General features: G+C 45.0%; 1 protein-coding gene across 2 annotated transcripts; it reads right to left on the bottom strand.

Annotated features, from left to right (window-relative positions):
- Nucleotides 1-36028: 36028 nt before the first annotated feature.
- EIF6 (eukaryotic translation initiation factor 6) lies at nucleotides 36029-106265 on the bottom strand. Of its 2 annotated transcripts, XM_069243835.1 has the most exons (8): nucleotides 106129-106237; nucleotides 88796-89022; nucleotides 85812-85936; nucleotides 83489-83574; nucleotides 74619-74794; nucleotides 70848-71024; nucleotides 57441-57622; nucleotides 36029-38505 (listed from the first exon to the last, which is right to left on the bottom strand). In XM_069243835.1, the coding sequence occupies exons 3-8, from the start codon at nucleotides 85916-85918 to the stop codon at nucleotides 38496-38498; spliced, it is 738 nt and encodes a 245-aa protein (XP_069099936.1). In that variant the 5' UTR covers nucleotides 85919-85936; nucleotides 88796-89022; nucleotides 106129-106237; the 3' UTR covers nucleotides 36029-38495. The 2 variants fall into 2 exon arrangements, with proteins under 2 accessions (XP_069099936.1, XP_069099935.1); XM_069243834.1 differs by lacking the exon at nucleotides 88796-89022 and having other exon boundaries at nucleotides 106129-106265.
- Nucleotides 106266-144179: the final 37914 nt, after the last annotated feature.

Here is a 144179-nt window from a genome sequence, read left to right as displayed (position 1 = left end):
CCTGCACCCGCAGCCCCCAGGACCTGAAGGACCGGACTTTCACTGGAGAAGTGACCCCCAGGAGTCCCTCTCCCTTGCCCAAGTGGAGGTTTCCCCGAGGAATCCCCCCCTTGCCTGCCTGCAGCGCTGAAGAGATCCCGAGATCTCTCATAGACTAACATTGCGAACCCGACGCTTGTTTCTACACTGCACCCGGCCGCCCCCGCGCCGCTGAGGGTGAAATTTCTGTGTGGACTGGTGTCCCCCCCGGTGCCCTACAAAACCCCCCTGGTCTGCCCTCCGAAGACGCGGGTACTTACCTGCAAGCAGACCGGAACCGGGGCACCCCCTTCTCTCCATTCTAGCCTATGTGTTTTGGGCACCACTTTGAACTCTGCACCTGACCGGCCCTGAGCTGCTGGTGTGGTGACTTTGGGGTTGCTCTGAACCCCCAACGGTGGGCTACCTTGGACCAAGAACTGAACCCTGTAAGTGTCCTACTTACCTGGTAAAACTAACCAAAACTTACCTCCCCTAGGAACTGTGAAAATTGCACTAAGTGTCCACTTTTAAAACAGCTATTTGTCAACAACTTGAAAAGTATACATGCAATTTTGATGATTTGAAGTTCCTAAAGTACTTACCTGCAATACCTTTCGAATGAGATATTACATGTAGAATTTGAACCTGTGGTTCTTAAAATAAACTAAGAAAAGATATTTTTCTATATAAAAACCTATTGGCTGGATTTGTCTCTGAGTGTGTGTACCTCATTTATTGTCTATGTGTATGTACAACAAATACTTAACACTACTCCTTGGATAAGCCTACTGCTCGACCACACTACCACAAAATAGAGCATTAGTATTATCTATTTTTACCACTATTTTACCTCTAAGGGGAACCCTTGGACTCTGTGCATGCTATTCCTTACTTTGAAATAGCACATACAGAGCCAACTTCCTACATTGGTGGATCAGCGGTGGGGTACAAGACTTTGCATTTGCTGGACTACTCAGCCAATACCTGATCACACGACAAATTCCAAAATTGTCATTAGAAATTGATTTTTGCAATTTGAAAAGTTTTCTAAATTCTTAAAAGACCTGCTAGGGCCTTGTGTTAGATCCTGTTTAGCATTTCTTTTAGAGTTTAAAAGTTTGTTAAAAGTTTGAATTAGATTCTAGAACCAGTTTTAGTTTCTTAAAAAGTATTCCAACTTTTAGAAGCATAATGTCTAGCACAGATGTGAATGTGGTGGAACTCGACACCACACCTTACCTCCATCTACAGATGAGAGAGCTAAGGTCACTCTGTAAACTAAAGAAAATAGCAATGGGCCCCAAACCTACCAAAGTACAGCTCCAGGAGCTTTTGGCAGAGTTTGAAAAGGCCAACCCCTCTGAGGATGGCAACTCAGAGGATGAAGATAGTGACTTGGAGGGAAATTCCCCCCCTCCAGTCCTACTTAGGGAGAGCAGGGCTTCTCAAGCCCTGACTCCACAAATAATAGTCAGAGATGCTGGTTCCCTCACAGGAGGGACCAACAACTCTGAAATCACTGAGGATAACTCCAGTGAAGAGGACATCCAGTTAGCCAGGATGGCCAAAAGATTGGCTTTGGAAAGACAGATCCTAGCCATAGAGAGGGAAAGACAAGAGATGGGCCTAGGACCCATCAATGGTGGCAGCAACATAAATAGGGTCAGAGATTCTCCTGACATGTTGAAAATCCCCAAAGGGATTGTAACTAAATATGAAGATGGTGATGACATCACCAAATGGTTCACAGCTTTTGAGAGGGCTTGTGTAACCAGAAAAGTGAACAGATCTCACTGGGGTGCTCTCCTTTGGGAAATGTTCACAGGAAAGTGTAGGGATAGACTCCTCACACTCTCTGGACAAGATGCAGAATCTTATGACCTCATGAAGGGTACCCTGATTGAGGGCTTTGGATTCTCCACTGAGGAGTACAGGATTAGGTTCAGGGGGGCTCAAAAATCCTCGAGCCAGACCTGGGTTGACTTTGTTGACTACTCAGTGAAAACACTAGATGGTTGGATTCAAGGCAGTGGTGTAAGTAATTATGATGGGCTGTACAATTTATTTGTGAAAGAACACCTGTTAAGTAATTGTTTCAATGATAAACTGCATCAGCATCTGGTAGACCTAGGACCAATTTCTCCCCAAGAATTGGGAAAGAAGGCGGACCATTGGGTCAAGACAAGGGTGTCCAAGACTTCAACAGGGGGTGACCAAAAGAAAGGGGTCACAAAGACTCCCCAGCAGAAGGGTGATGAGACAACCAAAACTAAAAATAGTAAAGAGTCTTCTACAGGCCCCCAAAAACCTGCACAGGAGGGTGGGCCCAGAGCCTCTTCACAAAACAATGGGTACAAGGGTAAAAACTTTGATCCCAAAAAGGCCTGGTGTCATAGCTGTAAACAGCATGGACACCAAACTGGAGACAAGGCCTGTCCCAAGAAAGGTTCCACTCCAAACTCCCATCCAGGTAACACTGGTATGGCTAGTCTCCAAGTGGGATCAACAGTGTGCCCAGAGCAAATCAGGGTCCACACTGAAGCTACTCTAGTTTCTGAGGGTGGGGTGGATTTAGCCACACTAGCTGTCTGGCCGCCTAACATGCAAAAATACAGACAGCAACTCTTAATTAATGGGACTAGAATAGAGGGCCTGAGGGATACAGGTGCCAGTGTCACCATGGTGACAGAGAAACTGGTTTCCCCTGGCCAATACCTGACTGGAAAAACTTACACAGTCACCAACGCTGACAATCAGAGAAAAGTACATCCCATGGCAATGGTTACTTTAGAATGGGGAGGGGTCAATGGCCTGAAACAGGTGGTGGTCTCCTCAAATATCCCAGTGGACTGTCTGCTTGGAAATGACCTGGAGTCCTCAGCATGGGCTGAGGTAGAGCTAAAAACCCATGCAGCAATGCTGGGTATCCCTGAACTGGTGTGTGTGAAAACAAGAGCACAATGCAAGGCACAGGGTGAAAAAGTAGAGCTGGAGTCTGGAAAAATGGCCCAGCCTACCAAGAGAACAGGAAAGTCAGTTGGGAAACCAACTGCAACACAGCCAAAGAAAGGGAACCTCTCTTCTCAGGAAGAAGTTCTGCCCTCTGAGGGAACTGAGCCTTTGGAGCTTGAACCTTATCAGGTTGAGCTCTTAGGCCCAGGGGGACCCTCAAGGGAAGAGCTGTGTAAGGGACAAGAAACCTGTCCCTCTCTTGAAGGCCTTAGGCAGCAAGCTGCTGAAGAGTCCAAAGGCAAGAAAAATGGAACACATAGGGTCTATTGGGAAGATGGGCTCCTGTACACTGAGGCCAGAGACCCCAAACCTGGTGCCACTAGGAGAGTGGTAGTGCCTCAGCTGTTCAGAGGGTTCATCCTAACATTGGCCCATGACATTCCCCTTGCTGGACATTTGGGACAAACCAAGACGTGGGAGAGGTTAGTCAACCACTTCTACTGGCCCAATATGTCCAACATGGTTAAGGAGTTTTGCCTCTCCTGCCCCACCTGTCAAGCCAGTGGTAAGACAGGTGGGCATCCAAAGGCCCCCCTCATTCCACTTCCAGTGGTGGGGGTGCCCTTTGAAAGAGTGGGTGTGGACATAGTTGGTCCACTGGAACCTCCCACAGCCTCAGGAAATATGTATATCCTGGTAGTAGTGGATCATGCTACCAGGTATCCTGAAGCTATTCCCCTTAGGTCGACTACTGCCCCTGCAGTAGCCAAGGCCCTCATTGGTATCTTTACCAGAGTGGGTTTCCCTAAGGAGGTGGTGTCTGACAGAGGTACCAACTTCATGTCAGCATACCTAAAGCACATGTGGAATGAGTGTGGAGTGACTTATAAATTCACTACACCTTACCATCCACAAACTAATGGCTTAGTTGAGAGATTCAACAAGACATTAAAGGGCATGATCATGGGGCTCCCAGAAAAACTCAAAAGGAGATGGGATGTCCTCCTGCCATGTCTGCTTTTCGCTTACAGGGAGGTACCACAGAAGGGAGTAGGGTTCTCACCCTTTGAACTTCTGTTTGGTCATCCTGTAAGGGGACCACTTGCCCTTGTTAAAGAAGGCTGGGAGAGACCTCTCCATGAGCCTAAACAGGACATAGTGGACTATGTACTTGGCCTTCGCTCTAGAATGGCAGAGTACATGGAAAAGGCAACCAAAAACCTTGAGGCCAGCCAACAACTCCAGAAGTTTTGGTATGACCAAAAGGCTGCACTGGTTGAGTTCCAACCAGGGCAGAAAGTCTGGGTTCTGGAGCCTGTGGCTCCCAGGGCACTCCAGGACAAATGGAGTGGCCCTTACCCAGTGCTAGAGAGGAAGAGTCAGGTCACCTACCTGGTGGACCTGGGCACAAGCAGGAGCCCCAAGAGGGTGATCCATGTGAACCGCCTTAAGCTCTTCCATGACAGGGCTGATGTGAATCTGTTAATGGTAACAGATGAGGATCAGGAGGCAGAGAGTGAACCTCTCCCTGATCTTCTGTCATCAGACCCAAAAGATGGCACAGTAGAAGGAGTGATCTACTCAGACACCCTCTCTGGCCAACAGCAGGCTGATTGTAGGAGAGTCCTACAACAGTTTCCTGAGCTTTTCTCCCTAACCCCTGGTCAGACCCACCTGTGTACCCATGATGTGGACACAGGAGACAGCATGCCTGTCAAGAACAAAATCTTCAGACAGTCTGACCATGTTAAGGAAAGCATCAAGGTGGAAGTCCACAAGATGCTGGAATTGGGAGTGATTGAGCGCTCTGACAGCCCCTGGGCTAGCCCAGTGGTCTTAGTCCCCAAACCTCACACCAAAGATGGAAAGAAAGAGATGAGGTTTTGTGTGGACTACAGAGGGCTCAATTCTGTCACCAAGACAGATGCCCATCCAATTCCAAGAGCTGATGAGCTCATTGATAAATTAGGTGCTGCCAAATTTCTAAGTACCTTTGACTTGACAGCAGGGTACTGGCAAATAAAAATGGCACCTGGAGCAAAAGAAAAGACAGCATTCTCCACACCTGATGGGCATTATCAGTTTACTGTTATGCCCTTTGGTTTAAAGAATGCCCCTGCCACCTTCCAAAGGTTGGTGAATCAAGTCCTTGCTGGCTTGGAGTCCTTTAGCACAGCTTATCTTGATGATATTGCTGTCTTTAGCTCCACCTGGCAGGATCACCTGGTCCACCTGAGGAAGGTTTTGAAGGCTCTGCAATCTGCAGGCCTCTCTATCAAGGCATCCAAATGCCAGATAGGGCAGGGAACTGTGGTTTACTTGGGACACCTTGTAGGTGGAGGCCAAGTTCAGCCACTCCAACCCAAGATCCAGACTATTCTGGACTGGGTAGCTCCAAAAACCCAGACTCAAGTCAGGGCATTCCTTGGCTTGACTGGGTATTACAGGAGGTTTGTGAAGGGATATGGATCCATTGTGACAGCCCTCACTGAACTCACCTCCAAGAAAATGCCCAAGAAAGTAAACCGGACTGTGGACTGCCAACAGGCCTTTGACACCCTGAAACAGGCAATGTGCTCAGCACCAGTTCTCAAAGCTCCAGATTATTCTAAGCAGTTCATTGTGCAGACTGATGCCTCTGAACATGGGATAGGGGCAGTTTTGTCCCAAACAAATGATGATGGCCTTGACCAGCCTGTTGCTTTCATTAGCAGGAGGTTACTCCCCAGGGAGCAGCGTTGGAGTGCCATTGAGAGGGAGGCCTTTGCTGTGGTTTGGTCCCTGAAGAAGCTGAGACCATACCTCTTTGGGACTCACTTCCTAGTTCAAACTGACCACAGACCTCTCAAATGGCTGATGCAAATGAAAGGTGAAAATCCTAAACTGTTGAGGTGGTCCATCTCCCTACAGGGAATGGACTTTATAGTGGAACACAGACCTGGGACTGCCCATGCCAATGCAGATGGCCTTTCCAGGTTCTTCCACTTAGAAAATGAAGACTCTCTTGGGAAAGGTTAGTCTCATCCTCTTTCGTTTGGGGGGGGGTTGTGTAAGGAAATGCCTCCTTGGCATGGTTGCCCCCTGACTTTTTGCCTTTGCTGATGCTATGTTTACAATTGAAAGTGTGCTGAGGCCTGCTAACCAGGCCCCAGCACCAGTGTTCTTTCCCTAACCTGTACTTTTGTATCCACAATTGGCAGACCCTGGCATCCAGATAAGTCCCTTGTAACTGGTACTTCTAGTACCAAGGGCCCTGATGCCAAGGAAGGTCTCTAAGGGCTGCAGCATGTCTTATGCCACCCTGGAGACCTCTCACTCAGCACAGACACACTGCTTGCCAGCTTGTGTGTGCTAGTGAGGACAAAACGAGTAAGTCGACATGGCACTCCCCTCAGGGTGCCATGCCAGCCTCTCACTGCCTATGCAGTATAGGTAAGACACCCCTCTAGCAGGCCTTACAGCCCTAAGGCAGGGTGCACTATACCACAGGTGAGGGTACCAGTGCATGAGCATGGTACCCCTACAGTGTCTAACCAAAACCTTAGACATTGTAAGTGCAGGGTAGCCATAAGAGTATATGGTCTGGGAGCCTGTCAAACACGAACTCCACAGCACCATAATGGCTACACTGAAAACTGGGAAGTTTGGTATCAAACTTCTCAGCACAATAAATGCACACTGATGCCAGTGTACATTTTATTGTAAAATACACCCCGGAGGGCACCTTAGAGGTGCCCCCTGAAACTTAACCGACTATCTGTGTAGGCTGACTAGTTTTAGCAGCCTGCCACAAACCGAGACATGTTGCTGGCCCCATGGGGAGAGTGCCTTTGTCACTCTGAGGCCAGTAACAAAGCCTGCACTGGGTGGAGATGCTAACACCTCTCCCAGGCAGGAATTGTCACACCTGGCGGTGAGCCTCAAAGGCTCACCTCCTTTGTGCCAACCCAGCAGGACACTCCAGCTAGTGGAGTTGCCCGCCCCCTCCGGCCAGGCCCCACTTTTGGCGGCAAGGCCGGAGAAAATAATGAGAATAACAAGGAGGAGTCACTGGCCAGTCAGGACAGCCCCTAAGGTGTCCTGAGCTGAGGTGACTCTAACTTTTAGAAATCCTCCATCTTGCAGATGGAGGATTCCCCCAATAGGGTTAGGATTGTGACCCCCTCCCCTTGGGAGGAGGCACAAAGAGGGTGTACCCACCCTCAGGGCCAGTAGCCATTGGCTACTAACCCCCCAGACCTAAACACGCCCTTAAATTTAGTATTTAAGGGCTACCCTGAACCCTAGAAAATTAGATTCCTGCAACAACAAGAAGAAGGACTGCCTAGCTGAAAACCCCTGCAGCGGAAGACCAGAAGACGACAACTGCCTTGGCTCCAGAAACTCACCGGCCTGTCTCCTGCCTTCCAAAGATCCTGCTCCAGCGACGCCTTCCAAAGGGACCAGCGACCTCGACATCCTCTGAGGACTGCCCCTGCTTCGAAAAGACAAGAAACTCCCGAGGACAGCGGACCTGCTCCAAGAAAAGCTGCAACTTTGTTTCCAGCAACTTTAAAGAACCCTGCAAGCTCCCCGCAAGAAGCGTGAGACTTGCAACACTGCACCCGGCGACCCCGACTCGGCTGGTGGAGAACCGACACCTCAGGAGGGACCCCAGGACTACTCTGATACTGTGAGTACCAAAACCTGTCCCCCCTGAGCCCCCACAGCGCCGCCTGCAGAGGGAATCCCGAGGCTTCCCCTGACCGCGACTCTTTGAACCTAAAGTCCCGACGCCTGGGAGAGACCCTGCACCCGCAGCCCCCAGGACCTGAAGGACCGGACTTTCACTGGAGAAGTGACCCCCAGGAGTCCCTCTCCCTTGCCCAAGTGGAGGTTTCCCCGAGGAATCCCCCCCTTGCCTGCCTGCAGCGCTGAAGAGATCCCGAGATCTCTCATAGACTAACATTGCGAACCCGACGCTTGTTTCTACACTGCACCCGGCCGCCCCCGCGCCGCTGAGGGTGAAATTTCTGTGTGGACTGGTGTCCCCCCCGGTGCCCTACAAAACCCCCCTGGTCTGCCCTCCGAAGACGCGGGTACTTACCTGCAAGCAGACCGGAACCGGGGCACCCCCTTCTCTCCATTCTAGCCTATGTGTTTTGGGCACCACTTTGAACTCTGCACCTGACCGGCCCTGAGCTGCTGGTGTGGTGACTTTGGGGTTGCTCTGAACCCCCAACGGTGGGCTACCTTGGACCAAGAACTGAACCCTGTAAGTGTCCTACTTACCTGGTAAAACTAACCAAAACTTACCTCCCCTAGGAACTGTGAAAATTGCACTAAGTGTCCACTTTTAAAACAGCTATTTGTCAACAACTTGAAAAGTATACATGCAATTTTGATGATTTGAAGTTCCTAAAGTACTTACCTGCAATACCTTTCGAATGAGATATTACATGTAGAATTTGAACCTGTGGTTCTTAAAATAAACTAAGAAAAGATATTTTTCTATATAAAAACCTATTGGCTGGATTTGTCTCTGAGTGTGTGTACCTCATTTATTGTCTATGTGTATGTACAACAAATACTTAACACTACTCCTTGGATAAGCCTACTGCTCGACCACACTACCACAAAATAGAGCATTAGTATTATCTATTTTTACCACTATTTTACCTCTAAGGGGAACCCTTGGACTCTGTGCATGCTATTCCTTACTTTGAAATAGCACATACAGAGCCAACTTCCTACACCATATTATTGGAAGAAGCAGCTCCGTCATTCCCCCTCGAAAAGAGAGAAGCAGTCTTAGAACACTTGGCTTTTGAGGCATTGACCAGTCTAACAGTTGAAACCTTCGCTGGTTGGTATAAAGGATCAGGGGAGTTTGTTAGAGGGTTATGATCCATGCCCAATGGTAGGGGAAGGCTCCTGGCACTGTTGCCTGGAGGGCTCGGGGGAGGATTTCATGGGAATACTGCAAATCCGGTGAGGGAAGGATGGTCATCTGCTTGAACTTGATGAGACCATCTAGTTTCTCCTCAATGGCTGTTAGGCGAGTTGTTATGGGGTGTAGCCTTTTAGAGAGCTCGTCTTTTATATGTTCAATTATATAATCAATTTCTGGGCAGTCATTGCTAGGTGCTTGGGCTAATATATGGTCCTTGGTCCGAATTGGTGCGACATGATTGGGGGGAGTTCAAGATGTGGGCCCGTTTGTTCCTTAGGTTTGCCTCCCCTCGTTTTCTTTTACCCTTTATGTTGTGCTCTGAGTTGGGTACAGACCTATCTGGGAGAGGCTGTGTAAGTTCTGGAGGCTGTATAACATTTTTCTGGGTCTCCGCAACAGACTCTTGGGTAGTTAGGGGTGAGATAGCCGGGGCAGGCTGAGAAACGGGTGGATGGAGGGATTGTGCTGGAGTTTACGGTGGGGATAGGGATAGGCAATTAGCTCCCATCTGTGGGGGGGGGGCAGTTAGACGGCGCTCCACCATTTCAATTTCCTTTTCTAATGGCTCAACCGCTTTTTGGAGAAAACCATCTAGAGTCTTGTTGTTACCGGCCTTTTCCAGGAGTACCCCCCCCTTCCGTCTACCCATCTTGACTATTTGGACTCTTTTTATCCAGCCGGAATTTTGTCAGTCTTTTCCTATAGGTGCTTTTCCTCCCCTGTTCCCACCCTATTTCCGCCCCACTCAGGCCTTGTTGGAGAGGTTAGAACAACAGAAGGGCACAAACGCTGCTCACCTATGGTGGTATGATGTCCTGGCGACTGCAGTATGCCCGACCGCTAGTCACTGGCCTCCGTATCAAGATGAAAACGGTATGGCCCGGCCCAGCCCAGCATCCTCCGATCGCAGGACGGGCTTCGCCCGGGCGCTACCCGCGAGGCGGGAGCGCTATTGAAGTTTTAAAGGGCTCCTGCCCTGCAAAAACAAATGGTGCCGCCTCCACCACCCTCCGAATGCGCGTCCCGCGAGGCGGGAGCGCTATTGAAGTTTTAAAGGGCTCCTGCCCTGCAAAAACAAATGGTGGTGCCGCCGCCCTCTGAATGCGCGTCCCACGAGGCGGGAGCGCTATTGAAGTTTTAAAGGGCTCCTGCCCTGCAAAAACAAATGGTACCGCCTCCGCCGAACTCCGAATGCGCATCCGGCGAGGCGGGAGCGCTATTGAAGTTTTAAAGGGCTCCTGCCCTGCAAAAACAAATGGTGCCGCCTCCGCCGCCCTCCAAATGCGAATTCTATGTATTCAGGCATCTTGTTGCTCAGCTGAATGTTCAATCCTGGAAGGGGGGGGGGGGCGGAGGAACACTTGCCCCTTTTGTATCGAGAGTAGGTCTTGTTCCATCTTGATCTTTATACTCAGTCTCTTGGACAGTTCAAGTAGGTCCGATTACCCTGCTTGTCTGACCCACTGAGGGGCTATAAGGGTGAGGTTTGTTCCCCGTATCGTGGCCTTCTCCATTACCTTTGGTATTAGGGGAATTGGTGAAAAGACAAACAAATCTCCCTAACCAGTTTAGTAACAAGGCATTAACTTGCGACTGGTGGTGTGGAAAACTGGAGGCTAAGTGTTGGCACTTACTGTTTTCTGCTGATGCGAACAGGTCGATTGTTGGCATGCCCAAAACCCTGAAGGTGTTTTCTAGGCTTCTTCATTTCCTCTCTCATTTGTGTGTGCTGTTTTCTTGACTGATTTGTTTGTTGCCTGCGTGTTTTCCTTTCCCGGTAGGTGTATTGAATGTAGGTTGATCCCCTGAGGGATCCATTTCCATATTTCTTGGGCTAACTTGCTTAGGATGAATGATTTTCTACCCCCTTGCTTGCTCAGGTAGAATATTGTTGTCTGTTTGTATTAGTATCGTATTCCCTGATAGTTGCCTTTGGAATGCTTTCAGGGCCAGTAACACTGTTTTCTGTTCTAGGGAATTGATGTGTTTTAATCACATCTGTTTTGCTCCATTTAGCCTCGAATTCTTAGGTATTCCATGTGTGCTCCCCACCACTTGTGGAATGCATAGGTTGTGATGATCATAGAGGGAGTTGCTGTCTTGAAAGGCCCTCCCCTTTGTTATGTGTTTGGATGTCCTCCATTGTACCCCCTTTTGTATCCTTTCTGTTAAAACCACTAGATCCTCCCAACTACCTGTGGTTTGTGACCAATTGTTGGTTAGCCATTCTTGGAATGGTTACATGTGTAGTCTCCATGTGGTATGAGAGGGATGCAAGGTGCTATAATGCCCAACAGTTCATGACTGTCCTCACTGTCAGAGATTTCCCCCCTCTGGTAAAGGAGAGTTTGCTCTGTGATTACTTGTATTCTCTTTTGGGCAGGGAAGCATGTGCTCCCCTCCTGTCGAGTCTGGCTCCTAGGAAGATTTTTTTTTTTTTGGTTTATACTGAATCCCAGCTCTTGTAGGGTTGTGGTAACTGTTTTGGTATCTGACATTTCTCTTTTATATGTGCCCTTATAATGAAAATGTCACTTACCCAGTGTACATCTGTTCGTGGCATCAGTCGCAGTAGATTCGCATGTTCTGCAATAGCTCGCCATCTGGTGTTGGGCCGGAGTGTTACAAGTTGTTTTTCTTCGAAGAAGTCTTTCGAGTCACGGGACCGAGTGACTCCTCCTTTTGTCTCCATTGCGCATGGGCGTCGACTCCATCTTCGATTGTTTTTCCCCGCAGAGGGTGAGGTAGGAGTTGAATTGTAGTAATAGTGCCCATGCAATGGAGTGACTAAGTATGCACCTATTTAAGGTTGAGATGATACATATATAAATAATTGAAGGTAACTTCCAAACTGCTACAGGCTCCCGGGGAGGCAGGTCGGCACATGCGAATCTACTGCGACTGATGCCACGAACAGATGTACACTGGGTAAGTGACATTTTCAGTTCGATGGCATCTGTCGCTGTAGATACGCATGTTCTGCATAGACTAGTAAGCAGTTATTTCCCCAAAAGCGGTGGATCAGCCTGTAGGAGTGGAAGTAGTGTGAAATAATGTTCTTAATACGGCTTGACCTACTGTGGCTTGTTGTGCGGATAACACGTCTACACAGTAGTGCTTGGTGAATGTGTGAGGCGTAGACCATGTGGCTGCCTTACATATTTCTTGCATTGGGATGTTTCCTAGAAAGGCCATGGTAGCACCTTTCTTTCTGGTTGAGTGTGCCCTTGGTGTAATGGGCAGCTGTCGTTTAGCTTTAAGGTAGCAGATTTGGATGCATTTAACTATCCATCTGGCTATACCTTGTTTTGATATTGGGTTTCCTGCATGAGGTTTTTGAAATGCAATAAATAGTTGTTTAGTCTTTCTGATGTTTTTTGTTCTGTCAATGTAATACATCAATGCTCTTTTGACATCTAATGTATGTAGTGCCCTTTCAGTTACGGTATCTGGCTGTGGAAAAAACACTGGAAGTTCCACTGTTTGATTTAGATGGAACGGTGAAATAACCTTTGGCAAAAATTTAGGATTGGTCCTTAGGACGACTTTGTTTTTGTGTAGTTGTATAAAAGGTTCCTGTATTGTAAACGCCTGAATCTCGCTTACTCTTCTTAGGGAAGTAATGGCGATGAGAAATGCCACCTTCCAGGTTAGGAACTGTATGTCGCAGGAGTGCATGGGTTCAAAAGGTGGACCCATAAGTCTAGTTAGGACAACATTTAGGTTCCATGAAGGAACAGGTGGTGTTCTTGGTGGTATAATTCTCCTAAGGCCCTCCATGAATGCTTTAATGACTGGTATCTTATATAGGGAAGTTGAATAGGTAGTCTGCAGGTATGCAGATATTGCTGCAAGGTGTATTTTAATGGAAGAGAAAGCCAGGTTAGATTTTTGTAAGTGAAGCAAGTAACCCACTACATGTTCTGGAGTTGTGTGTAATGGTTGTATTTGATTAATATGGCAGTAGCAAACAAACCTCTTCCATTTACTTCCATAGCAGTGCCTGGTGGATGGCCTTCTGGCTTGTTTTATGACTTCCATACATTCTTGGGTAAGTTGTAAGTGCCCGAATTCTAGGATTTCAGGAGCCAGATTGCTAGATTCAGCGATGCTGGATCTGGGTGTCTGATCTTTTGGTTGTGCTGTGTCAACAGATCTGGCCTGTTGGGCAATTTGATGCAGGGTACCACTGATAGGTCTAGCAGCGTTGTGTACCAGGGTTGCCTTGCCCAAGTTGGTGCTATCAATATGAGTTTGAGTTTGCTTTGACTGAGTTTGTTTACCAGGTAAGGAAGGAGAGGGAGAGGAGGAAAAGCGTAAGCAAATATCCCTGACCAGTTCATCCATAGGGCATTGCCTTGGGATTGTTCGTGTGGGTATCTGGATGCGAAGTTTTGGCATTTTGCGTTCTCCCTTGTCGCAAACAAGTCTATCTGAGGTGTTCCCCAAAGTTTGAAATAAGTGTTCAGAATTTGGGGGTGAATCTCCCATTCGTGGACCTGTTGGTGATCTCGAGAGAGATTGTCTGCGAGTTCAGTGTTCAATTCAAGCTTTATTCGGTCAATTAACCATGAAAGCATCACATACATTAAAAGAAAAATTTCAACTCATTTTATAATCTGTACAATGATTAAATAATTTTATAAAAAAAACACATAAATAAATACATACATGTGATATCAGAGTATTCATCTAAAATCCTGCCTGGGCACGCTTCGTGGGTCCTTGATTAAAATGGTGATCACGTATATGCCATGCTGCCACTAAAAACTTGCTGACTGCTAAAATTAATTAATTTGATCTATGGCTTTTTTAAAACCCTTATTGCTATACTGCAATTTTCCAGCCCCATTTCCCTACAGGTTTTTCGAATCCATATTGACTGTGGAAAAAAATATGTTGGGCAAAAAAACATAAAATGTTCAACTGTTTCCGGGGCACCGCCACAAGCCGGACATATATCTGAAGTAGTGATTGGCCCCCAGTTGCAAGTTAAAGACAACATTGGTAAGGACCCAAAACGGAATCTAGCACATAAACCTTTGCCCTGTAGATCTAGTATAATATCTTAATAGGATTCATACTGCGGAAACCACTTAAAATCAATAAAAAGATTAGATAATCGACCATGAGTTTTACAACAAATATAATTGTTCCATACATTGGACCAGTAAGCTGATTTCAAAGCAGTTTTATGGGATTTCACTAATTTTTGGGGATTCTCCCAATAATCTCCAAACCCCAAGATACAAAACCAATTGGACACATATTTAATCCAAGGAATAATAGCTGCATTTGGTCTCTTTAGCAGGTCAAGCAATAATGCTTTGTATAAATCCAATTCAGGGTGGTCCAAATCCTTATCCAATATAATAGAGGTCATAGGGAAATTAAATCAGCTACTTGGTTTAGCCCCAAATCAAGAAACATTGGGATCAGTGGTGTACTTCGGGGGCACACTATCAAAGCCCTCGCAAAATTGTTTTCTCCCACAGTTATATTTGTACATACATAGCTTTATTGGTTACTTTCAACCCTAAAAGCAAAACAACCACCGGTAGAAAGATAAAAGATAAGTAAAAATTATGTTAAAAAGGAAATAAGAGGAATAAAAAAAGAACATCCTTTACGGCCTTAAAACACATAAAAACCAAACACCTAATCTCCTACTGACTGTCATTTAAATCAATCATGGGGTATTGTTCCAGTCTAGGTGTGTGGTTAAAATTTGATGACTAAAACATTCCATTGTCAGTTTTTCATGTTGTCCTTATTTGGAAGTAAGTTCCGCATCAGCAACTTTCCCCAAGTGATTAGTACGTACATGCCAGGCAGCTGTAATGTACCTACTAACCGCACAGGGCAAGGGGGGGGAACTTTCCCTCATCAGAATTCTTAAGGCAACAATACAATGTCTTACCCCCACATTCCTACACACTGGCCGTAACCACTTTCGACGCGCAATCAAATAGGCAGGACATAAAAACATAAAATGTACAATGGATTCTGGATTAAGGGTACAGCTCGGACATAAATCAGATCTTGTAGTTGCACTCCACTTACTGCCATATGATTTGAGAGGCAGACAACCATATCTGAACTGGATATATAAACTCTTACTTAATGGGTCAAGAATTATATCCATAAAAGATTCAAAAGACGGATACCATTTAAAATCAAAAAATTGTGAGGTCAATCTGCCGTGAGTAAGGCACAGCAGATAGTTTTCCCTGACGTAAGTCCAGTATACCGTTTTCAAATGATTCTTCTGCTCCTTCCTTATACTTTCTGGATGACTCCATAGCTCACTAAGACCCAATTTGTGAAACCATTTAGAGATGTGATTAAACCAGGGAATGGTGAGTACATTAGGTCTATCCAAGATGTCTTGGATAGACTCCTTGTATGTAGATAACTCAGGGGTGGACCAAACACGGACCCAAAAAAGCAGAGGTCGTAGGGCAACTACATCTGTGATGCGTGGAAGGTCAAGGTCCCAGAACAATGGCAGCAGTGGGGTACTGCGAGGGCAGGCCAAAGTAGACCTCACGAAATTGTTTTCCCCCACTGCAAGCCTGCCAGTGTTTGAGGACCCCCAAATTTCTGCCCCATAGACCGCAGCACTTTGTGCCTTTGCTCTATAAATTTTAATAATTGGAGTAATCACTCTCTCAGAAGTAGACTTATGAAAACGAAGAATGGCTCCAGATGACTGTACCAGGCGAGCCAAACTTTTGTCGATTTGGGCCCCCCAATGCAGATTGTTGCTGATTCTCACCCCCAAGTAATCTATAGAGTTTACCAAACCTAGGGGCGTTCCATTGTAAAATATTGAATATCTCTTGGTGGGGCCACAACCCAAAGTCATGAGTTTAGTTTTGCTATGGTTAAGTTCCAGACCGTAGTCACCGCAAAACGAACTGAACTTGTCCATGAGTACCTGGAGGCCCATAGGGGTTCTGGAGATCAAGAGAGAATCATCGGCAAATAACAAAATTGGAATTTTATGGTGATTCAAAGATGGGGCGTCATTTTGACAATTGGACACGACTTGCACCACCTCATTGATGAACAGTGTAAATAGCGTTGGGGCAAGAACGCAACCCTGGCGCACTCCTCTCTTGATGTCTATTTTGTCTGTGAGTTCCCCCTGATTGCCCCATCTTACTTGTGCAAATGTTTTTTCATGTAATCTTTGGATTAAATGCACTAAGTTCCCTGGGATACCAATTTTGTACAATACTTCCCACAGTTTCTCTCTTGGGACAAGATCAAATGCAGATCTTAAGTCTACGAAAGCCACATAGAGTTTTTGCTTAGATAAGGTGACATACTTCCAGAACAGTAATGACACCCTGAAAACTTGGTCCATAATATTAGTTTTGGGCCGAAACCCAGCCTGTAAAGGAGACAAAATTTGCTGGTCTTGAATCCAGTCAGTAAGCCTCACTAAGACTTGTTTGGCAAACGTCTTCTGAAGGATATCAATAAGGCTAATAGGTCGATAATTTACAGGCAACCCTGTATCACCCTTTTTATAGATCGGTATTATTTCAGCACCGTGCCAAGACTCTGGAATAGGGCTGCCAGCTGCTATGGCATTAGACAACAAATTGATATACCATGCCCATATCTTAGGTTCTGATTTGAACAAATCCCCTGGAATCTTATCCGAGCCAGGGGCTTTTGCTGGCCTCAGAGAATCAATAGCAGCTGTGGTTTCAGCTAAGGTAAAAAAATTCTCTCAGTTGAGATCTTATTAGCAGCCCAACACTCGACATGTGCAGGGTCCTCCAGAGCTTGCTGTACAGGCAAAGCATAGATTTCAGAAAAGTAGGACACCCATCTTTCGGGCTGTATATGCAACCCAATATCGTCCTTACCCCTTTTCGAACTGGAGGTCAACAACCGCCAAAAAGAGCTATCATCTTTACTTTGGACTGCTGCAAGCAGTTTCTGCCATGTCTCATTCTCCCAGTCTCTTTTGGCTCGCTTCAGGGCATTAGCATACCTACAACGAGCCTCTTTAATAGCCGCATGCGTAGAATTTTTAACAGCCTCTTTTAAGGTGGATCTTGCTTGCGCACAGTCCTGATTATACCAGTCCCTGCGAAGGGTGTCAGCGGGTCTCAATTTAATGGAAGTTTCCTTATAGAAGATACCCTGAAGGGAATCGACCATCTTAGTGTGGATCGCCATAATAGGAATATCCAAGGATTCTTGATCTTCATAATCTACAAAGAGTTTTAAAAAAGATGAATAAATTTCCCCAATTAAGTACGGGTTACATTCAACCTTTGGCCAGCAGACCCTAGAGCGTCTATGGTTCAAATGAGGGAATGGAACATTAGTAATCCTTAAGTGCTGGACTCTTAAAAATGCCTGATTAGTCAATACAAGACACAAAGGATTATGATCACTATCCAAGCGAGGTAAAATTTCCATATCAAGTGAACTTGACCATAGCCTAATGTCCAAAAGAATGTAATCAATAGTACTAAAGGAAAGCCCTCGCTTGAAAGTAATGGCTCGCTCGGAGTCAGATTTAGTGCGGCCATTGCATTCTCTCAGGCCATAGTTCAGGCAAAGGGAAGACATCTGGAATGCAACACAGGAAACAGGCGAAAGTACCATTTCTTTAGATTGGGGAATACCCCAATGTTCGTCCTCCTCAGTAGTCAGATTGCTAATGGAGTTGTCCAACACAAAAGAACAATTAAAATCACCTGCTATAATCAGAAAAACTGAAGGGTCCAAAGCGTCTATGTAGTCCGTCAACTGGGAAAGAACAATTGAATCAGACCCACGGGGAACAGATCTAGCATAAATATTCAAAACTATAATTTTGAAGCCAGGACGGAATGTAAGTTGCACACCCAGCAGATCAAAGGAGTTAAACTTTATCACAGAGTGATCACATTCTAACTTATTGTTCAGTAAAATCATTAAACCTCCTATCTGTCTTCCGAATCCACCAGAGGCAGGTTGGGCAGCAGAGAAATAGGTTGTAAAGCCTTGTAAGGATAACTGTTCTTTAGTCCATGTCTCCTGGAAGAGACAGATATCTTGTTTGTTTACAAGGCTTACCCATTCCGGGTCATCCAGTTTTTGCTTGATTCCAGCTACATTCCAGGACATGATGTTAATTTTAGGAGGTGGAGATATTGACTTTGTTGTCATAGGTAGGGCAGGAGTCGAAGTCCCTATAAATTGACACACATCATTTACTGTTTTTGGAAGCACTGTACAGGGGGCAGACAGTCAGTCCAATTCAGAGAGTGAGGGGGAAGGGTTCTCATATTTAGAAGTAACAGAATTATCTGGGGAGGGAATAGCCCCAGCTGCTATAGTTCCGGATGTACAACATTCTCTGGATAGCGGGGCCCCTGGCGGCTGACTGCTAAGTCTAAGATTCGATACCCTACCAATACATAGTGTGCGTGTCCGTGCATCAAAGGCCAGGAGATCTTTAGCTAGACTATAATCATTAAAGAGAATCGAGATGTAATCAAATTCTGACCCTAACTGGTTATGTCTGTGGGCCTCACATATATCAGACCGGATAACAGAGCGGCAATTCCTCTGTGAACGAATCCAGTGAATCACTTTGTTAATTAGTGAATCACTCGACTCTCCGTTACCCTGAGGTAGCTTTGGTACCCTAGTTAAATAGATAGTTGCGACTTCCCTCCTCCTTCTGGACCTTTGATTAGGGACGTGCGTCTGCAATAATGTCATATGATCAGGATTAGTGGCAGGACGGGGACTAACACAGCAGCTTACTACCGAGGATGTTCCTCCTGGATTTAACTGAGAAGTTTTTGGACGTGAAATAACTATATCTCCCCGTCCAAAAATTAATCCACCCTTATTAACACCTGATTGAGACTTTCGCTCATATGCGGAAGACATGGATTGAGAAACAAACCTACCATTCCTGCCACATGTTGGGGAATTATCATTAATACACCTAACGGTGTTGTGTAGAGGAAGATGTCATTTTGTCACCTATACTGAGGGGACTGGGTTTTGTGGAATCCATCAGAAGATCAGACGAGGGGACAGACTTATAGGGCACATTACAGTTACAACCAGACTTTTGGCCCTGAAGTCCAGCAATTTTGTTCATCAAAGTTACCAATAGACTTTTAACATCATCTAATTTCAGAGAAATAATATCCAACTGGGAAACTTCATTGTTGCCCATCTTTGCATCCAGAGAGTTTTTAACAGAACCTTCTTCGCATAAGGTCTGTAAGTGACCAGGACTTACAGGATTTGAAGCCAAAACCGAGAACCTATTTGAACAAGGAATGGTAATAGGGGGAGGGGACGCGCACCTCACATGGGGTGCATCTTCTTCGGCTAGATGACCATTTATCCCCACCAAGGGTGATGAGGTTTCCGGAGGTAAGGGGGTTACACCCTGGGATTGAGGAAAAGGGTGTAAATCAGCTTTAACCTCTATTCTATGTGACTGGGTTTTTTTCTTGAAGAGATCTGGGATCTTTTTGGAAAGAGTGGTATCTGGTCTAGAAGGACCAACAATGGAAGGACTCCTCAATATAGCCTCAACCTCTTCAAACAGTGAATCAATTGCTTTGAATTGCTGTAGTTTAGTGGTTGAAGATCCCTCCATTTTCCCGGCAGAACGTTTCTTGGGTTTTTTAACCCTAGATTGGGATACTGCTACCTCATCGGCCTTCCTCTTCCCCATGTCGACTGACCGGTGGCCTAGTAAAGTAGATAATTTCAACCACAATTATAAGAAGAAAATAGCCCAGCCCCAAAAAGCCTACTATCAAGTACAAATGATGTTGTAAGGAAAGGAAGCCCCTATAAAATAGGAGGTAATAGAAAATTACACCACTAGCAACAGAGGCCTCTATACCAGAACTAAATATAAAAAGAACATAATTTTAGGGGGGTGGCCCAGCCCAGTCTCCTCCTGGCGATGACGGGCGCAAGACGGGCCCGCCCTTGGCCCGGGCGCCGCCCGCGCGCGTCCCACGCAGCGGGAGCGCAAAGAAATGTTTAAAGGGCTCCTGCCCTATCAGGTGTCTCCCCTGGTAGTTAGCGTTCCCCGCGCAGCGGGAGCGCAAAGAAATGTTTAAAGGGCTCCTGCCCTATCAGGTGTCTCCCCTGGTAGTTAGCGTTCCCCGCGCAGCGGGAGCGCAAAGAAATGTTTAAAGGGCTCCTGCCCTATCAGGTGTCTCCCCTGGTAGTTGGCGTTCCCCGCGCAGCGGGAGCGCAAAGAAATGTTTAAAGGGCTCCTGCCCTATCAGGTGTCTCCCCTGGTAGTTGTCTGCGAGTTGATTTTGGATCCCTGGTATAAATTGTGCTATTAGGCGAATTTGGTTGTGAATTGCCCAACGCCAAATCTTTTGTGCTAGCAGGCTTAACTGCGTGGAGTGCGTCCCCCCCTGCTTGTTTAGATAATACATTGTTGTCATGTTGTCTGTTTTGACGAGAATGTATTTGTGAACTATTATTGGTTGGAAAGCTTTTAGTGCTTGAAAAACTGCTAGAAGTTCTAGGTGATTGATATGCAGTTTTGTTTGATGTATGTTCCATTGTCCTTGTATGCTGTGTTGATCGAGGTGTGCTCCCCACCCTGTCATGGAAGCATCTGTTGTTATTACGTATTGTGGCACTGGGTCTTGGAAAGGCCGCCCCTTGTTTAAATTTATGTTGTTCCACCACAGAAGCGAGAGGTAAGTTTGGCGGTCTATTAACACCAGATCTAGAAGGTGACCCTGTGCTTGAGACCACTGTGATGCTAGGCATTGTTGTAAGGGCCTCATGTGCAGTCTTGCGTTTGGGACAATGGCTATGCATGAAGACATCATGCCTAGGAGTTGTAATACCATCTTTGCTTGTATCTTTTGTGTTGGATACATGCGTTGTATGATGGTGTTGAAATTTATAATTCTTTGTGGACTTGGAGTGGCTACTCCCTTCGATGTGTCTATTATGGCTCCTAGGTATTGTTGTACCTTGCGCGGCAGAATGTTGGATTTTGTAAAGTTGACGGTGAACCCGAGTTTGAAGAGGGTTTGTATGATCTGATTTGTGTGATTTGAGCACTGTATGAACGAATGGGCCTTGATTAGCCAGTCGTCCAAATATGGGAACACATGTATTTGCTGCCTTCTTATGTGTGCAGCGACTACCGCTAGACATTTGGTAAAGACTCTTGGTGCGGTTGTTAATCCGAAAGGCAGTACCTTGAATTGGTAATGTATTCCTTTGAATACAAACCTTAGGTATTTCCTGTGCGATGGGTGTATTGGTATATGGAAATAAGCGTCCTTGAGGTCTAAAGTTGCCATGTAGTCGTGTAGTTTTAGCAATGGCAATACTTCTTGTAGTGTGACCATGTGGAAGTGGTCTGATTTGATGAAAGTGTTCACTACTCTGAGGTCTAGGATTGGTCTCAGCGTTTTGTCCTTCTTTGGTATCAGAAAGTACAGTGAGTAAACTCCTGTGTTTATTTGTGTGTTTGGCACTAATTCGATTGCATTCTTTTGCAATAGTGCCTGCACTTCTATCTCCAGGAGATTGGAATGGTGTGTTGTTAAATTTTGTGCTTTTGGTGGTATGTTTGGAGGGAATTGTAGAAATTCTATGCAATAACCATGTTGGATAATTGCTAGAACCCAAGTGTCTGTAGTGATTTCCTCCCATGCTTTGTAATAATGACCTATTCTTCCCCCCACTGGTGTTGTGTGGAGGGGGTGAGTGACATGTGAGTCACTGTTTAGTAGTAGGGGTTTTGGGGCTCTGAAATCTTCCTCTATTTCTAGGGAATTGCCCTCCTCTATATTGTCCCCGAAAACCTCCTCTATACTGTCCCTGGTAACTGGACGGTGTTGCTTGTGAGGTGCTGGCTTGTGTGCTCTGACCCCGAAACCCCCCTCGAAAGGGCGTTTTACGGAATGTGCTGTAATTCCCTCTGCTCTGCGGGGAGTAGAGTGCGCCCATGGCTTTGGCAGTGTCCGTATCTTTTTTGAGTTTCTCAATCGCTGTGTCCACTTCTGGACCGAACAGTTCTTTTTCATTAAAAGGCATATTGAGAACTGCTTGTTGAATCTCTGGTTTAAATCCAGACGTTCGGAGCCATGCATGCCTTCTGATAGTTACAGATGTATTAATTGTCCGTGCAGCTGTATCTGCAGCGTCCATGGAGGAGCGGATCTGGTTGTTGGAAATGGTCTGTCCCTCCTCAACCACTTGTTTTGCCCTATTTTGTAAGTCCTTGGGCAGATGTTCAATGAGATATTGCATCTCGTCCCAGTGGGCTCTGTCATAGCGCGCAAGTAGTGCCTGGGAGTTCGCGATGCGCCACTGGTTTGCAGCTTGTGCTGCAACTCTTTTACCAGCTGCATCGAACTTGCGGCTTTCTTTATCTGGGGGTGGTGCATCTCCAGATGTGTGAGAGTTGGCCCTTTTCCTAGCTGCTCCTACAACGACAGAGTCTGGTGGCAGCTGTGTAGTGATGAAAACCGGGTCTGTAGGAGGCGCCTTATACTTTTTTTCCACCCTTGGTGTGATTGCCCTACTTTTGACCGGCTCCTTAAAGATGTCTTTTGCGTGCCGGAGCATACCAGGGAGCATAGGCAGGCTTTGGTATGAGCTGTGGGTGGAGGAGAGTGTGTTGAATAAAAAATCATCCTCGACCTGTTCTGAGTGGAGGCTTACGTTGTGAAATTGTGCTGCTCTAGCCACCACTTGAGAATACGCGGTGCTGTCTTCTGGTGGAGATGGCTTCGTAGGGTATGCCTCCGGACTATTATCTGACACTGGGGCGTCGTATAGGTCCCATGCGTCCTGATCTTGGTCACCCTGGCTCATGGTGGTGTGAGCTGGGGAGAGTGATGGAGTTTGTGCTGGTGAGACATTAATCACGGGCGGAGGAGAGGGTGGTGGGGTAACTCTTTTCACCACTTTTGGTTGTGGTGTCTGTTCAGTCTGGAACTCCAACCTTCTCTTTCTCCTAATAGGGGGAAGGGTGCTTATTTTTCCTGTCCCCTGCTGTATGAAGATACGCTTTTGCGTATGGTCCACATCAGTTGCTTGTAGCTCTTCCTCAAACCTATGCTTTTGCATTTGGGAGGTTAGCGAGTGCTCTTCTGTATAAGAGCCTGAAGCTGGGTCGCTTGCAGTTTGTTTCGTCATCGAAACCCTGTCTGCGTGTTTTTTCGGCTCCGAGGTGACTTTTTTCTTTTTCGGGGCCGAAACCTCTCGGCGTCGATCTGCTTCGGTGCCGCTGTCTCGGCGTCGAGCCGTGTCCACACCGGCATCTCGGTGTCGAGGCTTGTCTCCAGCACTTTCTCGGTCCCGAGAAGGCTGCGTGCCGGTGTCTCGACCGGAGTCGGACGACCTCGGCACTGTTTGGGCCTTTTTCGGTGCCGACGGTCGGTCACCGAATTTATGGGTGGAGCCATGGCCGGATGGCAGTGGCGTCCCCTGGGCCTTGTAAATGTTTCTCTGTGTGGTTTTCGACGTCTTACTCACGGTTTGTGTATCGTCGAATCCTTCGGAGTCTGAGTCTTGGATCGAGAAGGTACCTTCCTCTTCCTGTTCCTCGAACTCCTGTTGGGCTGTCGGTGCGGACGCCATCTGAAGTCTTCTGGCTCGACGGTCTCGGAGTGTTTTTCGGGACCGGAACGCACGACAGGCCTCGCAGGTGTCTTCGCTGTGCTCAGGTGACAGGCACAGGTTGCAGACCAAGTGTTGGTCTGTGTAGGGGTATTTATTGTGGCATTTGGGGCAGAAACGGAACGGGGTCCGTTCCATCGGCGTTCTTCAGCACGCGGTCGGGCCGACCAGGCCCCGACGGGGGATCGAAAAACTACCCTGAAGGGCACCGGAGCTCTTCGATCTTCGATGCGGTGTGGAATCTAAGTACGCCGATCCCGAACGCAACAATACCGACGAAAATCTTCCGAAATTAGCTAATTTTCCGTTCCGAAACTCGGAGCGACAGGAACACGTCCGAACCCGATGGCGGAAAAAAAAACAATCGAAGATGGAGTCGACGCCCATGCGCAATGGAGACAAAAGGAGGAGTCACTCGGTCCCGTGACTCGAAAGACTTCTTCGAAGAAAAACAACTTGTAACACTCCGGCCCAACACCAGATGGCGAGCTATTGCAGAACATGCGTATCTACAGCGACAGATGCCATCGAACATCAGTTTTCCAAGTAGCGGTACAAATGAATTCCTTTTCTTCATAGGAATGCTGCAACTGTCGGCAGGCATTTTGTGAATTCTCTTGATGCTGATTTTATTCTAAACGGTAAGACCTTGAATTGATGGTGCATTCCGAGTCTGAATCTGAAGTATTTTTTGTGTGCCTAATTTATTGGTATGTGCATGTAGGCGTCCTGAAGGTCTATGGTTGCTATGGAATCTCCTCTGTGCAGGAGTGGTAGTACCTCCTGTGGTGCTGCCATATTGAAATGCAGGGTGCAAATCAATTTATTAACCCAAGGTCTAGGATTGGTCTTAGTGAGGTCTTGCTTTGGCACCAAGAAGTAGGGCAGGTAATTTCCCTTGTTTAATTCCCCCTTTAATACTCTTTCTATTGCCTGTTTTAACAAGAGTTCCTTCACTTCCCTTTTTAGTTGAACCAGTTTTATCATTTGATATCTTTTCTCCCTTGGTAGAATTGGTGGTGGTAGCTTTGGGAGTTCTATACAGTAAATGTATCATACCATGTTAACTATCCAATTGTCTGTAGTAATTTTCTCCCACTGTTGTGGGTACAAAGCTATTCTGCCCCCTACCAATGCTGTGCGGGGGCTGAGGGTATTTTTGAGGCACTTGGGGTTGCTCCCACTCTTCTGTGAGGTTGGCCCCTTGCACTCAATTTCTCCTCTGAGCCTTTACGTGTTTCCTTACCTTTTCAGGTTTCTTTTCAAAGTCCTTTGTCTTCTTATTTTGTGGGTGTTTTTCCTCTGCGACCCCCAGTCTGTTGATTCTGCACTTCCTGCTGCTCTTCCTTGTCACTGGATAGGCCTATCTCCTTCAGTGACTGATGGTGCTTTTGGCTCAGCATCTCTGAGTGGTGTTCCTCCCTCTGCTTTCAGCGCACTTTGAGTGCCTTGGGGACAAATGCAGCACAGGCCTTACAGCCCTGGTCTGTGTGATCCCTTGGGAGGCAAGGATTGCAGACCTTGTGCGGGTCGCGCTGCGCCAATGTATGGTGACAGTTCAGGCAGAATTTAAAGGGGGTGTTTTTTATGATTCCTACCTTGCTTCTTTCTCCTGCTCTGTGGATTTCTCCTGTGTCCCACACCAGAGAACGTGTTCGGCTCTCTCCTTGCATCAGCTTATGTTGATTTCAGCATTATCTTCCCATTAAAGAACTTTAGAATTTTTCTTGTTGTTTTCGTCGTTGTCTCAAAAAAGCTTTGGAGCTCCTTCCTTGCTTCCAGACCCTATGGCGGAAAAAAAGAATCCGAAGATGGCTACCACGCACAGGAACATCCAGAGCGCCATCTGACGTCATGTGGACGACTGACCTGAAGAAAAGAAGAGAATTCCGGACCCAACCACTAGATGGCGGGATGATGCACAGCATGTGAATCCAGAAAAGGATTCACGCTGCAAAACTACTGTAAGGGGAAGGAGGGAGAAAGTTAACATACCACACCTGGATGGTGGTCCAGGCTTTGAAAGAGGTCACTAAATATCTAGGATATAAGGGGAGACATACTTTTGATGACTCCGCTTTGGCACCGCGACCTGCTCTCGGACATTGGGGGACTAAACGTTTTCTGGGTGGGCATTAATTGGCATAGAACACCTGAGCTACATCTGGAGGGGCCAGGCTATCATCCAATTAGAAGACCTTCATCAAGAAAATGCAATAGCAGAGTCAGCACGCTACCGCAACCCAAGAAGGAGAGCAAGTACCTGAATCTCCTGTCTGGAAGACCAGAGTGCTCACTGAACAAATATCCAAAAAAGGCATGTCTGTAATTTTCAAGAAAAGTATTTATAATACCCTTGACTTACTAGGAGCACTGCGGTCGGGATGGGAAGGAGACTTAGGTGACCTTGAGGCGGAGGCCCTATAGAGTCCACAAGAAATTGTTATTCGAGTCGGATTCAGGTTGGTCCAACAAAAAATATTACATAGGTCACACTACTCACATACACTCTTACATAAGATAGGTAGAACAGATACATGACTGTGCAGAAGGGGATGTATGAGAGAGGGCACGTTTTACCACATCATCTGTGAGTGTTCACTCATCCGAGGATACGGTTGAAAATAACAGAGATAATTTCCCGGAGTCACATCACTTGAGGTCCTCTTAGATGCCAAATCGTTGATCCTGGGGATTTCTGTTGTAAAAACATGGTCCAGATATCAGGAACATTGGCTACAACTGTTGTAAAGCATAACATATGTAGGAGGCTGTCCTGGTTTGTAGTGGGTACCTTGGGTAGTTACACCTTATACCAGGTCCAGTTATCCCTTATTAGTGAAGTAGTAGTGTTCTAGCAGCTTAGGCTGCTAGAGGTAGCTATAGTATAACAGCTTAGGCTGAACTAGGAGACATGCAAAGCTCATGCAATACCACTTATAGTTACACAGTACTTATACACAAGTAAAGACAATACTCAGTGTTACCAAAAATAAAAGGTAGTTTATTTGGGTGAGACAGTACCACACATATCTTAGAGACAATACTCCTTCTGGAGGTAAGTATTATACACAATATATACACTAGACACAAAGTTTACAAAAATTAGACAAGTAAATACTCATAGAACAATGCAAAGAATAGGAAATGCTGTAGAATGCAATGGGTGAAAATAGGTCTAGGGGCAACACAAACCATATACTAAGAAAGTGGAATGTGAATCACAAATTTCCTCCTAGACAAGTGTAGTGTGTAGAGAATCGTTGGGAGAGTAAGAATACAGTAAAGGTAGGTAATTTACCCCACCCCAGAGCCCAAACAAGCAGGAGTAAAGTACTGCAAGTTTCCTTAGGACACACTACACCTCGTTTTGGTGATTTTGCAGCAGCCAACAAAGTCTGTAAAGAACAACTACTAGATTATTGGACCTGAAGACCTGCAAAGGAAGGGGACCAAGTCCAGAAGTCGAAAGAAGTTCCAGGAAGGACAGAAGCCCCTGCCAACCCAGGAGAGAATGTAAAAGAAGAGTCCTGGTTAGTCGAAGACTGCAGAAATGCACCCTAGGAAGATGTCAGGGGGGGTCCTGCATGATGCAAAAGATGCCCCACGGCGTGAAGATCGCTGCAGACGAGATTTCATGTTGGAAGGCGCCAACAAGCCTTGGCTACGACAATAGTGTGTATTGAATCAAAATGGCACTGGATGGACCCAGGAGGGACCTGGGGGCTCAACTCTGTGTGAGGAGGAAGAGGGGGCTCTCAGCACTTTAGAGAGCCCTCAGGATGCCAGCCAGCAACCCAGGAGTCGCAGGATCCGGGTCCAAAGGAGGTGCAAAACACAGTTGATGCAGCACAACAAAAGAAGGTCCCACACCGCTGGAGAACAACTCAGCGAGTTGAGCGTCACAGGATGGATTGCTGGGGATCTGGGCCATGCTGTGCATGAAGGAATTTTGCAAAGAATGTACAGAGGCCTCAGGAGGCGAAGAAGACACAATACACAGGGGTACCGTCGCTCTAGGGGAAGGCAAGGTCTTACCTCCTCCAAACTGTGTCAGCAGGACCAAAGGATAGTCTATGTCGAACGTCCACCCTCTGTGTCCTTAGGAGCATGCTCGTCGCTGTTAGAGGAGTCCCAGGGTACCGGTCGTTGTCTTGGAAGGTGCCTGCTTGGAGCAGGGGAGTGACTGGTGCAGGAAGAAGACAGGGAGTCCCAAGAGCATAAACACCATGGAAAATGTTGCAGTTGCTGACTTGAAGCTGAGGTTGCTGAAGAAAATAGCCCCTTGTAGACACTTGGTTGCAGTTTCTTGGAGCTGGCTGCGGCTGATCCGAAGTCAGAGGAGTCTGAAGTTGTTGCAGAGGATTCCTGAAGGAAACCTGCAAGCAGAATCTGAAGAGAACCCTCAGGAGAGACCCTAAATTGCCCTGGAATAGATCATGGAATTAGACATGTTACATGGCCATATTCGGTGTTACCGTTTGTGAAGCTACATATAGGATTTTACCTATATGTAGTGCACGTGTGTAATGATGTCCCTGCACTCACAAAGTCCAGTGAAATGGCCCTGAACTACGTGGGGGCACCTTTGCTAGTGCAAGGGTGCCCTCACACTTAGTAACTTTGCACTTAACCTTCAGCAAGTGAAAGTTAGACATATAGGTGACTTATAAGTTACTTAAGTGCAGTGAAAATGGCTGTGAAATACGTGTGCATTATTTCACACAGGCTTCAATACTAGGCCTGTGCAAGGGTTTGTCCGAGCTCCCTATGGGTGGCAAAAGAAATGGTGCAGCCCATATGGATCTCCTGGAACCCCAATACCATGGGTAACTAGGTACCATATACTAGGGACTTATAAGGGGGGTCCAGTATGCCAATTGAAATTGGTAAATGTAGTCACTGGCCTACAGTGACAAATTAAAAAGCAGAGCACGCATAAGCACTAAGGTTCTGGTTAGCAAAGCCTCAGTGACACAGTTAGGCACTACACAGGCATACACATTAGGCCACAAAATATGAGCACTGGGGTCCTGGTTAGCATGATCCCAGTGACACAGTAAAAACACACTGACACACACTCACAAACAGACCAAAAGTGGGGGTAACCATGGTGGGGGTAACAATGGTACTTTCTCACAACATAGCAAGGAATTGGGGTGCAACACAAGCCCCTGAAGTGGTGGCATGGGAGTCAGACCTGGGACAAAGTTTGGGGACATTGGCAGGAATAAAGAGGGTGTGATTAAGGTTTACGGGTGGTGGGGGGGGGGGGGGGGGGGGGGGGAAATTTGACTGGAGCGAGAACTGCAGTACATGCTTGTAAGGCCGTAAAAGCCTCAATCTGAATGCAAGGAAACATTCCTGCTCTGTAATGAAAATGTCACTTACCCAGTGTACATCTGTTCGTGGCATCAGTCGCAGTAGATTCGCATGTTCTGCAATAGCTCGCCATCTGGTGTTGGGCCGGAGTGTTACAAGTTGTTTTTCTTCGAAGAAGTCTTTCGAGTCACGGGACCGAGTGACTCCTCCTTTTGTCTCCATTGCGCATGGGCGTCGACTCTATCCTCGATTGTTTTTCCCCGCAGAGGGTGAGGTAGGAGTTGAATTGTAGTAATAGTGCCCATGCAATGGAGTGACTAAGTATGCACCTATTTAAGGTTGAGATGATACATATATAATTAATTGAAGGTAACTTCCAAACTGCTACAGGCTCCCGGGGAGGCGGGTGGGCACATGCGAATCTACTGCGACTGATGCCACGAACAGATGTACACTGGGTAAGTGACATTTTCAGTTCGATGGCATCTGTCGCTGTAGATACGCATGTTCTGCATAGACTAGAAAGCAGTTATTTCCCCAAAAGCGGTGGATCAGCCTGTAGGAGTGGAAGTAGTCTGAAATAATGTTCTTAATACAGCTTGCCCTACTGTGGCTTGTTGTGCGGATAACACGTCTACACAGTAGTGCTTGGTGAATGTGTGAGGCGTAGACCATGTGGCTGCCTTACATATTTCATGCATTGGGATGTTTCCTAGAAAGGCCATGGTAGCACCTTTCTTTCTGGTTGAGTGTGCCCTTGGTGTAATGGGCAGCTGTCGTTTAGCTTTAAGGTAGCAGATTTGGATGCATTTAACTATCCATCTGGCTATACCTTGTTTTGAAATTGGGTTTCCTGCATGAGGTTTTTGAAATGCAATAAAGAGTTGTTTAGTCTTTCTGATGTTTTTTGTTCTGTCAATGTAATACATCAATGCTCTTTTGACATCTAATGTATGTAGTGCCCTTTCAGCTACGGTATCTGGCTGTGGAAAGAACACTGGAAGTTCCACTGTTTGATTTAGATGGAACGGTGAAATAACCTTTGGCAAAAATTTAGGATTGGTCCTTAGGACGACTTTATTTTTGTGTAGTTGTATAAAAGGTTCCTGTATTGTAAACGCCTGAATCTCGCTTACTCTTCTTAGGGAAGTAATGGCGATGAGAAATGCCACCTTCCAGGTTAGGAATTGTATTTCGCAGGAGTGCATGGGTTCAAAAGGTGGACCCATAAGTCTAGTTAGGACAACATTTAGGTTCCATGAAGGAACAGGTAGTGTTCTTGGTGGTATAATTCTCCTAAGGCCCTCCATGAATGCTTTAATGACTGGTATCTTATATAGGGAAGTTGAATAGGTAGTCTGCAGGTATGCAGATATTGCTGCAAGGTGTATTTTAATGGAAGAGAAAGCTAGGTTAGATTTTTGTAAGTGAAGCAAGTAACCCACTACATGTTCTGGAGTTGTGTGTAATGGTTGTATTTAATTAATATGGCAGTAGCAAACAAACCTCTTCCATTTACTTGCATAACAGTGCCTGGTGGATGGCCTTCTGGCTTGTTTTATGACTTCCATACATTCTTGGGTAAGTTGTAAGTGCCCGAATTCTAGGATTTCAGGAGCCAGATTGCTAGATTCAGCGATGCTGGATCTGGGTGTCTGATCTTTTGGTTGTGCTGTGTCAACAGATCTGGCCTGTTGGGCAATTTGATGCAGGGTACCACTGATAGGTCTAGCAGCGTTGTGTACCAGGGTTGCCTTGCCCAAGTTGGTGCTATCAATATGAGTTTGAGTTTGCTTTGACTGAGTTTGTTTACCAGGTAAGGAAGGAGAGGGAGAGGAGGAAAAGCGTAAGCAAATATCCCTGACCAGTTCATCCATAGGGCATTGCCTTGGGATTGTTTGTGTGGGTATCTGGACGCGAAGTTTTGGCATTTTGCGTTCTCCCTTGTCGCAAACAAGTCTATCTGAGGTGTTCCCCAGAGTTTGAAATAAGTGTTCAGAATTTGGGGGTGAATTTCCCATTGGTGGACCTGTTGATGATCTCGTGAGAGATTGTCTGCGAGTTGATTTTGGATCCCTGGTATAAACTGTGCTATTAGGCGAATTTGGTTGTGAATTGCCCAATGCCAAATTTTTTGTGCTAGCAGGCTTAACTGCGTGGAGTGCGTCCCCCCCTGCTTGTTTAGATAATACATTGTCGTCATGTTGTCTGTTTTGACGAGAATGTATTTGTGAACTATTATTGGTTGGAAGGCTTTTAGTGCTTGAAAAACTGCTAGAAGTTCTAGGTGATTGATATGCAGTTTTGTTTGATGTACGTTCCATTGTCCTTGTATGCTGTGTTGATCGAGGTGTGCTCCCCACCCTGTCATGGAAACATCTGTTGTTATTACGTATTGTGGCACTGGGTTTTGGAAAGGCCGCCCTTTGTTTAAATTTATGTTGTTCCACCACAGAAGCGAGAGGTAAGTTTGGCGGTCTATTAACACCAGATCTAGAAGGTGACCCTGTGCTTGAGACCACTGTGATGCTAGGCATTGTTGTAAGGGCCTCATGTGCAGTCTTGCGTTTGGGACAATGGCTACGCATGAAGACATCATGCCTAGGAGTTGTAATACCATCTTTGCCTGTATCTTTTGTGTTGGATACATGCGTTGTATGATGGTGTTGAAATTTAGAATTCTTTGTGGACTTGGAGTGGCTACTCCCTTCGATGTGTCTATTATGGCTCCTAGGTATTGTTGTACCTTGCGCGGCAGAATGTTGGATTTTGTAAAGTTGACGGTGAACCCGAGTTTGAAGAGGGTTTGTATGATCTGATTTGTGTGATTTGAGCACTGTATGAACGAATGGGCCTTGATTAGCCAGTCGTCCAAATATGGGAACACATGTATTTGCTGCCTTCTTATGTGTGCAGCGACTACCGCTAGACATTTGGTAAAGACTCTTGGTGCGGTTGTTAATCCGAAAGGCAGTACCTTGAATTGGTAATGTATTCCTTTGAATACAAACCTTAGGTATTTCCTGTGCGATGGGTGTATTGGTATATGGAAATAAGCATCCTTGAGGTCTAAAGTTGCCATGTAGTCGTGTAGTTTTAGCAATGGCAATACTTCTTGTAGTGTGACCATGTGGAAGTGGTCTGATTTGATGAAAGTGTTCACTACTCTGAGGTCTAGGATTGGTCTCAGCGTTTTGTCCTTCTTTGGTATCAAAAAGTACAGTGAGTAAACCCCTGTGTTTATTTGTGTGTTTGGCACTAATTCGATTGCATTCTTTTGCAATAGTGCCTGCACTTCTATCTCCAGGAGATTGGAATGGTGTGTTGTTAAATTTTGTGCTTTTGGTGGTATGTTTGGAGGGAATTGTAGAAATTCTATGCAATAACCATGTTGGATAATTGCTAGAACCCAAGTGTCTGTAGTGATTTTCTCCCATGCTTTGTAATAATGACCTATTCTTCCCCCCACTGGTGTTGTGTGGAGGGGGTGAGTGACATGTGAGTCACTGTTTAGTAGTAGGGGTTTTTGGGCTTTGAAATCTTCCTCTATTTCTAGGGAATTGCCCTCCTCTATATTGTCCCCGAAAACCTCCTCTATACTGTCCCTGGTAACTGGACGGTGTGGCTTGTGAGGTGCTGGCTTGTGTGTTTTGACCCCGAAACCCCCCTCGAAAGGGCGTTTTACGGAATGTGCTGTAATTCCCTCTGCTCTGCGGGGAGTAGAGTGCGCCCATGGCTTTGGCAGTGTCCGTATCTTTTTTGAGTTTCTCAATCGCTGTGTCCACTTCTGGACCGAACAGTTCTTTTTCATTAAAAGGCATATTGAGAACTGCTTGTTGAATCTCTGGTTTAAATCCAGACGTTCGGAGCCATGCATGCCTTCTGATAGTTACAGATGTATTAATTGTCCGTGCAGCTGTATCTGCAGCGTCCATGGAGGAGCGTATCTGGTTGTTGGAGATGGCCTGTCCCTCCTCAACCACTTGTTTTGCCCTATTTTGTAAGTCCTTGGGCAGATGTTCAATGAGATGTTGCATCTCGTCCCAGTGGGCTCTGTCATAGCGCGCAAGTAGTGCCTGGGAGTTCGCGATGCGCCACTGGTTTGCAGCTTGTGCTGCGACTCTTACCAGCTGCATCGAACTTGCGGCTTTCTTTATCTGGGGGTGGTGCATCTCCAGATGTGTGAGAGTTGGCCCTTTTCCTAGCTGCTCCTACAACGACAGAGTCTGGTGGCAGCTGTGTAGTGATGAAAACCGGGTCCGTAGGAGGCGGCTTATACTTTTTTTCTACCCTTGGTGTGATTGCCCTACTTTTAACCGGCTCCTTAAAGATGTCTTTTGCGTGCCGGAGCATACCAGGGAGCATAGGCAGGCTTTGGTATGAGCTGTGGGTGGAGGAGAGTGTGTTGAATAAGAAATCATCCTCGACCTGTTCTGAGTGGAGGCTTACGTGGTGAAATTGTGCTGCTCTAGCCACCACTTGAGAGTACGCGGTGCTGTCTTCTGGTGGAGATGGCTTTGTAGGGTATGTCTCCGGACTGTTATCTGACACTGGGGCGTCGTATAGGTCCCATGCGTCCTGATCTTGGTCACCCTGGCTCATGGTGGTGTGAGCTGGGGAGTGTGATGGAGTTTGTGCTGGTGAAACGTTAATCACGGGCGGAGGAGAGGGTGGTGGTGTAACTCTTTTCACCACTTTTGGTTGTGGTGTTTGTTCCGTCTGGAACTCCAACCTTCTCTTTCTCCTAATGGGGGGGAAGGGTGCTTATTTTTCCTGTCCCCTGCTGAATGAAGATACGCTTTTGCGTATGGTCCACATCAGTTGCTTGTAGCTCTTCCTCAAACCTATGCTTCTGCATTTGGGAAGTTAGCGAGTGCTCTTCTGTATAAGAGCCTGAAGCTGGGTCGCTTGCTGTTTGTTTCGGCATCGAAACTTTGCGTGTTTTTTCGGCTCCGAGGTGACTTTTTTCCTTTTCGGGGCCGAAACCTCTCGGCGTCGATCTGTTTCGGTGCCGCTGTCTCGGCGTCGAGCCGTGTCCACACCGGCATCTCGGTGTCGAGGCTTGTCTCCAGCACTTTCTCGGTCCCGAGAAGGCTGCGTGCCGGTGTCTCGACCGGAGTCGGACGATCTCGGCACTGTTTGGGCCTTTTTCGGTGCCGACGGTCGGTCACCGAATTTATGGGTGGAGCCATGGCCGGATGGCAGTGGCGTCCCCTGGGCCTTGTAAATGTGTCTCTGTGTGGGTTTCGACGTCTTACTCACGGTTTGTGTATCGTCGAATCCTTCGGAGTCTTGGATCGAGAAGGTACCTTCCTCTTCCTGTTCCTCGAACTCCCGTTGGGCTGTCGGTGCGGACGCCATCTGAAGTCTTCTGGCTCGACGGTCTCGGAGTGTTTTTCGGGACCGGAACGCACGACAGGCCTCGCAGGTGTCTTCGCTGTGCTCAGGTGACAGGCACAGGTTGCAGACCAAGTGTTGGTCTGTGTAGGGGTATTTATTGTGGCATTTGGGGCAGAAACGGAACGGGGTCCGTTCCATCGGCGTTCTTCAGCACGCGGTCGGGCCGACCAGGCCCCGACGGAGGATCGAAAAACTACCCCGAAGGGCACCGGAGCTCTTCGATCTTCGATGCGGTGTTGAATCTAAGTACGCCGATCCCGAACGCAACAATACCGACGAAAATCTTCCGAAATTAGCTAATTTTCCGTTCCGAAACTCGGAGCGACAGGAACACGTCCGAACCCGATGGCGGAAAAAAAACAATCGAGGATAGAGTCGACGCCCATGCGCAATGGAGACAAAAGGAGGAGTCACTCGGTCCCGTGACTCGAAAGACTTCTTCGAAGAAAAACAACTTGTAACACTCCGGCCCAACACCAGATGGCGAGCTATTGCAGAACATGCGTATCTACAGCGACAGATGCCATCGAACTGCAATGTATCATTGATTAATTGAAGTATACCAAATGTATGCCTTTTTTCCAATCACAGCTGTCCGAAGATTACTGGTTCAATAAAAAATAAATAAAAAATCTGCTTAGCTATGTAAAACTTTCCTGCATACATTGGTACATTTCACAGGAATGGGCTACTGTCTTATCTGCAGAAAAAAAGTCCTTAGGATGGTAACTGTTTCGGGGCTCGCAGAGATGGTCCTTAGTTTCTTTAGGAAAAAAATATTAGATTATATAGTTTGGTGCCAAATTACCACAGTTGCCTATCAGTGATGCCATGGCAGACCACTGATGTGTGTAGTTCATGGTAACACTTGGGGTGGCGGGCATCTTTTAAGCAATAACTGGGTTCAGTAACTTAGGGACCTGCTGCTAAGCAAAGTCAATGGCAACCACATTATGGCACTAGTTATTGTTGTTATGCAAAATTTGTCTAAGTGTTTCAATATGCATAAACACATTGGTTTAGCCACACCATATTGTTATGGAACTACAACAAACACTGTTAGACCCTGAAGGCTTAGACCAGAAAGACCATTGGTAAGGGTAGGCAGGGAGTAGAAAATAGAGCATGTTGCATCACTAACCTAATAGAAAGTCATGACATAATAATTTGAGTTCAAAAACATCTCCCCAGGGGATACAAACCACAGTAGGATCTGAACCACATACTTTGGCAGAAAAGGAAGACTTGGTAAGGTGTATACCCCACAGTGGGAATAGACCATATACACTTATGTCATACACCTTTGTATGTGGCAGCGGGATTGTAAAGCTTTTAAACATACAGAAACAGTTTCTGGTCTTGCCGCTCAGTAGGCTATAGGCGGAGAGGAGTAACACTGTTAGAGCGTATTTCACAAAGGAATTTAGTTGTCAAGACACTTTTGCTTTGTCCAAAGCTGATGTATTAATTTGTGCAAGTTCAGTGGTTAGTAATGCAGATTTTCACTCTGCAGAGAACCTTTTATAGATATCGCTGGCCGTCTCCAGGAGGAGCAATCTGTCACTGCTGTTTGACGATGTTGCAGAACAACTGGACAAAATGTAAAACCTGTAACCCTCAATGTTGTTTTAAGGCTAAGAGAATTTGGAAGAGATGCACAATTTAATCTTAACAATGCATGCTAGAATATTAACTTCTTCCTTTCAGAAGCTACTACTTTATAAATACACGAAATAAAACTTTGGAAGAAAGCAGTTTTATTTATAAATGATATCAGAGTTTCACTTTCTACGTTGGACGATACATACACCTTTTTAATAATACTTAACATCTAAAACGGTTTTGATTTTTTAAAGAAAGTGCTACATTTTAGGTTCTTCCTTGAAAAACAGTGCACCCGCATAAACATTTGTACAAACCAAGCAAGGTTATTAAGTCATAAAAGCAGGGCTCATAGGAGCGATAGTAAATCTCTCAGCTGCACCATGAGGGTCAGCTCTGACAGAAGCATGGCCTTGTTTATGAACTGTGTGATGCTGCGTGGATAATAACATGTTCTCTATATATGAAAGTGTCTATTGAAGCCCTTCACCAGTACAGTAAAAATGTATGGGGCATCACAGATCATCCCCACCACAAAATGACTAAGAGTCCTGCACCCAAAAATGTACCTAGCCTTGCACTGATGCTGTTAGAACTGTTTTTGCAGTAGCCCATTGTTGCTATAATGCTTTAATTAAATGTTGACCAGGTAGTATCTTTAAAAAACATTTACACAAAGTTTATTTAAGTTAAAGAGATGGGCAACAATCACATTTTATTCTATATCATTTTAACGCATAGACATCTACATCATTGGGCAGTACATGATCTCAGTCCTCCTGGTTGCAATACATGGTATATTAGTATTGTTCCACATAAAAGTGAAACTGTTTTTTCAAAGTGTAACAGGGCAGATTAAGTTGCTATTGGAGCTGCTTGGTTTGGGTAGACTGATGTGACCAGAGGCTGCATGAGGAGGTGAAAGGTTTGAACTGGAACCTTACCAGTCTGAACACTGGGACAAGGAGAAAGCCCAGAGACTGCATGCCTCTAGGAACAGTTTTTCTGAAAAGAACCATATTGAAATTTAAGTGCATACCCACCCCTATTACAGAAGGAAGCAACCGACAGACACTGAAATCATACCAGTGTGAAGAACTCCATGTTAGTGATAAAGTCCTGATGAAGCCGCCTACAGTAACAGCAAGATGTACAACAGCACATGAATCATCAGAATAAAACACCTAGGGCCTGATTACAACTTTGGAGGAGGTGTTAATCCGTCCCAAATGTGACGGATATACCACCAGCCGTATTACGAATTCGATAGGATATAATGGACTCGTAATATGGCGGGTGGTATATCCGTAACTTTACCCTCACTTTTGGGACGGGTTAACACCGCCTCCAAAGTTGTAATCAGGCCCCTAGTGACATAAATTATGTGATATGAAGAGCCCATCAGTAATTAAGAATGCTGACTTCTGGAACATTGTCAAGCTTTTTGCATGTTGAACTGTGTTCCAAATGTAACTCCATTGAGTTTAATGAACGTTTTACTCATTGGTAGAGAATCTTAATCTTGAACAGTGGCTCACAGAACCAGCTCAAGATAGAGACTCTCAATGACAATATAGGGATGGTATATATACCCACCGAAGAGATGTTAGCAACACAGGAAAGCTTTGGCTAAGCATTTTCAAATGAAAGGTCCATTTAGTAGAACTCTCTCAACACAAAATCGCAGGCCATTTGGACTAGTTCAAAAGACAGAAAAAAATGGAAATCAAGAACAAGCTTTCCCACTTCTAGCCCTGGGCCAACCAAAGGCGGGGTCAAGACTGTGAATGCTACTCTGCATACACCAGTGCCCACTCTGATGCAGAATTATGAACAGCATAAATACCATTAGCTTTCTTTGGACCCAATTAGTAACTTCTATAGCCTCACTGGAATACTGAAGATCAGCTGAAGAAGGTACAAAATAGGGCACAAATCACAAATATTTTTCACACTCAGAACACGACCTCACAACTAACTCCCTATTTATCCTCTTGCTGCTCCTACCCCCGATTTCTTTTTTGCCATTGACTGGGAGCTGAAACAACATGAAGGCAGTATAGTATGGAGGATCACAAGCTGGGGAATGTGTTTTTTTTCTTTTCTTTCTTAAATACAAACAGTGGGAAAGCAGAGATGTTCCAGTAAGCAACACCATGAGTAAATGTGTCTAGTAGTCTGATTAAATAACGGGTCTTCATTTAGATGCATGGGACGCAGGGTGATCTGACATGAGTTTTACATATGTAGTTTAGGCCATGAGCAAGCACCATTAATCCATTCCTCACACTTTTTTTTTTTTTTAAGTGCCATATCTACTGCTTACACACTATGCTAGCGCTTAACAGACAAAGAAATGTTTTCAAGTCTGTAAAAGGCAATAAGGTAGAACAGGTTTCCACAGGATTTGGGAGTTTACTTTGCTGCATTTTACAGTAACCAAAAGAACGGCCTATTTTCTTCAAAAATACAATCAGAAGGAGTCCATTTAACAGTGAAGACGGATACGAGGTTGAAGCTGTAGTCTTGAACAGAATCAGTACACGGTTTTGCAGAACATACATCTCGCAGAGAATATGTTCAAATAAAGTTGTACGATGACTTCTTATGTTAAACTAAAAAGAAACAAAAATATTTTAGATTGCAGGTTTTATTCTCACTTATGTACAAAATTAACTTCTGAATGTAAACAAAATAGACCTTATGAATGACTTACAAATAATATTTTAATAAACATTTTTAAAATGTAACTGTTACATTGAGGTTCCTATACTCAACCCCCTTGCCTTGCATATCATTCAAAGACAAACTAATTAATTGTATACCAGTAAAGCAAAATCTACTTGGAAATGTGGCAAATTAAAGTAAAAATCTAAAAACATATCTATGCAACACCAATGAAAATAAATTAGGCCAAACACCACAAACATAACAAGTGTACACCGTCTCATTTATTACTGCAGCACAAAGGCCAAATTCCTTTTCATTATCATGGTCCAGAGTAACTGAAAGAATATAATAAAATAAAACATTAAAAAAAAAACACCTGCTTATTTTTACAGAGATCCCCTTTTTTGACCCGAATGAAAAAGAGGTAAACACAAGCGGAGATAAATTTGTATATGATAGTAGTCCATTTTATGTAATATTCTCCATATACAGTCCCTGGCTGGGCTGAGCATGCGATTTTATGGTTCAAATTTTTTATTGTTTTATTTTTTTCCCCCCTCAATAGCCTTCCATCATGGCAATCTCACATACAACAGGGAGGCCATACGTGGTCTTCCCCACCTTAGCTGTAGTACACAGCAGGAGATATAACTTGGTTAAACACAGTCAACCCGTTCCCCAAATCATGCATAGGTATCTAGGACATCAGTTCATAAAAATCACTTGACAGCAGCAAAGTAAATTGTTGACTGAGCTCTCGAAGTATCCAGGTAAGTGCTAGGGACACGCGTTCCATTCCTAGTATATGCCATATCCTATGGGAGACACGCTGTGTGTCAGAAGATATTCCAGTTTCCTTATGGGCAAGTATTGCTTGGAGCGCTGCTCCCAATGCTAGGCCAATGAGTCTTCCGCTGAGAGATATAAGTGGAAAGGTCATAGGGTTGGGGAGCCCCAGAACAGTGTATGCAGGACAGCGTGGCAACTGTGTGTCACGGTATTTATCAATGTCAGCCAGAACCGTTTCCCAGTAGCACCTGAGTTTTGGGCAGTCCCAGAGAAGTTGAGGCAGCATCCAAAGAGCCCCACAACCCCTCCAGCAGCACGCACTATGGTCATGGTTGCCTCTGTGTAGTCGAACAGGAGTTAAGTACCAGTAACTTACAATTTTAACAGCATTTTCTATTCTAACAGTGTTACACACAGTGTGCCTCGCTCTATAGGAGGTCTGCTCCCATTCCTTGCCGCCCTATCTAGTGTTCCCATTGCTTCTGCTGGAGGTTTTCTTCTTGGTGAGGGAGTAGAGTAAGACAGCTTAGAGTTCAGTGGTGATGCATCGGATGTTGACTCTGGACAGCAGCTACTTCTCAAAAGTGGGCGAGCGAGCGCTGCATGCCCATTGCTGGACCAAGTGTCTAAGTTGCATGTACTGAAGCACCTCAGTTTCTGCAAGCCAATAATCATTCTTGAGCTGTTCATGAGGGAGAGGACCAGTAGCTTCAAACATATGGCTCACTGAACGGCAACTGGCTGCTTTTTTGCCCTTGATGGCAGTTGGGAAGAGCCTTGGAGTAAATTTTGTTAGCCAGTATCGGTGTTACTGGTAATGGGAAGGACAGGCTGTGTCAGATAGCCACCTGACCTCAGACTGCGAGTGTGGCTCTGGTCACTGGAGAAAAGTACAAGTCCCAGGCTCTCTGCTGCCTATGCAAAAAGGTGACCTTCCAGAGATGCTCTCCTGCTAGTGCCCCGTACATTAAACACCAATGCTTTTTAGACTCCTTGCGGGTCTATTCCACTAGAAAGTGTAGTTTCGTCGCCTGGTAACAGCACTGGAGGACCCCCTCTGGGTGTTGGTGTTAAGCTGGTTCGCAAGACATAAGGCACCTGCGACCACCCCAAACAATATGGTTGATGTCTTTCTGCATGGTTTGCAGTATGCTAACTGAGGGTGTTAGACGTAAAGCCTTAAATAAAGAGCCCACTACAATATGGTCAATTTCAGCATTACCACCCGCCCTAAACAGGAGAATCTATAGAGTTTCCATCAGGAAAGGCCTGCATGGATCTGTCAGAGTAGGGTTTGGTAAATAAGTGCCTTGGTGTCCTCCAGGGTCGCTGCAATCTGCAGACCCAGGTAGAGCACCAATTTGTCTGGTAAACCAAATGGGTACTGGGTAGCCAGCTGCGTCTGCTCAGCCCGTGGAGTTGATAGGTCTGAGAGCTACTGATTTCAGAAGGTTAATGAGAAAGTCTGCAGTTTCCACAAATTTCACAAGCTAGTCTATATAAAGGCTGGCAAATCCTTAAGTAGATCCTCAAGCGCCATCAACACATCATCTGCATAAATGCTGATGGTGTGTTCTTCACCCCCCAAATTGCACCAAGGATTGTCCCATGACCTCCGCACCAGCTGTTCTATACAGAGCATGTCAAGAAGGGCGCTAGAGGGCACCCCTGCCTCATTCCTCTGCTGATAGGGAAGGGGGCAGAGACTAATCAATTCACACGTACTGCTGCATGTGGGGCCCCATAATTGCTAAGGATCCCGGGGCCCTGCATCTGTTTCCCATGCCAAAATGTGTCAGCGTTGCTTCTAGAGGAGGCCAATGTACCTGATCGAACGCTTTTTCATCCCCAATAGCAAGAAGCATGGTTGCCCTCAGTGACCGCTTGGCCTTGTCAACTAAGTGGAGGATACATTTAGTGTTATAGCTGCAATAAGTGTGGATTAAAGCCTGCCTAATCGGGATCCACCAGCCCTGGCATGTAGGGCCCAGTCTTACTGCTAGGATGCAGGTGAACAGTTTTGTGCCCACATTAATATGAGAAATGGGCGTAAAAATAATGCACTGTCTTATCTTTTCCAGGTTTGGGTATCACGCTAATGGAAGCCTCAATCATGGAGGGTGGAAGGATGCTGGCATCAGCTTGGGAGTTAAAGAGCTCAGTAAGCATGGGCAGGAGAACTTGGCAAACCGTTTTAGAGAAGGGGGCCAGTAACCCATCTGGGCCTGGTGACTATAAAAGCCTCTGGCACAGGACCGTAGTCATCACCTCTTCAATGAGAATCGGCCGATCTACTGTATGTGCATTACGGCGGTAGTCCCTCAACGTTGCAGTTGGCAAGAATTTTCCTGTGTTTAGGGACATGTAATCTTGGAATGCAGCCACTACCGGTGCATCTTCAGTGATTTCAGTGCTGTCAGTCCTCAGGACAGCCTCCACCCTCTCTACCCGTTTCTTGGACCTCAATCTGTTGGCTAGTAGCCTGCTACATTTATCCCCCCTTGCCCCAAAACAGAAGGAGTGTCCCAAGCAGAGCACAGTATATTCGGCCCTGTCCCGGTCTAGGCTGCTAAGATGTCAAAGCGCTGCTAATTGCCTCCAGATTCAGGGGGCCCCTGTTCTCTTGTGGGTGGTTTCTAGTTCCCTCACTTTCACCTCTAGCCTTCTCTCTGCGCATTTTGTCAGCAACAGAGGTAGCAAAGAACTCTCTCCGCACTACTGCTTTAAAATTGTCCGATAAAGGAGAAATTGGGGTATCGGCCACGTCAATTATACCTAAAATATCCTTAATCACCCAGGTAATGTGTCTACCATTTCAGAAGGTTGTAGGAGACTCTCCCTCAGTAGGACTGTAAGGAAATGGCTCCCTGTTGCAGTTACCCCCCACTTTTTGCCTGATACTGATGCTGACTTGACTGAGAAGTGTGCTGGGACCCTGCTAACCAGGACCCAGCACCAGTGTTCTTTCACCTAAAATGTACCATTGTTTCCACTATTGGCACAACCCTGGCACTTAGGTAAGTCCCTTGTAACTGGTACCCCTGGTACCAAGGGCCCTGATGTCAGGGAAGGTCTTTAAGGGCTGCAGCATATCTTATGCCACCCTGGGGACCCCTCACTCAGCACAGACACACTGCTTGCCAGCTTGTGTGTGCTAGTGGGGATAAAAAGACTAAGTCGACATGGCACTCCCCTCAGGGTGCCATGCCAACCTCACACTGCCTATGGCATAGGTAAGTCACCCCTCTAGCAGGCCTTACAGCTCTAAGGCAGGGTGCACTATACCACAGGTGAGGGCATAGGTGCATGAGCACTATGCCCCTACAGTGTCTAAGCAAAACCTTAGACATTGTAAGTGCAGGGTAGCCATAAGAATATGGTCTGGGAGTCTGCCAAAAACGAACTCCACAGCTCCATAATGGCTACACTGAATACTGGGAAGTTTGTACCAAACTTCTCAGAATAATAAACCCACACTGATGCCAGTGTTGGATTTATTAAAACATGCACACAGAGGGCATCTTAGAGATGCCCCCTGTATTTTACCCAATTGTTCAGTGCAGGACTGACTGGTCTCTGCCAGCCTGCTGCTGAGAGATGAGTTTCTGACCCCATGCGGTGAGAGCCTTTGTGCTCTCTGAGGACAGAAACAAAGCCTGCTCTGGGTGGAGGTGCTTCACACCTCCCCCCTGCAGGAACTGTAACACCTAGCAGTGAGCTTCAAAGGCTCAAGCTTCGTGTTACAATGCCCCAGGGCACTCCAGCTAGTGGAGATGCCCGCCCCCTGGACACAGCCCCCACTTTTGGCGGCAAGTACCGGAGAGATAATGAGAAAAACCAAGGAGGAGTCACTGGCCAGTCAGGACAGCCCCTAAGGTGTCCTGAGCTGAGGTGACTTACTTTTAGAAATCCTCCATCTTGCAGATGGAGGATTCCCCCAATAGGATTAGGGATGTGCCCCCTCCCCTCAGGGAGGAGGCACAAAGAGGGTGTAGCCACCCTCAAGGACAGTAGCCATTGGCTACTGCCCTCCCAGACCTAAACACACCCCTAAATTCAGTATTTAGGGGCTCCCCAGAACCTAGGAAACTAGATTCCTGCAACTTACGAAGAAGAGGACTGCTGAGCTGAAAAACCCCTGCAGAGAAGACAGAGACACCAACTGCTTTGGCCCCAGCCCTACCGGCCTGTCTCCCTCCTTCAGAAGAAAACTGCTCCAGCGATGCTTTCCCCAGGACCAGCGACCTCTGAATCCTCAGAGGACTGCCCTGCTTCCAAAAGACCAAGAAACTCCCGAGAACAGCGGCCCTGTACAACAAAGACTGCAACTTTGTTTCCAGAGCAGATTTAAAGACCCCTGCAAACCCCGCAAGAAGCGTGAGACTTGCAACACTGCACCCGGCCACCCCGACTCGACTGGTGGAGAAACAACGCTACAGGGAGGACCCCCCGGCGACTCCGAGACTGAGTAACCAAAGTTGTCCCCCCTGAGCCCCCACAGCGACGCCTGCAGGGGGAATCCCGAGGCTCCCCCTGACCGCGACTGTCTGAATCCAAAATCCTGACGCCTGGAAAAGACCCTGCACCCGCAGCCCCCAGGACCTGAAGGATCGGAACTCCAGTGCAGGAGTGACCCCCCAGGAGGCCCTCTCCCTTGCCCAGGTGGTGGCTACCCCGAGGAGCCCCCCCCCCCCCGCATCGCTGAAGAGACCCCTTGGGCTCTCATTGAAACCTATTGAAAACCCGACGCATGTTTGCACACTGCACCCGGCCGCCCCAGTGCCGCTGAGGGTGTACTTTCTGTGCTGACTTGTGTCCCCCCCGGTGCCCTACAAAACCCCCCTGGTCTGCCCTCCGAAGACACGGGTACTTACCTGCTGGCAGACTGGAACCGGGGCACCCCCTTCTCCATTGAAGCCTATGTGTTTTGGGCACCACTTTGAACTCTGCACCTGACCGGCCCGGAGCTGCTGGTGTGGTGACTTTGGGGTTGCTCTGAACCCCCAACAGTGGGCTACCTTGGACCCCAATTTGAACCCCGTAGGTGGTTTACTTACCTGCAAGAACTAACAATAACTTACTTCCCCTAGGAACTGTGAAAATTGCACTGTGTCCACTTTTGAAATAGCTATATGTGTTTTATGTAAAAAGTATATATGCTATTGTGATTATTCAAAGTACCTAAAGTACTTACCTGCAATACCTTTCAAATGAGATATTACATGTAGAATTTGAACCTGTGGTTCTTAAAATAAACTAAGAAAATATATTTTTCTATACAAAAACCTATTGGCCTGGAATTGTCTCCGAGTGTGTGTTCCTCATTTATTGCCTGTGTGTATGTACAACAAATGCTTAACACTACTCCTTTGATAAGCCTACTGCTCGACCACACTACCACAAAATAGAGCATTAGTATTATCTCTTTTTGCCACTATCTTACCTCTAAGGGGAACCCTTGGACTCTGTGCATACTATTCCTTACTTTGAAATAGTGCATACAGAGCCAACTTCCTACAAGGACAGTAAGGGTCATGTCTGCATGGTCGAAGAGATTCTGGGACTTGATCTCCACTGCTGTGATCTGTACTTATCAACCCTTTGTACCCAGGAAATCAACAAAGTGTGCCTAGGTTCTATGTACAGGAGATTAAAAAGTATAATCTCTAGTGTGTAGGTGTGCGTCCCGCCATAAGTCATTCAGGCAGAACCCTGACCTGTACATGTCATTTCTTACCACTAGGTTCAGATCCCCACCAAGCACTATCCTCTGATCAGGGGATATCAGCACTTGAGAAATTGTCATTGTATGATCTGCTCCTGGTTATCATTAGGATCATATATGGAAGCCAGGGTAAGGGAACAGTCACTTAAGTGTGCCTGATAAGCCAAGAGGCACCCTCTTCAGCTCTGCAATCTTGCAGCCCATCTTGCCCCTACAGGAACGTGCAAAAGGTATGGCAACCCCAAGTCTTTATAGCATTACAAGAGCGATATTGTGGTGAGAAGTGTAATGACTTCATTTGGTGCAAGTCTTCGGCTAACAAGTGTGGCTCATGTAAGAGGCAGATATCGCCCCCCAGAGTGTTCAGGTAGGACAAGACTGCCCTGCACTTAATTTGACTGTTAAATCCTTTCACATTTAACGTGATGACCTTTAACTCCGCATGTCCAGAAAAGTGAGGTGATGAGTGTGTAATCGTGGGGGTGAAGGTGTGGCATAATCTGGGCACTGAGGGCTAGAGGACACTTGCCATCTGCATATAAAGAAGGCATCTACTACAGGCCTATACATTAAGAACAGAGTGAATACCCCTCTCACAAGTTCCCCAACAAACCTCAACTTATACTTGAACTGACACATTAACAAAAAGATGGCGAGTTACACCAGTACATGCCGGCAAATTCCCATGAGGGCATCTGGGCGAATTTTCAAATGTCCATGTGATCGTTGTCGAAATCTTAGGTCAAAAAGGTACCTACAGGGACACAATTTGATAGAGTCTGTCATCCCAGAGGAAAACGAGGTGGAACGTGAGCCCCCAGTTGTAAAAAAAAGTCCTCGTTTCGGAGTAAGGTAGTAATAGGTTGAAAGTCTTTTGTAGGATGCCTCCTGCTAAGTCTTGGTACAGCTGTAGTTTATAACTCTAAATTGAACAGGGGGAACATCCTGTGCTTTACAAAATAGGTTTTCTTTTAGTTAGAAGTTGTGGACACAAACGAGGATGTCTGGTGGGCTGGTCCCCTCCATTCACAGAAGACCAGCTCTGTGAACCCTGTGCAGGTGTTCTCTCCAGCTCAGCCAGACTCCTCCTCAATATCTCTCGCAGTGTAGCCCGGCAGCTAGTCCTGTGTGTGGAAGGCCTGATGCTGTCTAGCCGAGGGATAAGTGCCTTTCCGCACTAAGAATGAGCTAAGAATGTTGGGAGGTCACTGGCCACGGGCCTAGAGTCATGTGCAGCATGTGAGGCTTACGGGCTACTGTGACCTGGCAGTGTTACACAGAGGCACTTCAGAGTCTGCTGCTGACCACTGGACAGCTAATTTGTGACTATGGAGCCTTCAAAGACTCTCCCTGGTGGCTGAGCTGGTTTGGTGTTGCGTGCTGGGCACCCTTATCTCCCCTGCTCTCAGTCACATACACCACCATTCACAATCTGTACCTCTGGGGCCCCTCTTGTGCAGGATCTCCTACTGGGGGTGCTCTCTCGCCAGTCCTAATGTAGACTTTTGCTTTGGTCGTCCAGCACCCTCTTTGCGTCTATGGGAATGACCGCACACAAGCAGTGCCCCCAATTCTCAGGCCCAGGAGACAAATCTGCTGGAACAGGCTGCACGCTCAGTGGCGCACTCTCTCAGGCAGTTTGGTAAGCCTGTGTGTGTTGCACCATAGCCGGCCCGCTTGTATCCGTCCAATGCCTGCCACCATTGCTGAGGATACGGAGCGGGCCCAGTCTGTGGACTAGTCTCTGTGCCCTATGCTGTTACAGCATCACCATGCATGCACTTCTGGAGCCATGGGTGAGGCCTGTGTAAGGTCCAATGGCAGCTTACTCATCGGTTTTCACAGTGCAGCAGTCGCCACCATTTTGAGAAAGGGGTCCAGAGAGTCTGGCCTCTACACAGCGTCTGTGCTCAGCCATGTGAGACACCTACTGCTGCCTCGCTGATTCAGCAGTCTTCCCTAATTGGCAGAAATGGCAAAGCTCCCTCTCCGGGCCTAGGAATCACAATGTTTGCTCCAGATGACGGAGGTCAGCAGGAGGAGCAGGACGATGTATACCTACCGGTCCGCCATCTTGGTAAAAGCCCCAGCAAGTGATGCATTTTTTTTTTTTTTTTTTTTTTCAACAAAGCATCAAAAGAAGGGAAGACTGTTTTGATTGTTAGTCGAATAACAGAAAAAGAAACCGATTGTTGGAGAATATTACTTATAAATGGACTACTGTAGTATAAGACTGTAACTGTGTGCTTCCACCTCTTTTTTAATTGCATTAATGAGCGATGGGGTCAAACAAGCAAAATGACTGATTTTTTTTAGAGTGATGCTTGTGGAATGCTATAAACACTGTTGCCTACTGGGAGTGTTCCCCTTTAATTTTTTTGCTTCCATTTGATTATTTTGTAGCTAGCAGCAGAAAATAAGGGGACTTTCTGTACAAATGGAAATATTTTTGTAAAGGATAAGGGTCTATATTTGGTTACAGCCGCTGCAAATGAAAAACAGAATGGCAAAAACTATGTACTCTGATCTACTATGTGACTATGTTATATATTACCACTGTTGGCTGGAGCAGAGGATTCATGGCACAGTCGAGGCTTGACCTCTTGTGATTCAAAATAGCATATTACACTCTGCAGAGAATATATAAATATAATATTACTTATCTGAACACTTAATATTCATGGCACGTAGTGCTGTAGATTCACATTCTCAGCATAGTACTGCAGTCCAGTGTGGTCTCCGGATGTGTACAAGTTGTTTTTCTTCGAAGATGTTGTGAGAGGCATGAGATAAAGTGAAACACTCCTCTGGGTGGTACTGCGCGTGGGCATCGACTCCATGGTTAGATAGTTTCCCGCAATTGGGTGAGAATGAAGTGTAAAATGTGGTGTTGGAAAGAGATGTCCATGCATATGAAGTGTAATAAAATACTACAACTGTCACAGGTGTCCGGGGAGGTGGGTGGGCACATGTGAATCTACAGCACTACATGCCATGAACAGATACCTACAGGGTAAGTAACATAATCCAATCAATGGCATGTGTGGCTCCACATAGTGTTAAGCAGTGCACTCTCAAAAGTGGTGTCTAACCTGTGTGTGTTGCAGTGGTCGGGCGGGGGCGGGGGGGGGGGGGGGGGGGGGGGGAGGGAGAGAGAGAAAAAAAAAAAAGGAGTACGGAGCACAGCTTGTCCAACATTTGCTTGCTGCCATGTGAAAGACACTAAACATCCACACAATAATGTTTAGTGTGTGTGGATTTGTCCATGTGGCAGCTTTGCAAATGTCAACTATTGGTATGTTACCCAAAAAAGGCAAAGATACACCCATTTTACGAGTCGGGTGTGCACTAGGAGGTATGGGTAGAACTCTTTTAGCTTTAACATAGCATGTTTGGATACATTTGACTATCCATCTTGCTATACCTGCCTTAGATATAGCCTCTCTATATGTGGAGGTGAGAAAGCAACAAAGAGGTGTTTAGTTTTACGAGTCTTTAGTCCTATCAATATAATACATAAATGCTATTTTACCATCCAATATATGTACAGCTCTTTCTGCAACTGAATCAGGTTGAGGAAAGAAAAACAGTAACTCAACCGATTGGTTAAGTTAGTAAATAGAAACAAACTTTGGAAGAAATTTTGGGTTAGTACGAAGGACTAACCAATCTTTGTGTATTTGGAAGAAGGGTTCTTCTAAGGTTAACGCCTGAAGCTCACGCACACATCTTAGTGAAGTGATTGCTAGAAGACATGTTACCTTTCCAGACAGAAACTGAAGTGGACAGGTATGTTAGGGTTCAAATGGCTGTCCCATAAGTCTGGTAAGTACAATGTTAATGTTCCAAATTGGTGCTGGAGGTACCCTAGGTGGATACTCTTAAGACCTTCCATAACTGCTTTAACAACAGGAATTCTGAACAATGTTAAATGTTGCCTGTTTTGTAGGTATTCTGCAAGGTTCAGTCGTATTGAATTGTACCCTAACCCACAATTTTGTAAATGTAGCAAATAGCAAACAATATTTTGAATAGTTGCATTAAAAGGATCAATCTGTTAGTTTTGACAATAAACCTTTTCCATTTAGCAGCATTGCATGCTCTGTTTGTGGATGTGAGTGCTTCCTTAAAATTGGCCAAGCATTCTGGAGTCAATTGTAAGTATAAAAACTCAATGCCTCAGGAGCCAAATTGCAAGGTTGAGTTCTTTGGGTCTTGGGTGTCTGATTTTTCCATGGTTCTGAATGAGAAAATCTGGGCGTAGGGGAAGCTTCTTGTGTGGAACCACTGAAAGTTTGAGTAGTGTTGTGAACCATGTTGTCATGTTGGTGGTTCCCACTTGGGCACGAGTTTGAGAGAGGTCTGCCTGAGCTTCCTCACAAAGGGAAGGAGAGGGAAAGGTGAAAAAGCATACGCAAATATCTCTGACCAACTTATCCATAGAACATTGCCTTTGAATGGAGGGTGTGGGAGCCTGCAGGCGATGTTTGGGCATTTTGAGTTGTTTGCTGTGGCAACCAGTGGAAATTTCCACTGATGGAAGAATGTTGGTAGGACTGGAGGATGGAGTTTCCATTCATGGATTTGTTGCCACATTCTCCTGTGTAGGTTGGAAGGTCGTTGTCTGTCCCCAAGTGGTGTTCCGCTAGCAATTGAATGTGGTGGCGAGTTGGCCAATGCCCGATTGCCTGGGCTAGTTCAAACAACTGTAGAGAGTGTCCCCCCCCCCCCCCCCCCCTCTGTTCCTGCAAATAAAACATATCTGTTGTACTGTCCGTTCAGACCAATACAATCTTGCCTTGCAGGTGAACCAGAAATGCTTTGAGCGCTAGAAGAATGGTTTGAAGCTCCAAGTAATTGATGTGTAAAGCTCAATATTTGGTGTCCAACAGACCTTGTATGGATAGATTGTGTAGATGTGCACCCAAGCCTGTGAGGGATGTGTCGGCTGTGAGAGTGATCTGGGGAACATGGTCTAGAAACTGCCTTTTGTCAGATTTTGTGTTCCACCATTGCAAAGAAGAGTGTGTGTGGCTGTCTACCAACACTAGATCGTGTAACTGACCCTGTGCGTGAAACTAGTGAGTCATCAGCTACTCCTGCAGCAGACGCATGGTTAGGCATGCATATGGCACCACTGCGATACAAGGTGCCTTTATCCCTAGAATTTTCTGAACTGTATGTACCGCAATCTGCTGTTTGGGGAGTATGTTACTCGAGAGGTATTATATTGTGAATCCTGAGATAATTATTGGGGAAGGCTAATCCTAACTGAGTGTTTAGAACAGCTCCTGGATAGGTATGTATCTGATATGGTTGGAGGTGAGATTGTTTGTAAATGGATGGTAAAACCTAAGTGAAGGAGGAGAAGAATGGTTGTGTATGGTGAAGACACTGCTGAGTGAACTGGACTTGACAAGCCAAATGTCCAGATATGGGAAGACATTAATACTTTGCCCGCGTAGATGTGCTGCAACTACTGCAAGGCATTTTGCAAAAACTCAAGTTGCAGTTGTTACTCCAAAAAAGTACAATGATTTGGTAATACCTGCCTTGTATGACAAATGTGAGGTATTTTCTGTGTGTTGGATGTATCAGGAAGTGAAAATAAGCACGGTTCAGATCTAGAGCAGACATGAAGTCTCCTTGCTGTAACAGTGGGAATTTACATCTTGGAGAATGACGATATGGAAGTGTTCTGACCGAATGTAAGGGCATAGTGGTCTGAGATCTAGAATTGGGCGAAGGGAGCCATACTTTTTGGGAATAAGAAAGAATAGAGAATATACCCCTGTTCCGTTTTGATGAATGGGAACTAACTCTAGTGCTCCATTCTGTAGGAGAGCTTGTATTTCTTGATTTAACAGTGGTAAACATTCTATGAAACATTTGTGCTTCATCAGTGGTATGTTGGAGGTGTGTTGATGAGCTCCAGGCAATAACCATGTTGGATAATATCCAACACCCACTGGTCTGTTATGTTTTGCCAGTTAGGAAAACATAGTTGTAAGCGTCCCCCGACAGGTGTTGTATGATCGAGGGAAATAAGAGAGTCATTGCTTAGAAGGGGAGGTATATGTGGAGACACCTCTTCCTCAACCCTTGGAGCGGTTTCCCCTATATGAACCTCTATAAAATACTCTAAAAGGGAATGCAGAGTGTTGTTGTCTGATGTTGTCTGCTAATTACTCTATTTGAAGGCTGATTTACAAAAGGAGCCTAGATTACCAGGAGTTTGAGGGGCTCTCATAGACTTTGCAACATCAGGGCCCTTTTTCATTTTCTCCAACACTTGGTCCACCACTGGACCATAAAAGGTGTTCATGATCAAAAGGGGAATTAAAAAGTATCTTTTGAACCTGTGGTTTAAAACCTGATAGATAGATATACACACACACACACACACACACACACACACACACACACACACCCCCCCAGGCATGTTGTTGTAATAACACATTAGTGTTTATACCCCTTGCAGCTGTATCTGCCACGTCAATAGCGCATCTAATAGAGTTATTAGATATTAACTTGCCCTATTCTACAAACAGTTGTCCTTTATTTGTAAAAATCTTCTGGGAGATGTTGAACAAGATCTTCCAGCTCATCCCAGCGTGCTCTATCATATCTTGTCAACAGTCCTTGGGGGTTGGCAAATCTCCAGTGATTGGCCACTTGAACCCCCACCCTTTTGTCGGATGCATAAACAAGTTTTGACTGTCTGGAGGAATTGCATCCCCCGAAGTTTGGTAATTAGCTGGTTTACGAGCATTTGAAACTACCAGGGAGTCTGGAGGAATTTGTCCTCTAATATGAGCAGGATCTGAAGGGCTGCCTTGTATGTCTTTTTTTTTTTTTTTTAATCAACTCTAGGCGTAATTATTCATGCATGGACAGGGTCTTTAAAACATTTTGCCAGCATGCTGTGTCATACCCTTTAACATGAGCAGGTAATGAAATGCCCAAGTGGTGGAGGAGAGTGTTCTGAGTAAGAAATCATCTTCTATGGGGTCCTTGTGTAATGGGACCTGATGATATGCAGCACCCTAGCTACCAATTCATTGAAGGATGTGGTGTCATCTGGTTGGGATGGTTTAGCTGGGTAAAAATCTGGATCTCAAGTGTGGTAATGTCATTTGTGTCCCAAGGTGGGTCTAATGGTGGCTGCTGTGCATCATTATCCCATCTTGATCTTCTACATGGGATTGTAGATATCCTAGTAGAGTTCCCCATATTAGATCTTCAGCCTCAGAGTGTGAATGATGTGGTGAAGTAGGTAGAGGAGAGAGTGATAAAGATGGAGGTATTGGACTGGTGGCCATGTCCTTTCTCTTTAGCTTGTGAGGTGTCTGTCCATCAATATTCTCCTTGAATGAAGTCTGACGTTTCAAATGAGATGGCTGTGCAAGGATCCAACCAGTGTTTGGTTGATGGATTTACTTTTGATTTGGATCGAGCTTCTCCACTATAGTTTGTAAGACAGGCTCTGCTGCCGAAACAGTAATTTTCGATCTGAGTGTCAAAAGATTCGATGCTGAAGAGGACCTGAGTTTTGGTGCTGAAATGGTCGGATCCGATGTTGTCGGAAGTGAAGACAGCTTTTGTTGGGCCGATGCTGAAAAATTAGGAACCAGTTTATGGGCAGTCTCTTTAGGCTTGGATTTCAGTGCTGAGCTGAAAGGAGGGGCATCCTTGGCAATTGTTAGGTGCCAACCATGGCCTGACGGCAGTGGTGGCCTGGTAGTCTTATGTTCGGTCGAAGCTGAATGTTTTTGGCAGATGTAATACGGGACTTTGTACTCACTGCGCGCTGCGCCATTGGAACTACTTGTGCCTGCATGCTAGTTTCATTCTCAGAGTCAGATTCAGAGTCTGGAATCGATAAGACCTCCTCTTCTGCCACAGAAGCTTCATGGAACTCTTCCTGCGGTTCGATGTCTTGGAGAACAAAGATGTCCGGTGTCTCTTCTAGTTCCTTTCGCTGTATTTCTTTTTGACGGGCCAGATGATCCTGCAGCGTTTTTCTTCGATAGAAACTATCGACAGGCCTCACAACTTTCTTTGTTGTGATGAGGCGATAAGCAGAGGTTGCAAAAGGAGTGGTCTGCGTGGGGATATTTGGCGTGACACCTGGGACAAAGTAAAAAAAGGTGTCCTTTCCATCAGCAGCGCATTTCTAACGCGTATTGAGCTATGAAATAATGTGGCTGGACCGGGCATGGTCCGAAGGTCGCCAACGAAAGTCGCCAACCCGACTAAGGGAGATTTGCTTCCTGTGTTCACTGTATGTGAACAGGACATGAAAGAAAACAATACTGACGAGTATGGGTCAGTAAGTTGTTCCAAAGAGAGCCTGAAACGGTCTCAAACCAGAGCACCGAATAACATGTCTGAACTCACCGGCAGAAAGAAAACAATCTAACAATGGAGTTGATGCCTATGCGCAGAATCACCCAGAGAAGGGGTCACTTTACCTTGTGACTCTCACGACTTCTTCGAAGGAAAACAGCTTGTACACATCTGGACCCAACAAATGTCATTGATTATATATATATATATATATATATACACATAAAAACACACGATAGTGCGGGGGGGGAAACGTACACACACCTACTAAAATGGAGTTGAGAGATTACTGGAAGTCCAACACCTAAAACGTCAGTCAGTGTCAGCAGTACCTGTGGAACCCGGCCACCATTTAGGTGCCAGGGATCTACAGCAGGCTTAATGCCATAGTATGGCAAACCAATGAATCACCTTTTGAGGGTTCATGGAAATAAATTCAGAACTGGAAGCCTCTGAAGGGGAAGTGTAGGAAGTTGGCTCTGTATGTGCTATTTCAAAGTAAGGAATAGCATGCACAGAGTCCAAGGGTTCCCCTTAGAGGTAAAATAGTGGTAAAAATAGATAATACTAATGCTCTATTTTGTGGTAGTGTGGTCGAGCAGTAGGCTTATCCAAGGAGTAGTGTTAAGCACTTGTTGCACATACACAAGACAATAAATGAGGTACACACACTCAGAGACAAATCCAGCCAATAGGTTTTTATATAGAAAAATATCTTTTCTTAGTTTATTTTAAGAACCACAGGTTCAAATTCTACATGTAATATCTCATTCGAAAGGTATTGCAGGTAAGTACTTTAGGAACTTCAAATCATCAAAATTGCATGTATACTTTTCAAGTTATTGACAAATAGCTGTTTTAAAAGTGGACACTTAGTGCAATTTTCACAGTTCCTAGGGGAGGTAAGTTTTGATTAGTTTTACCAGGTAAGTAAGACACTTACAGGGTTCAGTTCTTGGTCCAAGGTAGCCCACCGTTGGGGGTTCAGAGCAACCCCAAAGTTACCACACCAGCAGCTCAGGGCCGGTCAGGTGCAGAGTTCAAAGTGGTGCCCAAAACGCATAGGCTAGAATGGAGAGAAGGGGGTGCCCCGGTTCCGGTCTGCTTGCAGGTAAGTACCCGCGTCTTCGGAGGGCAGACCAGGGGGGTTTTGTAGGGCACCGGGGGGGGACACAAGCCCACACAGAAATTTCACCCTCAGCAGCGCGGGGGCGGCCGGGTGCAGTGTAGAAACAAGCGTCGGGTTTGCAATGTTAGTCTATGAGAGATCAACGGATCTCTTCAGCGCTGCAGGCAGGCAAGGGGGGGCTTCCTCGGGGAAACCTCCACTTGGGCAAGGGAGAGGGACTCCTGGGGGTCACTTCTCCAGTGAAAGTCCGGTCCTTCAGGTCCTGGGGGCTGCGGGTGCAGGGTCTTTTCCAGGCGTCGGGACTTAGGTTTCAGGGAGTCGCGGTCAGGGGAAGCCTCGGGATTCCCTCTGCAGGCGGCGCTGTGGGGGCTCAGGGGGGACAGGTTTTGGTACTCACAGTCGTAGAGTAGTCCGGGGGTCCTCCCTGAGGTGTTGGTTCTCCACCAGCCGAGTCGGGGTCGCCGGGTGCAGTGTTGCAAGTCTCACGCTTCTTGCGGGGAGTTGCAGGGTTCTTTAAAGCTGCTTCTTGAAACAAAGTTGCAGTCTTTTTGGAGCAGGTCCGCTGTCCTCGGGAGTTTCTTGTCTTTTTCGAAGCAGGGCAGTCCTCAGAGGATTCAGAGGTCGCTGGTCCCTTGGAAGGCGTCGCTGGAGCAGAGTTCTTTGGAAGGCAGGAGACAGGCCGGTGAGTTTCTGGAGCCAAGGCAGTTGTCGTCTTCTGGTCTTCCTCTGCAGGGGTTTTCAGCTAGGCAGTCCTTCTTCTTGTAGTTTGCAGGAATCTAATTTTCTAGGGTTCAGGGTAGCCCTTAAATACTAAATTTAAGGGCGTGTTTAGGTCTGGGGGGTTAGTAGCCAATGGCTACTAGCCCTGAGGGTGGGTACACCCTCTTTGTGCCTCCTCCCAAGGGGAGGGGGTCACAATCCTAACCCTATTGGGGGAATCCTCCATCTGCAAGATGGAGGATTTCTAAAAGTCAGAGTCACCTCAGCTCAGGACACCTTAGGGGCTGTCCTGACTGGCCAGTGACTCCTCCTTGTTGCTTTCTTTGTTCCCTCCAGCCTTGCCGCCAAAAGTGGGGGCCGTGGCCGGAGGGGGCGGGCAACTCCACTAAGCTGGAGTGCCCTGCTGGGCTGTGACAAAGGGGTGAGCCTTTGAGGCTCACCGCCAGGTGTCACAGCTCCTGCCTGGGGGAGGTGTTAGCATCTCCACCCAGTGCAGGCTTTGTTACTGGCCTCAGAGTGACAAAGGCACTCTCCCCATGGGGCCAGCAACATGTCTCTGGTGTGGCAGGCTGCTGGAACTAGTCAGCCTACACAGACAGTCGGTTAAGTTTCAGGGGGCACCTCTAAGGTGCCCTCTGTGGTGTATTTTACAATAAAATGTACACTGGCATCAGTGTGCATTTATTGTGCTGAGAAGTTTGATACCAAACTTCCCAGTTTTCAGTGTAGCCATTATGGTGCTGTGGAGTTCGTGTAAAACAGACTCCCAGACCATATACTCTTATGGCTACCCTGCACTTACAATGTCTAAGGTTTTGCTTAGACACTGTAGGGGCACAGTGCTCATGCACTGGTACCCTCACCTATGGTATAGTGCACCCTGCCTTAGGGCTGTAAGGCCTGCTAGAGGGGTGTCTTACCTATACTGCATAGGCAGTGAGAGGCTGGCATGGCACCCTGAGGGGAGTGCCATGTCGACTTACTCATTTTGTTCTCACCAGCACACACAGGCTTGTAAGCAGTGTGTCTGTGCTGAGTGAGGGGTCTCTAGGGTGGCATAATACATGCTACAGCCCTTAGAGACCTTCCCTGGCATCAGGGCCCTTGGTACTAGAAGTACCAGTTACAAGGGACTTATCTGAATGCCAGGGTGTGCCAATTGTGGATACAATGGTACATTTTAGGTGAAGGAACACTGGTGCTGGGGCCTGGTTAGCAGGGTCCCAGCACACTTCTCAGTCAAGTCAGCATCAGTATCAGGCAAAAAGTGGGGGGTAACTGCAACAGGGAGCCATTTCTTTACAGGAAGCTTGAGTTGAAGAAGCTTGCCCTGGTTTTCAGAACCCAGTTATGGCATGTGCCCGCCAATCAGGGTTCCAAACTAGGATCTGCGAATTCAGAAGATATAAATATATAATAAAAAAAAAAAAAAAAAAAAAAAAAAAAAAAAAAAAAATACAAGCCAAGCACTATGGGCCTATGCTTCTGCTACGGGACAGGCTGCCTCTGGCAAGTTGGGTGAAGAGCCTTGCTGTGTGACACCTCAAGCTGTGCACAGGGAAAGGCCCTGGACGGCAGGGGTTGGAAATTAACACAGCATAAAAAAATTTTTTAAAAAAAACCACACACACACACCACTTACTGAAGTATGGTTCTAGCTCAAACAAGCACAACCACTGAAATTCACCAAATGGACTTGAAATTACTCTACTGCAACAGAAGATCCACACTCCAATCTGCAGCGATACTTTGTTTATTAGCAACTGATGAAGATAAAAGAGCCCTGTTCATGGTGAGCACCTTTTCGGAGTTGTGTACATAAATACAATACCTCTGTTCCTAGTCATTCTTCTAAACAAGATTATGTGTTACTCTAATAGAAGATCTTGCTATCTACGAAACAAAATAAACACATTACACATGCACTGGTCCTCAATTAGTATTCATAGACCCAAGTCTATAAATACTACCGATTCATTAAATCAATAGCATTCTATGGACTATTTTATAGCTGCTAGCTATAAAGCAAGAAATAATGGGAGCATGTTGCACCTAGTTTAATTTCAAGCAGAAAACAAAATTTGACTATGCAGGTTTTGAAAACACTCATTGAATACCAGGATTTAACATATTACCGACTCTGCATGAGATGGGGACCACACTCTTACCTGTCAATCAGGGAATCTCTCATGCTGGTGGCGATAGCGCTCGGTTGAGCATCATTTAGTTTAAAGACGCTCTCAATGACAGAAAGCTCTGTGCTGGTTGTGTCCAGTCCACAAAAGGCGCACCAATCATTAACAACCATTCCTGCAGCAATCACCTCACTGCCACGATTTACTGTTCCAGCCTGAAAGATTTAAGTGGTACAGTCGGTGCAATAGTACAATACTATCCTCATCATCATCAACACATCACTTTATTCGGTTAATTTAAACCATCAAAGCATAAATCACACAGTACAAAGATTAACTTTTTTTTTTTTTTTTTTTTTAAATCGTAAATAACTTACATTCAAAATTACATAAGAAGTGTAAAAACATAAATACTAAAATCAAGGTGGTATTTCTCTTCACACAATGCATAGCTACCTAAACCCTGTTCCTCAAGTTAGCCAAAGTATCATCCAGTAAGATAACATCCTAATCATAGGGCCTTGTGGTAGTCAAGAAGAATTTTTTAAGTGGCAAATTCGTATGTGCCATGCAGCCGCAAGAAACTTGGTAATTGCACAGAACAGGGGACAAGAAGTATCCCTCATCATAATCCTTAAGGCACCTATACAACATCTAATCCCCATGTTCTTACAAACTGGACGCAGCCACCTCTGACGAGCAATCCTATACGCTGGGCATATGAACATAAAATGTACAATGGTTTCGGAAAAACTGCTACAGCTCGGACATAAATCAATTCTCGGAGCAGAATCCCGAATATTACCAAAAGATTTAAGAGGTAGGCATCCGTATCTGAACTGAAAATACAAACTTTTACTTAATGGATCAGTAATAAGATCCATAAACAGTTCGAAACACGGATGCCACGTAGTGTCAAAAAATTGAGAAGTCAATCTGCCATGAGACAAATGTAGCAGATAGTTTCCTCTGACATACGCCCAATAAGCTGTTTTTAAATGATTCTTCTGCTCTTTCCTTAAATTGTAAGGATGGCTCCAGTAATTACTAAGACTCAGGGTGTGGAGCCATTTTGAGATGTGTTTGAACCAAGGAATGGTAAGCACGTTGGGTCTGTCTAGAATATCTTGAATGGATTCCTTATATGTAAGCAAGCAGCTCAGGAGTAGTCCAAACACGTACCCAGAAAAGCAGTGGTCTTAAAGCATAATATCTGAGATACGTGCAAGTCCGAGGTCCCAGAACATTGGTAACAAAGGAGTATTTCGTGGACAAGCCAAGAGTGATCTTACAAAATTATTTTCTCCTATTGAAAGTTTACCAACATTCGAGTATCCCCAGACTTCTACCCCGTAAACCACAGCACCCTGAGCCTTTGCCCGATAAATTTTTACTGCTGGAGTGACTACTCTCTCAATAGTAGACTTGTGGAAACGCAGAATTGCCCCAGATCTATGTGCCAGGAGGGCTGAGCTTTTATCAATCTGGGCCTCCCACTGCATATCCTTACTAATTCTGACCCCCAGGTAATCAAGGGAGCATACCTTACTCAATGGGGTCCCTTTGTAAAAGGATAGTATATCCTTTGGTGGGACCAAGTCCCAAGGTCATAACTTTGGTTTTAGTGTGATTAAGCTCCAACCCAAAACCATCACAAAACAAACTGAACCTGTCCATTAATACCTGTAAGCCCATCGTTGATCAGAAGGGAATTATCAGCGAATAGCAGGATCAGGATTTTTGTGTTATTCAAAGAGGGAACATCATTTTGACAATCAGTAATTACTTGCACTACCTCATTGATGACACAACCCTGGCGTACCCCTCTCCTGATATCTATTCTATCAGTGAGTTCCCCCATCTTACTTGTGCATAAGTGTTCTCATGCAATCTTTGGATTAAATGTATTAGGTTCTCTGGAATACCAATTTTGTTCAAAACTCCCCATAGTTTCTCTCTTGGCACAAGATCAAAAGCAGATCTCAAGTCTACAAAGGCCACGTATAGTTTGTCTGGCTAGGGTGACATACTTCCAGAACAGTAGTGACAACCTGAAGACTTGGTCCATAGTATTAGTTTTTGAGCAAAATCCAGCCTGTAGAGGGGATAAAATCTGGTTCTTTAGAACCCAATCCATAAGTCTGGCCAAAATTTGTTTCGCAAAGATCTTTTGAAGAATGTCAATAAGGCTAATCGGTCGATAGTTCGCTGGCAAACCTACATCGCCTTTCTTATAAACAGGAATTATTTCTGCACCGTGCCATGAATCAGGTATGGGACCACCTGCTGCTATAGCATTGGACAATAAATTGATATACCATGCCCATATCATGGGTTCAGATTTGAACAAATCCCCAGGTATCTTGTCAGGGCCAGGGGCTTTAGCTGGCCTCAGAAAATTAATAGCCTCGGTTGTTTCAGCTATTGTGAAGACAATGCTCTCAGGGAAGCTATTTGTGGGAACTACATCATCATCATCATATCTGATAACCTTAGGGTCATGGAATGCAGGATAGGCATACATTTCAGAAAAATGGGTCACCAATCTATCAAGTTGAATATATGAGATGATGGAGTCTTTTTTTCCCCTCTCGATCTGCAAGCCAGCAATCTCCAGAAAGAACCATCATCCTGATTTTTAACTGCAACCAATAACCTCTGCCAGATTTCGTCTTCCCAGCTTTTATTTTTTGCACGCTTCAGGGCCTTAACATATTTAGATCTAGCATCTACAATATCTTCTTGAGTGAGTTTTTTTTAATGTTTCTTTTAAATTAGATCTTGCTTGGGCACAGTCCTGATTATACCATTCATTAGAAGAGATAATATCAAGTGACCGTCTTAGGGGAATTGCTTTATAGAAAATACCCTGTAGGGTATCCACCAATTCTTTATGAATTGTCAAAATAGGAATAGTAGCATCCTCTTGTTCCCCAAAAACCGAAAAGAAATTTAGGAATGATGAATAAATATCCCTAATCTGATATGGATTTGCGGCCACATTTTGCCAGCTAACACGAGTTAGTCTATGATTCAGACGAAGGGTTGGAAAATTAGTAATCTGTGTGTCGCGCTCTTAGGAAAAACTTGGTTAGTTAGTACAAGACACAAGGGATTGTGATCGCTGTTGTGGCGAGAAATAATTACCATATCTAATGTACTTGACCAAAGCCTGATATCCACCAGAAAGTAATCAATAGTACTAAAAGAAATCACTCGCTTAAACGTAAGAGCACGATTTGGGTCGGATCTAATGCGACCGTTACATTCTCTCAACCCATATTTTAAACAGAGGGAGGCCAACTGCATGGATGCACACGATACAGGAGAGGGAGCCATTTCCTTAGGTTGAGGGATGCCCCATAATTCGTCTTCCTCACTAATTAAGGTAGTAATAGTGCTATCAGGTACAAAAGAACAGTTAAAATCACCTGCAATCATCAAAAGATTTGAAGGATCTAAGGACTCTACAAACTCAGTCAAATGTGTGAGTATCCTAGATTCAGTGGTATGTGGAACAGTCCTTGCATATACATTTAGTACAATTATCCTAAAGCCAGGACAAAATGCGAGTTGTATACCCAACAAATCATGAGAGTTAAATTCAATCACAGAGTGATCGCAGTCAAGCCTATTATTCAGTGAGATCAAGTCCTCCTATCCGTCTGCCAAATCCTCTGGTAGCAGACTGGGCAGGAGAGAAATAAGACGTGAAACCCTCTAGATGGTTCGATTCCGCAGCCCAGGTTTCCTGAAATAGACATACGTCATATTTATTAACAAAGCCCGTCCATTCTGAATCATCTAGCTTAGACTCTATTCCCACAATATTCCAGGACATAACATTAAGTTTAGGTAGTGGGATCACCGATTGAATTCCTGTTTGAGGTGCAATCATTAAACTCCCTTTACATTCTACCCGACATTCACCATTTATTGTAATTGGCATTTTTGCATGAGAAGCAGATAGTCAATCCAAATCAGAAAGTGAAGGGGAATGATTCTCAGCCTTGGATGATGAATGTATATCTGGCAGGATAGCGACTCCATCTGCCTGATTTCCAGTTGAGCAACAGCCTTTACACATCTTGTCTACAGGAGGATGCCTGCAAAGTCTAAGGACCGACTTCCTACCGGATCCTAGGGAACTGGTCCGTGCATCAAAGTATATGAGGTTATTAGCGATACTACTATTATGAAAAAATATGGAAATAAAATCAAAGTACGACCCCAGTTGATTATATCTGCGGACCTCTTGTATATCGGACCGGATGACAGAAAGACAATTCCTTTGTGTGCGTATCCAGAAGATTACTTTATTGGTAAGAGAATCTTTAGATTCTATGTTACCCTGAGGCAACCTGGATACCCCAGTTAAATATATGCAGTTACCATCCCACCTACGTCCATGTGTTCCTTTCAGATCAAGCCATTGTGTGGGTCTCACGTAATCAAAAGAAGAAGCTCAAGGAGGGCTTACATGAAAACCTGCTCCATGAAATCTCCCAAGGACTTTGTTAGAAGCTGTAGGACAAACAGTACCTAAATCCCACCACCCAATAGAGCAAACATATTTATTTGCACCAGGTTTAAAAGTTCGCTCATTAGCATTATTAATGGGCTGGCAGGATGGCCTGCCATTAGTTCCCCTGACCCCGTTGCAAATAGGAATGGAGGTCATTTTGTCATCGCAATTAGATGAACTAAAATTGTTCGTACTTATTAGCGGATCAGGTTTAAAAACAACCTCACCATCCAAATTACCCTTGGGATCTCCCCTCTGTTCTTTGTGATCAGAAATTTTATTCAGAAGTGTTATCAATAGTGACTTGATATCATCCAGTTTGTGGGAGATAATTACCAATTGGGAATCTTCATTACTACCCACCTTAAAAGCCTGAAACCCCTTATCAGTTCCATCTGCAATTAAAAGCATTCTGGTCTTCTGTTGCTAGAAGAGAGAACCGAAAATCTATTAGAGCACGGAATGCTAATAATAGACAGTGGCTTAGAGCTAAGGGGTAAAACATCCTCAGCTTGAAGACGTCCTGCTATTTCCATGGATAGGGAAGATGACAGAGACCTCTTTGAAGGAGAGGTGAGTGTATCCTGAAATATAGGAGGGGGATGCAAATCCACCTCGACCTCCATTCTGGGCATAGATGTTTTTTTCTTAAAAAGATCAGGAATCTTCTTAGGCGGAGAAATATCTAGATTGGAAAGAGCAGCGGATGGAAGGACTCCTTAATATTGCCTCGACCTCTTTAAAGAGTCAATTGTTTTAAATTGGTTTGTGGCACAACGCCCAACCAAGTTCTTATCAGGCCGGTTTTTTAGATTTCTTGACCCCCGATAGAGGTGCTGGTACATCAGCAGCCTTCCGCTTCCCCATTTCGTAGTTCTCTGTTGAAAACGCACTCGGGAGTATTGGCCCAACGTTGGACTCCCACTAGTAGTGGCACGCAGTAAAAGATGGGGAGAACTCAAGGGACTGATTAACCCTAGAGCTACAGTTCAGCACCCCTTCCTATGGCAAACCACTACAGTCAAAGTAGATATAAGAGCCCAATAGCCACGTACCGTGCCAGCAGAAATTGATTCTTCGTTCTTAGGGGGCCGGCCCAGCCCAGCCTCTTCCAGGCAATGACAGGCCAGCCCTGATGTGCGGCACGCTATGAGTGCCCGCGATGAAGGCCCCGCCCCTGACAGTCTGCAGGAAGCAAAGGGATCCTGGGACTTGGTGTCCCACCAGGTCCCAACAACAACGGGAGTAGGCAGCGGTGATGTGCGGCGCGCTATGAGCGCCCGGGATATAGGTGCCGCCCCCCCGACAGTCTGCAGGAAGCGAAGGGATCCTGGGACTTGGTGTCCCACCAGGTCCCAACAACAACGGGAGCCAATACTATCAACTGAATTGAACTGGTACAGTATGTTTTGCAGATATATTGGTGTTTATCAAAATTCTTTAACTTTTACTATGAATACGAAGCAATGTATCAAACAAAATGTATCAATTTAAGTGATTATATGTAAACCTTGCTTTATACTAATATCCACAGTTCCTGAGTTTTTTATTTAACAAACCTTATTGGCATTTAAACAGACCAACATACTTTCATACCCTATCCCACTCAGATCTGACAATTCCTCTTTAGTGATATTTGAAGATTAGACAAACTCCACATGTACTTGTGGTTGAACTGAATTCACATCAGATATAAAACTACATTCCCAATATTCAGTCTCATTACATGGAGTGTGCAGTTATTACAAGCTAAGCTCCAACAGGGCTAGGAAAATCTCCTCAACCACTCACTATGGCAAGTTTTATTTAATGGGGTTGAGCTGTTTTTAGATTCCACTAGACCCTTCTGTCCCAGCGGACAAAGAAGGTGTTATGTTCAGTCAGAAACTGAATGTAGGAGGCTGGACTGGCTTGTAGTGAGTACCTAGGGGTACTTGCACCTTGCACCAGGCCCAGTTATCCCTTATTAGTGTATAGGTTGTCTAGCAGCATAGGCTGATAGATAATGGTAGCTTAGCAGAGCAGCTTAGGCTGAACTAGGAGACGAGTGAAGCTCCTACAGTACCACTAGTGTCATATGCACAATATCATAAGAAAACACAATACACAGATATACTAAAAATAAAGGTACCTTATTTTTATGACAATATGCCAAAAGTATCTCAGTGAGTACCCTCAGTATGAGGATAGCAGATATACACAAGATATATATACACAATACCAAAAATATGCAGTATAGTATTAGAAAACAGTGCAAACAATGTATAGTTACAATAGGATGCAATGGGGACACATAGGGATAGGGGCAACACAAACCATATACTCCAAAAGTGGAATGCGAACCACAAATGGACCCCAAACCTATGTGACCTTGTAGAGGGTCGCTGGGACTGTAAGAAAACAGTGAGGGTTAGAAAAATAGCCCACCCCAAGACCCTGAAAAGTGAGTGCAAAGTGCACTAAAGTTCCCCAAAGGACATAGAAGTCGTGATAGGGGAATTCTGCAGGAAAGACACAAACCAGCAATGCAACAACGATGGATTTCCAGTCGAGGGTACCTGTGGAACAAGGGGACCAAGTCCAAAAGTCACAAGCAAGTCGGAGACGGGCAGATGCCCAGGAAATGCCAGCTGTGGGTGCAAAGAAGCTGCTACTGGACAGTAGAAGCTGAGGTTTCTGCAGGAACGACAGGGGCTAGGAACTTCCCCTTTGGAGGACGGATCCCTCACGCCGTGGAGAGTCGTGCAGAAGTGTTTTCCTGACGAAAGACCGCCAACAAGCCTTGCTAGCTGCAAGTCGTGCAGTTAGCATTTTTGGATGCTGCTGTGGCCCAGGAGGGACCAGGATGTCGCCAATTGCGTCTGGGGACAGAGGGGGCGTTGAGCAAGACAAGGAGCCCTCTCAGAAGCAGGCAGCACCCGCAGAAGTGCCGGAACAGGCACTACGAGGAGGAGTGAAACGGTGCTCACCCGAAGTCGCACAAAGGAGTCCCACGTCGCCGGAGGACAACTTAGAAAGTCGTGCAATGCAGGTTAGAGTGCCGTGGACCCAGGCTTGGCTGTGCACAAAGGATTTCCGCCAGAAGTGCACAGAGGCCGGAGTAGCTGCAAAAGTCGCGGTTCCCAGCAATGCAGTCTGGCGTGGGGAGGCAAGGACTTACCTCCACGAAACTTGGACTGAAGAGTCACTGGACTGTGGGAGTCACTTGGACAGAGTTGCTGGATTCAAGGGACCTCGCTCGTCGTGCTGAGAGGAGACCCAGGGTACCGGTGATGCAGTTCTTTGGTGCCTGCGGTAGCAGGGGGACGATTCCGTCGACCCACAGGAGATTTCTTCGGAGCTTCTAGTACAGAGAGGAGGCAGACTACCCCCACAGCATGCACCACCAGGAAAGCAGTCGCGAAGGCGGCAGGATCAGCGTTACAGAGTTGCAGTAGTCGTCTTCGCTACTTTGTTGCAGTTTTGCAGGCTTCCAGCGCGGTCAGCAGTCGATTCCTTGGCAGAAGGTGAAGAGAGAGATGCAGAGGAACTCGGATGAGCTCTTGCATTCGTTATCTCAGGAAATCCCCAAAGCAGAGACCCTAAATAGCCAGAAAAGAGGGTTTGGCTACTTAGGAGAGAAGATAGGCTAGCAACACCTGAAGGAGCCTATCAGAAGGAGTCTCTGACGTCACCTGCTGGCTGTGGCCACTCAGCAGTCCAGTGTGCCAGCAGCACCTCGGTTTCCAAGATGGCAGAGGTCTGGAGCACACTGGAGGAGCTCTGGGCACCTCCCAGGGGAGGTGCAGGTCAGGGGAGTGGTCACTCCCCTTCCCTTTGTCCAGTTTCGCGCCAGAGCAGGGCTGAGGGGTCCCTGAACCGGTGTAGACTGGCTTATGCAGAAATGGGCACCATGTGTGCCCATGAAAGCATTTCCAGAGGCTGGGGAGGCTACTCCTCCCCTGCCTTCACACCATTTTCCAAAGGGAGAGGGTGTAAAGCCCTCTCTCAGAGGAAGTCCTTTGTTCTGCCATCCTGGGCCAGGCCTGGCTGGACCCCAGGAGGGCAGAAACCTGTCTGAGGGGTTGGCAGCAGCTGCAGTGAAACCCCGGTAAAGGCAGTTTGGCAGTACCAGGGTCTGTGCTAGAGACCCACGGGATTGTGCCAACTATGCAAGGATGGCATAGAGGGGGCAATTCCATGATCATAGACATGTTACATGGCCATATTCGGAGTTACCATTGTGAAGCAACACATAGGTAGTGACCTATATGTAGTGCACGCGTGTAATGGTATCCCCGCACTCACAAAGTCCGGGGAATTGGCCCTGAACAATGTGGGGGCACCTTGGCTAGTGCCAGGGTGCCCACACACTAAGTAACTTAGCACCCAACCTTTACCAGGTAAAGGTTAGACATATAGGTGACTTATAAGTTACTTAAGTGCAGTGTACAATGGCTGTGAAATAACGTGGACGTTATTTCACTCAGGCTGCAGTGGCAGGCCTGTGTAAGAATTGTCAGAGCTCCCTATGGGTGGCAAAAGAAATGCTGCAGCCCATAGGGATCTCCTGGAACCCCAATACCCTGGGTACCTCAGTACCATATACTAGGGAATTATAAGGGTGCTCCAGTATGCCAATGTAAATTGGTAAAATTGGTCACTAGCCTGTTAGTGACAATTTGAAAGAAATGAGAGAGCATAACCACTGAGGTTCTGGATAGCAGAGCCTCAGTGAGACAGTCATAACACAGGTAACACATTCAGGCACACTTATGAGCACTGGGGCCCTGGCTGGTAGGGTCCCAGTGACACATACAACTAAAACAACATATATACAGTGAGAAATGGGGGTAAAATGCCAGGCAAGATGGTACTTTCCTACACTGAATTAGCAATTAAGATGCCTTTAAATGGTATTCTTGTCACATTTGCTCTGTGTTCAGAGACAGAGGTCAAAAGTCAGTTTGTCTTGAAATACAAATACTTTTCCTTGTGACTGCAGAGTTCTAGGAGTTTGTAAGGTGAACTGTCTGACCTATGTGAAATGAAAAGCTTTTGGCATCAGGTTTTTCCTAACACAACTTTTAGATAACTAAGTCTACATTACAAACATTTCAAAATATATTTTAGTAGCTATGAAAGACCATTTTTTGTAGTTCTGTGTGATGAAAAACATATTGCTTGGTTGCTTACGTCAATATTATTATTAATAAATTACTGTGGGCAAACCCCTTGCCATTAAACAGCATACTCTATTCTATACCACCAAAATATGATGAGACATCATAGGCCTACACTTACTCGTTTCTATTCGACAATGATTTTAATATCTGGCTGATATTACATAAGGACAAAGTTTTCTCAGCAGCTTAGGCTTTTCTCAACTCAGTTACTTTCCCAAGCAACCACGCTTGGATGTTGGTAACAAAAAATGGATGTTAGCAGTGAGAATCCAGGCCTTATTGTAAATAGGTTGCTTTCAGCCAAGATCCAGTGACATCAGTTTGTGGCATATGTCTTGCACTTTCACTTAATCTGAGATGCAAAAAGGACCATTTGTGGTTTAGAAAGGTCCTCAATTGTTCACCATACAACCAGATGCAAATATATATTTCAAGGCTGAAATCCTGAGCCAACATGCAGGGCATTATGAAAGGGCAATATATATTTACAAGACTTTAAAAAGACCCTTCAAGTTACCAAAAATAAGCAGATGTTTATCCACTGGACACTGCATCGATGAAAAATGTTTTTGTAGGAACCTCAGATGTGATTGCATTTAGTTCTCCGCCTTAGAAATGGTACTGAAGTCTCCCTTAGAAAGGGAGCAGCACCAAAACAAACACTGCTGGCTTTTACAGGGGGAAAAGATTTTCTCAGTCAGAACACATACACACAACAGACTTATCATGGCCAATTTTTAGTGCACGCATCCATCCTGCATTTTTGTTTGCTGTGGTTCCTACTTGGTTACCTCCGATATTCACGTCTTAGAGCACCTTTTTAGGAAGGTGGGTTCCATGTCCATGCTCTACCAGAGTCCTTCTGTTAAACCTAGACTTGGTTATTTCAGAAGCTAGAAAGGGCCAGGCACTGAGTCGGGAGATTATTTATGCCCTCTGCGTTTTTATATTTCCTTAGTGACCCATAATAAAGGCACTGATTTGGTTCACTTCAGTACAATTTCTTTGAACTAGCTCCAACACTACCAAAAAAAAAAAAAGGTACCACTTTCTCAGCACACCTGAAAAGCAGACGTGGTGGTTTAAAAAAAAACAAGTAAAAAGGTGCAATATTTGTATTCACCCTTTATTAGCTGCAAGACACCAATAAAAATCGGACGAGGACTGTGTAATAAAAACACAAGCAAAGGAACCACAGGATGGAACTCTAATGTTCTTTATAGACAATGGTTTGTACCAAACACCACGGGCCAGGCTTCCTGCCACCCCTTTAGTTTAAGTAATCCTGCTTTTTGTTAACTTTGGACGTTGTTCTAGTTGAAATGCTTCTGAGGTCAATAAACTAAAAAACACCCTACAGACATACTCGTACATCATCGCTCACCACAGATCTCTGCAACACGAAGGCACAACCTGAAACAGCTCTTAAAGATTTCTCTTTTCCACTACACTGCCCTCCTCACAGACAATCATAATCCTTCTTATCAGATCTCACAACAACAATGTTTTTCCTGGCCGTCAAGCGCACTGCTCTTTCCTGGTTTACCATGTTCTTACATTGCTAATTCAGCTGCAATTTAGGACAATAAATTAGCTGCAATTAGCGCTAATCTATGTTAAAAAACGATCAAAGACCAACTCGTTTTAGGGGCAGATTCCCAATCCTCTCTGGGCTGCTGCCGAGCTTGTTTTCACTCCAATAGTATATGCACAATCTGGACTGACCATCTGTAGATAAGGATCAATGCAAAAATATCAGATAATTTATCCAAGTCTCTATAATTTGTATCCTGCCAATGCAGTTAGTCAAAACCATCTTTGTATGTTTTGAAGCAGAAATTAACCTACTTTATTTCTTCATACCAAGATGTTTCATTGACTAGATTTGTTTTTATTGTGAAGGGACTATAAAGTCCACTAGCTGACTGCATCCAGTTAATGTGAACACCACAACCAATCGGACTAAGCTAGTGCCCAGGTTTAATTTAAAAAAAGCTTTGGTGAAAACAAAAACACACACACAGAAAGCCCAAAAACCTTGACTTGCCTTTCAATGTTGGCTGCGAACATGCACATCATACTCAAAGAAAGCACAATCAACACCTAGGGAAATGATCTTCAGAACCATTGCAAACAAAAAGACCCTTGGAATCTTCTTTCATTCAGAATTCTATTATATTTACTTACATACACCCATCATCAACCTTGCCTACAAACCAGGGACGAGGGCGGAGGAGAGTCGCCCCCTGCTCAGTCAGACTGACAAACAAAATGATAATAAAATTGTTTTATCATTTTATTTGTCACTGCCTGACTGAGCCATGCATGGCTACGGCGGGACTTGGCCATAAAGAAGAGGAGTGGTGGGCACTGTAAAGTCAGCATGTCGGTTTGGCCAGTCATCTTAGGACAGCCAAATCAACATGTGCACTTACATTTCTCCAACCCAGCTGTGTTACACAGCCGGGCTGGAGAAATGGCATAGGCTCCCTGTGCCTGAGCGAGCATCCACCCTGCCCGCTTAGGCCAATCCTGGTGCTGACCTCATGCTTGGTATAGCATGACAGCAGCGTCTGAATTGGGAGCCTGTGCCCCCAGTGAATGCTAGGAAGAGAGGAGCGACGGAGGCGGCTGGGATAAGCAGGCAGGTACATTTTTCAAAAATTATTTTTAACAACCCCTGCCTCCCCACCACCCTCGATTGTGGGCAGCTGCCACTGCTACAAACATGTATCTGTTCTCAACTCATGCCCTTCCTTCTAGGAACCCTTCTGTTACATTTAAAGATAGCGGTTTTCCAGTCATTCATTTCATACTAATATTGTTAATTCCACTTGTAGAAAGGGTGTTTTCTGTGACCAATTTAAACAGGCTCAAGTTATACCGATTTACAAACTAGCTCTTAGTCCAAGATAATTATAAAACAAGGGTTCTAACTCATTGCAGCCTCCTGCAGCGAAATTGCTTGAGAAAGAAGGGAGTTCAGAATGTTTCTGAGGTCTTTTAGACCATAGTGGCTCTTATGCCTCCCTGCAAGCGTCAATCCATTACCCAGAAGGTAAATTTTATTGTGGCTTAAATCGTATCATCCCAGATATCTTTACTGGTTTCTTCAAGTTCATTCCACCAGAGACTATTCGGGAAGGGCACAATCTTCCTAGGCCCAGAGGGCAAATTATTAGCCAGGACAGCCATTTCTGGGCTGCACCTAGTTTTTACCAATGCCCTTTAATAAGGTTTGCTAAAGTCTATTTTTCCAACGCCCTGACCACTTCTGCTGCTTCTGAGCCTCATAGTTCCAGACCTTAGGTCAATTGCTGTGTTACTGCTGCAATGCCCTCATTTTCAATTTGGTTGCTTGTAAATCTAATCAGCTAGAGGATGCCCCTGACATATTCCAAGGAACTGCAAGACTGGAGGTGGAAGGGACCAGAAAATATTCTCACACATTACAGTCTGTCATTAGCCTTGGATTTACCATCCCTCATCGTGGTGTTTAGGCACTATATATAAAGCTTCCATGAAGCTGGTTTATGTTAATCTCAAGAAGAGCAACACACCCGAAGACAGTTGTGCATGTAAACATCCTGTCCCCCCGTCCTTCCAGACTACACGACAGTGAAACTCCAGTCACAATACTGCATTTACCAATCATCCTACGCTATTACCAGACACCATAGTAACATTTATAAAAACAAAATACAAAAACAAATTCTTCAAGTAGATACACAAATTAAAAAGGTAACTTACAACAAGTGGAACTTGCAAGAGTGAAGAAAGTTCATCTTGGTCTTCAACAGAGGTTTTTGGGTGCACCAGTCCGCCTTGGTTGCTGAAGGCACAGTAACTTCCCACTAGAACCTGGTCAGCCACAGACTGTCTGAAGACTTCTACTTTTAGAACATCAGATAAAATGTCTTCAGTCTCCTAAAAACATAACAGTACAAACAATGCTGGTTCAGAATCTGCAGCGTGCATAAAGCAACTACAAGCACAATCCAAAGACAAAAATGGAACTAAGTTCTTTGCCAAATCACCTGGCTTAAAGCCAACAAATAAGGAAGCCAACTCTAATCTGAAACACATTGCATAGCTCAGGTTTGGGCAGGAGCTTAAAAAGACTCAGTCTCTGCAGAAAGAACCAGGCAAAAAATCGAATACATTTGAAATTGTCTGGTCAACTCCTCAGAGACCAAGTTACGTGAGCGGCCCACTGTTTTTACATACACTCAAACAAAATTACCTCTTATCCACCTAGATAATATCAAGTGCTATCAAATTATTTTGGTCAACCCTATCCCAATATATCTGTTGTATTTAGATAGGTCCAATGATGAAGCATGCCACAATGTTTGTTTGAAAGCTCTTTTTTTTTTTTTTAAATCTTTCAAGAGGCATTCTGACCCATCTACGTTGGAAGTTACCAATACCTCTCATTACCTCTGGTTGTCACACAAAAGGTATCATTGTGAGAAAATAACCAGAATTTCTATCTCCTTTCAATCCTTCTGTTTGTGTGACAGCCCATAATAATCAGTGGGACTGAATTTTCTTTTGACAAGGATTCCAATCTGGGGCTTCAGTTCTTGTACCTGAACTTCATACAGGAGAAGATGCATAAGCAGCATATTTTTATCTGAGACATAATGAAGCGGCCAAGTTCATGGGTATCCTTTGCCAAGTGACATCACCTTGCACACTGGATCGGTTTAAACATGCTCATACCAGTATGATGAAGCAAAGATATATTATGTGGTCCACTGTAACTTTGGTGTAGAACATGAAGACTGTATCCACAAATTTACTCTAGCTTTGCAGGGAAGGGGTGGCGGAGGGGCTGGCCTGAAGTTCTACAACTATTCTAAGAGGCAACTGGATGTCCCATGAAAAGGGGATACAAATAAACTCCTTGTCTACAGAGACTATGTGCACTCAATGAACATGAGCCTTGCTGGAAAGTGAGGGGTCCGATCTTAAGACAGTGTCGACTGTAAACATTTAGAGCCTGTAGGCAGATGTCACACCATGAAACCAGGTAAAAAGGGGTCTAGTGTCCCCATGAAAGGGAGAGTTTGCACTTGGGCTGTGCCCCCCTTTTTCCAACAGACATCAAAAATCTTCTGCAGACCAGCAACCAAAATATGCCCTATCCAAGGGCTCTGTAATGCAAGTTTCCTGAGCAGAAAAAGTGCAGTGTTGATTAGAAGTGTCAAATCAGTAGCCTAATGGCACCCAAGTGTACTGTGCCAAGGAATTCCACTCTATACCTGCCAAGATTCAAAGCTTGATCAACAGCGCACATATTATCCTTGTAATCAATCAAGAGTCAAACTGGATAAATTAGTGAGTTTATGTCCCACCAAAGGTACCAGCTTATTTGTATTGCAAGAAAGTCTGAAAATTATGTTGTAAAGGGAAATATAATCTTGCAGATTCCTTTGGTTTTATCAGACTAGTTCTGCGAGCCTGCATAAATTTATTATATTCAAGAAAATCTTCTTTGCAAAATATACAGACGTCCTAGAAATGTACAAACCAGATCCTATGGCATACTCCCTCAAATGCTAAGGTCTTCCTTTATAGACTTTGACCTTCAGATGGTAGCAAAGGTGAGCAATCAAGGATTCTTGGAGGTTGGTGTTGGGGTAGACTAGATCACAGGTAGCAAACTCATCACTTGAAATAGATTTCCAAAAGTGCTACTCCTTTTAGAGAAGGGAAGAAGTCTTAACTGCTTCAGTGCTGAGGACAAGACAAACATAATCCATACTACCATTCCAGTGCAGAGGACGTGAAAGTCTCATCCTCTCATTGAAGCCAGAAAATCCCTTGTGCTCATACCAAGTTTTTAGGGAAATTTGGAGCTGTGAGGGAAGAGCTCCCAGAGATTGTGTGATGAACCGCACCTTGTGCATTAATGTCACACAGACTGAAGGTGAAAGAAAAAGGGGCCCTTTCTAATGGTACCACTCCTTAGTTTATCCCTGCTTGTGGTTTGCAGCAGGAGGGTTTTTTGGAGGGGTGGTGGAGTAGGAAGGAGATGAAAGCCTTCTGGATACTAGATGTAGTCTTTTAATATATATATATATATATATATATATATATATATATATATATATATATATATATATATATATATATATATTATATTTATATTTTATATATATATATCTCCTGTCCTGACTTCAAGCCACCCCCTCCCCAAAGCCCTGTTTCAGAACCTAAAAACTGCAGCCATCTACTTGTCAAGCAAGAGGAAATTTGGATTATTTTGGAAGTCACTTGGATATATATGGGTCAGCAGAGAGACGGTTACCAGCATATCACCTCTATTCTGCCTTCCCACCATTGAAGAACAACTGCCTGGCACCTGTGTATGGGAGCTGCCTTGCTGGGCCAGGACATACAAGCACCTTGTTCTCTTCTGTTGAGCCCTTCTTTTTCATGATGGTCTTGTGGGTGGTCTCTCATACAGCCCCAGAATAGCAAGATTGGTGATAAACACCCAAATCTGCCTACTAAGGCGTCTGAAATTCCACCTGATCTCCAGAATGAAAAAAGTGAAAAGGAACGGGATGGGGTACTGGGCCATATCAGCATCAGAGTCCACTCAAAGGTACCTGACACTACTTCTGCCCTTGGAGCGGAAGCCTTTAAGACTGCAGCCACTCACATCACCAGAATGAGTGACTATGAAAGGAAACCTCTTGTTGCGTTTTCGGAACTTTACCGTTGAGGGTTACAGGGCCACCCATCTGGGTGTCAGGCTTGCAATGATTATGGGTCAACACTTATTGAGTGCCTGTGATTAGGCCACATATTGACATAACTAAGCAACGTGAAGTGGCTCATTGCTCAATAAGGCACCTTAAACTGTGGCCAGTACTACTTCAACAATTGTGCTGCTTCAGATTGAGCTGTGTTGTTGTCTAATCTCCAATGTTGGTCAGCTTTTATTGCTATTTGAAAACAACAGTTTGTCTTTTTTTTTTTTTATACATTTTCAACAAGAATAAGAAAAAAAACAGGATACGACTTCACTGTATTCCAACAGGTTTCATGTTCTCTCTATTAAACTTTTTCCTCCTGATAGGTAGCTCCAAGGCTGAGGCCCCTTTAAAAGCCCAAATTGTCTCCCATCCAAAACTACTAACCCAACCGCAACACAACGCTATGCCCCTGCTTATGATGCAACATGTGTTTTGATCCCAGTCAGCACTGTGTGGTTCCCTGTCCAGAGACATCCTTTAGGATAGAACCACACAATACAGCTTTGTAAAGAAATCTCATGGGCACGCCCTCACAGAAGGAGGGCCCTTGTTGCATCCATGCACGTTGGACGGGGAGGAAGCCTGATCTAAAGCATTTGACCTTCATTTTATTTTAATACAAATGTCACACTGAAGGGATTTTTCATGGGGTCAAAAGGCAGAACTCTTTTGAAGCACGTGCCCTGACAAATGAACCCGATATGACAACTTTCATTTGTCTTTCAGTGTGAAGGCAACTTTTCAGACATACCCTGTCGAGATCTGGGTGAACAAGAGCTACATAGTCATTGCATGCTATGACGTTTCCCAAGGCGGACAGTCTTTCCTCCACTCTCTGAATCTTGACTGCATCAGGCAGACTGTTTCTTATGTGCTGCAATTCCTGATCCGTTGTGTTATTTGGGACCAATAATCCATGACGGTTCCCTAAATAAAATCAAAAGCAAAACAAAACGTTGGTGTAGATTAGTTCCCTGTGGAATGTGTCCACAATGATAACAAATGTCTTTCTTCAAGGAGCATTAGTACGAAGATACTCCCATGCATAGTTCTGTCAAGTGATTTGTAACAGACAGCCTGTTAAAAACAACTATTGGACAGCATTAGGAAAGTAATGTGAAGTAACATTAAACTATGGCTGCTAGTAAGCTTTGAAAAGTTCCATAGTAAGTTAGATATCAAACTCACTTTGACAATGGAAATGTTTCAGTGTTGGACCAGCTACGTTGGGCCCAAAAGATGTGTCAATTACTTTTTGAACTGATGACGATCAACTAACCAGCAAACAACACATTTTTCTTAAAACTTCTAGCTTCATGACCACAGCAGCTATTCCACACCCCGTAAGCGGAGTCAATTCTATGCACACGTTAGACAAGAACTGACAAAGCAAACAGGTCTCGCCTCGGTGAGAGCTATTGGCTTTACTACACAAAAGGTAGAGTTAACTTCTTATGAAAAACAGATATTTTCTTCTACCTAGACAAAGAAACTAGAGGCTCAAAAATGCAATTTCATTATTATTGGATGAGGAAGCTGCACCCACATAATCTGGCATGCTTAGTCATTGGCTACCTCACAAAACTCTGATAAGATGGTACTACCAGTACAGACTTGACCTCTCCTGGGAGGGAGTTCTTAAGGTTATCTAAATTTATGGTAATTGCAGAGATCTTGATTAAATTTAAAATACCTTAGGGTACACCACATGAATTTCCTTTAATGGGTATGATTAACAGGAAAGTATGATTAATAGGTTAACTATGGATGTTCTATGGGTAAAATGCCCCCAAAAGCCTTCAAAGTGCTGACATGTTTCTGCCCATGCATAAGCTTTGCGTCTGGTCGGGGACGTTCCTCAGTGCTATGAGTGGATCCCTAATTAATAGTATTTACATATATGTGCAGAAATACACCAGGTGAGGCAGTGATATCTTTCATCATGTGTTTTGAACCAACCTATGAAAACCAAATGACATTGTTAGCATAGTATCATTTTGATAGCATCTCTGTTGATAAATGTACATGTTGCAACTTGCACACTTGTGGCATGGAGGCAACATTACACAAGACATAAACAACATACAGGGAGTGCAGAATTATTAGGCAAGTTGTATTTTTGAGGATTCATTTTATTATTGAACAACAACCATGTTCTCAATGAACCCAAAAAACTCATAAATATCAAAGCTGAATATTTTTGGAAGTAGTTTTTAGTTTGTTTTTAGTTTTAGCTATGTTAGGGGGATATCTGTGTGTGCAGGTGACTATTACTGTGCATAATTATTAGGCAACTTAACAAAACACAAATATATACCCATTTCAATTATTTATTATTACCAGTGAAACCAATATAACATCTCAACATTCACAAATATACATTTCTGACATTCAAAAACAAAACAAAAAGAAATCAGTGACTAATATAGCCACCTTTCTTTGCAAGGACACTCAAAAGCCTGCCATCCATGGATTCTGTCAGTGTTTTGATCTGTTCACCATCAACATTGCGTGCAGCAGCAACCACAGCCTCCCAGACACTGTTCAGAGAGGTGTACTGTTTTCCCTCCTTGTAAATCTCACATTTGATGATGGACCACAGGTTCTCAATGGGGTTCAGATCAGGTGAACAAGGAGGCCATGTCATTAGATTTCCTTCTTTTATACCCTTTCTTGCCAGCCACGCTGTGGAGTACTTGGACGCGTGTGATGGAGCATTGTCCAGCATGAAAATCATGTTTTTCTTGAAGGATGCAGACTTCTTCCTGTACCACTGCTTGAAGAAGGTGTCTTCCAGGAACTGGCAGTAGGACTGGGAGTTGAGCTTGACTCCATCCTCAACCCGAAAAGGCCCCACAAGCTCATCTTTGATGATACCAGCCCAAACCAGTACTCCACCTCCACCTTGCTGGCGTCTGAGTCGGACTGGAGCTCTCTGCCCTTTACCAATCCAGCCACGGGCCCATCCATCTGGCCCATCAAGACTCACTCTCATTTCAACAGTCCATAAAACCTTAGAAAAATCAGTCTTGAGATATTTCTTGGCCCAGTCTTGACGTTTCAGCTTGTGTGTCTTGTTCAGTGGTGGTCGTCTTTCAGCCTTTCTTACCTTGGCCATGTCTCTGAGTATTGCACACCTTGTGCTTTTGGGCACTCCAGTGATGTTGCAGCTCTGAAATATGGCCAAACTGGTGGCAAGTGGCATCGTGGCAGCTGCACGCTTGACTTTTCTTAGTTCATGGGCAGTTATTTTGCGCCTTGGTTTTTCCACACGCTTCTTGCCACCCTGTTGACTATTTTGAATGAAACGCTTGATTGTTCGATGATCACGCTTCAGAAGCTTTGCAATTTTAAGAGTGCTGCATCCCTCTGCAAGATATCTCTCTATTTTTGACTTTTCGGAGCCTGTCAAGTCCTTCTTTTGACCCATTTTGCCAAAGGAAAGGAAGTTGCCTAATAATTATGCACACCTGATATAGGGTGTTGATGTCATTAGACCACACCCCTTCTCATTACAGAGATGCACATCACCTAATATGCTTAATTGGTAGTAGGCTTTCGAGCCTATACAGCTTGGAGTAAGACAACATGCATGAAGAGGATGATGTGGTCAAAATACTCATTTGCCTAATAATTCTGCACTCCCTGTACATGCTTGGAGGTAGGAAGTTATACAATCCTTGCAAATACTGAATTGCTTTCCCAACAAAGGGTTGTAAATTACTGCGTGGTCTCACTAGATTTGGCGACTCCCGTAGTCACACACTTTTTAAAAATGACAAATTGACAGTAAATAATACAGGTTATATATTGGTCACCCCATTCTTCATGTAGGTTACTAATTTATTCTGAAATTCGTATTTTAAAGAATATTCTAAACCTAACTGTACATGATCTAAAAGTGGAAAAGATTCCATCTGGCCCACACACCACTAATGAAGCTCTATAGATAGCATAATAACTGCTATCAGTATACAGTATACTGAGACCTGCAGTAAATGCCCTACATTGTTTAGTAAAAGGACTTTTCATTTGGCCCCGTGGATAAAGTTCAGAATTCATTTGTCAACAGGTCCTGTGCCAAATGACTTACTTCGTCACGGAGGTATGCCAAGTTTATTAACCTACATTTTCTCCCACCTTCAGCTGAAATCTTGAGTTCCATCCTGCCGCTGCCTGCAACCATGAACCTGGAAGATGCCATTGTTCGGCATGGCGAGTGGTGTGGACACATGATTACGGAGTGTAGGCATGTGATCCTGGACGTCTGTTCCTCTGACAATTATTACTGGGCTTATTAGGAAATGTAGTTTCAGATTTTTACTGGTGCGTACCCAGCCAGCCACTGAAATATCTGCAGTGTTTTTAATACTCACTTAGCCGATATGTTACATGGTTTGTCAAGAATTTTTTTTAGGGGGGCTGAAAGGTTAATATTAGTCAGTAATTCTTACTCCAGAGTGAGGAGTGGGGAAAAAGTCTGAAAATGTGCTTTTAAGTGGAAAATCGCTCAAAGCAAGGTAACACATCTATACTGTTGTGAAGATTCAAGTCATACATTTCTTAAATAGCATAGAGCCCAGATTCTCATGCCTGTCTATTCAGCTGTGCTCAAGGGATTTGATCATAAAGAACAAGTGAATTTCCTAAGGAAAAAAAAAAAAAGGATTGAAGAGAAGGCGGAAGAAGTGAATACCGTTCTCAATGACAAGTCTACGGTCATACCCTCCATACACCAATTGCCCCCAGAGGTAGCATCATTCAAACAAGCTGTGAAACTTGAATTGATGCCCTGAAGGAAACAAGTCTCCCCTATAGTATTTTTTAAAAATACTTGTAGAGAGAAGCAATCAAGGAATTGGCCAGAGATCAGTCTATGGTTATAAAACCAACAGGTAAGGGTGGAGCTGTAGTTGTGTTATCCACACCAATGTATCACAAGTGCCTCAAAATACTCAGTAGTGAACAAAATTATACATGACAAGGGAACAACAAATCTGACACAATCTATGAGATTTCATTCCTTGTAGGCAGAGGGTTGGAGAACAGATGGATTACAAAGATTGGGGCTGATTTTATTTAAAAAATAAAAAATAAAAAAATAAGCCCTTGCCCCCCTACTTGTACATTCTTCTGAAGGTACACAAGAAAAAGCACCTACCACTGGGCCACCCTAATGGGTTTTGAATATGTTTGGCTCTCTGACCCCTGTCAGTTTTGCGATTTCTTTCTTTGAACTTTGCTGTATAATATACCCTCATATCTAAAGGATACTAAAGATGTGTTGAATCGTCAGAATAATATTGAGTTTGACCCAAAGAAACAGACCTTGATCTGCGTAGATGTTGAATCATTGTATACTAGTATACCACCCACAGAAATCCAACCTAAAAAGGTGACTGAAAAAGTTCTGATGACTGAAATATGAGAGTATATTACTCCTCCAGGTTTTGAACTGGGCTGTGCACATATGACCTGGACTATAAACCTTTCTATATATGAAAAACTATTTTTCCTGCAGACTCACTGAACATTCATGTGCCCAGACAGAGTCTACCATGTCTTTATGTACACGACTTTGAAACTAAATTAAATCTATAAAAAATATAATCTTTATAAACAACAAGTTACCTTGCAAAAAGACAAAAAAAGAAGATATATAGGTGACATCCTTCTCAACTGTACTGGCACAGTGAGGGAGACAAAGTTTTGCCCGTGGCTTAACTCATTAAACCCTTATTTGAAATTTACCATGACTAGGAGTAAAGCTGAGATAGCATTTCTTGATCTAAGGATTTACCCAGAGACCCTCAAAACAGAGGGATACTATAAACTCTGAGATAGGGACAGCCTCCTCCATTTTGAGTGCTTCCATCCCACTCATTTAGAAAAGGCCTACCAGTGGGACAATTGTCTGCTACAATGGAACTTTATGGAGGTCAGTACATTAAAGAAGCAAAAAAGCAACAAAAAAAAAAACTCACTGCGAAACTAAAAGAAAAACATTATCCGGAAAGGATAATCAATCCTGCTAGAAAAATAGCTACAAATATTTAACAGAGGTCAATTGTTTACTTCAAAACAAAGGCCAGCGATCACAAGATCAATCTGTGCGACCACATTATGTCCCGGTTCACAAAGAATAAAGAAAGTAGTAAACAAGCACTAGAATATTTTGACCTCCTGTGGGTTACAAATTGAAAGACCTATGTTCTCCCTTAAGAGGAGGGCATAGTCTTCATGATGTTAGTGTGTACACGCACACACACACACACACACACACACACAAACTAAAACCAACATCTACTCTGTGGAACTTGAATTCAGCAAAAGGACATTAACCCTGCAGTGGGAATGGGGTTTGTCGTGTTATGATGGTAACTAAGGGGCGGGACCTGAGGCTTCATACATTGCAGCAACTTAAAAATCTAACTAATTGTAACTCTGACAACGTGACCTACATGTTAAAATACCCTTGCTCGTTAATGTACATTAGTAGGAGGATGTAGAAAGTACTTGTCAAGATTAATGAACACAGAAAGGACAATAACAAGTTGACAGGACAGTTTCTCAGGAAGAGTCACACTGAAGACGGTATTGAGTGGAAGAATGGAAACATTTAACCTGAACACCCTGACAGGATGTTGGCACGGCTAACGTATTAATGTTAGGTATATAGGCTGAAGGCAAATTAACAGCCATAATGATGGATGAAATCCCTTCGGCACAGCTGAGTGGACAGGCATTATAATCTGGGTTCTCGGTTTTAAAAATAACAAAAAAAAGCTATGACTAGATTCCTCACAGCAGTGTGCTCTATGTCCTTGGTTTGAGCAATTTTCCGCTTAAGAGCTTTTCCCCTCATCCTAGAATGAAAAAAAAAAAAAAAAAAAAAAAAAAAAAAAAGACTAGTGTTAACCATTGGTCCCCTTTACGAACCATATAGCGCGTTGCTTAGATCTGTATTAAAAAAAACTGCAGATATTTCAGTGGATGGATGGGGATGCACCAGTAAAAAAAAAAAACATAGCGAACATTTCCCAGTAACACCAAGTAATGATAGTAAGGGGGGGGGGGGGGGGAGGAGGGAGAAATAGGTTACAAGGGATGCGTCCCAAACTTGGAAATCACATGATAACATTGCTCACTGAGCTGGGCACGCCCCACAATGGCACCTTTCAGGCTTATAACGTGGGCGGCAGCAGGTCAGAACTCACAATTTCGGTTTGGGGGGGGGGGGGGGGGGGTGGACACTGATGATAACCATTTATCTCTAGTCTTTCCCTAGTGGTGTGTGACTGGTAGGAATATTTTCCACTTTTAAATCGTGTACGTCCAAGTTCAGAATATCCTTCAAAATACTCACCTCAAAATGAATTAGTAATCTACATGAGGAATGGTAGCATTTACTGTCCTCGTTTTTTTTTTTTTTTTAAGTGGTAACTACAGGAATCACCACCCCATGTCAGACCACTTAGTAATTTACAACCTTCTGTTGGGCAAGCAATTCCGTATTTGAATGGACTGCCTGACTTCCTCCCACCTACCACCAAGCATGTATGCGGTTTGTGTGTTGCATAGTGTCACCTCCATGTCTCGCATGTGGATAGATGGTTTTGTAATAAAACAACTGGCACAGAGTAGGCTATCAAAATGATGATGCTTATTATAAAATTTATTTGGTCATAGGTTGGATCAAAATATGAGGAGAAGGTAAGATATCACTGCATCAACAGGTGCAATTCAGCACAAATATATATATTTCTAAATACGAACAATTTGGGATCGACTCAGAGCCCTGAAGAATGCCTCAGACTGGACCCATGGCGCAAACATGAGCAGAACCGTGTCTGCACTTTGAAGGATGATGGGGTCATTTTACTCTACGAACATTCATAGTTAACCTTTCTATTAATCATACCCAAGGTACCACTCATTAAAGGAAATTTCTTAAGGTATTTTTAATTTAGTCTGGGTCCCTGGAAAATCCAGGAATTTAGATAATCGCAAGAACTACCTCACAGATTAAGTAGAGTCTGTCATAGTAGTACGATCTTACCAGGGTGGGGGTGGAGGTGGCCAATAGCAAAGCATGCCTCCCTACATGGGTGAGGAGTCCTCACCCAATAATAACAAGCTGGCATTTCCAAGCCCTTAGGGTCTTTGATTAGGAAGAAAAATAAATCTGTTCTACTACTCTTCTGTGCATTCTGCATAGTGAAGTTGAATGTCAAGCGGCAGTACGGTGGCCTAGGTTTCTCCTTTTTTCTTAATATGATTATATACTGTTCAGCATGTGTAGACCTTAGTGGTGTGGCATAGAGGGACAGAGAGTAGCTACGGCAGCACGGTAAATCAGAGATGGATGAGAGGCTTGCAGAGTGCAAACCTGCTCTAAAGTTGCGAGGCAAATTACTAATTAGCTACTTTTAGATGTGATTTTATTCTTTTACATTGATGGTATTTAATCATGGACACTTGACTATGTAAAGAAGATGTGGGGCTTCAATAGCAGTTTTATCACTGTTACCAGAGAGATAGTTTTCTGACTCTTAAGTCATCCAGTTTATCATCATGAAATACATCACTTGTGAGACAGTGTTAAAAATCCAACTCTACAAATGAGTGTAAGAGGATGTGGATAGTCCTCTTAACATGAAATCCTCAAACAAAGGCCCCTAGTTTAGGAATGTCTATATAGCCACACATCCTCTCTAGATTAGAATACAAGTTAATATTTGAGTTGAGCCCGTTTCCAAGTACCCCTGGTTGTGGGTGAGAATACAGCAGAAGCACAGAGAATTAACCAATTTGTTCAGGTTTGCGCAGTGTGGGAGTGTACCTGGATCAGGGAATTTTAGTTCAACACCAAGCAAATCATTTTTAAACCATGCATATTACTGAGACAGAAGATGTCTAGACATTGCTTTCGCCTTCACAGGATTCGTAACAGAAAACAATTGGATTAAACAGCGCCCAGCCACGTTCCTCAATTACCTTCACTTTACAATTAGTAAGCTTCTAAACTTGGAAATACGTAAATTACGTTTGAAATTCTAAACTTACCAAGTCTGTGGCGGCTGCCACTGAATGGGGGTGGCGGGATGGGGCGCAACGGGGTGGGACAGGGATTTTAAAAAAAAACAAAAAAAACCACACACCTTCGAGGGGAGACACGTTCCTCTCCCCTCCGTCCTCTTCCTGTACCCCGGTGCATACAGACTCCAGGCCAATCACGATGCTACTGTCACCAGCATGACAGCATCTTCGGGGATGGTCTGAGCGGCCTGCTTCGCCCCTCAGACTTGGAGTGGGAGCTTGTGCATGTTCTCCACTCGGCTGTTCAATAAACCCGGGTAGAGAACATGCAAAGTGTACATGTCTATTGTGGTGCATAGCCCTCCTCCGGCCCCGCCCTCCAGCCCAGTCCTGCCCCTTACTACAAGGAAAAATAAAATGATAACATGGCGTACTTTATCATTTTATTTTTCCTTTGTTGAAAATCCAGCAGGGCCACGCTCCTCCGCTTTATCAGAGGAGCTGCACCTGCCAACAGTATGTGGCAAACATATACAACTATGCATAATTACTTTGACTACAAGAAAATACTTCAGTACTCACCAACACACATTCGGCCAATGATTCTGCAGCCTGCAATTGATGCATGAACAACGGGTATGGTCTCAGAAAGTTCACCTTCAAAGACACTAAAGAAAACAATAACTGACTGTGAAAAGCATTGCTTCAAAAGTAGTAGCAATTAGTGAGAATCCCCAAATCTCGACGATCAGATCTTATCAGTGCGAAACCAAGAACCAGGAATGTCAGACTAGGATAATAACCCACTTATCAAAGTCCAAAAAAACTGTTAATGAACCCAGCACAACCACAGGCTTCTAAACACTTCAAGAACAAGGCAAAAGAAATTCCGCAGAAAATACAAAGAATGCAATTTACTTAACATTATTTCTGAAGCAAACCTTTCTATATGGTCTATAAAGGAGGCCATGGCTGCCTCCTCCATTGCAGAGTCATAAACAGGTACCATGCACTGAATAAAAAAATAAAAAATAAAAAAAAACACCTTACGATGCCTATATGATCTTTGAGCAAAAGGGTACTACTGAATGCAAACTCTACATTCAAGCTTGCTTTGAATGCCTGTGCCATCCTTACTAACAATACGTTTAAAGTCATTAGATTTATAAATGGCTTCAATGTTGTTCTTTTATGGCCTGTTGCCACGCATTTAAATAATGCCCTCCAGTAAAGAAATGCCATAGAGGTAATAAAATTGCCACAATCATCGAGGATGCCATTGCGTAAAAGGAACCATTTAAACTATTCTAGAACCCATTCCTCCTTTGTTGCAGAGATACTTGACCGCACACAACAAATCCCTACCTTTTTTAATTGTGCACAATATTAATGCAAAGTATTTAATGCCCCACCTCTTACATAAGTGTGTAATTTAATCAGCCCTCTGCCCCAAAAATGACTTATTTTAATCCATAAGATGTTAAGTATTGTAATTAAGAAGGTTATTGGGACTTGTGGGTACACTCCCTAACAAATATAGACAAAGGAAACATGGAAGAGTACCTTTTAGTTTATCAAAATAAAAAAACACTCTTAGGGCAAAGCAGGTAAACCTTTCAGGTGTCTGGATTTCTTGACGCCATGCTTACAGTGTTAAACGTGAAACCTGCCCAAAATGCAACGTGCTATTAGCTAAAATATCAGGACGCCTGAAGGTGTTGCATTATACATGGGACAGCTTGGAAACTAACATATTTACTATTTCGAACATTACAGTTCAGTGATCCTCAAAAAAATGTAATCTAACTGGCAGATATGTTGCCCTAAAAAAGTACCTTTATCAGAAGTGAAGTACTCAGGGTAATTTGGAAGCCCTTCTTTTATACATACTTGAAGCCAGGATATGAATGATGATAAAAAAATAAAATAAAATAAAAACAAAAAAACACACCTCTTTACTGTAATGAGTACTAAAACCATTCAAACTACAGACCTCCTCATCGCACATTAACTAAAAGATGATTGTAAGCTCTGATCTCTTAGCATGTGGATGGCAGAGACATTCTAAGATCTGTGGCATAGACAGCACTAAGATGGTATCAACATGAAATCCATTATTGAACCTGGCGTGGTCTCCAAATATTTACTGGACAAGTCTAAAGGCAAATATTGTCCTTATATAATAAAGATTATCCATACTGAGTAGAGAAACCATCATTTTACTTACTTATCTCACAAGACAAATGCAATAAAACGAAACAGAAAAACTGTCCTCTATAAAATGTTTATCTGTGCGTGAACTATGTAAGCTATTGGCAAGGATTTAAACCACACAAACCAAACACAATTTTTCCTCAATGCAAGCAGCTGCTAAACCTTAGCCCGTGCAGCACAAAATCTTGAACGCCTGCACAAATTAGTGGAACATGTAGCAGAAACTGTGACAACTTGGACAGTACTGTTTAACCAGGTACTGCATTATGTAGAGGGCACAATATCTGTTGATGCCATAGTGCACCTGTAACTAAGTGTGCCGGGCGCAAATAGGGAAAGTGCACCCTATTAGATAATGGACCAAGCCCAAGGCAGATACAAACTTGTGGTTGCCCTAGGGGCTGCGCATTAGTGAAAGGCAGAGTGCTTAATTCAAGCAGCAACTTAGTCTTCAACGGGGCAGGTGGCACAAGGCAGGGGTATTGAGCGTGAAAGATTCACCTGCAGGATGACTGGAGGCGGGGTGCATGGGGCTCTTTTTAGGGGACACCTTTGTGGCACTCAGTCGGTGCACCTTCTGGCATCTCTTTGTTGATACAGCACACTGAAGGACAGGAAAACTGTTTCCCTCATTTACATGAGCCACTTTATGTAAAACAAGCCAATAACTGGATAAACCTCCCCCACTCACCTGTAGAAGTTCTCGGAGCCCCCAATGGCAACCAGACAGTAAGTGTTGGTGAGTTTAGCAAAGCAGCCAATCTCGTTGTTGTTCTCAAAAGAGGCACGGACTGCCATGATTTAGGGGCAAGAGTCCTGGAAAAGAAGAGACGAAAGTTAAGAAGAGGAACCAATACACTTTAACACTACTAGATCGAGAAGGGCAATAGCATGCTAGAGTAAAACAAGTACTTTAGCTTATCCTATCATACAAAATGACAATATTAATCTACAAAATCACATTATCTAGCTCTCTCATACGTATACACACACACACACACACACACACACACACACACTTGCAGAAGCTGTGGAAATTAGAAAGATGTGGCCTAGTAACAAATATTTAGTGAACTCTACTTATAAAAGCATTTATTATAGAGTAGACCAATGACAAATTCCAGATTATTAACGAAGTACACCACAATTCTCATGAGCAAAACTGTGTACTGCATCTCAGATTGTATGCTATGATGTCGGCACACGGAAACAACAATGATAGTAGTCAGGAAGCCTCTCTGATATGATTTTACTTTATAGCACAAATGTATGTAACCTCTCATCCCAAATGTGGTTAAATTACTGTTTGAAAACTAAGCAGCCACAGGATACGCAGGATCCCTTACTTTTCTACCACTGCAACTATAATTCAGGCTAAACTAATTCCCACCATAGCAAAGTGTTAATGGGGAGAGATGCTGTCCATCTGCATAAAGCCATTATCAAACTTTTCAAGGCTGTTGTCCTTTTGCCAGCATAGGTGTCTCCAGCTCAACTTCGCCTTGAACTCTGCTTAGTCCAGCAAATCACTGTAAAGCAGGGAGCCCTAGATCAAACTTTGCTACAAATTAAGGGAAGCCAACTGCGAGACATCATACTTCCATCTACGGTCTGAAATTAAAGGCAGGGTCTACTCCCAGGCTAGAGACTATCACGTTAAGTTTCTCTGGCATCCTTAGACCTAACCGAACAATGGGAAACTTTGACAACTATTTAGAGACCAAGACAGTGGTCAACAAGCTCATCAAAACCAGCTCACTGCTTGCAGATACAGCAGCATTTGCCCAGAGACTGCATGCTTTGCTCACTATGGTGTCTTACACCGAGCTAGCACCTCAGCCGTATATGGCCATAGGCATCAAAGCCCAGCTTAAAGCAGCATTCATGAGGTTCTCCCTAGGCTGTCTGCCCTCACTGCGACAGTAGTCTGGCACAGTAGCAGTATGTTGTTTAAAGGGTATATTGGTCACAAATGGCACTGCAGCCTTTTGTCGTTTTTCTTTTCTTCTATTTATTATGTTCTATCCACTGCTATTAATTTAAGCACCTTTATGCCATTTTGAATGTAAAGTTGTATACCAGCACTTACTTCTAAGGCTTTAATTAACTATGCACTTAATAAACATGGTTTTAAAACAAGTACACATAACAGTACCTTGGCATAACTACATATGCAAATGTACAAATCAAAATATGACAATATTATCATTGTTGAGGGAGTGGAGGGGTATCATGACCACTTAAGGCTTCACATCACAAGTGATGGTCCCTTCCCAAACTCAACAATGGTACTAAATACCATACTATACTATACTATGCCTACATAACATTTATAGACACACATTATACACGCAGTGCACATCCCAATCAATCAATAAAAACTTATTTTGGTCACACGTTGACCATAAAAGCAGCACAGATAAAACAACAATTTTAAAACAAAATAGCAATCAGTGCAATCATTTACATTAGTTAAAAGAAATAAAGTTTTAAGAAATAAATTTATCATCACAAATGCCATTACGATTTGCACGCAACCAAGTCTCTAATTAACCCTCATATCTCCTTCTAATGACCACCGGAATCCTTATAAAACTCACAATGGCCAGCCCAATTTCTATTGATTCTATCTGTAGGAGGCAAGCTAGGGCACCCCTATAGTGTCTTACATTTCCTGTTCGCAGACATGGTAATAAAACCTCCTACTTGGGTTAGCAAACAGCGGACCAAAAAAAAAAAAAAAAAAAAAAAAATGAATAAAGTGCTCTGTAGTGTACAATTATTGCAAGGGCAATTTGGGAGTATTTTAAGTATTCATCCTGAAGCTGGTTGAATAAAACCTATGCTGCAGGTTTCCAAAAAACAAATATGCCTCATCATTGAATGGATCCAGATCCCTATAATCCCTCACTGTCTGCATACTCCGAGTTCTTGCCAATCTCAGATCTTGCAAATGCTCCCTGAATAGTATATTTGTCCTTTCTCTAAAGGCTAGGGTGTCTAAAGCAGGGTTCATAAACAAGTCACCCAACCCTATTTTATTTAAAGACTGTTTTATATAGCTCAACCAAGGAATACTTTCCATTCTGTCCAAAACTGGGCAAGCTGCCATGAAAGATCTTGTAAACGCAAGTTCAGGCATAAGCCAAATTCGAAACTATAACATTAGAGGGCAATCTAAAACATATCCTCCAAAAATTGCAGGCACAGTTCATGATGTACGATAAATGTAGCTATAGTGGGTGGGGTTTGCACAATACGACTAATAAATCAACTTTCCAAAACTTAGAGACAATTAGCATTTATATAGCCCCAGACCCACGCCCCATAAAGCCCAACTGATACACATTTACTTCTATATAAAAGTAACAAGTCTTTTATCCGCTTGGAGCCAAACCTAGACATAAAACGGAAAATTGCTTCCATGGCACCCCGCAACTGTTTTTGTCTAATTTAAAGGAGGTGAACCCACGTTAGATGTGTATCAAAAGGAATACCCAGATTTAATGAAAATATGTTTGACCACTGACTGTGTTGCACCACTTTGCATTTGGATTAGTTGTTCAGTGTTGACCAATTGCAGATTACATTTTGTATTCAGTTTAGCTGGCTATTGACTTTATCGTAGCGTTAGACAATGCAGCTGAGCTGTGTTTTTGTCAAAGCCCAGCTCACCTGAGTTCTTGTTCAGTTCTGATGGAGGTTGAAGACAATCCGACCCCACCCTGAAACTGCTTGTTCCAGCACACTAGTTTTTAAAACAGTGCACTAAGAACAGAAGCTCAAGGGAAGCGGGGAAGTGGATAAAATAAAAAAAAGAGAGACAACACCGTTCTTGCGTTTCCACTGTTGAAGTGCTGCACAAATCTGTGGCCCTTTCTGACTTCTGTAGAAACGGGTGCCTAATGAAACATAAACAAAGAACAGATAAGTGCAACCTATTCCTAAATGGGTTCCTGACTATCCCTTTATTTATTAGAAATTCTCTTCTAAAAGTACCTCTTGGATCCTGGTCTCTAGTTTCCAGGTTTGGAATGTGTTACTGCTCTGGGATGTGTTTTCTATTACTGTAAAACTTTTTTCCCATATTTCCAGAATCTTTTATAAAACAAATACTGTACTTTTACATCAAAATACAGCATGTAATTTGTGCAAGTCCTTGATTTACTGTTTGCCTTGCTGTTAATGGTTTCCACTGTTCGATTCTTAAAAGTTCCATTAGAAAAAACAATGTTTGCTTCACAAAGTTCTGCAAAATATTCTTGTAACAAAGAGTTTGAATCACAATGTTCGTGGAAGGTATTTCGTTTCAAATTGCCTATACACGAATCCAGAATTGTTGTCAAAGTTCTTTCAGGTAATAAAAGGTTTTGCACTTACTTGTTGCTGGCAAGAGATACTGATCAGTCTAACCTTGTCTTCTTTCTCTTTTGCAGGTTACTCATAGGAGAGAGGCTGAAGCAAGGAGGAACCGGAAGAAGGAAGAGCCAGAAGCTCCGCCCATTGAAGTCAATGAAAGTCTGTAAAGAGCAGGAGTGCCAGCGCCGAGGGATCTGTTCTCAGGTAAGCGGGAGGTAGACGAGCACAAGCACTGGGTGAGGCTCGGGGATGCCTTTTATAGACAGGGCTGGGTGTGGTTTAAAGGGCTGGGTGTGGTCCTCACATGCTGCACATGTTCTTGGAAGGTGTGCAGAGCTGGGTGTGGTTTGAAGAGTTGGGTGTGGTCCTCACAAGCTGCACATGTTCTTGAAAGGTGTGCAGAGTTTCAGTTATTATGCAAATGAGTTGGATTAAAAATGGCCTAGGGAGGAGTGTTTTAAAGAAGCCTTGGTAAAAGCAAGGCCCAATGTGTAAACAAAACAGCACATTAAACAACATACACAGAAGCCTAGGGGGGGGGGGGGAAGGTGAGATAACAAGAAAGGCTTTCAATAGTAAGTTTAAAAGGGAGCTATTACAGAACCCACTAGTGCAGTGAGAGGGGACATGCTCTTTGCTGTGTACAAACCCTAACAGTTGCCCCCCTCAAAGGCCCTCCTACAGGACGTGGTTTTCCTGGATTTTTTAAATAAAACAGTCTAATCAGCTGTGGGGCATGTACATATGATGCTGGTTCCCATGAATTCTCAGATTCATCATATCCTTTCCATTCTACTAAATAAAACAGACGTCCACTAATTCTTTTTGAGTCTTTTATGCTTTTCACTTCATATTCCAGATTTCCCTTAATTGGTATGGGTGGAGGTGGTGGTTCAGGTCGGGTTTTTGAGTTGTACGGCTTAAGCAAGGACACATGGAATGTAGTATGTACTGGATATTCTTTTGGTAAATCTAATTTTACTGTTACCGGGTTTACTATGGCAGTTATACTAAAGGGTCCAATGAAACGTGGTTGCAGCTTTCGGGATCCCTCTATGTTTAGGTTCTTTGTGGAGAGCCATACCTGGTCACCAATTTTATACATTGGGGCCTCAGACCTGTGTTTGTCTTTTCATGCTTTCCTTGTACTTTAATAAATGTTTCCTGGCTTTGTCTTGTATGTCACCTAACCTCGTTAGTCTATCCGTTACTGTAGGCAACAGGTAATCTTCTAACAAAATGGGTATAGCTCTTGGATGATACCCCTGCAAGAAATAGAATGGTGAGCAAAGTAGAGCTGAATGCTCAGTATTATTATAAACAAATTCTGCTACAGGGAGAGCTTCCAACCATTCACTAGAATAATCAGCCAATAAACAACGTAGCGTTTGAAGTAAGGTTTGGTTCAGTCCTTCAGTCTGTCCATCTGTCTCTGGGTGGAAAGCAGTGGATAAGGCCACATCTATTTTCAGTTTTTTACATAATTTTTTCCAAAATCTGGAGTTGAACTGGCTCCCTCGGTCTGAAACCACTTTGCTTGGCAAACCATGTAAACGCACAATTTCCCTTATAAAAATATCGGCAAATTCTGCCGCCGTGGGTAATTTCCGTAATGGTACAAAATGTGCCATTTTAGATAAAAAATCCACTATAACCAACACTGTTGTGAAGGATTTTACAGGTGGTAAACCTACAATAAAGTCTACGCTCACAGTGTGCCAAGGTTGTTTGGGTGTTGGCATTGTTATTAACAAGCCGTCAGGAGCCTTATGAGAAGATTTATGTCTTGCACAAATTGGACAGGTAGTGACAAATTGCTTAATGTCCTTTCTTATAGTGTCCCACCAAAAGTGTTTTTGCACATTTTCCAGGGTTTTTACCCAACCAGGATGACCTGCCAAGGGTGAGGCCTGATGCCAAATTATCACCTGTGTTTGTAATTCAGAGGTGGGCACTAACAGCATGTTGTCGTGATACAATAAACCTCGTTGTATTGTGTTATGGGAATCCTTTAACCAATCCTGAGGTGCTATTTGCATGTGTGCATTATATAGATCTGTGATGAAATCCTTCTGTTGTACTGGTGCCAACAACTTTTGGGGAGGAATAATGGGTTCTCCTATTTTATCTTGTTTCATGTCTGAGGTATGTCCGTATCTAGATTACACATCAGATTGAATTTGTTGTGCACCTGGTCTATAGGTTATAACAAAGTCAAATGTGCTAAAAAAAAAAAACCAGCGCATCTGACGTGGTGTTAGTGCTTTAAGTGATCCAAAAAACTGTAGGTTCTTATGGTCAGAAAAGATTGTAACTGGGTACTTGGCTCCCATTAAATGGTGCCTCCATTCTGAAAAGGCTACTTTGATAGCTAGTAGTTCCCTTTCAGCCACAGTGTAATTTTGTTCAGCTGGCAATAACTTTTTGGAATAGAAGGCTATAGGATGTAACTGGCCATCTACTGCATCTCGTTGAGAGAGAACTCCTAAAGCTGCTTGTGAAGCATCCGCTTCAACAAAAAAGGGCAAGTCAGGATCAGGATGTTTCAGAATTGGGGCTGAAGTGAACTTTTGTTTTAGGAGTTGAAAGGCGTGTGCCGCCTCATCAGTCCAAAGAAATCGTTGCCCTTTCCGCAACAAGGTAGTTATTGGGGCCGCAATGTCTGCAAAATGTGCAATAAACCTCCTATAAAAATTGGCGAAACCCAGAAATTTCTGAATATCTTTTACAGAGGATGGTTCTGGCCAATCAGCAATAGCACTGATTTTCTTTACATCCATAGTTATTCCTTGAGGTGACAGGCAGTATCCTAAAAAGTCCACCTTGTTGACATTAAAAGTACACTTTTCTAACTTAGCAAAAAGATGATTTTCTTTTAACTTTGATAATACTGCATGAACATGTTGGGTATGTTCTTCTGAGTTCTTAGAGTAAATGAGGATGTCGTCTATGTATACTATGACACAAACGTCCAGGAATTCGTGTAGGACCTCATTTATAAAGAACTGAAAGGCCGCAGGGGCATTACATAACCCAAAGGGCATTACTGTGTACTCAAATAAACCAAACTTTGTCTTGAAAGCTGTCTTCCACTCATCCCCCTCTTTTACTCGGACCAGGTGGTAAGCTCCCCGCAGATCTAGTTTAGTGTATACAGTAGAATGTCTTAATTGATCCAACAACACAGGTATTAGAGGAAGAGGATATTTATTCTTTATTGTAGCCTTATTTAGTCCTCTATAATCGATACACGCGCGCAGGGATTTATCCGGCTTCGGGATAAAAAAGAGTGGAGATGACACCGGAGATGTGGAATGACGGATGAACCCAGACTGTAGTAGGTCATCTAGGTAGGTTCTTAAGTATTTGGTTTCTTCGTCAGTCAAAGCATATACTCTGTTATTAGGTAAAGGGGCCCCTGGGATAAGATCCAGGGGTGTGGAATTTATTAAAATATCTACTTGTCCAGGGGACAGGTTGCTTCTCAAATCTACTTGTCCTGTAAAAAGATCTACTTGTCCCTTTGGTGCCATGTAGTGTGGCGACAATTTATGGCAGCAATCTCATTATGTAAGAGCTCTGATAATAGCGTCTCTGATTATGCCAGGGCTACTACCTTAGTAGGGCTTGAATACTTGCAGTTTCAATCCCTACTGTATTAATTTCCTTATTTTTCCACCATTCTGCAGATCTGCATACTGGGGCTGGAGGAAGCAGTAAGCAATAGTTCCAGGGCTGGAATGCCTTTGAGTCTGCAAACCTACTAACCTGCATGTTTTAAAGATTTTCACCAGCTTCTCTCTAATATTTTCCCATAATAAGAAAGGTTGGACATTTACTCCTGACAATGGCAGAATTAGAACTTCTTCCAGGGTTGGGAAGAAAGTGGCTGGAGGGAAAATTAACTTGCAAATGCTCAATAGATTTTCACATGAGCAAATCTACACAATGTATTTAACCATGCTAAAATACAGTTCACAAATATTTTATAGGGGTACGACATATACCATGGGTGCACTTTTGTGACTTTCTTTAAGAATTTGGGGCCACATGTCAGTAGGTTCAGATTTGCGACCCGCAAATTGCGAGTCAGAGAGACTCGCAATTTGCGAGTCGCAAATCCGAATGTAGGATGGTGTCCCTGACACCATCTGTGATTAGCAAGGGCTTCGCAAATGCCCACCTCATGAATAATCATGAGGTGGGTCGCAATTTGCTACCCCCTTGCGAATGGCGGCCCTCACAGGGATGGTGGCCTGCTGGAGACAGCAGACCACCATGTCTGTGACTGCTTTATAATAAAGCAGTTTTTTTGTTTTTTTTGTAATGCAGTCCGTTTTCCTTAAAGGAAAACGAGATGCATTACAAAAACGAAAAATGAAACGTTTTTGTTTCATTTTTTCAGAGCAGGCAGTGTTCCGCAGGACCACTGCCTGCTCTGAAAAAATGTTTACAGTGACATTCACAATGGGGAAGGGGTCCCATGGGGACCCCTTTCCTTTAGCGAAAGTGTTAGCACCCATTTGAAATGGGTGCAAACTGCGATTGGTTTGCGCCCGCGGTCACAAAACAATCCTACATTGCACTGCGAGTCGCAATTAGGAAGGGAACACCCCTTCCTAATTGCGAGTCGCAAACCTGTTTTGCGATTCGGTAACCAGGTTACCGAAACGCAAAACTGGGTTTGTGCATCGCAATGTGCTTTTTGCACGCCACAAACAGCGAAAGTCGCTGTTTGCCACATGCAAAAAGCTACCTACATGTGGGTCTTGGTCCCTAATTAGGTCTGGTGTTAACAAAACATTTTGTTTTTTATTAAACTTCTATTTCTCTCTCTTTCGGCTGGCTTTACTGTGAGCGATCGCATTCTGCTCTTCCACAAGGAGCATATTGGCACACAAAGTAGTTTTGTTCAGTGTCAGGAACTACAGTGGCAATCAGTGACGTAATGAAACTGGAGGGTGCCCCTTTGAAAAGAACATGGAGGAGCCCCCTCTCCAGACTCACTCAGGCCAGGTGCTGAAGGGGCCCCCAGGAGGGCGGCTGCGGGGCCTTTGTTATGCCACTGGTGGCAACGTGTGCTTTTAGAGTTCAAAAATGTTTTGGTTTTTTTTTTGCCAGTGTTTGTTACAGTGTTGAGGGCCTGATAGCTCCCACAACAATAAAGTGTTACAAAAGCCATGTCAAAAAAAAGACACGCATTGATGAAACTAAAAGACTTATAAAAATATGTCAGATCAGTTGGCTTTGTCAGTGTTTGTTTATTTTCATGCTTCCCATAATCGTGTTGAAAATGATTACACTGATTCTCCATTAGAAATATTTTTGGGAAATACTAGCATGCACCAACACATTTTACTAAATGACACTTCATTTGCATCTAATCAGAGAGCATTCTGGGAGCATTATACTTAGCCTCATAGCCTAAACTTTTCAAACATGTGCATACACTTTTTTTTTTGCACTGGAACCAACGTCAGTAGTGAAGTGTGACCTTAAAACATTTATTTACAGCACTCACCCTAATAATGAAGGATTTCAAATAATGAACCATAAATACAAGTTCGAACAGCATTATCTTTTGGAAACATATTACCTCAACTGCAGAGAGTTCCACTCTTTGTAAACAAGCAGCCAAAGGGTTTGTGCTGCAGAGGGTTGGGCCTACTTGTCCCAAGGACAAAGTAAACATAAAAACTTGTTGCCCTTGACCCCAAACAAGATGTCCCGGCGTCTTGATAGCAATTGGTTCTACAGAAAGAGGAATCCAAAGTAACAGTTCTATTCACCCAATCAATTTTTGGGTTATGAGTTGTTAACCAGGGTACCCCGAGAATCAAACCAAAATTAGGAGTATCTATCAGATCAAAGCTAATCACCTCTGTGTGCCCGTTCTGACAGACCATAACAAGTGGACTTGTTTGTTTTGTGATTAATCCAGAGGTCAATTCTGACCCATCCACTGCACATACTGCTTCTGGACAAGGCTTTAGGCACATAGGAAGTCCTAAGATTTCAGCTAACTTATTATCCACAAAATTTCCTGTCACGCCTGAGTCCAGTAGGACAGGGAGAGAATGCCTCACTTGGGTAGTAACAATTAAAACGACCTGAATTATGAAATGTCTAGGTATGTGCGGTACCCTGAAGGCTGCAGCATTAGAGGTTTGATTAAGATGTTCTCTCGAACAAGTAACCTCTCCCCTTGTCGAGCTTAATCGTTTCCCGATTCAGTTGAGGAGGTGGAGGAAACAGCACCCTTTCGTGGAGTTTTAGGCTTTACTGGACATTCTCTGGCAAAGTGACCTGCCCTTCCACAATATAAACATAATTGAAGTTTTCTCCTTCTTTCTTTTTCCTCTGATGTGAGTGGACCTCTGAGTGTCCCTATTTGCATAGGCTCTGGTTCAGGGAGTTTATTATCTGTGTCTTTCTTCTCGTGTCTAATAAAAGTTAACCGTGATTCCAGTTTGTATTTATCTCCCTTTCTTTCTCCTAGTCTATGTTCTAATTTCACAACTAAATCTACAAAGTCTGAATAGTCTTTTGGCAAATCAACGATATGAGCCAGCGCGTCTTTTAACTCGTCTCTCAAACCTTTATAAAAAAGGGAGACGCGCTTTTCTTCTGGCCACTGTGTCTCGGTGAGTAAACGATTAAAACTAGTGAGATAGGTCAATAAATCCTTGTTACCTTGTTTAAGATTTAAAAGCTCATTATCACTTGCCTGCATGAAAGTGTGTTTTGCAAAAAGGCTGGTCATGGTACGTTTAAATTGATTCCAATTATGGAGGATGGGATCATCTCTATCCACGAAAGGAATTGACCAATTGGCTGCTGTGCCACCCAAATAAGACAAGACGAATGCCACTTTCGTATCATCAGTAGGGAACTGTTGTGGCTTACAAATGAAGTTTAATTGACATTGATTGATAAAAACATGGAATTTGTTACTATCTCCATGAAAACGTTCAGGTGCTGCTAAGGGCACAGCATTAGGAACATTAACAGTAACCTCAACTGGGGAAGGCAAAGTTGTATGTTTTGATGGCGCCCCGGTCTCTGAGGAGGTTTTAAACAAAGGCGTAGAAGCTGTGTTCCACTGAGATCCCTTAAATTTATACCTGCTTAAATCCTGTTTTAAAGAGGTATTCTCCATCTTTAATCTCTCTATTTCCTCTTGCATATGTTGCAAGATGCCAGACACTGATTCATTATGAGCCAAGTCCTCATTTAGGGCCTGCGCCATATCCGTGACGACAATGCCCTCTATTTCTTCCCCGGTATTCATCGTCCACCAGAACTGAAATTTTTTAAAGGCTTGTGCTTCTGTCAATGCCCAGCTCACCTGAGTTCTTGTTCAGTTCTGATGGAGGTTGAAGACAATCCGACCCCACCCTGAAACTGCTTGTTCCAGCACACTAGTTTTTAAAACAGTGCACTAAGAACAGAAGCTCAAGGGAAGGGGGGAAGTGGATAAAATAAAAAAAAAAGAGACAACACCGTTCTTGCGTTTCCACTGTTGAAGTGCTGCACAAATCTGCAGCCCTTTCTGACTTCTGTAGAAACTGGTGCCTAATGAAACATAAACAAAGAACAGATAAGTGCAACCTATTCCTAAATGGGTTCCTGACTATCCCTTTATTTATTAGAAATTCTCTTCTAAAAGTACCTCTTGGATCCTGGTCTCTAGTTTCCAGGTTTGGAATGTGTTACTGCTCTGGGATGTGTTTTCTATTACTGTAAAACTTTTTTCCCATATTTCCAGAATCTTTTATAAAACAAATACTGTACTTTTACATCAAAATACAGCATGTAATTTGTGCAAGTCCTTGATTTACTGTTTGCCTTGCTGTTAATGGTTTCCACTGTTCGATTCTTAAAAGTTCCATGAGAAAAAACAATGTTTGCTTCACAAAGTTCTGCAAAATATTCTTGTAACAGAGTTTGAATCACAATGTTCGTGGAAGGTATTTCGTTTCAAATTGTCTATACACGAATCCAGAAATTGTTGTCAAAGTGTGGTTTGAAGGGCTGGGTGTGGTCCTCACATGCTGCACATGTTCTTGGAAGGTGTGCAGAGCTGGGTGTGGTTTGAAGAGTTGGGTGTGGTCCTCACAAGCTGCACATGTTCTTGAAAGGTGTGCAGAGTTTCAGTTATTATGCAAATGAGTTGGATTAACACATGGCCTAGGGAGGAGTGTTTTAAAGAAGCCTTGGTAAAAGCAAGGCCCAATGTGTAAACAAAACAGCACATTAAACAACATACACAGAAGCCTGGGGGGGGGGGGGAAGGTGAGATAACAAGAAAGGCTTTCAATAGTAAGTTTAAAAGGGAGCTATTACAGAACCCACTAGTGCAGTGAGAGGGGACATGCTCTTTGCTGTGTACAAACCCTAACAGTTTTTCCACATGGTAAACTGTGCTTGTTTTTCGTATTCTTTCTCACAGAACAATTAGTCAGTCAGTATGATAAGAATGTACATGTTATTTTCAGGGCAGGGAACGGATCGGCCTTGGGAGAAGAGCCTTGAGGTGGTGGCCAGTTCTCAACGCTTTTCCTTCCAACTCTGACCTACAGTAGCCAGCATGTTTGAATACTTCTCTTTCATGGGAGTTTTTTTTTCCAGAAAGCCCTTTCAGTTCTTTAAGATATAAAAAGGTGGCCCTGGCTCAGCTGCGGAGGAAATTTCCAAGACCTCAGTGAGGATTAGACGTCAAATGCCTGACACACATTTGACCTGTGAGGGTGGCTCTCTATTTCTCGCAGTTGAACGGGGTCATCTTCTTGCTGGCATGAGAAAGATGAAGAGCTTGGCAGGCCCAAAGGTGATTAATTTTTACTTTATTCTTTGCTTTGCAATTACACTATAATATAATCACATATATTTGCTGTGTACATAGCAGTTGAGAATCATTTTGAGTATATTTTCCTTTCAATGCTGTGACTATTTTTAAACGTGTGCTTTCGACCTACTAATCTTTTTAGGAACCTCGTGATGAAATAATAATAAATGTCTTCTTTGAACTGAGACGTGCATGCCAGAGATTTTTGTCAGCTTGGTCATTAGTGAAAGCAAAACACTAGAAAATTAAAGTTTAAAACTCTACTGAGACACTCTCCACTACATATGTGCACATCCAATCAATCACAAAGTTACACAAAACCCATCATTTTCCAATTTAATTAATTAAACACAGGACCTCTTTTAATATATCATTATTATAGACAAATGTTTTTCCCCATTTCAGTAAAAAAGTGAAATGACTGACAAAAATATTTTATAGGGAAGAAACCATGATGCTGTTAGGAAGTAAGCAGACAGTGACCCCGCATATAAAGTGTAACGCTTCTATAACAGCTCGTTTAAATTCTAGTAAAATAATTACACTTGCCAACAGACTCAAAGTAGAAGAGACAATATCATCCAAATTAAGGGACAGCAACCATTAATTGGCTTTTACTAAGTAATAAGCCCATTTTGTGGTTCAGTAAATACTTACTGAATCACAAATTGGGTTTAGAAATACATAATGACTCACCATTTGCAAAAGGCGTGCTTTAGGCTTCCTTTCCAAACTGCAATTCACAATGCAATGCGTCAAATGTTTGCAACTGAAATTTTGGTTGCAAACGACTGATAAGTATTCAACTCCACAAAGGAGGTGATAACCCATTTGTAAAGGAGACCGGGTCCCTTAGGGACCCATTCCACTTGGTGGATGTTTAAAAAAAAAAAAAAAAAAGTTTAGTGGCAGGCTGTGGCCCAGTGGACCAATGCCAGCTCTCAAAGAAACTTTTAAAAACAAAGTAAGCTTTTTCTTTAAACAAAGCCATTCCCTTTACGATAACAAACGGCATTTAATAGTATCTTATTTAAATGCAATCACAGATAAGGGGTCTACTGACTCAGAAGGCAACCACCCCTATGATTCCATCCAATCTGAGTAAGTGACCATGTGTAACCTCTCTCATTACTAATCATGACATAGGTCAGCTTGCGAACCACACCGAATGGTGATTTTGCAAAGGCGCCTTATAGTACATTGACTGGTTTTCCACACTTCACTGGATTTGCAAAAACGTGGTGTGAAATTTGTGACTACTTTTACTGAATCCAAAATTACTACACCTGGATCTCGAGCTCTTTTAGAATGTTGTCTGGATTTAAAAGAGCACATTTTTAAGCTTAGTTATACAAGTTTTTTTTCTCTATTTAACATGCCTTTGAACGTCATGCAGTGGTGGATCGGTTGTAGATCTTCAGATCGTACCATGTTCCTCTGTGTACTGACATTTGTTTTTTTGACCACTGACTCCATGTTGCACCACTTTGCACTTAGCTTAGCTTGTCCACCGTCACAATAGCGGTCACCAACTACAGGCTCCATTTTGTATTTATCTTAGCCTTAGCTTCATCACCACGTTAAAACTGCAAGTATTTTTCCATGCACAACATGTTTTCGCTCATGTTTTTATTCTACGTGTTATTTCTCATCAGGAGCTAAGGCATAACATGGGGGAGTTAGGCTGATAAGAATGTGCTAAGATGATGTACAGCAGGGAACGATTTGGTTTTGGGAGGGACAACTTGGGATTTTGGCCAGTTCCAACGTGTTCCTTTCAAAACTAGCGAAACTGCAGAGCGAGGTTTTTTTCTACAAATCTCCTCTCTCGCTTGCTTAAGGTATATAAGAGAGCCAGGATCCACGATGGGGAGATTCAGAGACCTAGGTTCAGAGTCAGGACGCTTACACCTGTTGTCCCGGGAGGGTAGCTCTCTCTCTCTTCACAGTCGATCTTGGAGGTCTATGACTTGAAGCTACTGAGAGAAAGATGAAGGTGCAACTCTGCCCCATGGTGCTATTTTTTTTTAATTAATTATTTGCTTTGAATTGTGTATGAATATATATCTATATAGGTATTTGTAGCTTTGTGTGTGTGTGTGTATATATATGTGCTGATTACAGATTGAATTGTGCGTTTTCATTATTGTGCACATTTTAAACGTACAATTTCAGCTGTACTGACCTTCCTTTGGAGCCTCAAGAGTGATTTAATAAATGTCTTCTTTAGAGTTAAGAGGTGCATTCCGGAGATTCTTTTCAGTGCAAGAGTATTTCAGCAGGTAAGCAAAACACTTACTTTTTTTTTTTTTTTTTTTTATACTTTGTCAAACGTATTCTGCATGGACATAGTTTTATTGCCACCAAGAGTAAAGTCTCTTGAAACAGATCCGAAAGAAATCTGCATAAAATCACTCATGAGTTTTCGTAAGTTAGATTCAATTATATTTTCTATGATTTTAAGAGCTTAGTTACCTTGGCAATTGTAATGGTTTCAATGCTCACCAAGGGAAGCTGCCTGAGTACTGGACCTGAAGGAGTAGTTGTTATTTAAGTCATTTATTTACTACAACACGTGACAAATTATATTTAAACTAGATCACAAGTCTGTAAAAAAAGATTGACATTTTAAGCAAGTCATTAAAAAGTGCTCTTCTGTGAAAAGGGTGGAATTTTCCCACCTCTTGCTCAATCTCATTAAGCTAACTTAACTGATGAGCCTACAACCAGAGCCAGTGGAATTATGTGATTCTGCAGCTGTGGCGTTTTCGCATTAATTATAGATTTACCATGTCTACCAGAGTCCATAACCTGATGCATATGCAGATTAACAAAAATATATTTTCCAGCTCAAATGGATCAAAAGATACTGAAAACCTAGAAACGTGTTCTTGCACAGCAGAAGGCCCGTCACAAAAGATGAAATGTCATAAAAGACTTGCTTATTGCTGTATTAGGTGATTAAGCAGGTATGGACTGTTACGATTGTGCTTGACGTGCTTTCATTGGTACATGTGTATTCTTTTATAGAGTTCTGTTCTAGATTGGGGGGGTGACGTGGGTTGGAAGCAAAAGGACAGAGGATAGAGAGACTGGAGCAGGACGTGTTCCAAATTACTCGCTTTGTACCAGGGTACATTTATTGGAATAAACCTTATTTGTAACTTGAAGCTGACTTCCATATTTACAAACTTGCCGAGAAGTGGGCCTCATGACCCTGACACTGTCCTGCTAATCTACCCTTACAATGGCTGCTAAGAAGTATTAACACGATACAAGCGACAGCTCACACCTAGTGGTGAAGCATTAAATGTATACGCTGGTAGAGTGCTGAACCTATATATTTTCATGTTACATATGTGGATTTACAGTCAATGAAGATTTGGAAAGACAGCTGGTAAGTTACCGATACTTGACCTTTGCCAACATTCCAGTGCACCATTCATGGCTGCTCCAACTGCACGCTGGCACACTCAAGCCTTAAAGCACATCACAATTACTACGTGGGCATACATTACAAAGCAGGATACTAGCCACTGCCTTACCTTCTCATCACACTGTGCGCGCCTCGTGATCTTTCATTTAAACGTAACCTAGGTGTGCCATTTTCTATTGGGCTGCATTACTATTTGTTTATATTATTACCACAGCATCGCGTGTCAGATACTAGTGATACATTGGAACTCTACTGCACCCGATCAATTGGGTGACTTTTTTTTATGTCGTTAAGAAAATGGTTTCATCATTAAACCGTACTCCTCCACAAGCATATATCATAAGGACTCAGCTGTGAAATGGAAGGAGTGAAGGTTTTTTTTTTTTTTTAAACTACTTTAGAAACCCTTGATGAGGAGGACAACTTCACTCCTGAGAAGAAGAAAAAAATTTATATATTATTTAGGGCCCGTTTCCTTAAAAATGTACAATAATACAGACAAAAAAAAAAAAATAATATGTCAAGCTGGTCAAAGAGATGATTTCATGAATAATCTAGAAGACTTGAACTGTTACTATGCACCTACAGTATGTGTGAACAGATAAACATTTTACCAAAGGAAGCAGGTCAAGGATGAACCAATTGAGGAATTTGTTGCTGCTTTGAAAAATCTTGCATTAACTTGTCATTGTGGTCCGCTCCACGACAAATTGATTAGGGATCAAATAGTGATGCATGCCTCCAATCAAGAAAATCTTTGGCAAAATCCGTTCGTGCGTGGACTTGAATAAAAACAAATTGGTAAATCAGTTCTCACTTCCAAAAATCAATGAATTGTTAGTATCTACAAAAAAACAATGAATGGTTCTGTACTACTGACCTTGCCTCTGCTTACCACTAGGTTCCCTTACACTCCTAGCAGGAAATTCACAGCCTTCATAATACCTTTTGGCCATTTTCAATTTGTCAGAGTACCTTTTAGACTTGTCTCCGCTGCGATGATGTTCCACAGGTTAATGCATGAGTTATTTAAGGATGTGAAAGATGTCCTTTCAGGACGATATACTCATACTGGGAAAAACCAGATGTGGCCACGATCAGAAACTGGAACGAGTTTTAAAAGCTGAATTTAAAAATGAAAATTTTCTAAAAGGAAGTAACCTACTTAGGACATGTGGTGAGCAGGGGAGGAATCTAAACCACAATTGTTAAATGTTATACTGGATGCCACTTCCCCGAAAAAGTAAGGACGATGGAAGAGCATTTTTAGCTTTAGTTGAAATTTGTCAAGGACTAAAATAAGTTTGAATGGACAAATGAATGCCCAAGTGGTTTTCAAGAAATAAAAAAATAAAAACATTTGTCAAGTTCCTCCATTATGTGGATTTGACCCAAAGTTAAGAAGCATCATCACTACAGACACTAGTGATAAGGCTATAGGAGCTGTGCTTAAGCAAACTAATGATAAGTCTAAGAAAGAAAATGTTGTTTATTTTGGTTCACACCCCTTAACTCCAACAGAAGAGAAATAAGCAGTAATCGAAAGGGAGGCTTTTGCACGCGTTTGAGGACTTGAAAACTTTAGAAAATATATTTGGGGTTCATCAGTTATACTGAGGAGTGATCACAAAACCCTCAAAGAAAGTGTTGTAAAACACTCCCCCCTTGTGGCCCATATGTCAGCGAAGTTACTGGACTACAATTCTGAAATACAGTCTGTTGCTGGTATAACTAACAAGGTTGTTGATTTATGCAGGATGCCTTCATCTTTGGAGTGCGCATCAATGAAAGGTGGTGAAGGGCTGGTGTGGATGATGAGCATATTTCCAGCAAAATGCGGATTCTTTACTGAATGAAGTTAGACTTCGAATGATTCAAGGCTGGTCCAACAAAAACACTTTAAAGGAAGATTTGTGAGTTATTGGGAGGTCAGTGGTAGATTGAAAAATGAGAAAATGGTAGAGAGATTCCTCCGGAGAGGATTAGAAGTAAGATTAGAGTAGGATATTTGCCAAAAAGAGTATTTAGCCATTGCTAAAAAAAAAATATATAAATGTTTTTTTTTAAAAGAATGAAGATGCTTTACTGGTGGCTTACAATGGATTTAGGTAGTGAGAGGAAAGTAAGAGTGCGCTAATTGTAGCGATTCGGACAAAAACGCAAGTAACCACGAGACCACCTTTGATTCCCACCGTCAGTCTGAATATGCCATGGGAAAGTATTGAAATGGATGTTATGGGACCCATACAAAAGAAGAGAGAGTTAAGTACATTACAGTGGTCTTTGACTATTTCTCTATGTTGGCTGAAATGGAGTTTGTTTTTAAAGCAGATGCAAATGCTGTTGTGAGATTTCTGGATGGTATATTTTTAAAGTAGCAATAAGGGTCCTCAATTTGTGTCAGAGGCAGTCAAAACGTTTTAGATAGAAATAGCATTGTACACAAGATTACGCCAGTCCATCGCCCTGCTGGGAATGGTGCTGTGGAGCGCTTTAACAGAGTGATCAAAGGCACAGTGCAGTTAGCCTGCTATTTTGGTCTTAATTGGACAAAGGAGGTACTACATATGCTTTGGGCATACGGAATCACCTCTTGTGATTCAACAGGAGACAGACATTTCGAGCTAATGCGAGAAAGAGTGCCATTCCCATGAGACAATTTGGGACGTATGCTGAAATCCAGAAAGGTGAATTGATATCTTACTGCTGTTAAACAGAGACTTGTGTTAGCACAGGATGTATGTAAAATATGATGATTCCAAACATGGTAGTAAACAAGTGTGTATTTCTGTTAGTGACATGGTTAAGGTTAAGAAAAGCACCTTGGTAAAGAAAGTTGGAAGTACATTTTCAGAACCTTTGAAGGTTAAGGAACAATTTTGTAATTCAGCTTTACCGAGTAATGGAAGAATGTGGCATATGAGTAGACTTTCATTGTGTAAAGGTAACCAAGTTAAGGAAGGTGATAATGAAAGTGAAATGGCAGGTTGTGAAAAAAAAGAGCAGAAAGAATAATATGAACTGGTTGCTAGAGTCAGGCAACACAAGGGAGAGAGTGCAACCGGGTCTGAGAAATATACAAATGAGTGGCAGTGAGAGTGTAGAGTTTCAAAACGAAGGAAGATAGGGCGCTGCAACTGACAGTCTATGAGATATATGACACCTTATAAAAACGGAAGGTATAAGGGGAATAAAAGGTTTGTATGAAAAAAAAAAAAAAACTTGAAGATTGTGTGTGTTTATAAGATGTGCTATATTACTTCACTATAACACAGAATGAGATTGGATATATGGTTTAATACATAATTGTTTTAAATAACTGTTAACATGTTTCATTTCTTCAAAGTAAATTGTTATTTTTTGCGTTCGGATTAGTATTGCATTGTGATTTCTTTTCAAAAGGTGAAGATGCGTTATGATTGTGCATGTCGTGCTTTCATTGCTACATGTGCATTATTTTACGGAGTTCTGTTCTAGTTCGGGGGTGACGTGGGTTGGAAGCAAAAGGACGGAGGATAGAAAGACGGGAGCAGGACGCGGTACGTGTTCTTCGCTTTGTACCAAGGTCTTTAAAGCGTGCTTCCATCGTTACACTAACGAGGTGAAATCTTTTATGAGACAGTGTTACCATGAGTAAAAGTACCAATATAATAAAGTAGTACTATCACAAAGTGTAACGAATTATGCTGTATTATGTGCCTTTTCTTGACGCATAATTTAGCCATCCCTGCCACATAACTCCAGTGGCCCTGGCTATAACCTCTGAAGCACGCACACCCTGAAGCAAGCCTAGAAAGATGAACACAGATGTCCATTTTCAACTTTCAGAAGACGCGGTTTGGAGAGCATTCACCTTTACTGGGAACACGTTTGAGCCTATCCTAACTTCTGCTAGGGCTTATCTGGATTATCAACCGTGAAGAAAACACGAATGTTTTATGGTGTTCTAACGTCCCTTTTGTATGGTAATTGTAATGATTTTAATTAATTACGCAATAAAGTATAAGACTTCATTTTAACTTCTGCTCTATTCACACAGCTACAGAAAAAAAGACAAAACATAGTTTCCATCCAGTTAGAGTTAAAACTACTTAAATATGAAGTTATATCAGTCTGATGCACCGCAGGGGGCCTAGGTTTCCTATCTCACACATTTGCTAAATAGCTTGCTATCACGAAAGATGGCTGGCCATAGCAATAGCCCACATGGCGCACACATAGGGAAGACAGAGAGCCACGTTGTGTCCCTTGTAGCTAAGTCTACCAGCGAACCTTACGAAGCCCAGAAGACGGACTCTACTCCACCCCGCATACACTTCATCTCTACCGCAAAGCTAATAATATGACAATTTGCCCACTACTTACACTGATTGTCTGTGAATTCAGCCTAATTTCCGATGTCTGCCGAAAAACTCTAACTTCAGCACTTCCGGGTCGTACCACAACTAGTCCCCACGGTTAAACATGTTCCGGGAGAATCTGGGCGAGGGCTGTACTGCTAACTTGTAATATGGCCTGTGATTGGACCATAAGTGTCACTTCAGCCAATGATAGTGCGCAGCAAAAAAAAAAAAAATCCCAAGTGCTGATTGGCTGTATAGTGTCCGTGCCCTAAAAACAGATTAAACTTGATTGAATTTGAAGCTCCTGCGTACTAGGTATACCAGCAAGGTCCAGTGATCGATGTATAGTTAAGTAGGCTATGACTCAGCTTACTCACAAGTAACAGTGACCTTGATCTACTGGACAACGAGACAATACGGGCACTTCTGTATTTCCTATAAAGCACTGGTATCGCCTACGTAAGTATGGTGTCAACTCACATGTTCACTCACACATCCACCATGGCGCTCTGAGTAGAGTATCTGCTGCAGAGATCTGTGGGCAACCTATGTCACTAATGACATAACTAAACATGTTTGGGGAGCAAAGAAAGCCTTCATTGTTATGATTACGGAATATATTCTGCAGGGAGTGGAAAACTGCACTTGTTATTTTCTGTGAGAGAGGGAATCTTGCTTTGGTACTGCAATGTTAAACCAGTTTCTTGAGACGAAAATGTTTGTACTAATCCTGCCCAATCTGTACCTATCATGTGATGGGGAAAGCTTGCACTGTGCCTTTCCAAGGTGCACCTGTTCCATGGAGGAGGGAAGCTACCAGTGCTATTTTTTAAATCTTTTTATTTAGATTTATGTCAATGTACATCCCATAAATGCCTTTACAGTGGTAAACATACATAACAAATAACGTAAAATATGGCACTATTACATAATTTCAAACACAATTTGTATATCACACATATTCAAAAGGATACATCAAAATGGAGTCAGCACATAGCTATAAGTCTTTTAAACAAAGTCTGAGCTAAGTCTACAAATCTTAGATAGCACTTGGCGTGTTTAGAACATTTCGTAATGGGCAGTAAGCAGTGTAGTGGCTCGCAGGTGAAGGGGACATCTTTGATGGCCAATATATGCTCTTGTACCTGTTCCCAGGCACGTTATATTGGAAGGCCCTCCCATACCATGTGCAGGAAAAGTAGCATCCTCCCAGCCACAGCGGGGGCATCCCGGTGAGAATGTGGGAAACATCTTATGTAGAAGATGTGGTATAAGATAAGTCTGACGTAAGAAGTTGAAGTGGGTGAATTATAAGCGAGCATTTCGCAAGATCATTTTCACCCATTCCAATGCCGTGGACCATTGTTTGTTGGATAATTCAATATTAAACCCTACATCCCATTTCTTTCTGCTGCGGTCTGTATAACGGCTGCTGCTGTCCTGCAATGCTGCATATGAGGATATAAGGCTGAAACTGCCCACCGGCCTCACCTGTGAGTCTAAAACACTGCAGCCTTAGGTGGGCCTGTGGCTCATATTGACCCAAGGCCCATTTCTCCCCTAGCGCTGCCCGGATTGCCATAAAAGTCAAAAAGAGGCCAGCCCCATTCCCATACGTCTCTCTCAGCTCCTAGAAGGACATCAAAGTTCCCTCATTATATAAGTCCCCCAAGTGCTCAAGCCGGGCATCTCACCACTGGAGCGGGTCTTAAGCCGTCAAGGGCTTTAAGGGGCGGTAAGCACCAAAGCTGTACCTGCGAGGCACAAGACGCCGGTGCATGCAAGGATCGGACATAGCAATTCCAGACCACCCTGGCCACTCTGGTAAGCCTCCTAAGTGTCATGGCCGGCAGGCTAGAAGTAAGTAGCCAGTCCAAGGCATCAATATCTCGTAGCTCTGCTTTAACCATGTTGCCCTCTACAGCCCCAGCACCTGTGAGCTATCGCATGGGCCACTGCAACTGGGCCGCCACAAAATACAATAAAGATTTTTCTAGCATTCGCGTTAAGAATTTTTCACTTCTATTAAGGACCTGGAGGCGAGAATTATGCTTCTCTTTCCATGCTTTATTTTTTACAGCAGCCATTGAAAATCATGGAAAAACAAAAAACTACATATCCCAACACTTGATATGTCACGTGATGACCATAGAGGAGGAAGCCTATAAAGTGTTGCATCACACCCAGCCACTCCCCTTTCTTTGTCCAATATTCGCAACAGATAAAGTCAAAGTCTTAACATGAAACTTGTAAACGCAATCCTGAAAAAGGAAGAACTGCAAACCGACTTGACTGGAAACTTGAACGGTGCCAGAACGGACCGAAATTTACTTCTTGTCATTTCCTAAGAAAAAAAGAAAAATTCAGGCCATAAAAACTGAACATTATAAAATGATACTTATATCTACTACTAAATAGGGTGGGTTAGCACTGAAATACAGTAAACTTGTACATGAACTTCATAGCAAAATTATGTTCCATAACACAACATATACAACAGTGCGGCGGGATAATCCTCGCCTCCGTGTCCTTAATAGAATTGAAAAATTCTTAACGCAAATGCTAGAATTTTTTTTTATTCTATGTCAGGACCGGAGGCTCAGATTATGCTTGTTCAAAGCTGATTCACAACCACCGATGCAATATCCACAATAGGTTTACAATAGAAAGTTTTAAAAGTCAAAGGAGAAGACCAGTCTGCTGCCCTTAGAATGTCCTCTAAACGAGAACCCAAAGCAAAAGACTTTGAAGCCATAGCACCTCTGGAAAAGTGCGCACCAAATCTCGAAACATCAATGCCTGCTTCATTCAGTAACCATCGCATCCATCTAGCAAGGGAGGCCGATGAAACCGGATGATAATGCTTAACCAACGAAATGAGCAATTGACCCTCCATATCAGAACGAAACTCTTCTGTACTCACCTCGTAAGCTTTAAGACACTGCACAACACATAGTTTGGGGTTGTCCACAAAACAGGGATAAGAAACAGACTTCAGATTGCATTTAGTTCTACGTGAAATAGAAAACGTAACCCCATCAGGGGAAAAAACTTTCCCAGCCAAATCCAGAGCTCTAACATCTGAAACCCTCTTACATGAAATTAAACATAACAATATTGTGAGTTTAGCTGAAAGTTGTTTTCTAGACAAAATTCTATTGGAAGGCCATGATTCCTAAAAACGTAGAACAATGTTCACGTCCCAAAGGAAAGAATAACGCGGACGAGGAGAATTAGCCAATTTGATACCTCTCATCAGTTTACAAACAATGGGAACCTTCCCAATGGGTTTGACCTCCACTGGTAAATGTCCTGCTGAAATAGCAGATCGATAGTTATTAATGGACCGATAAGCTAGACCTGATGCCGCTAGAGAAGATAGAAAATTTAGGACCAGACAGCAATCTGCTGAAGAAGGATTCGCACCCCTAGCACCACACCAAGAAGACCATCGCTTCCAAGCCGAAGCGTATCTCTTGTGAGTACTGGAGGTCCAGGAACCCGCAATGAACTCGGAAGATTCTTGCGAAAGTCCTGGGATGCTCCATCTTTCCCTGAAAGACGCCAGGCCACCAGGGATAGTTGACCCGACAGGATCAATGGATGCAAAAGACCCAGAGGGTCCTGGAGAAGATTATCAGGAAGGGAAGTAGGATCGGATGATCGCAACTCAACTCCATTGCCAACGGAAACCATGCCTGAGATCTCCAAAGAGGTGTCACCAGAACCAACTCTGCTTGCTGACGTCTGATCTGAGCCAATACCCTGGGTATCATTAAGAAGGGGGGAAAGGCGTAACCCTGTTCTTGGAACCAGTCCTGGAGAAAAGCATCCGTCTTCGATGCTTCCGGATCTGGCCCCCAACTGAAAAATCGTTTGACCTGTCGATTGAGGCGAGACGCAAACAGGTCTACTGAAAAGGGACCCCACCGAGCAGCAATCGCCCGGAAAACTCTGGGGTGTAACCTCCAATCGCTGTAGTCCCTCAGGTGACGCGAGTTCCAGTCCGCCACCAAATTGCTGGCTCCTGGGAGGTACTCCGCGACAACTGAAATCCTGTGCTGTAGGCAAAAATGCCAAAACTCCTTGGCTATCTCCGCCAAGATGCGGGAACGAGTTCACCCCTACTTGTTGTCATATCTCACCGCTGAGATATTGTCCATGCGAAAGAGAACACAACAGTTCGCCCTGAGAGGAGAGAGACTTTTGATCGCAATTGAGCCGGCTAGGAGTTCCAAACAATTGATGTGGAGATTCAACTCCGTGTTGGACCATCTGCCTCCTGTGGACACTGATCCGCAACGGGCTCCCCATCCCCAACGACTGGCGTCGGACTCTATCACTACATCCGGGTAAGAACAGAAAATAGCTCTGCCGTTCCAGGCTTCCATATGTTCCAACCACCAATTCATCTCTGCACGAGATTCCTCTGATATGATGTGAGAAAACAGGGCTGATTGCAGAGGCCCCCTAACTTTTTGACCCCATTTTTCACTTTTTGCTGGTGTTTTCCTGACTCTGATGGTGCCCTGGGTACTGCTAACCAGTCCCAGGGCCTCTACTCTGTGTAAAATCAGTATGCAAATTAGGCTAATTATAATTGGCTAAGTTAACTGTAGCCGGGAGTTGGACTCCCCGACTACATCGCATATAAAACCAGGAGCGGAATGCCGCTCCACTGACCCCTGCGGACACAACAATAATGATATCGGGAATCCAGATGGTCGGATTCCCGAACACATACCTGAGGGACGCAGAGACGGGAAACGATCGCCATAACTGGGAACCCAGATATCCGGCTTCCCGACAGTGTAAAAAGAGACAATGTAGTACGCGCGCGGCGCGTGTTGACAACAAGGGACGCCGAGGAAGGAGACGCGGAAGGAGGCGGAAGAAAGGAGACGTCCCCCGAACAAATGCCGAAAGAGGAACAGACGAACGCTGGTCAACGAGATACTGTTACGGGACAGGACGGTCCCAAAGAGCTCGAACGCTGCCGCGTCCCCGGAGAGACGTGGCTAAGTCAGGTCCGGTCCTGTTTAAAGGACAGCCTTCGCTATATGGTGGGGAGGGAGGGGGCTGCGGGAGACGAGAAGAGGAGAAGAGGGGGTGGAGGAAGGGGACAAGAAGGGGGAGGGAAGGGGTTGAGAAGGGCACCTGAACACCATTAATGGGCACAGAAACAAAGAAAAATTATTAAACAAATTACAACTCACAGAGGTGACTTCACTGGACTCCTGAACTTACTATCACCACGATATTCTATCTGTGGGGAGGGGACCCTTACATACCACAATCTCTCTCTCTCTCTCTCTCTCTCTTCACGAAAGCACACAACAGTACCCAAACCCTAGACTTACTGATCTTTCCGTTCCTCTTGTTTTTCCGGTCCCCCTGGAAACACCGTCGGGGAAAACCACCTCCAGTCACCAGGAACCCTGAGGGAGAAGAGGACAACGGAGATTACTAACCAACAGACCTCAAAACATTGGACACTGCAAAGTTAAAACTTTATACAATAAAACCACGTTTATTCACCCTTCCGATTGAGTACCTTCGTCCTTCTTATCGCTACACCCACTGCCACATTAACCTACCTATAAGTCCCTAGTACATGGTAGGGCATGTAGATTTAGGGACCACAGCATAGGTAGTGCACCCATAGGTGCACTGCTGAGGTGCCCAGTGTCATTTTAAAGGCAGGCCTGCCTTGCTGGCTGCTTTTAAATTAAAGTTATATGCAAATTCGACTTTGGAATTAAAAGTATTTCCAAAGTCTTAAACTACCTTATTTTTACATATAAGTCACCCCTAAGGTGTGCCCTATGTGCCCCTAGGGCTGGGTGCCATGTAACTATAAGCAGGGACCTTATAAAAATAGTTTTATAAGCCCTGGTGAGGTAAAAACAGCCAAATTCGTTTCCCCTCATTGTAGTCATTCAGAAGATATGGCACAATTGGCATTGCCCAGGAAGCAAAGTGCTCTCTGAGCCCAACCCACTAGAATGTCAGGGTTGATGGGCTCACCTGACTCCTTGGCCTGAAAAGCTAACTCCAAAATCTTTGTTAATGGACCGGAGAGGTCCAACAGCTTATCCTGACATCCACGCCAGGCACAATCTATACCCTTCTTTGGGTCCTTAGCGGATTTCTTGAGAAAAGTGACCAGAGTAGGGTCTAATTCGGGATTTTCAATCACCTTAGAGGTGAAATCTGGTCTGGGACATTCAGACTCAGTGTAGAACAGACCTCCGTATCGAAACTGTTTCTAATGTGGGATTCCACATAATCCGCCACCTCAGGGGGTGGTAACCAAAGTGAAGACCTGGGGTGCACAATGTCTTCGGGCTCAAATGTCAGAACTTTAGGGGTAGGTGCCTCCTGATGATGAACCTTCTTCTTACGCTTGCGAGGGGGATCATCTCCCTGCTCAGAGGATTGCTCAGAGGAAGAAGAAACTGGGTCACTTATAGCTTTCTTTTGTGATCCTGAATTATAATCATGTTCCCTTGCCATATTCCTGATAAGGGATTCAAAGTCCGCAGAATGCGGATTAGTACTCTGATTAGAAGCTTGGGTGTTCGGAGGAAGGGGAAGTTCCCCAATGGGTTGGGTGCTCGACGGAGCTATCCAGCCTTGATGCTCCACAAAACCCAAGAGATGGTGTTTAATGGTCTGAATGTCTTGCGCTAAAGCTTGATTAACAGTATGATGCACTCCTGCGTCAAGCGCAGATACCAAGTCTTTGTCAAAGGAACCAGCCGGTTCATCCAGGTAATATAAATCTTCGGCTTGGTCTTCATAGCCAGCCATACTGTAAAACAGCAGATGAGCTCCAAAGGAGCAGTAAGAAAAGTTGTAATAAATCGTGGCAGAAAAACAAAATTAGGACGTGGAGGGAGCAGCCCTGAGATGAGAACAAACACACCCTTAGAGCAGGCCCAGCCTGAATAATAATTTGTTGTAGTCCCAGTGTACAGGCACTGGGGTGTAGGTGGGGAGCTGATCCCGTGAGGATTTATTGTTGAAAATAACCACGCTCCAGTCCTGAGCGTGCAAACCAGGAAACCTTTTCAATCCGATGAAAAAACGCTCAACGAGCGTGAAATTGCAATAAAAAGCTTTAGAGTTGTAAATGAAGTCGCTCCGGCATGAGCGCTTGAAAGGAGGGCCCCACGGGGCAAAGTAAACATCGAACTCGGCCCGGCACACCAAACGCTTGGGACGCGAGTAAAGCTATCTGGCCCCCTGGGGCAGAGTAAACGCTCTCACGGCTCTGAAAGCAGAGACGGGGAAACGAAGCCTTCGGGGCACAACACTCCGGCAAGAGACGCGCACTAAAGAAGACGCGCTCACGCAGAGAGCGTGAAGAATATATATAATAAAATAGATTAAATCACCGGCAATAAAGAGAGGACTGCTCAGGAACACGCGAGTCCTTGCTCCCCTGCTCCCAACTACACAAATATAAAAGCGATCCAAACGGACGCTTTTAGGGAGGGAAAACACCGCTCCCAGATACAAATCAAATAACATACAACTCATGAGAGAAAAAGGGAAAACCACTTAACTGGCTGCGAAGCAGCAAAGAAAGAGGAGTGGATGGGTGTGATGCAACACTTTATAGGCTTCCTCCTCTATGGTCATCACGTGACATATCAAGTGTTGGGATATGTAGTTTTCTGCTTTTCCATGATTTTCATTGGCTGTTGTAAAAAATAAAGCATGAAAAGAGAAGCATAATCTGAGCCTCCGGTCCTGACATAGAATTCTAGGTTGGGAATAGCTAGTACCCCTCTAATGTAGCGCAACACAATAAATCAAGTGCTACTGGCGGGCCCCCTAATCAAATCTGATTCCAAGCTCCTCAAGGTTCGGAAAAGGGATCTAGGAGAAAGTACCAGTAGAGCAGTGAAATAGCAGAGAAGCCGCAGCAGAATTACCACTTAGGCTACAGAAGCCCTGGCAATGGGCGAGAGGGGAGACGGGTCCAGAAATCCAGAGAATGGCGCATGGAAGCAAGGGCCCTACCCTGGTTGCCGTGAATCAGATCACTTTCTGAGTGATAAATATTAACTCTGAGATATCGAAAAGAGTCAAAGGACCATGAAAGTCGTTCCGTGTGTAACGCCTCACACTGATGCACGTCTGTCTGAAGCAATGGAAAAATACAGGAGTTAACTTGAAGACCTGATAATGTTCCAAAATCATCTTGTAAAACATAAAGAGCAGATAGTATGACTGCATTATCCCGCAAATAAATGAGTACATCATCCACGTACAAGAACACGGTATGCCAGTCCAATATAATCTTATTACTCCAGTCAGGAGCCCTCTGCCGTAAATGGGCTGCTAATGGCTATTTAGCGAGAGCAATAAGTATAGGTGAGAAGGATCAGCCCTGTTGAGTCCCTCTATGAACCTTGAAAGTGCGTGAGATTTGGTGGCCCGTGCGGACCGGGCGCATGGGGCAATGTACAGTAGCTCAATCAAGCGGGAGAAATAAGGACCCACTCCAAACGTCTTCAAAACCTGGAGGAGATATGTCCAACCAAGCATATCAAATGCCTTTTCAAAGTTTAAAGAAACTGCTGCTGGTATATCTGATCTCATGGACATCACATCAATGATATGGCAGAGACAGCAAATATTATAGTGCGTCGCTCTGTGGGGTACAAATCTGAATTGATCAGGATGAACAAGTGATTTGAGAAATGGGAGCAACTGGTTGGCCAGGGCTTTACTCAAAATCCTGAAATCAATATTTATCATTGATAAGGAGCGATATGAACTTACCTCCAAGGGGTCTTGTCCCGGTTTCAAGAGCACCACTATCGGAGCCTGCCGCATGCTGCCAGGCAATGTATCCGGCTAGTGCGCCTTTTGGTAAACCTCAAGCAGTCGTGGTGCAAGTGAGGCCCCATAGTATTCCACAGGAAACCCATTGGTAGCTGGAGTTTTCCTATGTGCCATTTGGTGTATAGCTTGGTGGACTTCTTTTATTTGGAACGGCTGTTCCAACTTCGAAAGCTGTAATGAGGATAGCCAGAGCTCGGAAGGGAATTCAAGAAGTCCTGTACCTGTGGTGGGGAGGGTTCTGGCAGAGCCCCATATAACTGTTCATATATTGGGCGCAAACCTCATTTATGGCTTCCTGATTATTTTGTAGCCGACCATCCCTGTCACGTATAGTGAAAATCAGTGTGCGGGGAGATTCAGTGCACAGCAGCCACGTTAATGTGCAGCCGGGTTTATCTCCCTCTGCATGTTGTCGAGCTATGTGAGCCCTATAGTCATGAGCGCACAGTCTATGCAATTCCTCCTGGTAATGACAGTGCGTGCATATTAGATTGGGGCGAGCCTTGGTCGATGTAAGTGCCTCCTTCCCTAAAGTCCATATGCAATCTTTTAAGTTTAGCACAGAGTGGGTAAGGGCAGTCCTCACACCCCAGCTAGTGGCCATGCAGTGTCCCCTCATGACAACCTTCAAGGCATCCTACTCCAGTCCCCTAGACCCCGCCGTCCCTCTAATATCCCCAAAGTACTCAGTAATTCGGGCGGCCACTGCCGTTCTGTAGGTAGCATCCTGGAGTGCCTCTGATCGGAAATGGCACTTTGGTATGGATGTTCTCGTTCTCCCCCAGTTAAACATTACCATCGGGGAATTATGGTCTGAGAGAGTTCTACCCAAAGAGTGCCGAGCTGTATTGGGTGCATATACAGACACCACATAAAAAGGACACCCGTCTAAGTCCCCTTCAAGTACAACATATCTATCTTCAGGGTCAATGAATACCTTAGAGGTCAACAAAGGTACTTCAGAGGGGATCCAAATGAGCACCCTTTAAGCATAGGCAGAGTAAATAGTCCCATAAACTTGCCAACTATGTCACCTCTTCACGTTCTCTAATTCGTTGTGGGTGAGATGAGTTTCCTGAAGGCATGCTATTTGTAAATGTCTGCGTCTTAAGTTCGCATATATTTTATGTCGCCTGTCTGGAGTTGCTATGCCACATATAGTCCAAGTCAATGTTGTGAAAGTAACAGTCATGATCCCCAGTGGCTCTAAACTAAGGTATCACAGATACAGGATGCCATCAATCCCCCGTGCTCAATCATGTTATCAACCAGAATAACAAAGGAACAATTCACAATGTAACAAACATATAACATAACTCCTGTCACCTAGGTCTGTGCACCAACTGCACCCATGCCACAACCCCCATGGAAAACGTGACATAAATACGCAAATTTGAATGAAATTATCATGTCCATTCGGTATCGATGGTGGGGGCAAGACCAAAGATCAAAAGGAACCATTAAGTCCTTGTCCGCAGACCAAGCCCATAGCAATGTCTCGGGTCTCCAGGGCCCCATCAATTCTCATAACAGGTGTTAGCAATAGGGTGATAATACCTGGAAAGAAGAGAGCTTTTCAGTGAATAAACAAAAAACGTATCAACACAATATCTGTGTGCCACAGGAATAAACCTTACCCCTATGTAGCATCCTGCTATCCTTCTCCCGGAACACACAATTGCCCTCCAATGTACCCAACCAGACCTTGATACATCATTTCAGCTAAGGGGCCACGAGGGCCATCACTGATCATCTGCCAATCGTGGTGTAAGTTGCGGACCACAATTATCTGGTTGGGAGTGTCTAGAGCCCTCAGTCTTCGATTCGGAAGCAGGTGGATTCGCAGTACATAGCAGTGTGAAGGAATTACCCTCATGTTTTGAAATCTCTGTGACTACTCAAGCTTGCTCTGCTGTCATCTTGTCTTGAGGCGGTTTAGATACCAACAGTCTGCACCTGCGAGGTTTTGGTACTAACCAGGTCTCTGCGTCTGCGTCTATGTCCGGATCTGTTAAAGCGTTGCTAGCATGCAACCAAGACCAAGCCTACTCCGGTGTCAGAAAGATAAATGTCTTAGCTCCCTCAACAGCATGGAGCTTGGCAGGGAACAGCAAAGCATATTTGAGGTGCAGTTCTCGCAATCGTTGTTTAATGTTCTGAAAAGAGCTTCTTTGACGTTGAACATCTACAGTGAAGTCTGGGAAAGCCGTAAGTCAAGCATCGTTAAAGTGCCAAGGGCCTTAAGAGAGAAATAACTGTAGCAATAAGTCTCTGTCTTTGTAATTAAACATCCGTGCTATAATGGGATGAGGGCAGGCACCTGGGGGGCGCTTGCCAGGGGTCCGGTGTGCTCTTTCTACAGAAAAAAAAACTTTGGGACCTTATCCACCAGTACCGTTGACATCAGTCAGCCCTCTAGAAACAACTCAACATTAGTGCCCTCTGACCACTTGGGAAGTCCCAGAAATCAAATTTATTTTGGAGGGATCGCCCCTCAGCATCCTAAGCTTTGTGATGCAGCAAGGTTATGTCCTGTTCCATTTTCCGTATGTGGTCCTGCAGCACTTTTACCAAACGTTTCAGGGTCGCCACTGTCGATTCTACCTCATCTACTCTGTCCGACAGTTTCCAATGATCAGCCGTCTGCAAACCGACATCTAGAGAGACCACATCAATGCAGGCCTCCAGCGATGTTTAGGTATCCGATATAGCCTGCAGGACTTTGTTGAATTGCACAGAGTGAATGCACAGGCTAGTGCCTAGCTGTGGTAGAGTGTCCAAAGTGGAATCTTTGAGCGCAGGAGACTCAGGGGTAGAATCTCCGGCCGAGTTCACGGCCAATTTATGCACCTTAGGCTTCACCATGATGGGTACTTCCTCCGGGCAGGATAAGTGCACCCCAGAGACCCCTGAAGCATGTCTCTAGGGGGCCAACAGAAGCACAAACCAAGAGCCTTGCAACTCGTCACTGGGGCTGTAGAGCAGACTAGTAAGCCACTGTCTGATAGGCGGAGGTAATTAACTGTGTACCTTTATGCTGCCAAGGCCAAGGAAGATGTGGTTCAAAACAGCCAGGAGTTGTTGGATATCAAATGCGGGAGCAGGTCACAGACCCAGTAAAATAGGAGGTGAACAAAGCAAAATGTCTCTCTTGCCTCAACCAGAAGCAGGTTAGGACTGAGTCGCTGCAGCAGAAACCAGACGGGGCCTTCGAGGTGCAGGTAGCAAATCTTCAGGGTCTGCCTAGTCCATCATGGGTGCCCGGTCGGGTCTAGGTCCCCTAAATAAACCCCATGCAGATTCAGGCAGGTCTTGAGGGGGAGAAGGGAAGACCATGTCCCCTCGGGAATGCAGTTCTCCTACCTTGGAGGCATAGCAGCACTCCACTCTGGTCCAGGGGCCCACGTCTTGCGACCCTGCACCTCGCTCGGAAGCTTGCTAACACCTAAGCAGGCAGAGGCAAGGCTCCAGCAACTCGACCAGCATCTTATTTGCAGGCTGAAGTTAACTTATTATTCGGCCAGCATCCTATTTGCAGGCTGATGTTAGTTTGTTATTCGGCCAGCATCTTATTTGCTGGTGAAAGTTAGCATCTTACTTGACCAGCATTTTATTTGGCCAGCATTTTATTTGCAAGCAACATTTCAAATAAAATACAACCTTAAATAATTCATCTAACTCCATTTTCTCAGACTCTGCATTCCTATACTATGAATATGTTTTTTTTCAATCACAGCACATACCACTATAAAGTCTATTTGGATTTAGGGCATGATTACGATCTTAGCTGATGAGATACTCCTTCACAAACGTGACAGATATCTGATCCGCCGTATTACAAGTTCCATATGATATAATGGAACTTGTAATACAGTGGCCGGGATATCCGTCATGTTCGTGGCGGAGTATCCTGTCTTCCAAGATCGTAATCAGGTCCTTAGCCTGACACAAGCAACATTTCTACCAAAATATGGGACACCCTTGCTGGTATGAAAATTCATATTTAGCTTAAGAAATTGAGCACCCCTTAACAATATCTATATGTAAGTTGTCTAAGCTGATCATCATTTGTGGCACCATATGGGTCGACCTAACCATAAGGCGTCCTGATCTCTGAAGAACTAATCATAATTTTTCTATAAGAAATTCACATTGGTTCAGAAATATTTTAAACACACTACATCCCCTATTCCCTCAAAAACGCTCATTGTGATTTAGTTTTGCTGTTGGGAGGGCAGGTCTGAGCACAGTCAGATATCTAAAAAGTGATGAGCATTACAATGGATAGGGACAAGATGGCGATTAGTTGTTTAAGAACCTAGATAGTGGTCGTACTATACAGGAAGCCGTTAAGGCCTTAGAGATAAATTTATAAGGTTTGAAAAACTTAGGAAGAATGAAATGTCAAAGTGGTGGGATGTAGCCACATTAAATCAATATAGGAAACCTAATAGGATACAGAGGGGCCGTAGATCACAAATCTTTCCTACATATGAAGATTTAGATATGGATCTATTAACACTGTAGGATAATGAACTTACATCTAGCTCCATGAGATTGATGGGAAGTGTAGATAGACAGGTATCTAGATTACAGGCAGGGATTGTAACATTGGAGACTGAAATAAAGGAATTAAATTTTGCGGAAGCTACGGATTAAAATGATAAAATATTGACTGACTTGTTATCAAAGTATCAGGACAAGACTAAACAAAGGAAAGTAAGAAAATTGAAAAGAGATGAGCGGGATTATCTGAATGGGAGAGTATTTACTTTTTCAACGAAATACGATCATCTGATTCAGGGGAGTATTATACAAGCTCATTCGACTGCTTCAATTTGTTCTGACTCAACCTCTCTAAGTGCTCCTCCGACTAGTGATAGTGACACGGATGGAGAGGAAGGGACATTGTTTCAAACCTCATCCACTAACAACAAGCACTGTTTTTACAGGAAATTTTGAGAATCAAACAGGAAAATCGGGAACAGAATATAAGAAGAGACTATGGCCCTCATTATGACCCTGGCGGTGAGTGATAAAGTGGTGATAAACCGCCAACAGGCTTGCGGTAATTACAGTCAAATTATGACCATGGCAGTGATAACTCCCATAGACAGCCAATATATCACACCATCCACCAGGGCGGAAACACCGCGCACGCCGGCGGTCGCTATCAACAGCCAGGCGAGAGACAAAGTACCTCCCACCATATTATGACACAGCACACTGCCACGTTTTACGGGGAGGTACCAGTGCTATCAAAAGCCTGTCAGAAACACATCACTGAAGAGAAAAGACTCACCATTGGAGACACAGGGAAGAACAACACCGTCACGGAACCCGAACTGCAAGTCTTTCCGATGATCTTCTACATTATACTCCACCTGGAACACCAACGCCGATGAAGACAATGACGGTGAGTACAGCCGCCTAGCACAGACGGGAGGAAGGGAGGAAAACGAGAGTGACACACACACACACGCACAACACACACCCGACACACACAAAAAATACAGGCAACCAGCTGCACATGAAAAACAATTTGCACCCGATTCACAGCAGAATAATGCAAGGACAACAGGAATGCACAAAGGTGAATGTATTAATATCAACAGCCAATAAATAATCGAATTGTCTGTGAAACGGATATGTACAAATGTACACAAAGGGACACTGCCCAGCCCAATGTTCAAAGGGCCCACATGGTCACAGGGCACAGTTCTAGGCCCAACTCAAATCCTGACTTCATCCGGATAGAACTCTGCAGGGACATCAGTTTGCATGTGGGCAGGCACCTCAGGGGGATGGGGGTCACCTCAGCTGAAGTTGGGAACAAGCCCAGTGGTTCTGGAGAGGGCTCCATGCCCATTTCTCTTTGCTGGGGAGTGCAAGGCCACAGTGTCTGGAGTGGGAGACTCGCCCACTGGTTCTGGAGGGGGCTCCATGCCCATTTCAATGTCCTGGGGAGTGCAAGGCCACAGTCTCTGGAGTGGGTGTCTTTGCCACTGGTTCTGGAGGGGGCTCCATGCCCATTTCTCAGTGCTGGGGAGTGCAAGGCCACAGTCTCTCAGGTGGGTGTCTTTCCCATTGGTTCTGTAGGGGGCTCCATTCCCATTTCTCTTTGCTGGGAGTGCAGGGCCACAGTCTCTGCAGTGGGTGACTTGCCCACTGGTTCTGGAGGGAGCGCCATGCCCATTTCTCTTTGCTGGGGAGTGCAAGGCCACAGTCCCTGGAGTGGGTGTCTTTCCCACTGGTTCTGGAGGGGGCTTCAGCCCATTGCTCTGTCCTGGGGAATGCAAGTCTCTGGAGTGAGTGACTTGCCCACTGGTTCTGGAAGGGGCCCCTCGTACTGCAGCCCCTAGAGGCTGGCCTACATAGCTTCCGCTGGTGGTGATGGCTGCAGTGTGGTGGCCGATGGAGGTGACTCCTGGGTAGCCTCTGCAGGTGGGGATGGCTGCAGTGTGGTAGCAGATGTAGGTGCCTCCTGGGCAGCCTCTGCAGGTGGTGATGGCTGCACTTCCTCTGCTGGCAGTGGTGGCCCCGTTACTGGTGGTGGTAGTGGCGGTGGACGCGTCACCCTGACAGCCTCCGCTGGATTAGAGGGCTTTGTCCTGTCCATGACATGGGGCGTAAATTCCTTACCCTTCCTGGCAGGGGTTGATGGTTTCTTCCCCTTCATGGCAGGTTGTACATGGTCCTTAGCCTTCCAGGCAGGAATCGAGGGCTTCTTCCCCTTCAAAGCAGGAGGTGAAGGCTCCTTCCCCTTCTTGGCTGGATGTGCAGGCTCCTTCCACTTCTTGCCTGGATGTGCAGGCTCCTTCCTCTTCTTGCCTGGAGGTGCAGGCTCCTTCCCCTTCTTGCCTGGAGGTGTGGGATCCTTCCCACCACGACTAGGTCATGCCACCACTGTCCCCATGGACTATTTTGCTGAGGTGCTGGACTGGGTCATTGGGACCATGCTCTTATGGGCAGGACGAGGGGGAGGGGAGAGACGAGGTCAAGATGGGCAAGGAAAAGCTTCTTAGGGACGGTGGGGCGGGAGGAGGGAGGAGTGATGGGAGTGAAGGTTGAGGGAGTGGTTGCTGGAGGTGTATGTCTGCTGGATTTGGGTGCAGATGCATGGGCAGTATGCTGATGTGAGGTGGATGGCTGTTGGGTGTGTGAGTGCTTGCGTTTGTGTCCTTTGGGGGGTCAGACATGGTGGGAGAGGACACAGTGGACAAGTGCATGGATGTTGTGGAGTTGTCTGCTAGTGAGGTGTGTATGCTGCTTGGTGTAGTGATGCTGATGGTGGATGTTTGATGTACTGCATGCAGGTGTGAGTGTGGACGTGACTGGGAGGGAGGTGGAGGAGGAGGAGGGGGAGACAGTGGAGGCAGTGGATGTTGTTGTGTCTGCAACTGTCTGGTGTTTGCCTGAGTGCTTGTGGGATGAAGTGTGGTCCTTTTGTTTGCCTGTGCCACTCTTGTCTTGTGTACATGCTTGGCAGTATGTGTGCCTGGGATGGGTTGGGGTTGAGGAGAATGGGACTGGGAAGTGGTAGTTGGAGGGGGACGGTAGAAACAGGGACAATGGCTGCCATCAGAGAGGAGGCCAGAGCCTGAATCAATCTCTGTTGGGGCGCCAATCCACCATGAATGCCCTCCAGGTATACATTGCATTGCTGTATTTGGGATGCCAGCCCCTGAATGGCATTCACAGTGGTTGATTACCTTACAGAGACGGATTTCAGGAGGTCAATAGCCTCATCACTCAGTGCAGCAGGGCTCACTGGGGCAGGGCCTGAGGTGCCTGGGGTGAAGGAGATGCCCACCCTCCTGGGTGAGCGGGTACAGGCAACTTGCTGAGGGGCTACTGGGAGGGCGGTGCTGGTACGGGGTGGCGGCTGTACCTGCAGCTGGACTGGTCACAGATTGTCCGCCACCACCAGAGAGCTTCATCGGAGGAGGTATCTGAGTCTGTGTTGTCACCTCCAATCTCCACCATGGTGCTCCCCTCGCCCTCTGCCCCACTGGTTCCGTTGGCGTCGGTGGACTCTGCCTCCTGGGTCCTGTGGGATGCAGCTCCCTCTGTCGCCGGTGCCCCTGCTCCTCCGCCAAATGATGCTAATGCACACAAGGACAGGATGACAGAACAAAAAAGGGAGGGAGAGAGACAAAGGAAACACTGGGTCAATGACTGCACCAACACCACAGTTGGCATACACAGCACCATCACACACAGGGAACAGGCTTAAGCACTATGCATTCCACTGCCAGTGGGCCACGATGCCCTGCCTGAAATGGACTGCTAACAACCTAGGTTACCTGTATTTGATATACACCCATTACCCTTGAGTTGACCCACCATGCAATGTCTGGCCTGGCCTTGAAGGCACCCACTAACTCACATCCACCATCCGGACCCCACCCCACCTGCCAAGATTTGTAATGATACCCACTGTACTCACCCCCTTGTGGCTGCAGTGATTCCCTCAAGCGCCCATCCAGCTCAGGGTAGACCACCGCCAGTATGCGGGCCATCAGAGGGGTCAGGGTTCGACGGGCACCCCTTCCTCGTTGGGAGGCCCTCCCCAGCTGGGCCTCCGCCGTCTTCCGTGCCCAGCGTCTCAGGTCCTCCCACCGTTTGCAACAGTGGGTGCTCCACCTGCCGTAGAGTCCCAGGGTCCGCACATCCTTGGCGATGGCATGCTATATACCCTTTTTCTGATGGGTGCTGACCTGCAGAGGAATAGGAGATGGAGACCTCCCCCCGTATACAGGCCCCTGGTGGACTTGGCAACAATGGAGGACAGGCACATTATCCTCACCTACAGACTTGACACAATCAAAGAGCTGTGTGCCCAATTGGAGCCAGACCTGATCTCTGCTATCCGTCACCCCACTGGGATCCCCCCTCTTGTTCAAGTCCTATCTGTGCTCCATTTCTTGGCAACTGGCTCCTTCCAGGTGACAGTTGGCTTGGCAGCAGGAATGTCTCAGCTATTGTTCTCAGTAGTGCTGACCAGAGTGTTGTCTGCCCTGATGAAACACATGCGCAGCTACATTGCTTTCCCCCAAGTGGAGGAATTGGCCACAGTGAAAGCTGACTTCTATGGAATGGGACACATCACCAACATTATTGGGGCAATAGATGGTACACATATTGCCTTTGCCCCCCCCCCCCCCCCCGGAGAAATGAACAGGTGTTCAGAAATGAAAAGAGCTTTCACTCCATGAATGTGCAGATAGTGTGCCTGGCTGACCAGTACATCTCCCATATCAATGCAAAGTATCCTGGGTCTGTGCATAATGCCTTTATCCTGAGGAATAACAGCATCCCATATGTGATGGCTCAACTCCTGAGGTACAGGGTGTGGCTAATAGGTGAGCCCATGATCCCCACCCAGTATATTTTGGTGTATGGGTATGGAGTTGGCCCTAAGGATTAGTGTTTGGCTAACCCTCGGTATTTGCAGGTGACTCTGGTTACCCCAACCTCTCATGGCTACTGACCCCAGCGAGGAATCTCAGGACAAGGGCAGAGGAAAGTTACAATGAGGCACATAGGCAAACAAGAAGAATTATAGAGCTAACCTTTGGCCTCCTGAAGGCCAGGTTTTGGTGCCTCCATCTAACAGGTGGTTCCCTGTACTACTCACCCTAGAAGGTGTGCCAAATCATCGTGGCATGTTGCATGTTGCACAACCTTGCCTTACGTCGCCAGGAGCCTTTTCTGCAGGAGGATGAGGCTGGAGATGGTCGTGTGGCAGCGGTGGAGCCTGTGGACAGTGACGAAGATGAGGCAGAGGATGAGGATGTGGACAATAGAACAGCAATCATTCGACAGTACTTCCAGTGACACACAGGTAAGGCACTGAAACTTCACCTTCCATTGCAGTTTTGTATTGTAAATTTTCACTGGCAGGCCACTACTATGGCCACTTACTGTACCCTTTGACATGTCTATTTACAGATATCTGTGCCCTACTCTGGCTCCTGGTGTATTGACTGCAGCAAACTACAGGTCATACCTATGTATACATTACTGTACAGTTGAATTGCAGTGTCTACAGATTGTTAAACAAATACATAGTTCAATCACTTGAGAGACTCAATACTTGTAGTTTTTACACAGATGTTTATTTATGCGCTCATAAGTGGATGGGGTATTGCTATAGGCTTGGTGGGGGTGGGGGGATGGGGAGGAGAGTCCAGGTAAGAGTTCCAGTCTATTTGTATCACAGGTGCATTGTCCAAGGGGGCATAGTAAGTGGAGCAATGGCAGTTCAGGGTGGACAGGGGGACAGAGTGGGACACAAGGGTGCAAATCAGGAGAGTCTTATTTCTTGGTGGGGGTCTTGGCAATGTTCTCTGGCTTCTGCCTGGATCGCAAGGACCGTTTGCAGGGTGGCTCTCCTTCTGCAGGGAGTGGGGTGCTGGTGGCCTGTTGTTCCTGGGCCAGGCCCTAATGTCCACTAGCGTCAGCGGAGATGGAGGGCTGTTCATCGGTGTAGCTAGTGTCAGGGGCCCAGTGGTGTGCCACTGCCTCCCTCATAATGTTGGCCATGTATTCCAGCACCCCTGCAGTGGTGACCAGGGAGGTATGGATGTCCCTCAGGTCCTCCCTGATCCCCAGGTACTCTCCTTCCTGCAGCCACTGGGTCTCCTGCAACTTGGCCAGTATCTGGCCCATGGTCTCCTGGGAATGGTGGTATGCTCTCAGGATGTCGATGAGTGCCTCGTGGAGAGTCGGTTCCCTGGGCCTATCCTCCCCCTGTTACATAGCAGTTCTCCCAGCTTCCCTGTTGTCCTGTGCCTCTGTCTCCTGAACTGTGTGCCCACTGACCCCAGGTCCCTGATCGTCCTGTGTTTGTGGTGTGGCCTGGGGTCCCTGTAGTGGTAGACACACTGCTGATTGACGTGTCCTGGGGACAGAGGTATGGGCCCGCTGGGTGGGGGACCGTGGTGGTGGTTCCTGAAGGGGGAGGCTCTGTGGTTATATGGAACTGTCCCTGGGTAACTCCCTGATGGGCCAGGTTGGTCATCCTGACCCAGGCCTACAGTGCTGCTATCATCATTGTGGGCCTCTTCTGTGGGGTGCTGGATATAGCTGGCACCTCCTCTCCGGTGACGTTGTGTGGGGGAACTGTGGGGATGTAAATAGAGTGTTATAGATTCTGCGTGTGACATATTGTGCATGGGTGTGTTGCCCTGTAAGGTTGGAATTGTCCTGGCAGCTTAGGCTTGTGTGAGTGGTGATTTGGTTTGGATAAGTGATTGTCTCAAGTGTGCATGCTTTTGTGATGGGTGTCCATGCACCTCTGAGTGGTGTCCATGCATTGGTGTTGCGTGCAGGGCTTGGTAGTGGGAGGGGTGGGTTGTGATGGTGGGGTATATGTGAGGTGGTGGAGTAATGAGAGTAAGGGTGAGGGTGGGGGTATTTGATGGCAGGCAGGTAGTGGGGGTGATAGTAATAGAGTTTGACTAACCAGAGTCCAGTCCTCTTGCTACTCCTGCCAGGCCCTCAGGATGCAGTATTGCCAAGACTTGCTCCTCCCATGTTGTTAGTTGTGGGGGAGGAGGTGGGGGTCCACCGTCAGTCCTCTGTACTGCTATCTGGTGTCTTGCAAGCACGGAACGCACCTTCCCCCGTAGGTCATTCCACCTCTTCCTGATGTCATCCCTTGTTCTGGGGTGCAGTCCCACGGCGTTAACCGTTCCCATGATTCTCCGCCATAGCTCCATCTTCCTAACAATGGATTTCTGCTGCACCTGTGATCTGAATAGCTGTGGCTCTACCCGGATGATTTCCTCCACCATGACCCTTAGCTCCTCCTCTGAGAACCTGGCGTGTCTTTGTGGTGCCATGGGTGTAGTGGGGTGATGTGCTGGGTTGTGTGCTGTGAGGTGCGTGGATGGTGTGTGGGTGATGGTGTTCTGTGGCTCTGGTTGTGTGGGTGCTCTTGCTGTATCTCTCTCTAGTGGCAATTTATGTTAGTCGTAAAGGGATGTGGGTATAGTGGGTGTGTGTTTTATAGTGGTGTAGGTGTGTAGGTGTGGTGTGTGGATGGGTGTAAGGTGTGTGTTATTCAAATTGTCCAATGTGGTGTTGTTTTGTTAGTGCGGTGATTCGTGGGTCATAATGCTGTGGGCGTAGTTCTGTTGGCGTAACGGTGTGGGTTTTGCTACGGCAATTTTATCACTCCTCTTTGGGCTGGCGGACTTGTGAGAATGTGTCTGTATAGTGACTGATTGCTATGTGTGGGTCATAATATGGGTAGTGGTAAACCGCTGCGGCGGCGGTATGTTGGCGGTAAGCGGGACTTACCCCCAATGTCATAATGAGGGCCTAAGAGTCTTAATCCATAGAAAACAGTGAGAACGCTGTTCGTACACAACAGTACCTGGTTTGTGTCAAAAATAAAGCTGCACAGGCGAGCGTGCATCGGAAAAGTCAGCGATGCGTCCATTCCTTACTCGCAAGTGAGGCCGTGCGTCGTTTCTTCCCTGGTCGGGGATGCGTTGTTTTTCTCCCTCGCAAGACAACGATGCATCGATTTCCAGACGGGCACATCAGATCCAGGCAGGCTTTGCGTCGGTTTTTCACGCCCAGTGATGTTGCATTCTAAATCCGGTCGCACAGTGTCAGAAAACAGCGCTGCGTGGTGTTTGTGTCATCAGCAGCTGCAAGCGGGTGTTGAGCATTGTTTCTCCATCCATGATCCGTCGATCTCCCAGCCGCGGTGAAGGTGGAGCGTTGATTTTAGCTGCGAGGCCAGTGGCACGTCGTTTATCAGTCGTGTTGTGGCTGGTGCATCGAAAATTGTGGATTTCTGTCCTTTTCCCCCAGCTTCACCTTTCAAGGGCCCGGTGACTCGATGCGGCACCACTTGGCAGGGCCGGAGTCTCAGCAGAGAGTCCAGGTGCTGGCAGAGGAAGTGTTTGATGGCTGTAAATAAATGGCTCCCTGTTGCAGTTACCCCCCACTTTTTGCCTGATACTGATGCTGACTTGACTGAGAAGTGTGCTGGGACCCTGCTAACCAGGCCCCAGCACCAGTGTTCTTTCACCTAAAATGTACTTTTGATTCCACAATTGGCACACCCTGGCATCCAGGTAAGTCCCTTGTAACTGGTACCCCTGGTACCAAGGGCCCTGATGCCAGGGAAGGTCTCTAAGGGCTGCAGCATATCTTATGCCACCCTGGGGACCCTTCACTCAGCACAGACACACTGCTTGCCAGCTTGTGTGTGCTGATGAGAACAAAGCGAGTAAGTCGACATGGCACTCCCCTCAGGGTGCAATGCCAACCTCACACTGCCTATGCAGTATAGATAAGTCACCCCTCTAGTAGGCCTTACAGACCTAAGGCAGGGTGCACTATACCATAGGTGAGGGCACCAGTGCATGAGCACTATGCCCCTACAGTGTCTAAGCAAAACCTTAGACATTGTAAGTGCAGGGTAGCCATAAGAGTATATGGGCTGGGAGTCTGTCAAAAACGAACTCCACAGCTCCATAATGGCTACACTGAATACTGGGAAGTTTAGTATCAAACTTCTCAGAATAATAAACCCACACTGATGCCAGTGTTGGATTTATTAAAAAATGCACACAGAGGGCATCTTAGAGATACCCCCTGTAATTTACCCAATTGTTCAGTGCAGGACTGACTGGTCTGTGCCAGCCTGCTGCTGAGAGACGAGTGTCTGACCTCATGCGATGAGAGCCTTTGTGGTCTCTGAGGACAGAAACAAAGCCTGCTCTGGGTGGAAGGGCTTCACACCTCCCCCCTGCAGGAACTGTAACACCTAGCAGTGAGCTTCAAAGGCTCAAGCTTCGTGTTACAAGGCCCCAGGGCACTCCAGCTAGTGGAGATGCCCGCCCCCTGGACACAGCCCCCACTTTTGGCTGCAAGTCCAGGAGAGATAATGGGAAAAACAAGGAGGAGTCACTGGCCAGTCAGGACAGCCCCTAAGGTGTCCTGAGCTGAGGTGACTCTGACTTTTAGAAATCCTCCATCTTGTAGAAGGAGGATTCCCCCAATAGGGATAGGAATGTGACCCCCTCCCCTTGGGAGGAGGCACAAAGAGGGTGTACCCACCCTCAGGGCTAGTAGCCATTGGCTACTAACCCCCCAGACCTAAACACGCCCTTAAATTTTGTATTTAAGGGCTTCCCTGAACCTAAGAATTTAGATTCCTGAAACTACAAGAAGAAGAAGACTGCTGAGCTGAAAAACCCCTGCAGAGGAAGAACAGAAGACACCAACTGCTTTGGCCCCAGTCCTACCGTTCTGTCTCCTGCCTTCCAAAGAACCCTGCTCCAGCGACGCTTTCCAAGGGACCAGCGACCTCGGAATCCTCTGAGGACTGCCCCGCTTCAAGAAAGACAAGAAACTCCTGAGGACAGCGGCACTGCTCCAAAAGAACTGCAACTTTGTTTCAAGGAGCAGACTTAAAGACCCCTGCAACCTCCAGCAAGAAGCGTGAGACTTGCAACACTGCACCCGGCGACCCCGACTCGACTGGTGGAGAACCAACACCTCAGGGAGGACCCTCCGGCGACTCCGAGACCGTGAGTAACCAAAGTTGTCCCCCCTGAGCCCCCACAGCGACGCCTGCAGAGGGAATCCCGAGGCTCCCCCTGACCGCGACTGCCTGAACTCCATTTCCCGACGGCTGGAAAAGACCCTGCACCCGCAGCCCCCAGCGCCTAAAAGAACGGAACTCCTGTGCAGGAGTGACCCCCAGGAGGCCCTCTCCCTTGCCCAGGTGGTGGCTACCCCGAGGAGCCCCCCCTTGCCTGCCTGCACCGCTGAAGAGATCCCTTGATCTCTCATTGAAGTCTACAGAGAACCCGACGCTTGTTTGCACACTGCACCCGGCCGCCCCCGCGCTGCTGAGGGTGTACTTTCTGTGTGGACTCGTGTCCCCCCCGGTGCCCTACAAAACCCCCCTGGTCTGCCCTCCGAAGACACGGGTACTTACCTGCTGGCAGACCGGAACCGGGGCACCCCCTTCTCTCCATTGAAGCCTATGCGTTTTGGGCACCTCTTTGACCTCTGCACCTGACCGGCCCTGAGCTGCTGGTGTGGTAACTTTGGGGTTGCTCTGAACCCCCAACGGTGGGCTACCTTGGACCCAAACCTGAGACTTGTAAGTGATTTACTTACCTGACAAAACTAACAAAAACTTACCTCCCCCAGGAACTGTGAAAATTGCACTGTGTCCACTTTTAAAACAGCTTATTGTGTTTTATGTAAAAAGTATACATGCTAATGTAATGATTCAAAGTTCCTAAAGTACTTACCTGAAATACCTTTCAAATGAGATATTACATGTAGAATTTGAACCTGTGGTTCTTAAAATAAACTAAGAAAATATATTTTTCTATAACAAAACCTATTGGCTGGATTTGTCTCTGAGTGTGTGTTCCTCATTTATTGCCTGTGTGTATGTACAACAAATGCTTAACACTACTCCTTTGATAAGCCTACTGCTCGACCACACTACCACAAAATAGAGCATTAGTATTATCTCTTTTTGCCACTATCTTACCTCTAAGGGGAACCCTTGGACTCTGTGCATACTATTCCTTACTTTGAAATAGCACATACAGAGCCAACTTCCTACATTGGTGGATCAGCGGTGGGGTACAAGACTTTGCATTTGCTGGACTACTCAGCCAATACCTGATCACACGACAAATTCCAAAAATTGTCATTAGAAATTGATTTTTTGCAATTTGAAATTTTTCTAAATTCTTAAAAGACCTGCTACGGCCTTGTGTTAGATCCTGTTTAGCATTTCTTTTAGAGTTTAAAAGTTTGGTAAAAGTTTGAATTAGAACCTAGAACTAGTTTTAGATTCTTAAAAAGTATTCCAACTTTTAGAAGCATAATGTCTAGTGCAGAGATGAATGTGGTGGAACTCAACACCACACCTTACCTCCATCTTAAGATGAGGGAGCTAAGGTCACTCTGTACACTAAAGAAAATAGTAATGGGCCCCAGACCTTCCAAACTACAGCTCCAGGAGCTTTTGGCAGAGTTTGAAAGAGCCAACCCCTCTGAGGATGGCAACACAGAGGATGATGATAGTGACTTGGAGGGTGATTCCCCCCTACCAGTCCTATCTAGGGAAGACAGGGCCTCTCAAGCCCTGACTCCACAAATAATAGTCAGAGATGCTGGCTCCCTTACAGTAGGGACCAACCTCTCTGAAATCACTGAGGATAACTCCAGTGAAGAGGACATCCAGTTAGCCAGGATGGCCAAAAGATTGGCTTTGGAAAGACAGATCCTAGCCATAGAAAGGGAAAGACAAGAGATGGGCCTAGGACCCATCAATGGTGGCAGCAACATAAATAGGGTCAGAGATTCTCCTGACATGTTGAAAATCCCTAAAGGGATTGTAACTAAATATGAAGATGGTGATGACATCACCAAATGGTTCACAGCTTTTGAGAGGGCTTGTGTAACCAGAAAAGTAAACAAATCTCACTGGGGTGCTCTCCTTTGGGAAATGTTCACTGGAAAGTGTAGGGATAGACTCCTCACACTCTCTGGAAACGATGCAGAATCTTATGACCTCATGAAGGGAACCCTGATTGAGGGCTTTGGATTCTCCACTGAGGAGTATAGAATTAGATTCAGGGGGGCTCAAAAATCCTCGAGCCAGACCTGGGTTGATTTTGTGGACTACTCAGTGAAAACACTGGATGGTTGGGTAACTGGAAATGAAGTGCATGACTATGTTGGGCTTTATAATTTGTTTATGAAAGAACACATTTTAAGTAACTGCTTCAATGAAAAGTTGCATCAGTATCTGGTAGACCTAGGTCCAATTTCTCCCCAAGAATTGGGAAAGAAGGCAGACCACTGGGTCAAGACTAGGGTAACCAAAACTTCCACTGGGGGTGACCAAAAGAAAGGGGTTACAAAGCCTCCCCAGGAGAAATTGGGTGACACTAGAAACAAAGAAAAAGAGTCCTCTGTAGGCCCTCAAAAACCAGACCAGGTGGGTGGGCCCCGAGACACAACCTAAAACAAAGGTGGGTACCAGGGTAAGAACTGGGATGCCACTAAGGCATGGTGTCAGAACTGTAGACAGACAGGGCACCACACCAAGGACACTTCTTGTCCCAAAAACAAACCCCCTAGCAAAATCCCAGGGGTAACCAGTGTAGCCATTGGGGATGACTCCTCAGATGAGGAGGTCTTCATAGCCTTCAACTGGAAAAAGGGCCCAACAGGTGAGTTGGAGATTCCAGAGGGAAGTAGACACTTCCACCACCTACTGGTGAATGGAATCCCAGCCACTGCCCTGAGAGACACTTGTGCCAGTCACACTATTGTGCATGACAGGCTGGTGTTCTCAAACCAGTACATCCCAGGTGAGATGGCCAGAGTAAGAGTTAGCCCAGACAGGGTCACTGATAGGCCTGTGGCTTTTGTGCCCATAGAAGTGGGTGGGACTTTTAGCTGGAGAAGGGTGGTAGTCAGTACAGACCTCCCCCTTGATTGTCTCCTTGGAAATGACTACCCAGAGGTTAGTCAGAGCCCAAGAGAGGAACTGGTCCAGTGCCAGTCCTCTCCCAAGGATTCTGGAGGTCCTGCCCCTGCAGTAACTGCAAGCACGCCCCAGAAGAAAAAGAAAAGAAAACAGTGTAGGAAGGGTGGACAACCTTTAGCCAAGGTTCCAGCAAGCCAAGGAGATTCTGCTCCAGTGGGGGAGAACTCCAAAAGTGGCTCTGATAAAGTCCAACCTGACCCTCAAGAAGTCCTGGCTAGTCAGGCAACTGTTAAGTCTGAGTGGGTGGCCCCTCAGCTAACAGAAGAAAGAGTGGAAGAAGGGTGTTTACTACAAGATGTGGTAACCCCCCACTCTAATACAGCAGACAGGCACCCTGAACCCAAAGAAGCCTGTAACTTAGCCCCTTCCCTTGTAGGTGAAGAGCTAAAGGTGTGGTTCTGGGCACTGACAGCTGTCAGTGGCCTCTGCTGGGTGTTAGCCTTTATGGCTGCACTATCCTTGGCATGGTGGTCAGACCCCATGCCAAATAGCAAGTTAGGCCCCCTGACCCTGTTGGTCATGGTGGGGTTACTCCAGCTCTGGGTAACTTCTTTGGGTAAGCTAGGGGTGACCCTGGCTAAGATAAGATTAGCAGAGGTGGATACCTCTAACCCCAAAATAGAGAGAATGGGTGAAGACATTAAAAGCACAGACAAGAGGCAGTTCAGATTAGGTCCTATCACTGTGGAAGTGGGTCAGTTCCCCAGAGGGAATGACCTGGACCGAGGATGTAAGGCAGAGTAGGCCCTGCAACAAACCAGCCTATTTCCTCTACTCTTCCTCGCCTGACAGACTAGGAAGACTCTCCCAGCTTTGGCTGAGCCTCCTGGCCTGTGGGCTGGGGGGGGCTTGTGTAAAGAAATGGCTCCCTGTTGCAGTTACCCCCCACTTTTTGCCTGATACTGATGCTGACTTGACTGAGAAGTGTGCTGGGACCCTGCTAACCAGGCCCCAGCACCAGTGTTCTTTCACCTAAAATGTACTTTTGATTCCACAATTGGCACACCCTTGCATCCAGGTAAGTCCCTTGTAACTGGTACTCCTGGTACCAAGGGCCCTGATGCCAGGGAAGGTCTCTAAGGGCTGCAGCATATCTTATGCCACCCTGGGGACCCCTCACTCAGCACAGACACATTGCTTGCCAGCTTGTGTGTGCTGATGAGAACAAAGCGAGTAAGTCGACATGGCACTCCCCTCAGGGTGCCATGCCAACCTCACACTGCCTATGCAGTATAGATAAGTCACCCCTCTAGTAGGCCTTACAGACCTAAGGCAGGGTGCACTATACCATAGGTGAGGGCACCAGTGCATGAGCACTATGCCCCTACAGTGTCTAAGCAAAACCTTAGACATTGTAAGTGCAGGGTAGCCATAAGAGTATATGGGCTGGGAGTCTGTCAAAAACGAACTCCACAGCTCCATAATGGCTACACTGAATACTGGGAAGTTTAGTATCAAACTTCTCAGAATAATAAACCCACACTGATGCCAGTGTTGGATTTATTAAAAAATGCACACAGAGGGCATCTTAGAGATACCCCCTGTAATTTACCCAATTGTTCAGTGCAGGACTGACTGGTCTGTGCCAGCCTGCTGCTGAGAGACGAGTGTCTGACCTCATGCGGTGAGAGCCTTTGTGCTCTCTGAGGACAGAAACAAAGCCTGCTCTGGGTGGAGGTGCTTCACACCTCCCCCCTGCAGGAACTGTAACACCTAGCAGTGAGCTTCAAAGGCTCAAGCTTCGTGTTACAAGGCCCCAGGGCACTCCAGCTAGTGGAGATGCCCGCCCCCTGGACACAGCCCCCACTTTTGGCGGCAAGTCCAGGAGAGATAATGAGAAAAACAAGGAGGAGTCACTGGCCAGTCAGGACAGCCCCTAAGGTGTCCTGAGCTGAGGTGACTCTGACTTTTAGAAATCCTCCATCTTGTAGAAGAAGGATTCCCCCAATAGGGATAGGAATGTGACCCCCTCCCCTTGGGAGGAGGCACAAAGAGGGTGTACCCACCCTCAGGGCTAGTAGCCATTGGCTACTAACCCCCCAGACCTAAACACGCCCTTAAATTTAGTATTTAAGGGCTTCCCTGAACCTAAGAATTTAGATTCCTGAAACTACAAGAAGAAGAAGACTGCTGAGCTGAAAAACCCCTGCAGAGGAAGAACAGAAGACACCAACTGCTTTGGCCCCAGTCCTACCGGCCTGTCTCCTGCCTTCCAAAGAACCCTGCTCCAGCGACGCTTTCCAAGGGACCAGCGACCTCTGAATCCTCTGAGGACTGCCCCGCTTCAAGAAAGACAAGAAACTCCCGAGGACAGCGGCACTGCTCCAAAAGAACTGCAACTTTGTTTCAAGGAGCAGACTTAAAGACCCCTGCAACCTCCCGCAAGAAGCGTGAGACTTGCAACACTGCACCCGGCGACCCCGACTCGACTGGTGGAGAACCAACACCTCAGGGAGGACCCTCCGGCGACTCCGAGACCGTGAGTAACCAAAGTTGTCCCCCCTGAGCCCCCACAGCGACGCCTGCAGAGGGAATCCCGAGGCTCCCCCTTACCGCGACTGCCTGAACTCCATTTCCTGACGGCTGGAAAAGACCCTGCACCCGCAGCCCCCAGCACCTAAAGGAACGGAACTCCTGTGCAGGAGTGACCCCCAGGAGGCCCTCTCCCTTGCCCAGGTGGTGGCTACCCCGAGGAGCCCCCCCTTGCCTGCCTGCACCGCTGAAGAGATCCCTTGATCTCTCATTGAAATCTACAGAGAACCCGACGCTTGTTTGCACACTGCACCCGGCCGCCCCCGCGCTGCTGAGGGTGTACTTTCTGTGTGGACTCGTGTCCCCCCCGGTGCCCTACAAAACCCCCCTGGTCTGCCCTCCGAAGACACGGGTACTTACCTGGTGGCAGACCGGAACCGGGGCACCCCCTTCTCTCCATTGAAGCCTATGCGTTTTGGGCACCTCTTTGACCTCTGCACCTGACCGGCCCTGAGCTGCTGGTGTGGTAACTTTGGGGTTGCTCTGAACCCCCAACGGTGGGCTACCTTGGACCCAAACCTGAGACTTGTAAGTGATTTACTTACCTGACAAAACTAACAAAAACTTACCTCCCCCAGGAACTGTGAAAATTGCACTGTGTCCACTTTTAAAACAGCTTATTGGGTTTTATGTAAAAAGTATACATGCTAATGTAATGATTCAAAGTTCCTAAAGTACTTACCTGCAATACCTTTCAAATGAGATATTACATGTAGAATTTGAACCTGTGGTTCTTAAAATAAACTAAGAAAATATATTTTTCTATAACAAAACCTATTGGCTGGATTTGTCTCTGAGTGTGTGTTCCTCATTTATTGCCTGTGTGTATGTACAACAAATGCTTAACACTACTCCTTTGATAAGCCTACTGCTCGACCACACTACCACAAAATAGAGCATTAGTATTATCTCTTTTTGCCACTATCTTACCTCTAAGGGGAACCCTTGGACTCTGTGCATACTATTCCTTACTTTGAAATAGCACATACAGAGCCAACTTCCTACAATGGCCCTGAGACTTCAACAAAAGGAGGCAAGCTCAACTCAAGCCCTTGGAGATTCTTCTCAAGCAGGAATGCATAACAAAGTCAGTCTTTGTCTCCTTTCACAGGCAGGGGCAGCACTTCTTCTCAGCTCTTCAGCTTTTCTCCTTGGCAGAGGTTCCTCTTGAATCCTTGAAGAAATCTGATGTTCGGGTGTTTGGGGTCCAATACTTATACCCATTTCTGCTTTGAAGTAGGCCTACTTCAAAGGAAAGTCTCTGTTGTTCAAAAGATCCTGCCTTTCCCAGGCCAGGCTCCAGACTTACACCAGGTGGCTGGAGACTGCATTGTGGGAAGGCAGGCACTGCCCATTCAGGTGTAAGTAACCACTCCACTGCAGCTCAGATGGCCCATCGGGATATGCAGGCTACTCCCCAGCACCTTTTGTCTCACTATCTAGAGGGGATTCACAAACAGCCCAACTGTCAGTCCGACACAGACAGGGAATCCACAAGCAGGCAGAGTCACAGAATGGTTTAAGCAAGAAAATGCCCACTTTCTAAAGTGGCATTTGTTTATACTGACAATTCAAATACCAACTTCATCAAAAGATGTATTTTTAAATTGTGAGTTCAGGGACACCAAACTCCACATTTCTAGCTGCTCCCTAAGGGAATCTGCACTTAAACGTTGTTTAAATGCAACCCCTGTGTTAACCTATGAGAGAGTTAGGCCTTGCAACAATGAAAGCTGAGTTTAGCAGTATTTCACTGTTAGGACATGTAAAACACATTAGTACATGTTCCACCTTTAACATACACTACACTATGCCCCTCCAGACTACCTAGGGGCTACCAAAAGGGAAGGTTTAGGGTCAAATTGGCAATTTAGGCCCGAGCCGTGTTTACAGGGCTACTCATGGGGGTGGCACAACCAGTGCTGCAGGGCCACTAGTAGCATTTAGTTTACAGGCCCTAGGCACCTCTAGTGCACTTTACTAGAGATTTACTATTAAATCAAATATGCCAATCAGAAATAAGTCAATTACACATACAATTTATACAGGAGCACTTGCACTTTAGCACTGGTCAGCAGTGGTAAAGTGCCCAGAGTACCAAAAACAGCAAAAAAAGAGTCCAGCATGGAGTCAAAACATGGGAAGAAGAGGCAAACAAGACAGGGGAGACCACGCCAAGGATGCCAAGTCTAATACAGTTTAATAATGAATGGTAGAGACAAAAACGGAGTAGAAATGGGTTCCAGATTTTCTCTTTCTTACGCAAACCTCTTCATGGGGTGGTTTGAGGAGGGGTGGATCTGGGAACCAGGGGCGGCATAATGGCAGGCATATATTACATATTGAGGCGATATATAGACAATTGTTTCATGATATGGACAGGTACTACTGATCAGTTGACCGAGTTTTGTAACTATTTAAACAAAAATTATGCGAATGTCAGACTCACTTACCAATATAGTTCAAAGGATATTTTGGATGTTGAATTATTTATTGACAAAAATAGGGTTCAAAGAAGACTATACCGAAAACTGACATCCTGTAACTCTGTCTTACATGCATCAAGTGCAAACTCCAGGCACCAAATTCAGGCAATACCTTTTGGTGAGATGATACGGGTAAGGTGAAACTGTAGTAAGGATGTTGAATTTCAAAAACGTATACAGGACATGGGTTTAAATTAAGGGGTTACCAAACACGTGATATTAAGAAAGTGCAACAGAGGGCTATTCAGCCCTCTAGGCAAGATATTTTGCGGTCCCACACTGTCACAGTTGATAAGAATAAAAAAGACAAAATCAGGCTGGGTTATGGAGCGTTATGAGAAATCTTTGCAATATTTTATTGCAGGATTTGACCTTTAAGGGCTGCATTTTCCCTAGACCTGAGATTACCTATCGGGGGGAGATCCTTGAGAAGCCTTCTTAGCCCTAGTTACTCAATTTATGGGACCATTGGCTATCAGAAATATAATAAAGATTTCTTTAAATGTGGACAATGTGGTGTTTGTAGGTGGACATGTCATGGAAAAAAAAGGACTTTGGATTAGCTGGGAACTGGAGCTTTCAAATTTAAACTAACATTAATTGTGGCATGACGTTTGTGGTGTATATCATACTATGTTAATGTGAGCGTTTATATATTGGAAGCACAATTCACCCCCTTAGAGTAAGGATCAGTGAACACTTGAGGACAATGAAACAGGACAGTGAACGTTATACGATTGCGCAACATATGAAGATATCTGGTACACAGGAAGCACATATGGAGTTCACATTTTTTGGGATTGAGCATGTGTCTAACGACCCTCAGGGTAGCAATAGGGAATGGCATCTGAGAAGGATGAAATTGCTATGGATCATGCGTCTTACGGCAGTTGAGGATGGACTGAACACGGATCAGGAACTAGAGCATTTTTGGGCTATTAATAAGGGTTCATGTAAAAATGAATGAACGTACAGGTATAAGAGCTATGATAATATAATTTTGAATGATTGTTTAGTTGATTAATGCATCAATATGGACTATGAACTATGATTTATTTAAATTATAATGGAGTGCACACACATGGAACGAATAGCAATAGCACTGGGGAACTGTAATTATAATGGGTAACCAACATGTTACTCCATATCCAATATGAGTATAGAAGGAGGGTTGATTTTCATTGCCTAACTCTTTTCATACCTATTTTCTTTAGTAAGTTCACTACTTTGGGCGCATAGTGGATGTCTGGTTCGTTGAAATAACGGACCTCAGTAGTGAACAACAATGTACTATTGGCACATACATGCACTTATGTTTTTCTTCAGCAGGTATTCGGTTTACGGGTATTTCCTTGTTCGTTGAATTAGTTCTGCTTGTATTTTTGTGTAATTCAGTTTATATTTTATTTGAGTGAAAAACGGATGACTTTTTTAGAATCTAAAGATTTAGATGTCACATAATGCTCCGGGCTATTGGGACGTTTCGTTTGGCCTCGCATGGGTGGTCATGAATTGCCTTGATGACTTGGTTTTGTGCAACTCAGCTTATATTTTGTTTGATTCAAAAACTGCGACTTTTTTAGATGACATTATAGAACATAGTCGCAGTGTGTTTTGGATTTTAAGAGATTTCTGAATGAGTTGAATAAATCGTGGACATAATGTTGAGGGTAATATGGCAGCAACAGTTCACTTTGAAAAATTGGTATCTAGTTTAATTAGTCCGACTTTTATTGTGGTGTACTTCAGTATATTTTTATCTAGAGTTGAAAACTGACTTCTCCTTCAGACGATAATTTTGAGAGTACTCGTAGAGCGCTTTTCTGTGCTAGAAATTTACTGCTGAGTTAGCGGGTAAATATATTTGATTTTAAAGAAATCTCTGAGTAAGGTGAATGAATCATGGCGTTTAATAGTATTTGTAAGGCCGTTGTTATAGTATTGATGAAGAGTGCATATTTTAACAGGACATTGGGGTAGTTTGTGGCTGTTTGTGTGGAGTTGGGTAGAGCATTTTGATGGTTTGGAGTATTGCATGAATGTATGGAATTTTTTGTTATGTCACTGATTAATGTGGATTGTGAGGTTCTGTTCTGGATGGAACGTTAGATACAATTTGAATTAGTGAATGAGAACACGTTTTTATCTGATATTGTGCAACGTTCCCAGGGTAATTGAGACTTCATGTGGTCATTTCTACAGGAACAAATCCCCAACACAAGGGGTTGAGGAGTTATTAAAAGATGTATTCATAATGAAGTGTTTTTCCAGTTGACACAAACTGATTTTAGAGCAGCAGAAATTAAAAAATAAAAACGTTTGTTATTTGAATCTGAAAATGTTATTGAAGGTAAAATTAATTTGCAAATTGCCATGCTATATAAGAGTTTATCTGAAAAATTATAAATTGTTGTAATAACATCCCAAAGGTCCTTCCAAAACATAGAGTCAATATTACATTCATAGAGCATATGTTTTAAGGAGCAAGAGCATATATTACAATGACAACAATTAGGAGAATTTAGTAATTTTGCTTTGAATAGTTTTAATGGAGTCCATAAACAATTACAGAATATGAAGGAATTAGTTTGGTATTGAGATAATGGTGACTGTTAGAAATGGGGTTTCCGGTTGGCTAGGGTATGCACTTCAGCTAGGCAGAACCTACCCACTCTAGTCAGGGTTTGGGAGTTACACTTCCAAGATAACCCCTGCTCACCCCCTTGGTAGCTTGGCATGAGCAGTCAGGCTTAACCTGGAGGCAATGTGTAAAGTGTTTGCACAACACACAAGACACGTGATGCAAAATGTACACCACAAAGTAAACACAACACTGAGTTATGTAAAAATAATCTGTATGCACAAAACATAATTAGACCAACATTACACGTAAGTAATACCCTGCTACCTTAGCAGTTGTCAGAAGGTTACACAAGTTACTAATACTCTGCAAGAACATGCAGTTGTCACATTAGAACACGTAAGTACTCAGGATTCTGCCACATAAACAGTAGTCAGGAATTATAGTAAAAGATATATGCACTTGTCATGAACAATTCCTAAATACCCATGAAAGGAACATTAGAGAATATACTACAAGTCATATACATACACATCAGCTAGACATGCCTAGAAAAGGAATATTAGCACATATATGTATCACCAGTAAACAGGTAGAAAATAGCAAACATCTGTAAGTTTGTCTTAGGCTCCTAGAGCCTAGATTTTCTAAAGAGTACCTGGTTCCAGTTGATTTGGGCAATTCCAGTGCCTAAAGGTGAGTGTAGAGGGCCCCCGGCGCTCCGGCGCGCAAAACGGGGGCCACACGATGTCTTGGAGGGAAGAGGGGCGGTTGGCACCCTCTCTTCCTGAACGGGCCCCTCTGGGGGCCTCTGTTCTGGGCAGGGGCCTGCCTCAGCCTCCGCACGCCCGGTCCGTGTGGTGGGGGGGCCGGGTGCGGCCCACTAACAATTCTGGGGGCCAAGGTGGGAAGGGACCTCCGTCAAGGTCTCCCTTCCCGATTTAGATTAAAGAAAAATGCCCCCGAAAAAGGAAAGGAGCGTCCCGCTCCTGTCGCAGCGACCAGGGAAGGGGGCGCTCCCTGCGCCTCCCCCGAGTCCTGCCTCACTTGTAGATGGAAACTCGGACCCCTCCGGGGGCCCGAGGAAACACTCGCCGGCACCCGATGTGGTGTGCGAGTGAGGGAAGCCTCTCCTGAGCTGCCGGGAGGCTTCCTGTAGGATTGAAGGTGGCTGGTGCCACGGGGGCGCTCCCGGAAGTGGGAGGTGCCTCGGGGGCGCCGAGAAGAGCACGCTTGCTCCGATTCCTTTGCTGAGGTGCCCCGGGGGCACTAGAATCAGCGCAGACCCGGCGCTGAAGAAAAAATCAAAAGCCCGGGTTGCAGCAGTGATTTTGGGAAGCAGAACACAGCGCTATTTACAGCGCGAAAGCCAAACGTGCAGCCTGGGCTGCGGCGGTGGTATTTTCTAGCAATTTCAAGATATCGCTCTCTACAGCGCTTTAGTGAGAGCCTAGGGAGATCGGTGCAGGGGTCAGGGGCACAGCAGCCTGCCCCTGGGAACAACCAGGAGACCAAGGGGCACAGGGCTGGTGGGCCCAGCTACAGACCAGCGCAAAGGTTGCAGGTGGTGGCAGTTTCCTCTAGTGACCAGAGGGGTCACAGATCAGCACAGCAGCAGCAGTCCAAGGTGGTTACCTGGTGAGTCCATTCATCAGCGTTCTGTGTCCAGTTTCAAGTTCCAAGAATGTTCAAATTGTGGGGAAAATTCCCCTGTACTTATAGTCAGTTTTTACAGTGTTTCACAATGGTAGGGAGAGGAGGTTCCAGCCAGTTACAACTGGTTCTGGGAGTGCCCCCTCTCTCCTTTCAGCACAGCCTCCAAACATCAGTGGGGGGTTAACGACCCTATTGTGTGAGGCCAGGGCACAGTCTTTACAAATGCAGGTGTGCCCCGCCTCTCCCTTCTCTCAGCCCAGGAAGGCTTTACAATATGTAGATGCACCTCTGTGTAATCTCCACCCTCCCAGTGTTCATGCTGTCTGAGAAGTATGCACAAAGCCCCAACTGTCAGTCTGCCCAGACGTTGATTGGAGACAAGCTGCAAAAACACCAAAGTTATAAGTACAGATAAATGTGCACTTTCTAGAAGTGGCATTTCTGTGATAGTAATAACAAATACACCTACACCAGTAAGTAGCATTTCTTACCACTGTTTACAACCATACCAAACATGCCTACGCTACCCCTCATAAATCAGACAATACCCCTTACACATAAGGCAGGGCATTTCCAATGCAATCCTATTCGAGGGCAGCACTCACGGTAGTGAGACACCAAGTTAGGCTGTTTGTCACTACCAGGACAGGCCACGCAACATGGCACATGACCTGCCTTCTACATACATGGCACCCTGCCCAGAGGGCTAGCTAGGGCGTACCTTAGGGGTGACTTACATGTAGTAAAAGGGGAGTTCTGGACCTGGCAAGTAAATTTAGATGCCAGGTCCCTGTGGCAGGAAACTGCGCACACAGGCTCTGCGCTAGCAGGCCTTAAATAGGTTTGACAGGCTACTTCAGTGGGTGGCGCAAGCAGCGCTGCAGCACAATAAATGCACACTGATGCCAGTGTACATTTTATTGTAACATACACCCCAGCGGGCATCTTAGAGATGCCACCTGAAACCTTAACCGACTACCAGTGTGGGCTGACTAGTTTTAGCAGCCTGCCACACACCAGACATGTTGCTGGCCACATGGGGAGAGTGCCTTTGTCACTCTGTGGCTAGTAACAAAGCCTGTACTGGGTGGAGGTGCTTCTCACCTCCCCCTGCAGGCACTGTAACACCTGGCGGTGAGCCTCAAAGGCTCGCCCCCTTTGTTACAGCACCCCAGGGCACTCCAGCTAGTGGAGTTGCCCGCCCCCTCCTGCCACGGCCCCACTTTTGGTGGCAAGGCCGGAGGAGATAATGAGAAAAACAAGGAGGAGTCATTGGCCAGTCAGGACAGTCCCTAAGGTGTCCTGAGCTGAGGTGACTCTGACTTTTAGAAATCCTCCATCTTGCTGATGTAGGATTCCCCCAATAGGGATAGTAATGGGCCCCCCTCCCCTCAGGGAGGAGGCACAAAGAGGGTGTAGCCACCCTCAGGGCTAGTGTCCATTGGCTACTAACTCCCCAGACCTAAACACACCCCTAAATCGAGTATTTAGGGGCTCCCAGAACACAGCAAGGTAGATTCCTGCAACCTAAGACAAAGAAGGACTGCTGAGCTGAAAAACCTGCAGAGAAGATGGAGACACCAACTGCTTTGGCCCCAGCTCTACCGGCCTGTCTCCCCACTTCTAAAGAACTGCTCCAGTGACGCGATCCACAGGGTCCAGCGATCTCTGAAGCCTCAGAGGACTACCTTGCATCTAAAAGGACCAAGAACTCCCAAGGACAGCGGCTCTGCTCCACAAAGACTGCAACTTTGCAACAAAGAAGCAACTTTGAAAGAACACACGTTTCCCGCCGGAAGCGTGAGACTTTGCACTCTGCACCCGACGCCCCCGGCTCGACTTGTGGAGAACTAACACTACAGGGAGGACTCCCCGGCAACTGCGAGCCTGTGAGTAGCCAGAGTTGACCCCCCTGAGCCCCCACAGCAACGCCTGCAGAGGGAATCCAGAGGCTCCGCCTGACCGTGACTGCCTGCTTCAAAGACCCAAAGCCTGGTAAGGACACTGCACCCGCAGCCCCCAGGACCTGAAGGATCTGACCTCCAGTGCAGGAGCGACCCCCAGGTGGCCCTCTCCCTTGCCCAGGTGGTTGCTACCCTGAGGAGCCCCCCTTGCCTGCCTGCTTCGCTGAAGAGATCCCTGGGTCTCCCATTGAAACCTATTGCAAACCCGACGCCTGTTTGCACTCTGCACCGGGCCGCCCCCGTGCCGCTGAGGGTGTACTTTTTGTGCTGACTTGTGTCCCCCCCCCGGTGCCCTACAAAACCCCCCTGGTCTGCCCTCCGAAGACACGGGTACTTACCTGCTGGCAGACTGGAACCGGGGCACCCCCTTCTCCATTGAAGCCTATGTGTTTTGGGCACCACTTTGACCTCTGCATCTGACCGGCCCTGAGCTGCTAG

Source organism: Pleurodeles waltl, chromosome 7 (genome assembly GCF_031143425.1).
Source record: "Pleurodeles waltl isolate 20211129_DDA chromosome 7, aPleWal1.hap1.20221129, whole genome shotgun sequence".
Lineage (NCBI taxonomy): Eukaryota > Metazoa > Chordata > Amphibia > Caudata > Salamandridae > Pleurodeles > Pleurodeles waltl.
The sequence above is the reverse complement of the archived record's forward strand: the minus strand, read 5'-3'. Positions and strand labels throughout refer to the sequence as shown.

Coding starts and splice junctions, on each gene's coding strand:
- EIF6 (XM_069243834.1), bottom strand. CDS start 85,918: ATGGCAGTCCGTGCCTCTTTTGAGAACAACAACGAGATTGGCTGCTTT. Junction 83,575..85,811: donor GGCTCCGAGAACTTCTACAG/GTGAGTGGGGGA, acceptor TGTTTTCTTTAG/TGTCTTTGAAGGTGAACTTT. Junction 74,795..83,488: donor CATTGGCCGAATGTGTGTTG/GTGAGTACTGAA, acceptor GATTTTATTTAG/GGAACCGTCATGGATTATTG.